The sequence below is a fragment of the Mesoplodon densirostris genome, chromosome 9, assembly GCF_025265405.1.
Source record: "Mesoplodon densirostris isolate mMesDen1 chromosome 9, mMesDen1 primary haplotype, whole genome shotgun sequence".
In the NCBI taxonomy this organism is placed as follows: domain Eukaryota; kingdom Metazoa; phylum Chordata; class Mammalia; order Artiodactyla; family Ziphiidae; genus Mesoplodon; species Mesoplodon densirostris.
The window spans coordinates 100188360-100332538 of NC_082669.1; the positions used below are offsets into that span (position 1 = coordinate 100188360).

Below are 144179 nucleotides of genomic sequence, written 5' to 3' on the forward strand. Positions count from 1 at the left end.
TTTGAACTTAGCCAGTTAATGGGCTAACACTGCCAAAAATGAATCCACAGTTCCTGCACTTAAAAGTTCAACATACTGGCTACTTAAAATTAGTATTTACCAGCCTAAGTACACAGGGCAGATACTGGCTACAATTTTAATTCATAAAAATAAATTATTTATTTTCATTTTTATAGCTAAGAAAAAAGAAGGTAATTAAAAATACCTAGAGCTGTGAAAAATGTAAAGGCAACAAAAGAACCCAAATCATAATGTAGCTGGAAAAAGAAATTATAATTCTCAATGCTTAAACTAACACCAAAACATGTGTATTTTAACACTAAAATGGTGTCTACAGAAAACCAAAACATCACAGCAATATATTGTGTGGGGAAGGTGGGAGAAACAGGCAGACCCACATTTTGGACATCTTGAGCTCTGATGACCAACAAATGACTGACTGTACCTATCTCTACCTAGTTTTGGCATAGCGTACAGAGTTTAAGTAGGCCTATTATAGACCTTTAGTACTCCCATAAAAATTCTTCTTCCTGACACCCAGATAAGACCCAGACAGTGGTCCAGTCACTTGGACCAAAAAGGCTAATTTGTAAGATATTTCATATATATTCCATGAAATACTGGAACGGAGGCAGAGTAAGAAAGATTTCTCTTTGAAAATACACATTTGAATGTGACCATGAAAGATAATGGTATAGGCTTTTTTTTCTTAGCTCTTCAAGTGATACTTAATACAGAAGGGAAAGTCCTGCTACCTTGCTGAGTTTAAAAAAAAAAAAAAAAGACAAACCCATAATCTGGCCGTATTTCTTCTCCATAAAAATAAATTTTATCCAATTTGCCTATATTTTCTTTGTAGGAACTTGTAAAATGCTCTATTGTCAGAACTGGGAATATCTCCACCGCCCCACCCCCCGCAGAAATCACTTGTTTTTATGTCATGGGGGGGCGGAAAAGGAAAATATAAGCTATTGCAAGCAACTGAAAACTGGCACTTAGTAAAAGTTGTGCACAAAGGAGAGAAATGATTCCTTAAAGCTCAACCAGATCCTTAACCTCACTGTGCACTGGTTAAGTTAGGACAGACGGAAGAAACTGCAAAAAGCACCCATTTTACTCCAAATCCGTATCTTAAATAATTCTTTAGAAGGTTAAGAAATAAAAAACTAAACACACACACACACACACACACACTCAAACCATCTACTCCAACATGCTTGCTTCTATACAACTTAATATAGTATAGTCTTATTATATTACGGCTTATTACGCAGATTTGAATATTCTAAGTCAAACCATATTTCATATTTTCCAACAAATTAGGTATACAGAATAAAAGCGTCATAAAATATAACCTCTGTGGCAGGTGTTGGTCCTGCCCTCCCAACACCAGTAGTACGAAGAAGGCCCTCTGTAGTTACAAATGTATTTGAAAAACTACAAACATGACAATTTAACCAAACTTATAATACTTTTCCCACAAGTAGGAAAAAGATATTAAAGCTGTACTCTTTGGGACCCAGATATCATCAGCAAAAAATGAAAATGCAAGAAGCCTATTTTTCTGTTTAGAAGAAAATTGCAATGTCAAGTGAAATGAGACATGTGGGGTCTTCTATGTAGTTCTTACACATTGGCTATGAAAGTATTTCCCTGCAAAGAGAAGAGTCTTGTGTCGTTATGAAATGATGGGGAGTGCAGAGGGAAGGTGGGATATAGGTAATCGACCTGGATAACAGTATGCACCTTGGATGTTAGCAAAAGCGAAGCTAATAGCTTATAAAAAACACATGAATTATATAAAATAAAATGATTTTCATATACATCTTAATTTAAAATAATTAATGCATCAAATCCCTGTTTAAGACTTTAACCTGAATAGCAAATTTAAGAGTCCAGACTAGTTACTGTTACCGTGGCTCTTCTCCACGTGTAACACACGCACTATCAAAAATAATTTAAAAACCTTCACATTCTTAAATCTAAATTAGTGAGATATTTCTCCAGAAATCTTCCAAATAAATAGCTTTAAAAAAGAAAGAATTTAAAAGCTGTTAACTTTAAAAAAAAAACATCTGTTAAATAAATTATTGATAATTCTTTACCCTACCACTGAAAATAAATCAAAACACTACCAACAACAAAATGAAATTCAAGCCCTGACAAGAGACCCTTTCCAGTTCAAGGTCTCTTTTTAAGGTTCTACCCTCCTTCTTCCTCTCCCCACCAGGTCCAAAATGGTTATTGCTGAGTGGGTGTGGCACAGTGAAAATGCAGCATCAGGTTCATTTTGTTCTTCAGGCAGTGCTCCCTACGGTACATGCAAACTGCTTCAGCGGGGGCGCGCGGGAGCTCCAGGCTCCCGTACCCCGTACCCCGAGACCGGTCTCCGAAAGGAAGAGTGACCACAACCGCAGCTCCGTCACACAAAGAAACGTGCGTGGCCATTTCTGTTCAATTTAAGGATCTTCCCAAGACGTTGTTTGGCTGTTGCCATTCCTTTTTTTGGACGTTTACCTATAATATACAGAACACCAACAACAGCATAAATAACAATGAAAATCATAGGGGACAGCACCTGGAAGATTTCAACGAGGGCGACATGGTAGGCAAAGGCTCTTCGGTGTCTTGAATGGGCAGGGTCACACTTCTGGAATTCCACTGCTTAAAACTCTTCCGCCTCATCATGTGGGAGGGAAGGGCCAACCTCCTTCATTAAGACTTACGAGACCCTCCCACGCTCTGATCCCTGCCTATCTCTTCAGCACGAGCTCTTACCCGATCCTGCCTCAAACTGTGCTTCAGCAACGAAACTGAGGGCAGTTTCATACATAACGCCGTGCCCTTTCTCCCCGTTGTCCTGTGGGTCACACTGTCTCCTCTGCCTTCGGTGCTGTCTACCCTGTCCCTTCCCCCACCTCAGCATGGCTAACCCGTTGTCAGCCTCTCCAGGATCGACCTCCCCCTCCAGGAAGCCCCTCCCGCTCCTCAGGGTTGACGGAGGTATCCTGCTTCTCTGTCCCCATAGTAACCTGTGCACGCTGCTATCGCTGCGCTGTCTGTGACGCAGCAGGCTGTGAGCCACGTGAGGGTACAGACGACGTCTATCTAAACTGCTACTGTCACCAACATACACAGTCAGAAATGTACGTAACCTACACACGTGTAGCAGTTACCTTTTGTTGCCTGGTTGCTGATAGGTGGTGGATTTGATGCAGGTCTCTTGGTGGGGTGAAGGGGCACTGAAAAGGAAGCTTCACCAACGGGCCTTTCTGGGCTTACACTGCCATTGCTTATCTGGCACGGCCCTGACATCAAGCTTGAACTCTGCGTATACTTTCCGTTCTGAGGGCCTGAGCCACTGCTGTCCACAGAATTCCTACTGTGTACCTTCTGACTGATTTCTGATGAAACTTCCTTTCTGATGCATTTCTGGCCTCTACTTAGATCCTAAAAAAGAAGAGAGGAAATAAGGTCGAATTTTTAGGGTTCCTTTAAGATAAGTAAGGTATTTAACCTCTCTATGCATTAACAATTCAAGAAGGAGAAGAAATAGATTACTGAACTTGGGTTTTCTTAACATGTAGTAGCCACAGAAAACCACCCCTCCTGAGGGTCATCTCATTCCAAAACCTAGAAGTGCTGAAGGATTCAAGTCTTAAAGATGCCTCATAATTTAAGTCGAGAAGAAAACATAGATAGATAGATAGATAGATAGATGACTGGTGGGTCTTGAAATCAAAACAGAGAGGGTCCTGACCAGAATTAAAAAGAGAAGGAAAGGGCCTCCCTGGTGGCGCAAGTGGTTGAGAGTCCGCCTGCCGATGCAGGGGATACGGGTTTGTGCCCCGGTCTGGGAGAATCCCATATGCCGCGGAGCGGCTGGGCCCGTGAGCCATGGCCGCTGGGCCTGCGCATCCGGAGCCTGTGCTCCGCAACGGGAGAGGCCACAGCAGTGAGAGGCCCACATACCGCAAAAAGAAAAAAAAAAAAAAAAAAAAAGAGAAGGAAAGATAAAAGAGCATGCTGCAGATGTGATGTCTCACGAAACTAGTTTTTAAGTGTGTGTGTGTGTGTGTGTGTGTGTGTGTGTGTGTGTATTAAAGTGAATTTCTGATTCTGTTAACGGTCAAGTAAGTTTTAAAAACAGCATTCAGGGCCTCCCTGGTGGCGCAGTGGTTGGGAGTCCGCCTGCCGATGCAGGGGATACGGGTTCGTGCCCCGGTCTGGGAGGATCCCATGTGCCGCGGAGCGGCTGGGCCCGTGGGCCATGGCCGCTGGGCCTGCGCATCCGGAGCCTGTGCTCCGCAACGGGAGAGGCCACAGCAGTGAGAGGCCCGCATACCGCAAAAAAAGAAAAAAAAAAAAAAAAAAAAAAAAAAAAAAACAGCATTCAACACAGACTTGCTTTAAAGCAGTCTCACAGATACTGCTGAGCATGAAGAAACAGCTGTTCCATTTGACAACATTTCTAATACCTCGCTAGATTACACTCAATAGAAATTCAATCTTCTCTAAGGTGATCTTGCTAATCATGTCCCCTACTTCTTTATTTTCAGACAATTAGAAAAACAACCATTAGATTTAAATAATAGCTTACTTTTAATACTAAATCCTATAATGCTAATGAGTTATAAATTTTATAACCAGTGAGGCACTATAAAATCATACACTGAATAAGTGAATTCTTAATAGTTCAGGGATTTCTTAGCTGACCTTTGACCCTGGAGCATATCCTTCCATGAAAAGAACTTGTACTTGCCTTGAAAAAATAACTTGGTTCTTTTTCTTACTATAACTGTAATTGATAAGTATTTAGAAAATATAGATAAGCCAAAGGAAGAACATAAAAACTACCCATAGGGGCCTCCCTGGTGGCGCAAGTGGTTGAGAGTCCGCCTGCCGATGCAGGGAATACGGGTTCGTGCCCCGGTCTGGGAGGATCCCATATGCCGCGGAGCGGCTGGGCCCGTGAGCCATGGCCGCTGGGCCTGCGCGTCCGGAGCCTGTGCATCCGGAGCCTGTGCTCCGCAACGGGGGAGGCCACAACAGTGAGAGGCCCGCGTACCGCAAAAAAAAAAAAAAAAAAAAAAAAAAAAAAAAAAACTACCCATATTTCTGCTACTCAGAGAATGCTTGGCGTTGGGGAGGCTTGAGGACTCCACTCTGCCACATGGGAATTTTGATTCTGCTTTCCTTGTATGGTGCTACTGGTAAAGTTTTGGTTTTCTTAAAAGGTATTTTGGGTTCGTTTTGTTTGGTATAAGCATTCATACACCAGGATCCTAAAACATCAAGTGCCTTCTCTTAGAGCAGGGACTCTTAATCTGGAGTCAACGAGTGGTCTGGGGTGAGGGTGGACACAGACCACGAGAAAATGTAAGCACAAGTCATATTTATGATGGATATTTTTCTGGAAAGAGAATCTGTAACTATCATCAAATTCTCAAAGAAATTCAGTATCTAAAAATATCTGACAGGGACCTCCCTGGTGGTCCAGTGGTAAAGAACCCGCCTTACAGTGCAGGGTACGTGGGTTCGATCCCTGGTCAGGGCACTAAGATCCCACAGGCCGCGGGGCAACTAAGCCTGTGTGCCACAACTGCAGAGCCCATGCACCACAACTAGAGAGACAAAACCCACACACCACAAATAGAGAGAAGCTGCGCGCCTCAACAAAGATCCCGTGCGCCGCAACTAAGACCCGACACGGCCAAAAATAAATAAAATAACATTTAAAAAAAAAATCTGACCAACGTCAGAGACTAAAAGGATCCTCGTGGTACTTTTTTTTTCCTTCCATGTTTCATTCTAGCCAGACATAACTTAAAGGTGTTGGCAGCCAGGAGTTTTTAACTGTTTTCTTAAATAAACTGTTCTCTTCCAGATCACATTCTATCCATAAGCCTTTCATCAGTCATTACATCAGAATCCCTAAAAATGGACAGCTGTTCAAATGTGCGTTTAATGGTAATTTTTAAGCTTTGCAGGTCTAGTGGTTGATTACTGATTGCAGCTTAAAAAAAGAAGGCAAAAACAGAGCCAATGACAATCTATTTTAACGTTTCAAACCTTGAATATACCTGACGATTAAATCTGGAAGTTGTATCAAATTGTTTAATCCAGGAAGAACTCCTCAAGTCTTGATCTTCAGTCTTGACATGATACCCTAAAGAGAAGTTTTAATTAAATGATCTTCACACAAACTGGATCATAAAGAACAAAGTTAGCCTGCTACTTAAAATTGAAAGTAAATTTATATTGACATTTTAAAATGAATATACTAACTCTTTATTCATATACTTTCACCACACTCTTTTCCCTTCAAAAACAAAACAATCACCAGCTCTCAATCTAACATGTTAATTCTTTCAATTCTCCCAATGACTGTCTTTCTATGGCAGGATTTTGTGCCAGATGCTGGAGGACCTAGATCAAATTCTATGGCCATCTGCTGTAGATGTAAAACCAAGTGCAATAATACTTTCTCTAAAAGTAATATATATTTTCCCATATAGAATAAAGGCATATGTTTGCCTGAATTTGGCAGCATTTCCATAGAAGCTTTTCAAGGGACAAAGAGATTACAGGGAGACAGAATGGTACAGTGGAAAGACAAGACAAACCCAGATTTGAATTTAAGTTCTTCCATTATCAATGCATCTTAAGGTAAGTTACTTAACCTCTTTAAACCTCAGTTTCCTCTTAAACAATAAGCAAAGATTTTGAGATCAAACGGTCTAGTCCTGGGTTCAAATTCCAACCTCTGAACAGCTATGTAAGTATGGGCAAGTGAAGTCCACTAAGTGTTTTCTCCTTTACCTGTTAAAGCCACATTACATACACCCAAAATGTTGTTTCGAGAATTAAGTGAAATCAGTGTCAAGCTCCTGGTACTTAGTTAACACAGTTAGGTGGGAATGAACACAATGTCTACAACAGACTTCAGTTTTAATGTGGTACCATCTTCTCCCCAGTCCTCCTCAGATTTTTAGGGAAATAAAAATTTTCACCAAAGGCAGACAGAAGAAAACACTGTGTGGCATCACTGATAAGGCCACCGAGTCTTCTCTCTTTCCTAATGCTTCCTTTTCAGGTAGGAGAGAATATCCTCAAGCAGAAACAGTTCAAAACTTGCTTCCACAAAAGGAAAAAGAGTTGGTTGTTCAAACTTAGCACATCAATTAAGACACCAAAACATTCCCTCCACTCTGACCGACTTATAAAAGGGAAACAATACTGTCTTGTGACAGCCAGTGAACACAACTCTTAATCCATTAATTTACATTTTGAGTTCTTATACTTGCATCTTACATTTGTCAACATTATGTATTCTTTTGCCAATAGGCTTAACACCATTTCCAACTAAGGATGTGCAATGAACAGTTCTTATTCATAATCTCTAACCTCAACTAGGATGACAGGGCTATTAAGGTGGGGCTTATATGTTATTTTTCCGAGACTTATAGTTTATGTTTCTTACCACTTTCCACTGGCTTATCACAGCGATACAGCTGCCTAACCTCATGGTTACTGCTGTGGCAGCTGCTGGGATCCTGGAGAGAGCGTCTTTCACCACTGCAGTCTGTGCTTTGTATCTGCCTTTGTAAACACGTGGAATAGTGCAACCCTGCCATAGACAGCATGCCCTGAATAGCTTCTTCCTCTGTGCTCGTCGAGGTAGGACACTCCCTAAAGGGCGGATCAGCAAAAAAGACAAGAACCTTTTTAATTCTAATAAAATTTTTGGTAAAATTTGAAACAAAACAAAACAAAAACCCCAAACAAAGCAACAAACATTTTCCTATCATTTATATCACAATAAAATAAGACTACCGTCATCAGCATGCCTACCTTTTAACTGGAATTTCGCTTCTAGATGGCTTCTGGCTCTTTTGAAGGAAGCTCCTCATCAAATTAGATTCTTCCTTAAAGTTTGATGTAATTTCTTGTTTCTTTTCATCACCTGAACTTTCAGACTCTTCAGTGGTAAAATTATTTTTCTGAGATAATTAAATGGAGGCAAATCTATATAAGAAATCTGAACAGGTCTGTAGAAACTAACCAGAAACACTTTATCCGTCTAGGAAAAGTGAGAATCTTAATTATCATGGAATTATTTCTGTATTTCATATGAAAAAGTGAAAATCTCTAATAACTACAGTGACATAATTCCTTAGTAAAAAAAACCCACATAGTACAGGTTTTCTTTAAGGCAAAATGAAATATAACTTATGAGAGAAATATGAGAAACATGAGAACAGTATCTCCCTCCACCCTTTCCAAAATCAGACAAAAGCTATGTCGACCAGATGTAAATAGTCACATGATGGGATGTGTGTGTATAATTACCACTGCAGAGAAGGCCCTGTGCCACAAAGGTCAGAGAGACAGGCTTTGGGAAAGCTGTCATCAACTTTCCTCCTAGGTAAAGGAAAGTGGGTGTTCATCTTTTTGTCACATAACTTTAAGTTAAGGGTTCCAGGCGTACCAGTGCGGTGCAATCAGGTCCAGAGTCTTCTGAATCAGAAATATCAGAATATTCTGATGATCGATTCCTGAGTTCTGATTTCACACTTGTTAAAAACCCTGAGAAGGAAAATGATGAGAGAAAAATAGAGTCATTAGAATTTGAATAAAGTGCCATCCAAAGCCTGTCCAACTTTGTGAGATGTCTCAACCGCTCCTGCTCCGTCCTTTTCTCACTGCTTTCGTTGTCTTCATTTCATTCTTCCCCCATGGACTATCTCCCTAATTGACCAAGATACAGATTAACGTGTATTCTTAAAACATCTGGGGTATTTGTTGAATATGGTGATATAATCCTTATATGGGTGGGTTGACTATTTTATATTTCTTTCCAGAAAAAAACCTCCAACACTAAAATTAGCTGCAAGATGCCTTTCACTTTCTGTTGTGCGTTATTTCTCTCAACAGAAAACAAAACAAAACTCTCCTAAGCCTAAGACACATTCAAGTAGACAGTGAATCCAACAAGCTTGAGCCAGGCTCCAGCCCTGCCTCTCTCTTGCCGGTAGCAACTGTTGGATGAATTCCATTGATTAGCTGCCTCTCCCCCGACACGAGAACAAAGGCAGAGTCAGCAACCACAGCAATACCCAACTTACCCAGAATTAGCAGGACTGAGGTATCCAACATGGATTAAATAATGTTAATCACCTGGAACATTTTCTTATCAAGTACTAAAATATTTAACTCCTTTTTAAGATAGAAGGGTATATGGAGGCCCTGAAAAATGTTGAGAAAATGAAGACTTCTTTCAAAGAAAGATCTCGAGGAGGAGGAGGTGTTACTATTCATCATACTGATGACAACCAATTAATAACCAAGTAGAGGCCTTCTTGTCAACAGGCAATCAAATAAAACAATACATGGGTTGTTAATAGCTTCAGATCAGCCAGTTATATATGTCTCCTAATTCTGAAAACCACATGTATGTTAGCTAAAATTATCTCAGAAATAGGACTAAACTTGCAACTTTATTATTTTATTATTTGGAGTAGAGGTCCGTAAGATGCATGAGCTTCATGTGACTCTTGTAAAAACTGTCACTAGATGAGGGTGTCACTGGCCGGCGACATCCTCGTCACTCATACCACCTTCCCTGGACGCCACCCCTCACTTGGTGGTCAAATCTGGCATTTCCCTGATGGAGAGATGACTCAGAAATGCTCCAGACTTCTCAAGAGTATCAGGGACACAGAAATTGTAATCCGACTACTGATTTAAGCACTTTAAAATGAGCAAGTTACTTTACATATTATTAGCACATGGGTAACGAGCAGACCTTTAAAATGACCATTAAAACAAACATACTGTTACGTGGTTTCTGAGACGCTTCATTCTCCACCCCCTCTATTCCTGAGCTCTCTTCCATCTTCACTTTTGCCTTTTTTGTCCTTCTCTTATCCTCTTCATTTTCACTGTCTGCTGTATAAAGACTCTGATCCGTAAAGGGTTGTCTCTCATCCCTGTATACAGTGGGAAAAACACCCGAGTCAGAAAACAGTGCAACCATGTAGCCCAACGGTATTAAATCCTCCTTAACTTACAGAGAAAATAGAGAACTAAGACACTTTCCCCATATTTCAGGCAGCTGTGTAATGGTCTGGACCAGGGATTAAATGAACAGAGGGAATCCACTGAAAACTAATCTGTTGGATACTTTGATCTACTTCACATACTTAATTATCCTTCCATTTGTCAGCAGTAATCGGAGATCATTATCTTTCGCTCTCCATTCAGGTACCGTGGAAGATGGCTGGAGATGTTTGTTGAATTTTCCATTCAGTTTAGAGCTCAAAGTGTCCTTAAAGTATAAAAACAGAACTTACTTAACCTCCGCCCTCAAATATACCAGCTTGACACGTAAAGAACTGTATACCACCCACCACCTCCCCCCGCAAGCCCTGCATGCTGAAGAGTGCTGGGCGGCCTCCGAGGCTAGGGCGTTTGCAGTGGTGTGGCACGAAAACTAAATGGTTCCTAAAACCAAAGCATGAATCCGGTTCACCTTTCTGTAGGGCCAGTTAACTATAAAACACATTCTATAACGCAGAATATAAAATCTCTAACAAGTGAATTCAGACATTTCACTCTGCAGAAAGCTGAAAAACTGAAAAGCTGGAGAAGTACTGCCTTCATGTATCTGAATTCTCTTTGCCTTGTTTCTCCCTGCAGAAGTGCTAGCTGCTGGGTCCTTTCCAGTCACCCTATCTTTGACCTAATCTCTAGTCTTCCCACCAGGCACTCCCAGCAATTTATGTCATCACCCTGCTATCACCGGGAACAAAGGCCACCGGGTGACATAAAAGCACAACAGTAGCTGGTTTTCAATACATAAAGAATATTTCCTTTTCGTGGTAGTATTTTTCTTTAATAATAAATGGAACCTTTTATAATAAGCTAAATCTTCTCCTAGATGGCTACGGGTTTCAGGCGGTTTAGAACAACAAAAGCTTAAAACAGTATAAATAGAATTATATAAAATTTAAAATATTTAAGGAAGTTTTCACTTCTATATAGCTTCTTTAAATGTTAATTAAGAGATACTGCTATCTTATTCATTTTAAATTATCCTCTACTTAAGATGTAAAATCATGGATGATATGGATCTCACCACATGTCATTAGCATGTTTTACAAAGGCCCCTACATTGAGCTCATTACTGCCCCACTGCTTCTCCCCTTTGTCCATTTGGCCATCACTTCTCAAACTGTAGTCATGGGTTTAACAGACTCCCAGCCTAACAGTTACCCACGCTGCTGCTGCTGGGCCAGGAAAGGGCCTTCTGCACTTGCTCTTCCCTCTGTCTGCAATACTCTTCCTCAAGTCTGCGTATCCATCTGACTTCTGCTATGTAAGTGGCATTCAAATGCACCCAACTGAGAGGCTCTCTGACCACCTTAGCTAAAGCAGCCAGCCACCGGAGCCCTTTTATTCTCTGGCTCTACTGCTCCCTTTCTTCATAACATTTGTTATCTGAAATTATACTATTTTAATATCTGTCTCTGACTTCAATCCTTCCAACTTGAGCTAGGATGGAAGCTACACCAGGGCAGGGACTTAGGTTACGCTCACTCTGGTATCTTCTCCAGAGCCTAGAAGAGCACGCGGCACTTGGTAAGCACTCAGTAAACGTGCCGGCAAACAGATGAGATCTGTTTGTCCTACTTCTACACTGAAGCATGTCCCTGTCACGAGCAGAAGCGCCGCTGACCCCTACAGCACGAAGCAAAGATCAGACAACAAGAACGGCCAGACTGTTCTCTTTCTATAGTCCTGCTGAAGGCCTTTCAGAAACGACCAAGTCTCTCATGTGACCATGGAACGGAAGCTTGCCTCTTCCCAGGGACACATCTCCAGTCTTCTGAGCACCTCCCTCGTGTGGAGCTCCAGGATGTCTAGGTTAGAAGGAGTTCGGACATTATGATCTCGAAGTTTCCGCATCCTTCGTCGGGAATGGTATGGGGAAGCTGCTTCATTTGAGGATCGTGAAACTGGACATACAGTAGGAATTCCCTGAGATTTAACTGGTTTGCCATTTTCTTCCTTTTAAGAATGAAATTCAGGATATTTTTATGACAAGGCCACAAACATACCTGACTAAATAATCAGCCATAAAAATATTTTAGAAAACAAAAAACATGCAGTTTAATCATATAAACAAAGAATACCAAATTATAAAACTTGAACAGCTTTGCTGAGACCTTTTCCCCTTCTCTCCCCCACGTAATATACTATGAACGTATTTCCTTGGTTTTCAGTATATTTTAAAGGCTGTGTCATATTCTACTGTAGAGATATGGCATAATTTATTGACCTAATATTTAATGGCAATTATTTAGGCTGCTTCCAGTTCTTCCCTATGATGAAATTCTTTCACATACCTAATTGCATAAATCAATAAATGCTTTTTAAACCAAAGTCACACATCTCTATGTAGCTTTAAAAATTAAAACTCTATAAGCATATCATGAAAAGCGCACTCTACTCGTCCCCATCTGATTCGCTTTTTCCAGAGGTAACAACTTGCAAGTTTTTAAACATTGTAGTAACATACGCAGAATTTTGTATCACATAATATATGTATACGTAATTTATACATAGCGTATATGTAATTTACCATTTTAAAGTGTAAAATGCCACAGTTCAGTGGCATTAAGTACATTTCACATTGTTGTCTAACCATCACCACTATCCATCCCCAGAACTTTTTAATCCTCTCAAACTCTTAAATAATAACTCCCCACTCCTCCTTAGCCCCCGTCCCAGGCAACTACCATTCTACTTTCTCCATGAATCTGACTACTCTAGGAACTACATGTAAATGGGATCATACAATATTTCTCCCTTTGTGACTGGCTTATTTCACTTAACACAGTAACTTCAAGGTTCATCCGTGTTGTAGCATGTGTCACAATTTCCTTCTTTTTTAATGCTGAATAATATTCCCTTGTATGTATATACCACATTTTGTTCATCCATTCATCTGTGATGGACATCCGGATAGCTTCCACCTTTTCGATGCTGTGAATAATGCTGCTGTGAACATGTGTGTGCACCCTGCTTTCAATTCTTTGGGGTATATACCCAGCACTTCCAACTCTTATAGCTGTTTTTTTTGTTGTTGTTGTTGTTGTTTCAGTTATTTGCCTCCAAATGTCTAAAGAACATGTTTAAACTGTTATTTCTTGGTTTTTCAGCTTCAGACATTATTGAATCCCTACTATGCAAGATAAAGCCTTAATCTTTGCACACCTCTCCTAAAGGCACACACACTTTCTCTTCCTTCAGTATTCAGTATTTAAATTGGACTCAATGAGAATTATTTACAACCCAGTGCCATGTAACATACTATTATTACCTTTACTTCCTTTTACATCCTTTGACTTTCCCTTGAGTTTATAATTGCCTCATCTCCATCTGTTTTGCTTGCTATGTATTTATCACTAATTGATCCCCAAATTCCCACTAGAAGAATGCAAACATTCAAACACATTAAGTACTTTATCAATCTTTATATTTTTCTTTGGAGACAGACCGCCTAGACAGGAAGGCCTGATAAAGTACAAGATGCCCAGTTAAATGTGAATTTCAGATCAACAACTGATATGGAGCCTTTCATCCTCCTGATCCATCCTGGACGAGCTGCACTCTGGGCCTGCACATGATACCAAAGGCCATTCCCGACCTCCTCCCATTCTACCACATAAAGCTGCAATCCCCGCCCCCCTATCTCTGGCTGTCACTCCCTACCCTTTTCCCCTCCTTTATTTTCTTCAGAGCACTCCTTTATTCCTGAGACATTAAAATATTTACGGCCAGCTTCTTCCTACTAAGCTCCACGGGGGCAGGGCCTTTGTTTTGTTCACTGCTCTATGCCCATTCCTGATGGGACACAGCACATAGTAGGTACTCAGTATTTGTTGGAAGAATGAATTCCAGGGCTCCTCCTTTTTCGGTTTACTCCCTCTCAGCACATCCTCTAAGAGTTTCCTGAGAAAGGGAACATGGAGGTAAATTGTTTGAGACCTTGCCTCTCTGACATCTTTACCACCTTATTTGACTTATAGCTTGGCTGAACGCAGACCTGTAGGTTGGCATCCCTCCTATCCAGAATGTTAGAGTCTGCTTTATTGCCTTCTAGTCTGTAGTGTTATTGTTGAGAAATCTGATATTATTCTCATTCCCAGTTCTTTGTATATGACCCATACTTCCTTCTTTGATGCTTTTTCGGATATACTTCATTACGTGTATTCTAAAATGTGACCAAATGTGCCTTTGAATAGGTCTTTTTTCACTCACTGTACCAGGCATTCTGTAGAGTTCTCAATTTGGGAAGGTGTGTCCTTGAATTCTAAAACATTTTCTTTGATTATTCTTCTGATAATCTTGTTTTCTCTGTTATCTCTTTCTGGAACTCACATTATTTTGACAGTGATTGTGTAAAACGACCTAATTTTTCTGTCCTATTTCTGTCTTTTTTTTTTTTTTTAACTTTGGGAGAGATTTTTCCAACTTTATCTTCCAACCATTCTACTAAATTTTGTTTCTATTTTATTTCTAATTTCCAAGAGCTCCTTTTCTTTTTTCTTTGAATGTTCCCTTTGTTAAAGTTTCCTGTTCTTTTTTCATGGAGGTACTATTTACTCTTTTCTCTCTTCAGGGTATCAGTTATGTTTGGGTTTTGGGCTAGAGACTTATTTGCTTATTGATTGTTTCCTCTGAATACTTTTTTTTCCCCTTTTTATCCTTTATTTTTGGCCTCTGTCTTAAAAATTTTTCTTGGCTTTCTATGCATTTTCAAAGGGAAGCATTAAAAAGCTAACTGGTTTCAAGAAATGGTGCTAAGAAAACTAGATAAAAATATGGGCAAAAAATAATGCCTTAATTTACCTTACGCTATGTATAAAATTTCTAGATTGGCCATTTACCTAAATGTAAAAGCTTCTAGAAAAAAAAGAAAGTATCTTCAAGACCTTGGGTGGGCAAAGATTTCTTAGAGAGGACACACAAAAAGGTACTAACTTTATAAAAGAAAAAGATTTTATAAATTGGACTTCTTCAAAATTAAAAATTTCTGCTCATAAAAAGACACCCTGTTTCATACAAACTATATCTCAAGGGGAAAAACAGTTAAAAAAAAAAAGACACCATGAAGACAATGAAAAGATAAGCCATAGGCTGTGGGTAAATATTTACTATTATATATATGTATATATGTCATATATAATATATATCATCCGTAAATACATGAATGAATGCATGCCAAAGGACAAAGAACTTGTGTCCAGGATAATATAATAAACTCCTAAAAATCAATAATAAAAACAACGTAATTTTTTAAATGGGCAAAAACTTCAAACAGATACTTCATAAGGGAAGATATACAGACAGCCATGCACACAAAAAGGTGTTCAACATCATCAGTCTTCAGGAAAATGTAAACTAACACCACAATGAAAGAACATTTCATATTCTCTGTAATAGCAAAAATTAAAAAGACTGAAAACACCAAATACTTACTGGCAAGGATATGGAACAACTACAACTCCTATACATTACTGGTGAGAGTGTAAAATGGTACAACCACTTTGGAAAACTGTTTGGCAGATTCTCATAAAGTTAAAAATTCATTTACCCTATGACTTAACAACTCTACTCCCAAGTATTTATCCAAGAAAAATGAAAACATGTATCTACCACAAGACACACAGGTTGCTTATAACAGTTGTATTCATAATGGCCAAATCTGCATATAACCCAAATATTCATCAACAGAAGATGGAAAACAAACTGTGGTATATTCATTTAACCGAATAGTACTCAGCAATGAAAAAGAACTACTGACAGGTGCAACATGAATGAATCTCAAAAGCCTTATGTTTAAAGAAGCCAGACACAAAAACACTATATGCCGTATGATTGCCTTTATCTGAAATTCAAAAATAGGCAAAATTAATCTATGATATAGCAGGAGAGGTCAGAACAGTGGTAGCTATGATAGTCAAAGACTGAATAGAAGGGGGCAAGAAATGACCTTCTGGGGTGATGCAGATGATTTTTAGCTCAACTGGAGGAAGGGTTACACAGGTATATACTTTTGTCAAAACTCGAATTGTACTTTCATGATCTGTGCATTTCACTGTATGTAAAAAGGAAAAAGCTAATTGGGAGCTCTGTGTGAGTGGGGCTTTACCAACTGATGGGTTTCACTATAGGAATCTGGGTTGTTCCATTTGAAGGTTTCAAATTGTCAACATCAGTGGATCTTCTTTTTGGCCTGGGAGGTACAGGCCAGACTGCCAGGGTTTTGGGGAGCCACGTGGAAGAAGAGTCATTCACTATGCAGACTGTCACTTAATCCTCTTGTTTTCAGTAAGGTACCCATCTCCCTCAGCTGGGTTCAGTGGCCAAAGTCCAGTCTCAAGTTCAACCTCTAAAAAATTAAATCTCTAGTTTTTTGCATGTGTTAAGGCAGGGATCTGGAGGTCAATTTATTTCTTAAATAGACCTTTAATCAATCCTGCTTTCAACCCCACCTCCACTCTCCTATTCAGAGGGTCCTAGTTTCCCTGATTGCTGAACTTTTTGAAGGTTTTACTGTACAAATAAGACCTGCTCTGGTCTTCTCCCATTGCCCACACAGGTTTTAGCTCTCTCTGGTCTCCTAAGTCAGTTACCACTTGAACATTTGCTTTCCAGCTTCCAAAGTTGTGTTGGAGTTCTTCATCTCTATTATTCTCGTTGTCTTCAGGGGATATTGCTTTTTATTCTTTTACTATCATTTTGGTTCCAAGAGGTGACAGTGGTAAACAGGTATGGTCATGTACAAAGTTTAATTGGATTCCTCTTATTTACTTTATTAAAATAATGCTAAGTCAAGGGATATGCCAGTTAGAAAGCATGAACTATTTACACTTCCTACCAGCAGCACAAAAATAAAGAATTTTATCTTTGCCAATTTGATAAATGATCATTTGAAATCATAAATTATGGGGCAAAATGTACTTGAATACTTTTTCACATATTGAGAATATTTTTCATATTTTTATTGGATGGGCCATTTCTATGTCTTCTTTGGTGAAATACCTGTTTATATTTTCTTTGTACATTTTTCTACTGCCATTTTGCTTCCTTCTGTACTCCCTACCCTCCAATTAAAAAAACAAAAAAAAACCCACCCAAAAACGACAAAAAAACACTTTGTTGACTATTTTTGTCCAATTATTCTTCCAGGTATATTTTACCATTTTCAATTTGTAATACTAATTTGGAATTGACATATTTCAGAAATGACACTCCCATTTATTCAACGATAGTTTTATTTCTCTTAGTAAAGATTTATAGTTTTTTCATATAGACCTAAACCTTTCTTATTGAGTTTATTCTTAGTTTTGGTTGTTATTATATATGATATTTATATATTTATCCATTTACATATATATTTAAGATTAAATATGTGACTTTTGATTTTTAAAATCCATTTATATGCAGCTCTTCAAAAACAGAAAATTATTTCCTACCATATCTGAACATATTGAGAATTACATGAAATACTCTATCCAAGGATATTAAACCCAACATTTTAATATTTCTTAGACGTACACCTCTTTTCATTCCCCAAACACAGCCCTAATCTGAGCTGTATCAGTTAGCCGCCATTCCTCCACTTAATTTCCTTTCAGTTCAAGCTGGACACTAACAGAACCACCTTCCTCAAGAATTACTTTAATTAAAACCCCCTTTCTTTAATACCTAGAATAGCTCCTAATTAACAAATTAAAACACCTAATCTAAGACTTCATGGGCTTTTATCAAAGGGCATTCACCTAAACGAGCTGCTGTAAATACTTTCACTCAAGTGGACCTCCGTGCCCCACCCTACTTGTGTCACCCCTCTTTCCAATTCAGTTTCACCCAGCTCTCACTCATCTTACCTTTTCTCTTTCTTTCATTTCTTAACATGTATTCATCTCTGCATTGCAGAAATGAATGAGATTTGAAAGTTTTGTTTATGCTGTATTTTTTTATTTTTGGAGTAACCTGAAGAACCTGAAATAACCTGGTAACTGCTTCCTTATTACTTCACTATGATACAATATTCCAGATTTCTCCGTAGGACTTTGGGAGCCTGAAAACCTGAGACTCCTTCCAAGACACAGTGCATTCTATTTCTTCTAAGAGTGTCAGGGCTTTCCAATGTTTGTAGTGTGGTGGTAGATCCAACTGCTTCTCAAAGCAGATAGTAACCAGGCATTTAGATGATAGTTTCTACTCTTACCTCTATTGCTCGAATTACTTTAGAAAGTTCTTTAATAAGATGTCCAGGTCTAACATTGTCTGGAATTTCAAAGGCATGTTCAGATACAAGCTGTATTTGGATTAACAAAGATAAGACAACCAAAGTTACTTACATTTTAAGATGTAAAAACTAATTTACTAAATCAATTTTCAGGTTCTCTATATTTTACAGACAAGGCCAAATACCCACAAGTCAGGTCTCAGAGCTCATGTGGTTGGTTTCATATCTTCTAAGGAGATCCTTATTAACTCATAAAATCCTCTTACCTTGAGTTAAAAATGGACTTGTCTTACTGTAAATTTTGTTCTATATGGACTCTACACCTCAAAGCCTACTGTAATTCTAACTACTACTATAATTAGTAAAGAAACTAACTAAATTTAATTCATAATACGAAAGGATCTGTAAGGGGGAACATAGGCACTAAAATAATCCTAGTTTCTCATGGGAAATCTAATTCTCAAAGTTTTTTTTCTTTTCACATTGAAAGCGAAATAGGGAAAAGATCCCATCCACAGGAAAGAGGAATTAATTGGTGAGTTACCATATCTACTGAACTGCAAACTGCCGTCATTATTTATTATGTCTATTTCCAAATATTAATCTGTATATCTAAGAAAGTTTTGACCGTTTAGGCACACTTAACATACTAATTGTTACTTCTGCTTTACATCCTCTCCTTGGTTTAGCATAGTTTGTTAAAACAAACTAACGACATCAAGATACAGTTGAGTACTTTACAAGTGTTAACTCATAAATCCTTTCAACAACACTATGACAGAGATACTATTAGGACTCTCACTTTACAGTTGAGGGCCTGAAGCACAGGTCAGCGGTTTATTAGCAGCATTGCTAAGGCTTGAATCCAAGCCTCTGACTCCAGAGTTCACGCTCTTAGCCACTATGCTAAGCTACCTCTCATCTTAGAGCAAGGTTTACAGTTAACTGCAAACATCATGCTTTTAAAAGTGCACTTCAAATGCAATGAATTAACAGTATGTATTATTATTATTATTATTATTATTTTTTGCGGTACGCGGGCCTCTCACTGCTGTGGCCTCTCCCGTTGCGGAGCACAGGCTCCGGACGCGCAGGCTCAGCGGCCATGGCTCACAGGCCCAGCCGCTCTGCGGCACGTGGGATCTTCCCAGACCGGGGCACGAACCCGTGTCCCCTGCATCGGCAGGCGGACTCTCAACCACTGCGCCACCAGGGAAGCCCAACAGTATGTATTATTGATGAGTTTTACTGTGCATCAAAATCACCTACAAAGTCTGTTAAAAACAGAGGTTCACATCCTACCCCAGATCAATTAAATCAGAATCTCTCAGGAAGAAGCAGGGAGTTTATTTTTAAAAAGCTCTAAAGGCAATTTTGATAAACAGACAAATTTGAGAACAACTTGTCTACAGCCTTCAGAAGGAAAAGAATTACATGGTTTTTGCAACATACCCTTTATTTTGTTTTTATCTTCTTATATACTATATACTTTTGTAATCTGTTTATGCCTTTACTTGTCATTTAGATGATGACATCTTTGACATTGGGAGACATGATTTTTATTTTCCTGAATGCTTCCACAGTGCCCTTACTCTTAATGGATATGCAGCAATGATAATAAAGTGAAAGGGAGCATAAAATTATTGGGAGGGTAACCTATTAATTACTGTCTCCCAATATCTTTTAAGAGGGGGATTTTTATTTCAGGTGGACATTCGAGAAATTAGCATGGGAATGTATTTTCATCAGCTCAACTATTTATCATTTTTTAAAACATTGTGTGTAAAGTTCCAGGAGGGAAATGAAGATGAGAAAGTCCCTGTTTTTCAAGAGCTTATAAACTTAGACAAGAGGACATGGACACATTACTTTATGGACATTATTTTTAAGTCCACTGGCACAAGAGATACGCTATGGACGCATAAGGAAAGGACATACTGCTTCCAAAAGGAGACCTGGGATGACCTCTTAGAGGTGGTGGGATTCAAATGCAAACTAGACCACATTTTGGGGAAAAATGGAAATCTCCTGCTTGAACCCTGACCTCTCTTTTCCTTCGTTCTTACATAAGACTAGCAGAGGGATAACAGCATAGGCTTTGCAAACACAGAGACTGAGCTTTAATTCTAGCTCCACCAGTTGTCTTGGGCAAGTTCTTAAACTCTGAACCTCAGCTTCCCCATATGTAAAATGGGGATACCAAGAGTACCCCAACCTCATATAGTTGTTTTGAAGAGTAAATGAGTTTATGGATATAACAACTAAGCACAGTGGTTAGCACACTATGTGAGCTCAAAGTTATATATTATTATTCTATATCTACATGTTCATTTCTTAGTCAATATCCTAGATATACTCAAATTTACTTTCTTTTTGAGGTTAAAGAAGTACCAAGGTACTTTCATTCTCATAAATATAAACATAAACCAGTACATTTGTATATACTATCCAATAAAATGCAGGTTGTACTTAAAGCATGATTTCCATTCCTTCTACTACTCCAAAATAACATAAGGACTCTTCCTGACCTTGCCATGTAAAAATTAACAATTATTTCACCAAAGGCAACTACTTACTTCTTTTTTCATCCATAATTTTAAAGCAGTATGCAGCGCTTTCACTCCCTGTACTAGGTAAGTCTGAGGCTGGAAACCATCTTCTCTCAGTTCTGTGGCAATGAAGTTGAGGGGGAAAGGAGTTAGTGCTCTGTGACAAAGGGATTAACTTTAGGTTTTGAGTAACCACCAAATATCAAACAAGTTAATGGAGAAATAATAAACAATCAGTTGAAAAGGTGAGAAAGAAAAAGAAACAGTATTACATTAAATGTAGTTGTACTAAATGCTCCAGTTAAAAGAAAGCTCACAAACATAATGCTGAGTAAAAGACAGGTCACAAAAGAGAATCAGTAGGAATCTACTCACAAGAAGTCTAAAAATGGACAAAATTAAACTATTTTAGTTAGTGACACGGTGATAAAACTGAAGAAAAGGATTTCACAAAAGTCAGGGTGGTGGCTCTCTCTAGAAGGGAAGGAGGAGGGTGCAATGGGAAAAATAACTGGGCCTCCCTAAGGTAGCAGCAAGGCTGTTTTTGCTTACTTTGGGTAGAGCTGACCTGAGTGACAGCTGTGTAATTCTCTGAACTGTACGAGTGAGTATGTGTACACAGTGTGTGACCTACCCAACTGACTATGGGCATGACATACTACATTATTGTAAAGGCAAATACACATACACACATACAAATGTCTCTTCTGGGTTTTAAAACCAAATTGATTATCTAAAACTCCTGCTAAATATATTAGATGTGGTCTAAAATTCAGGTAAGGTGAAACAAAAGCAAAAGATCTCACTTCTGCTCAGTGTTTAATTTACTTACATGAACCCAAAATTGGTTCACTGTTTTATTATTACTAACACTAGACACAGTTTAAGAGTTTCATATAATCCACACTTATTTAACCCATCATATAAACCTTATTAACCGCCTGAGCTGGAAGATAACAGGCCATAGTAGAAAGTTAAAGGGTCAGGAATAAAAAAACAACATAATGTGGGGTAACAAGACCACCATTCCTGCTTCCAGGATGAATCCTAAGACAATGGCAATTGGTATAGTGGTCATCTGGCTCTAGCCTTAGTGGGACTGGACTGACTCACTAATATTGCCAGGTAGCCTGTACTGATATAGCTGACAAAATGAAAACATTTTAAAACCTCACCTACAAATATCCTTTTACAGTAATTGGTGGGGTTTTTTTTTGGTTTTTAATGTATAGGTTCATGTTTTCAGTCAGACCTCAATATTTCTGAACTCTCAATGGTCTAAAACAAAGGTTAAATCGTTATTTTAAGACTGAACAATTTGCTGCTTCTGGCTGCAAGAGGAACAGCAAGAGTTTGTCTTTTAGATAAATTTTTAATTTGTTCTAAAAAGTCGATTGATGAGCCCCTCTTAGACATTAAGGAAAAAGCATTACTCCAGGTGTGTATGTGTGTCAGTGTGTGTGTGCGTGTGTGTGTGTGTGTGTGTACATGTATGTGTTAGTGAGAAGAGAAAGATGGAAAAAGTGCTCTGAATTTTCTGAATATTGAATTGCCAATCTCTTATCTGGAGAGTTCAGTAATTGGGTTTTATTTCCAGAAAATAAGGACATTTGTAAGTGTTTTTAGAAGTGTTCCTATTTTCCCAGGCTTCTACTTGAATAGGAGACTATGAACTTTACTGTCCAGTATTTTACTGAAAATCATATATCGCAACTCTATGGGTCTACTGTGACATTCCTGCAGCCAAGAAAAATACCCAAGAGCACTATTCCTCCCCATCCATGGGATCCCACCTCCACCCTGTACAGCTGCACCAGTCAAGACACCTACCTCTATACAGTGCTACAAGGTGTGAGATGGGGTTCTACTGCTCTTTCCTTCCAAAGAAAGTGAGCTTTCCCCAGCCCCCCTTTTAAGGAAAGAAACCATAAATGATTTTTATCATTTAATTCCGTGCATGCCATCCTGGGAAATAAGTTATTGGTTGTTTTTTTTCCTTTTACCTTTTCTTCTTCTGTAACATTTAAATGGGGAAAAAACCCAAATGTTTAGACTAGACTTTATTGTTTAATCTGTTTATATCTCTTCTTCTGGGAGTTAATTATAATAGTAGCACTGGGACTTCCCTGGTGGTGCAGTGGTTAAGAATCAGCCTGCCAGTGCAGGAGACACGGGTTCGAGCCCTGGTCCGGGAAGATCCCACATGCCGCGGAGCAACTAAGCCCATGTGCCACAACTACTGAGCCTGTGCTCTGGAGCCCACGAGCCACAACTACTGAGCCTGCATGCCACAACTACTGAAGCCCCCGCGCCTAGAGCCCGTGCTCCGCCACAAGAGAAGCCACCGCAATGAGAAGCCTGCGCACCGCAACAAAGAGTAGCCCTCACTCGCTGCAACTAGAGAAAGCCCGCGTGCAGCAACGAGACCCAAAGCAGCCAATAAATTAATTAATTAAATAATTTTTAAAAATAGTAGCACTACTGGCAAACTGACTAGGAAAGTTAGACAACACAAAAACCAGATGGACTGTATTTTCATGGGCATAAGTGCACGAAAAGCAAAAAATAGATAAAAGTGGAAGTTACAGTGAGTCTCCAACTTGACTGCTCAAAGATTATTAAACCAGTAATAAAACATCAAAATCTGAAATTCCACATAAAAGAGGTACCTTTCAAGTTTAAAGGGATATATTTCCCCCCTCCCTTGAAAAGGACCATTTTTATTCAACTATAGATGCATAGCCTGACACTAGTTGGTTTGTGCTAACAGGTGCCTTATACTGGCCACATAATGGTCAGAATGGTAATGGCACAGACACCACCTGATTCATTCAGGACATGAAAATTACTCCCTCGGTTTTTTAAAAGCAAATGTTTGGGAACAAATACTAGGTAACAGTCCCTTGGCTTCAACTGCATTTTTGTTAGTGAGGCACTTTTACGTGCCTGATAATGTGTGCAGATGACTAAAGTCCCAGTGAAAGGAACATTTTTCAATATGACCCGTGTGGTTCTGATGCAGCTCTTCATATATCTGATTTTTATGCCTATGGACTAGAGATCTGCTAATTTGCTAAAAAGGTTCCGAACAGAGGAAAATCATGCATTTAAAAAACAAAATAGGGACAATAGCCACAGCACATTTTAAAAAGGACCTCTCTTTCTACGAGTGGCTTTTAGTGAATTTAGAAATGTCATGCATCATATGAAACAACAAAACGTACAGATTATTTATTACCTTTTAGGGTCTCCAGCAAGTTTTTGGCTACAAACCAACATATGGCTTCAAAGAAAGGGAATTTGAAAAGATCTGGTGTTTTTAGCCTTTTTTCCATCTCATAACACCTAAATAAATAAGAGTTGAAGAAATTTAATATTACTATTAGCATTTCAAAGTTAAATGGAGACAACCAACTTCACTAAAATAAGCAGCCACGACGTATAGACCAATCGAGTAGTGCAGGTCGCTCAACACCACCACACGTGGGTGAGACCGAGTTGTGATCTTACTCAGGTCCGCCCTTAACAGATCTGACAGGATACTGAAGAATTTACACTGGTCTTCAAAAAGATCACCCCTTGGGATCTGTAGCCTAGTTTTAACAGAAGGAATTTTACAAGGGTTCCACTATAATAAATAGAACGATGTGTTTAGAAACCAGCTGCCTGTGTTGGACAGCACTGCAACACCCTCTCACGGCATCTTCTTTAGGCTCTACCAAGCATTCAAGCTCAGGATCACACTTGGCAAGGGTCAAGGTGAGAAGACGGAAACCACAGCTCGCCACACCACAGCTCGCCACAGGGGGAGTCTTCCGTGGGAGTCCTTGCAGCAGTCCACACAGCCAGGAGCCGTCTTTCCCCAGGGACAGCTCAGGTATAAAGAAACAAGATTCGTACTTGGCAAGTGTGGGAGCTGTCCTGGCTTAAAGCTTCATACCCCCCATAAGAACCAGAATCTCTTGCAATGACTCCACAGATGCATGGCTTCCGGGGCTCCCCAGGGGCATGCCAAGTTATAACAGTCACACTCACAAAAGCCCAAAGACACGGCTTCCTACTAGGTATTTCTAGTTCTGCCAGTACTGATGCGGTTTATCAATCAGGAATCATTTTACCATAAGCAATGTTGCCTTGTAACATTCTTCTCTCATTAGGCTACCAGGGGAAGGTCAAATTCTCATGCAGAAGGGGAAATAGCTGTTAATCCTTTACCACAGAACAATTAAAGCAGGTGTTTTGACAACAATCCTAACTTAGGGTTGCTCCGCCCCAGCACCACAGGTCACACCGGGGTCTGACTGGTTTTAGTTCAATTCCTTCACTGTAAAAATAGCCAAAGGAGAGCCTATCCATTTCTACAAAATTTTGAAAGTTGGGGAGATGTCTAGTCCCAAATTGAATAAATTATTTTTTTGTTTTAGATTAGAAAAGCATCAAGGTGTTCTCCTGTCAAAATTTTAAGACAATACTTTTGTTAAAAGTTCCTAATAATTTCTCAGGGCCTAACTCCATGAGATCTCAATTAAGTATGTTGCTGAATTTTTTTTTTTTTGACTTTTAGAACTAAGTCCTATTTAAGAAAGGACAAAAGATCCTTTAAATACTGATGACACAAACCTGAGCTGCATGCCAATGTTCAGGTTGTGCAGAAAGTTCCCCCCAAAAGCCATACAGTCCTGAGAAGTGAGCACAGCATGAATCCACCCTGAAATGGTTAAAAGTATATAAATCAGTGATTTTTCAATATTCAAACCACACAAATGTGATATATACCTGTTTTAAGAAACACAAAATATCAAAATCAGTTTACCTCATACTTCAGTGCTAGAGAAGCTAATGTCTATTACCATCTAGAGGTTCAGTGATTCAAATATGTATTAAATGCCTATTATAGGCCAGCCTCTGTGCTGTGTTTAAGATAAATGGATTGACCGAATTAGACAAAATTACGGTGCAGGATAGGTGAAGGTTTTTGTGGTTGTTGCTGTTTCAGTTTTTTAGCTTCAAAACACAATCTCCTTTATAGTAAAGATTTTACTCTGAGACAAGTCAAATCTGGTTAGAGTGAGGCAGGCACGTTTTCATTAAATGAACAGTGGGACTGGCTGGGCGCTTTGCCTCCCTAGTGTCATCCTGAAACAAGTGTCCTTAGGGACCAAGCAGAGGAGGATCAATGGAACTCAACCTGGGACCTTCCTCTAAGAAAGAAAAAGTAGATCACCCACATGGCAGTAGGCAGGGCTATGGTCCTATAAATATAGATGTTGGAGATCAAAATGATATTTTCCCACAAAGTCAAAATGATTTCCCATGTTTTCAAAGTGAGGCTCATTTCTGAGATGATGCTAAACTTTTGAAAGAAAGGTCCGTAGACCGAACATAAGGACTTCATATAAACATAAATAAACATACACACATACGTTTGCATGTAAAAACTGACTGTTAAACTAGACAGATCCCATTTTCCTTATACTTTTCATATGCTGATCCCTCGTTGTGCTGTAACACAGTATCAAAAAACTCCCCCAAGACTGGCTTTCAAGTGGTGACCATGTGTGTGCTCAAAGGCACAAGGCCTTGAGCTTGACCCCGAAATCACAAATCTGAAGTCTCTGTCGGCTTCAAATTCTGTAGATCAGTGGTCCTCAGTGGAGGCAGCACCGCCTGCCGAGTGTGATCTGGACAGTCTGGTGGGCTCGTTTTGTCACAGTCATCAGGAGGCACTACTGTCATTTCGTGAGCGGGAGCCAGGGATGCGCCATGCAGGACAGCTCCGCACAGTAAGAGATTGTCCTCCATTACTCAGGACTTTCACACTTCTGCTGGGCATTCAGATAGCTACAAAATCTGTTACTAACTGTCTGAGCCCAGAAACTATAACTCCATTCATATGAAACAAGGATCTTTTGCATGGTTTTGGCACAATTTTCCAGGAATACAACTAGGTAGCCCGTAAACTGAAGGAAGTGTATCAGTTGCCAACTACCTTGGGGAAAAAGAAAAAAAAAAAAAAAATCACACTATCTACGGCAGCAGTTTTTCAAATGTGCTCCCCAGACCAGCAGCACCAGCCTCAGCCGGGAACTTGTTAGAAATGCAAATTCTCAGGCCCACCCCAGAGCTACTGAATCAGAACCGCTGGGGTTAAGGCCCAGCACTCTGCGTTTTAATAAGCCCTCCAGGTGATTCTGATGGTCAATGAAGTTTGAGAACCATTAATCCACACCAAAGCTACAGACTTTGAACTACCAATTACACACCTGTACTGGTTAGCTGGCCTGTGCATCATCCTGACTTCTAATGCTGCTGTGCCTGAGCAGGGACATTGTAAAATGGTGTATTATTATAAATTACTTTTAATTTCTTCTTTATATTCTAATTAGGTCATTACATCAATGGGGGGGGGAATTACTGGTGCAGGAGGTTATATTAATGATAAATGTGAATTCAAGATTTTTGAAGTGGGCATAACAAAATATGTTATAAAAGGGAGCTTTGGGGGGCTTTAAGGGAGGAGCTTAGCCCATTCACAGTGAAAATATTGATACGTATCTAGATTTATAAATTCTGGTAGTTCTAGGCATTTATTCATTCATTTGCTCAACACATACTTCTTATTATATACTCCAGAGGCAAGGTAAGAAAGCAGGGCCTGTAACAGATCCTTACAAACTGTGTAGCCATTAAGGTCACCCAAATCAGAAGAACACAATTCTCAAAACCACTGACCTGGAGAGTCCATACCCTGCATTTAGTCACGTCTCAAAATGACAGACCTGATACCTATACTTGAGGCTATAGCTAAGGCTGGTACTCAATCCCTTCCTAGGGTCCCTCAAAACAGACTCATTGCCTCCTAACTGCCCCAGGACAGCTGCCCAGATTCTTACAGCAGGCTTGGGCCTTTGACATCAATGTAGGGCTGACCAGTTAAAATTAAAGGGAATTTCATCAAAATTTTATGCAAAGGACATTATCAAGAAAATGAAAAGACAACCCACAGAATGGGAGAAAATATTGCACATCATATATCTGATAAGGGTCTAGTGTACAGAATATGTAAAGAATGCTTACAACTCAACAATAAAAAGACAACCCAACATAAAAATGGGCAAAGGATTTAAACAGACATTTCTCCAAAGAAGATATACAAATGGCCAATAAGAGAAATGCTCAGCGTCATTACTCATTAAGGACATGCAAATTAAAACCACAATGAAATACAAGTACTTCACACCCACCAGAATGACAACAATAAAAAAAGATAATTACAGTGTTGGTGTGGATGCAGAGGAACTGGATCACCTGTACACTGCTGGTGGGCACGTGAAATGGTGCAGCCACTAGGAAAACAGCTTGGCAGTTCCTCAAAAAGTTAAACACCATTAAACCATATGACCCAGCAATTCCACTACGAGGTATATATAACCAAGGGAAATGAAAACAAACCTCCACACAAAAACTTTCACACAAATGTTCAAAGCAGCACTATTCGTAAGAGCCAAAAAGTGGCAACCACCCAAATGTCCATCAACTGATGAAGGGATGCATGAAATGTGGTACATCCATGCAATGGAATATTATTTGGCCATAAAAGGTAATGAAACACTGACAAGTGCTACAACATGGATGAGCCTAGTAAACGTGACGCTAACTACAAGAAGCTAGATACAAAAGGCCACGTATTATATAAGAAATGCCCAGAACAGGCAAATCCACAGAGACCGAAAGCACATTAGTGGTTGCTAGGGGCTCAGAGGAGGGGAAATGTGGAGTGACTGCTAATTGGCATGGGGTTTCTTTTTGAAGTGATGAAATGTTCTGGAATTAGATAGGGGTAGGGTTGCACAGCCCTGTTAATCTACTAAAAACCACTGAATTGAACACTTTAAAAGGGTGAGGATTATGGTATATGAATTTTTCTAAATAAAAATAAAAGTGAAGGCAAATGACATAAAACACAATGCCAAATCAAGGCCTGACTATAAGAGAAGCCCTCTAAGGCACAAAGAAGTGGAAAGTCCAAGATCAGAGTCATCTCTCGGGCTATGCAGAACTACTTCCCAAACACGTTAATGTCAGAGATTTCAGTCAAGAGCTGACTCCCCGTGATGAGTATCCACTATGGGGAGCGGGATGGGGTTAAAACCTTACCTGTAGGAACAAATAAGGTATGTCCCTGCTTTACCACACATTTGTAGCATTTATCCACCTTATCTCCAAAGAACACTTCACTCTGGGTCACAGATGAACTCCAAGATTCATAGAGTGCCAAATTGTCATCTGTTGGCTTTATCAAATAAAAAACCTTCTCGCCCTAGGAGGAAGTAATCACACTATTTTTGAAAAAGGAAATGCCATTCTTAGGATGGCCTATATTGATGTAATTTCCCAATACAATGTTCTAAATTAAATTAGATAATTATCAGATTTTTTAAGGCTCAAAAAGACATATTTCACATAACCTGATCAATAGCTATTGCCCTTAATAAGCATCTTCAAAGGAGCTAAGGCTCCCCCTCTCAAATACGACAAGGGGTCAATAAAGTGGTGATGGAGACATAGTTACAAGAGAGGAGGGTAAAGAATCACAAACATCCTACTGATCTCATTTTCAAAGTATAGAAGTAAATACATGTTAATAGGCCCCAGGTTACAGAGAGTCATCTCTGCAAACTTTGCCCTTTCTCCTAAGATATATAATAATACAATTATTTTTAAAGATCTGTGAATAAACTTTCTTTAATGAACTAACCCTTTGCTTTCTCATGGAGGAAAGGAAGAGGAGCTCAAGGGCACAGCATCAAACATAGTCCAGAGCATTGCTGATGCACAGGCATGTGATATTGACCAAGATCTGGTTCTAGATCAGCACTGTCCAAAAGAACCTTCTGTGACGATGGAAATGTTTTATATCTGTGCTATCCAATATAGTAGTTATAAGCCCTATGTGGCTACTGAGCACTTGAAATGTGGTTAGTGCAAATGAGGAACTGAAGTTTAAATTATATTTAATTATTTAAATGTAGCCACATGTGCTGAGTTGCTACTGTACGGAATAGCACAGTTCTAGATAAAGCAAGGTGAATATAAGCTCCTGAGGAGAATTCGTATTTTTATGGGCATTCCTGACTTATCCAACTAGCTGTCTTTAGCCTCACCTTAAGGTCAGAAGCAATTATTACTATAATTTTGCTCCTTCTCAGGTATTAGGTTCAGGGATTAACTGGTAATTGACTAGGCGGAAGAAGAAACAAAAAGAGACAAAAGGCTAAAAGAGATCAATTTATAAGATGGGGGCAAAAAAAGGGAATCTATATAAATTAAGAATTCATGGCTCCTCCATTACTTTGGATTAAAAAAAGAAAATCATAATGCTTCTTTAAGTATTTAAAATGATAGCTCCCACAGAAAAAGTACAAAAAACTTCCCTCTTTACAAATGTCATTTATAGCAAATGAATATACCCGTGGAAAAATAAGACTGTATGTTTTTGTGATTAAGTGAACAAAGAAATACCCCAAGCTTACCCAGAGGACATGGTACCAAACTGAAGTCCCACCAAAGTCAATGTGGAAATCTGTGTAGCTGTCTTGAACTCCCATTAAGCAGTATTTCTGAACAAATGGCTTGGGAAAGACTGAATCATCAGGCCAATAATTTTCCACCCAGGAAAGTTTTCTGGCTATATCAGGAACCTCCACCAATTCAGACATCCTTTAAAAAAACACACACACACATACACACCCACATCATGCAAATTAAAACTTCTTAAAATTTCATCTCCCATCTCAACCCAAACCAAGAAATTAACTGGAACTCACAGCTAACAGCAGTACTTAAAGTTTGAGGGTATCAAAGCAAAATTTACAACATAGCTATACCACTGGACCACTTTAGAAGTCACAATTATGTTTTTTACTAAAAGAAATTCATCATTTAACTACATTTTAGCTAACACTCAGAAGGCTAAGCCAAAACGTCCAGAACTACTCACTTTGTATCTGAAAATTCAAGGCTGATCACATTTAACACTTTTGGTCTGTTAGGATTCATGAAGTATTTAACATAATTGTGAAGTGTCATTTTGCTGTCTGCCTGCCTTGCCACATCAATGACATCTATCACTTTGTCACCACCTGCAGAGAAAAATTATAGTCTTATTATTGGGCTTAAGAATTTCATCAATAGACGCCGTAAACAAAAATATTTTAAAGACTATATTTACTTGTATGATAATTAAGCCACCTATAAAAACTATATAGCCTAGACAAAGATTTTTCCTATATCCTTACTTTTTAAGTCCAACTGGAACTTTTGAACAAAGGGATGATTTTTGAAAGAAAGAATAAAGCAATTAAGACAGAGCTGCATAATTAACACTGAGTGTAAAATGTTATATGTTTACAAAGCTTTCTACACACCAATGATTTCTTGTGCAGCTCACGACAAAAACGCATATTACATTGGTAGGTAACAACTGTGTCGCATTCCTCATGCATAAAATAAGGGGACTGACCTTTCCCTTTCACTAACACCTAAGATTCTGAGTCCATCATTTTGAGAAACCAATCGGTCATTGGGGAATTAGTGAACAAATAACCAGGACAAACAATTTCTGCTTGCCTGGTAGTGTCTTCCCTTCTAATATTCTGCTTCAAGAAAAAAATGAGTGGTCAGGAAGCAAAAACCAGTTCATATTAGGGCCTGTGAAATGAGTTCTGAATTGGGATTAATTTACAATTTTCCTAGAAAATCATGAAGTATTGCTTGCTCAACACTGCATCACCCTAAAAAGCATAATTAGTTTTACGATGTCCTGTAGGATAAGGTGAAATTCAAAATATGGCAATACTTAATCTGAAATAGGAAACAAGTGATTTTCTTACGTTAATGTAACTTTATAAAAGTTAAGAAAGTATTGCTAAATAGACCATTTTATACTTACGAGGCAAAACAATTCTGTTAACTGAAGCATTCTGCAGTACTAAAAAGTTAGCTATCAAGTAGCATGAACGTTTTTCCTACACTTATATTACACTAGCCGTTTACTTTACAGTGCTATCTATGTAAACAGGTTTAGGTGAAACCTCAGCCTCATCCTCTAATTTATCAAATAATTCAAAACTAGGGCTTCCCTGGTGGCGCAGTGGTTGAGAGTCCGCCTGCCGATGCAGGGGACACAGGTTCGTGCCCCGGTCCGGGAAGATCCCACATGCCGCGGAGCGGCTGGGCCCGTGAGCCATGGCCGCTGAGCCTGCGCGTCCGGAGCCTGTGCTCCGCAACGAGAGAGGCCACAACAGGGAGAGGCCCGCGTACCACACACACACAAAAATAATAAATAATAATAATAATAATAATTCAAAATTAGCTGAATGTGAAGTCAGACAATTTAATTGGACTTCCTCAGTGAAAAACTATCAATGTCGACCAGTGGATCAGTAAAGGGACAAGTTCTCAGATACTTCCAGCTCAGGAGATAACATACAACATACTCTAAAGAATAGACAGTTTGAGTCAAGATAGATTTGAGATCTAATCCTCAAATAATCTCTACCTATTTTGTTGACAAGGAATGAGACCTACATAGAGTCAGCTTTATCTCTAAATACCCTGATGCGAATGAAAAAAGTGACTGAAAATGTCAACAATATTGCAGCAGATGAAGGGTCTTCCACCTTGTTTCTTATACCTTTCCGGGCCTCAATATAAAAAATTAGGGCCAGACATCGTTAAATGGCAGTATCACCAAGTCATTAATATAAAAACAGGTTTGAAAATGAGCTCCTCTTTTTCACAGCCTTTCTCTAGGCAGCAGGAGGTCATTAAAGCAGGATCCGGAAATCTTGTACCTGAATGCTGCTACAGAGGCCTAGAACCAACCCGATTTCCCAAAGCCCTCTTCCTCAGTCTGTAGCTACCCCTCCATAGTAACTGTTCCTAAGCAAGTATCAGGAAATTTGATGACAACAACAACAAAAGCAGTAGGATGAGGCTGAGTAAATAAAAATATGCAAAATGTCTTTCTCTGTCTTTCTGAATGTAGGTCCGCTGAGAAAAAAATAGTTTTCAACATAGGTAATACTGAATTTCACTTTTCCTGACCCAGAAACGGAACTAAATTAACATCTCTTCATTCAACTTTTAGTATTTTTAGGATAATACCAATTTTACTTTTACCATGCTTTCCCAAGTAATTAAAGGAATCAAGTTCGTACCTACATAACGTTCCACATCCATAACAGAAAAAGTAGGTGGAGGGAGCCTGAGTCCTAGATCATCTAATTTGGGGACCATAATAGGGACTTCAAATCCATGTTTCTCCAGGTATCTTTGTGTCAGCTGGCTGCCATGCATCTTTACAACGATTTCATCGGCACTAAGGAAAGCATAAGAGTAACACGTCATCTTTGGTGATAAGTTCAGTTAAAAAAGGTAATCCGGTAATGGGTTAATTCATATACTATATTATTACCTACATCAGTGGTTCTCAGCCTATCATACCTAATTCTCCTTTTTATAACAAATGTTTTATAAAGCCCCTTTTAGTACTCTAGAGTCACAGATAATTACTTCAATCTACATATAATTGGAAAAATATATATGTATTATATAAAATGCCTTAACTATAACAAGAGAAAAAACAAATTAGTTTCCAGCAAAATACGTATTTCAATATGTAAATGTTCAGGTAAACAACACTAGAAAATATAACAGAATAATAGGATGCTTACAATGGACTGTAATGAGTGGTTGGATTTAAAAGTAACAAGATCAGAAGCCACTCAACACAAGCTGCATAGAAAACCAGAAGAGCAAAAGGGAGGAGGTACAATAGAATAAAAGCTGGTTAGGATAAGTAAAAACAGACCAGATTTTATCTGGCTATAAAAGTCTACACAAATATTTGTTAGGCATTGCAAAGTCTCACCGGACACAGAACAATTCACGTTGTCCTGCACACTGGGGGATGACTAGCATCTGTGGTCCCTACTCTTTGAGACAATGTCCAAATGCCCCAACTGAGAACTCCTTGTTTCAAAGATCTGCTATCACCAGTATTTAATAAATTTTAACACGCAGTCACCTTAAGCCACTAAAAAGGGATGCTGAACCTCCAGCTGCCCTCTTTAATGATTAACACGTTCTAGGCATTACATTTAAGCGTGGTTTGTCCCTTTTCACTATCCCCTATCTAACCACAAATCAAAGATCTCTTTTTTTTTTTTTTAAGATGTTGGGGGTAGGAGTTTATTAATTAATTTATTTATTTTTGCTGTGTTGGGTCTTCGTTTCTGTGCGAGGGCTTTCTCTAGTTGTGGCAAGCGGGGGCCCCTCTTCATCGCGGTGCGCGGGCCTCTCACTATCGCGGCCTCTCTTGTTGCGGAGTACAGGCTCCAGACGCGCAGGCTCAGTAGTTGTGGCTCACGGACCTAATTGCTCCGCGGCATGTGGGATCTTCCCAGACCAGGGCTCGAACCCGAGTCCCCTGCGTTAGCAGGCAGATTCTCAACCGCTGCGCCAACAGGGAAACCCTAAAGATCTCTTTAAATGGGGATATTCTAGATTTTATCTTCCAATTTCTCACAGAATGCAGCTGCTATACATTCAAAGTTAAGTGCAACACTTGCATCATAGGTTAAACACAACAGTTGCCATTTATACAGTCAGATCTTAACAGTCTTGATGTCATCTGTAGCCTAGGTGTCAAGGAGAAGACAGGAGAAACTGGGTCTCTGAATTACTGAGCTCAGATCGTCCCACCTTCTCAATAACAGAAGGTCAGTTTAAGGCCTAAAAAAATCAAGACAGACTTTTCTTGGATAGTCTTGTAAGTGGAGGGCTCAGAGCTCCTTCACCGGACTCACTGAGTTCTGTACTGCCTTTTATTTTCCCCATAAGCATCCACAAGTGTTCCTTCTTCCCCAACCTCTGAGAATTTAACAATTCCTTAAACTCCAACCTAAGGGAGAATCTTTTTTTTTTTTTTAATTTTTATTTATTTATTTTTTTGCTTTATAACAAATTTAATCAGTTATACATATACATATGTTCCCATATCCCTAAGGGAGAATCTTAAATCACCTGTACTCCTCCATCTTAAATGTCGGGTGCTTTACCTCCCCCCATTGATCAAAAATATGTAGATACAAGTGCTTAAAAATACAGGCACATCATTACTTACAAGAGGAAAAAACTGGACACAAACTAAACATACACCATAGCGGGACAGTTAAGTAAATTACAGGATATATATACATACACACAACACACACACAATTGCATACTACACAGCAGTTAAGGAGTGAGGTAAATTTGTGTATACATACAGAAAGATATCTATTAAACATAACAGTAAAAAAAGCAAGTTGCACAACATATGCATAACGTAACCCCATTTTCTTTGTTAAAATTAGATGTATATATACATCCATACACCTATACACATAATTGTTTTAAAAGTTATCATTTATGTAAAAAAGGGTCTCAAAAGACTTTGTCTTAAAGGGGGGGGGTCGGGGTAGACAGTTGGAGTTCACTTCACTTTATTTTATACACTTCTATATCAATCACATTAAGTATGTATAATTTAGTTAATTATTGTCACCCTGCCATGGTTTTAAATGATGTGGAGGTTTATGGAGTTACATTAAATAAAACCAAAGACCTTTAACTAGTGGTGAGTACAGTGTGGACACTTGTGACCGCCTCTGGAACCTGCTCACATCTGTGTTTAATACTTCGGCCGAGAAGCCACGGGAATCACTGGGCCAGGACTTTTAACACTACACTTTTGGGTTACAAACCTATTTTTAAAAACGAAAGCTGGGCTTCCCTGGTGGCGCAGTTGTTGAGAGTCCGCCTGCCGGTGCAGGGGACACGGGTTCGTGCCCCGGTCCGGGAGGATCCCACATGTCGCGGAGCAGCTGGGCCCGTGAGCCATGGCCGCTGAGCCTGCGTGTCCGGAGCCTATGCTCCGCAACGGGAGAGGCCACAGCAGTGAGAGGCCCGCGTACCGCAAAAAAAAACAAAAAAAACCCCCGAAAGCTAAGGCTCCTCTCCCTGAAAAATTCACATTCACATGTCAACATGTCAACTGTTTATACAATTTTAGGAAACTCACAAGCCTCTCTGAAGTCAGCCCATAGAACCTGGCTGAAAACTCTGGCCCTGGGCTCCAAATCAATCAATGAACATAAACAGGCATTTCTCCAATGACTTTGAAACTGATAAAGGAGAATATTTGAGAATAAGGCCTTTAATATCACAAAAATCACGTGGAAATCACTGTGTTTCATGTATTTTATTTTTCTCTCAGTATGTGAGGGAACCAACAGTAGCTGCTTAACATTTATGTTTCTGTTTACGGGAGGGGAACGGCCAGGTATCCTAAGGACTATGACGGAATAGCAAGGGTTTTATAGTTACAAGATCTGAAATAATTCCATAATAGGCTGCAGGTGATATTGTGATTGAAATTTAAATTGTGCTTCCCCTTTTTAACCAGCCTGGATATGATCTCGTGTAAAAAGCCTATTAAGCATTATCACTTTAAATAGATGTCAGGCAGCGAGCAGGAAATGATCTAAATTAGCATGGTGAAATGCTGTATAATGCGTTTGACATTTGTTCTTTGAGCCACAGATAACTCAAATACTTTCCATTATCTTTAAAAAAAATAAAAAAGCCTAGTCCTGTTGCCACCAGAGGCTAAGCAATGGTTGTGGGGACTTCTGGCAGATGTAGGGTGGAGGCAGATAGGAAAATAACATAAGAAAAAAGCAGAGTATGAAAATAGGTGTAAGTGAGGTGAAGGAGAAAGAGAAGCAGCAGCTGCACAACATAAGGAACGAAGCACGGGCATAAGTGCCTTAGATCAGTGTCTTTCACACTTTTTGGACTGAGGCCTACAGTTAAATACATTTTTACCCAGTAATCCAGTACACATGCACATAACAAAGCTTCCATGAAACTATGCTTCTTTACTCCTATTACTTGCAATGTACCAATATTTTCTATTCTGTTTTATTTTCAAAAAGTAAAAAGCTGATTAAGAATAATAATGGCTTGCAACCTGAAGTTTGAAAACGCTGCTTTAGATAATGTCACCTTACTGGGTAACATTCTTAAATGTTCTTTGGTCATAACAGCTTTCCTACCTTGGGAAGACTCGAGAACGTAATTCCTTCACAAAAGTTCTAGTTCCAGCCTGCACTGGTTTGGAACCATCATCAATTTCTGTGTAGTCGTGCCTGTGCCAGTTCCTCCTCTTTTTCACTGGAATTTTAGAAGATTAAAAGAAGAAAGCATTTTTGTAACTGGTGGTACTATGTACTTTCTATAATCAATTATAGTCTATATAATCAGAAACAACAATTGTCAAGTACAATAATACTCACATTTTTTAATGCATTTCTAAGGCTGAAGAAGTAAAATTTAATGCTGCAATTATAGGCAATTAACTGTGGGTTTTAAAAAATCTTTTTATTTCAAAAATGATTTTAAAATTAAATCAACAAATTCAAATTAGCAGATTGAGCCTTTTATAATATCCACATTTACACATATAAAATCTCACAATTATTTAAAATCATGATTTTCACTAGAACATTAGGTCATAATACGATTTTTATGGATCATCCAAATCATCCCCTCAGGACAGGGCCTTGGATCCCACGTCAGAAATCTATTTTAACAGCACAGTTCCCTTCTCTTTTATGTCAAGATTTATGCCCAAAATAAGCACGGTTACACTGACACAAAGAATAGCAGGTGACTGCATCGTAACGGAAGGAGGACAAGTAAGATGACAGAATAACTAACTTATGGTCAGTTCTAACACTCAGATCCCGTGATTCTACAGCTCTGGGAGGCTACAATCTTTTTTCTTTTTTTTAATTTATTATTTATTTATTTATTTTTGGCTGCATTGGGTCTTCGTTGCTGTGTGTGGGCTTTCTCTAGCTGCAGCAAGCGGCGGCCACTCTTCGTTGCGGTGCACAGCCTTCTCACTGCGGTGGTTTCTCCTGTTGCAGAGCACGGGCTCTAGGCGCGCAGGCTTCAGTAGTTGTGGCTTGCGGGCTCTAGAGCGCAGGCTCAGTAGTTGTGGCGCACGGGCCTAGTTGCTCTGCGGCATGTGGGATCCTCTGGGACCAGGGCTCGCACCCGTGTCCCCTGCACTGGCAGGCGGATTCTTAACCACTGCGCCACCAGGGAAGCCCCGGAGGCTACAATCTTGAATAAGCACAGCAACCAAAATCAGGACACTTGGCTTTGACTCCTAGATTAGTCATAACTTGCTCTGCAACCTCGGGCAAATCTCTTTAACATGTCTGGGTCCAGTTTCCTCAATGTGGAAATGAAGGGAATGAGTACAGTTTTTCAGACTGTGTTGAGGAACCCTTAATAAAAGGGAAGGTGGAGAAGAGGCTGAGGTAGGAGCTCTGGACCTCATTCCTCTCTCCCCCAGAGGGGCACCACCTACATGTCTTTTGTGTGGTATCAATGTAAGATTTCAGTTTTACTTTTTTTTTTTCTTTTAAGTTTGAAAATCACTTTTAAGCCTAAAACCTCCATGATTCTGGGAAATGTACTGACGTCTATAACTTACTTGGAATGAATCAAAAAATAAGGTGGATAGACAGTGGGACAGTTACACAGACAGATATGAGATAGAGCAAGTAATGTAAAATGTTAATAGTGGAATCTAGATGGTGGGTTTAGAGGAACTCACTGTAAAATTCTTTCAACTTTTCCTGTATGTTTGAACATTTTCATAATAAAACCTTGGGGGAAGGACACAACTCTATGAGTCTAAGTTATTTCAAATCCTTCACCTTACAAAGATCATAATAATAAAATAATGCTGGATCCTCATATGGATAAGAAGTCACACTAAATAATCAATAGGGGTGGAAATCAGGCTTATTCATATCTAAGAGTCTAAAACAAGATTCTCAAGTAATTTATGGCAGTCAGACCCCCAAGATGGAAGAGAGTAAATCCCGTTTTTTAAAAACGTCACGGAAAAACTGACAATCATTAAGCAACCTTCCTAGAAAATACCATTAAGGTGTCCTTTGTGTGTTACTGGTTTTTTTTTCTCACTTAAAATCAATTCTAAAATTCAAGGGTATTTCATTCCAGGCATTTTTTTCCCTACAAATATATAGATACATAACCCCATTTTATTTTCAACTGGGATCATAATGTTTATCCTGCTTACCTTTCTTATCATGGGCATTTTCTCCTTATTAAATATTCAAAAACAATTTAAAGGCAGCCTAGAATTTTAAGATGTAAATGTAGATGCATCTTTAAATAAAGATGAAATTAATATTAATATTTATATACATAAATCTGTTTCTTGCTATATATTGCAAGCCTGCCTCCAGAAAAGTGGTAAGTAACTCACATTCTTACCAATATGTATGAGCAGCCTATTTGAAAAGCCCCAGGTCAACAGTGGGAGGGAGCGAGGGAAAAAGAGAAAAAGAGGGAGAAAGAACAGACTGCCCATTTGAAAATAAACGATGATGTTACACTGTTTTAATTTTCATTTTGGCGGAACAGATTAGAATTCAAACAGATTTGGGATTGGACAGCTATGGGTTCAAACTCCAGCTCTGCCAAATAGCTACATGAAAGACCTAGTAAGATAATTTTTCTCACATCAAGGTGTTACAAATAGCAAAAGAGAAAACATAGGTCTAGTCTTTCTTAGCATAGTGCCTGGGGCAACCAATAAGCTGCCAATTACTTTTCTTTTCTTTTAAATGTGCTGACTTGCAGGATGTTAACAGAAGGCTACACTGTCCTGTTGGGCCAACATCCTTAACACATAAAATCAGTCGCTGAAAGAGCTGACTGAATTTCTTAAAGGAAGGAGGCCAGTGAAAGAATATTTTAATAGTGGTCATAGGGAATCGAGAGAGAATTTTGAGTTTCGACTGCATGTGCCTGAGGAGCACTGAGAATATGTGTTTAAGTATCAGGCTGGGTTTTTTGACACTGGACCTCGAACAGAGTTCTTAATTCCCATTAGGAGGGTAAAGTCTAAATTCACCATACTTATGGATATTATACTGTCTCGATGGTATCTGTAGTAAGGATTCCTGGGGAGCTCTCAAAGAAACAGGAAATCGTTGGTGGCAAGCAAAAGAGGCTTAAGACCAAAAGGTATGACCCAAATTAGGGGCAAGGGTGAGGGGTGAGGGGCAGTGGAGTCTTAAATCAAGATAAAACAGATTCCTGGATCTTGGGCATTTTCCTAAAGGTACTTCGAGTTGGACTTTTGCCCAGAAGACAGCCAATGCCTGATCTTACGTTATTCAAGGGTGAGAAGCATACGACAGGGCAAGCAACAGTCAAGCTTCTCTCTGAAGTATTGTTATTCAAAATGCAGGTCATGATCCATTATGGATTGTGAAATCAATTTAGTGAGCATGACAAGCTTTTAAAAAAATTAAATCATATAGGCAAAAAGAAAATAGAGTGCATTACATTAGTAGTGTTTTCTTTTTTTTAATATTTTTTTTTAACGTGGACCACTTTTAAAGTTTTTATTGAATTTGTTGCAATATTGCTTCTGTTTTATGCTTTGGTTTTTTGGTTGTGAGGCATGTGGGATCTTAGCTCCCTGACCAGGGATCGATCCCACACCCCCTGCATTGGAAGGTGAAGTCTTAACCACTGGACCACCAGGGAAGTCCCTGCAATGGTGTTTTAAACACTACATTATTCTGATTCATAGTAACCCCTTTAACATTTCATGGAAATTAAATTCAAATTATTTCATTTTGGGGTTATTTACTTAAATTCTAAATTGAAACTTACATTTTAGTTCTGTTTCCCTTCTTGACATAACAACCTAGTATTACTTATTTCCTCAAAGAATTACACTTGGTCAATAATTATTTCAAGTTATATACTACATACTTCAGTGCTACACAAAATAAGAACCTTTAAAAACATTTATATTAACAAATTAGTCAATTATACATGTAACAATTTTACCAATTTGCTAACCTCAAATTTTATACTGTGTAACTAACAAAAAGGATAATCTGTATTTTACAAAAAAAAATTTAATACATTCATATAGCTTAATTTGTTAAATCTCTTAGAAAGAAACTGATAAATTTTTAATATTTCTAACAAAACAGATAAGCAGTCAGTTGCTCCTAAGTCTCTTTTGAAAAAATCACTTGCCCATAACCTCAGAACAAAATTTCTATTTTAAAAAAGTATTAGGAGAAAGGCTGCATTCAAAATAAAGAGGCTGTATAGGCTACCTACATCTGACCCAGGTGTGTATCAAGGTATGTTCGGGAAAAGTTCAGTTCTAAAATGACTAAGTCTACAGTTTTTCTCTTTAACTTTATGAACACAAAAAAGCTAGCATGCAGTCTAAATTTTTAAGAAAAGAAATAGTTACAATCCAAAGGCTTTAAAATCTCTTCTCTACTCTCATATTTGTACAACAATTAATATTCCCATCTATTCCTCTAAAGCATCTGTAAAAGGCTAACAATAATATCATTTTGTATGTGTTGTTGGTGTACTCCAGAGGACGCGTGAGGTTCCCTGCCCATGCCCTCACCCCTCAAGAAGAAGAGTGCAGGCAAAGACTTGGTCTGGCCTCTGCCTTCCGTGGGACAGGGACTGTGGGGAAGTTGCTTCCATCACAGAGGATAGCTGGGCAGGACTCTAGGCCATACTCAACAGCATGACCTAATTCAGACAACAGAAGTAGTACTTAAGCATATCAGTGCCCTAATTTTCTCCTAAAAGTATAATGCACGTGTGTGCATTAAAGTCTTATCCTATACTGTTCACTGTCGCAAATAGTACTGGAAGATTTTTTCTTCTTCTTCCAGTTTTATTGAGATATAATTGACATACAGCCCTGAATAAGTTTAAGTTATACAGCATAATGATCTGACTGACATACATCATGAAATTATGACCACAATAAGTTTAGTGAACATCCGTCATCTCGTGTAGATACAAAATAAGTGAAATAGGAAAAAAATTTTTTTTCCTGTGATGAGAACTCTTAGGAGCCACTTTCTTAACAACTTTCATAAAGAACATACAGCAGTATTAATCATATTTATCGTGTTGTACATCCCTAGTGCTTATTTATCTTATAACTGGAAGTTTGTACCTTTTGACCATCTTTATCAAATCCTCTCCACCATCCCTGCTTCTGGTCACCATAAATCTGACCTCTTTTTCTATGAGTCTGTTTATTTGTCTTTGAAACATAAATGACCAACAACACTATGTTAGTTCCTAGTACACAACATACTGATTCAATATTTCTATACACTTCAGAATGATCACTACAGTAAGTCTAGTTACCATTCTTTTTTTTTTAATTTATAGAGATAAAAACAGCCAGAATCAGAAAAATTTTACTTTATTGCGTTTCTCACATTGAAAGCTTTGAAAATATGTATTTGAGTTTGGGGGCTTTGCACTGGCAATTAAGAAGGATAGTATTTTTTTCACTTCATGTTTTGACTTGTTAAATAAGTTATTTAATAATTCAAACAAAAACTGTATTCTCAACATCTTCAGAAAAAGCTTCCTTATAGTTCTTGGTGGGTATAGTATAACTAGTCAGAGTATCGTTAAAGTATTGTCATGTACATATTAAGTTCTAAACTTCCATTTTTATTTAAGCGTCTAGTACTTACTCAAGGAGGAACCATGGAGAACTGCACAGTTGGGACAGTGATACAGGTCAATGTCCACAGCATGATGTTCTTCTACTCCAACACAGCTAAGATAAAGAGAAATAAAGCCAATGTGTAAATCAGGTGAAGAGTTTCACTTAACTGTAACAGATTGGTTAGAATTTAGCTGAGAAATGTACAACCTCCCCAGTAAACTTTGTAAAGTACAGAAACACATGCAAGAATAAATTTAATTCTCTTCCTTACATACTTGCTGAATAATTGTGAGGTTGAATATGCGGGAAGTGATTCACTACTAGCAGCAGTAGAGACAGCAGAAGTAACATAATTATAAACCATAAAACCCTCAAACCATTATGTAAATACTACCTGTTATGGACTAAACGTTTGGGTCCCTCCAAAATTCACATGCTGAAGCTGTACACTCCTGTGTGACTGTATTGGTAGATAGGGCCTCTAAGAAGGAAGCAATTAAGGTTAAATGAGGTCATAAGGATTGGAGCCTTAATCCAATAGGATTAGTGTCCCTATAAGAAGAGACACCACAGAGCTCACATACCCCCTCTCTCCCCTCTCTTCTCTCTCCTCTCCTTCTCTCCTCCCTGAGCAGACTAAAACACCACTTAACTTTAAAATATGGCTGTCATCAGCAGAGGTGATTAGTAAATTTGGGTAACATCACTGACGTGGTGAGAGCACTGAGTCTTAACAGTTCTGCTTTAGGTCTCATATCCCTAATTAACCAGTTAAATGAGTCTGAGGCACTGTATATGGAATACTCCATATCATGGATTATACAGCAGTAGCACTTAAATAAAAATAAAGTTTAAGGGACCCACCTAAGAACTGATAAAACTACATAGTGACATCTTGAAAACAGGAGTAGTTCATCAAAGAAAGACCACAGCAGCTTTGCTCACTTCCCAAATAACTTATTAGGGTAAAAATTTATACATGTTTGTACTCCCAAAAAGTTTCAGAACAAAAACACAACCATAACTAGTACTTGAAAAAGAACCAAAGCAGACCTAACACAGAATTTTGGGGCATCAGTTGACAGGTGTAACAGTGGAAGAGAAAATTAGTGAAATGGATGACAGGCATATTATTCAGAATGTAGCAGAGAGAATAAGACAGTGGGAAATACAAACAAGACTGCAAGACCCATGAAGGATAAAATGAAAAAGTGTATAACATACATTTAACCACAGCCTCAGAAGGTAAAGAGAGAATAGGGGTAGAAGCAATATTATGAGCTAACAGTTAAAAATTTGCAGAAATAATGAAAGACATTGATCTCCAGATTTAAGAAACCCAACGTATCCCAAGCAGGATGAATAAAAAGTCTACATCTAATCACATCATAGTAAAACTGCAGAAAAACAAAGTCAGAAAATTTCAAATCCATAAGAAGAAAAAAAGCACAGGTTACTTGCAAGGATGAGAGACTTCTCAAAGCAATAATGGAAACTTGAACACATTAGAATATCTTACATGGGCTTAAAGAAAATATCTGCTAACCTAAAATATTAACCAAGCATTCAATATTCAGTTAAAATGTGTTTCAAGAAGGAGGGGGGGGGGGTAAGTATTTGTACAACCAAAAACTGAGAGTTCACCTCCAGCCAACCCACAGTAAAGAAAATGCCAACAGATGTACTTCTGGCAGAAGGAAGACGATCACAGAGAGGTCTGGGATGCAAGAAAAATGGAAAAGCTAAGAAAAGTAGAGTAATAAATATGTGGGTAAATTTACATAAACACTGACTACATAAAACAAATAATGTCATGTGAGGTTTAAATATATATACAAAGAGCTAAAACACATGACAATAGCAGCATTTGAGTCAGGAGAGGACAAATAGAGTTACAGGGTCCCAAGGCACTTATACTAGAAGGAAAGAGAAGGTAATGATTACTGTTAGACTTCAATAATAATGAGTTGAGGACCCCTATTATAATTTCTTGGGAGATAACTAAAAGAACAGAAACAGAGAGCATAGCTCCCAAACTAGTTGGGGGCAGAGGGTGATTAAAAAGAGGAGGGGAGGAAAAAGAGAAAAAGAAACAAAATGACCAAAATAAGGTATAAATTCAAATATATCAGTAATTATATTGTATGCAAACGGACTAAATGCTCAAGTTAAAAGACAGATTATATGGCTGGACTTAAACAATACAATTTGCTGGTTATAAGAGACATAAAACAAGGATACAGAAAGACTGAAAGTAATAGGATGGGCAAATAAATGCCACAAAAATAGTGATCAAAAGAAAGTACGGCTATATTAAGCAACACAGAATCTAAAGCAAAAAATATGAGATAAACATGTTTACTTTATAATGATAAAAATTTCAATTCACCAGGAAGACAAAACAGTAGTGGAGATTTTGACAATTCTCTCAGTATCTGATAGAATAAACAGGAAAAACAAAAATCTATGAAATATACAAGATTTGAACTGCAGGATTAAAAAAACATGGCCTAATGAACATTTATAGAATCCTATACCCAACATCCATAGAACACACATTTCTTCTCAAGCACACATGGACCATTCGTAACAAGTGATCATATACTGGGCCACAATCAAATTTGAAGGTCTGAAATCAGAAATTCTCTGGCCACAGTTCAAGATAGAAAGCAATGACAAAAAGTTAACTAGAAAATCTTCATGTGTTTAGAAATTAAGAAATAATATTCTAGGGCTTCCCTGGTGGTGCAGTGGTTGAGAGTTCACCTGCTGATGCAGGGGACGCGGGTTCGTGCCCCGGTCCGGGAAGATCCCACATGCTGCAGAGCGGCTGGGCCCGTGAGCCATGGCCACTGAGCCTGCGCGCCCAGAGCCTGTGCTCCGCAACGGGAGAGGCCACAGCAGTGAGAGGCCCACATACTGCAAAAAAAAAAAAAAAAAAAAGAAAGAAAGAAATAATATTCTAAATAACCCAAGTCAAAAGATAAATCATAATAAAGGCTAAAATTAATGAACTAATAAACATCTACCTCAAAAAGTTACAGAAAGAATAGCAAAATAAACCTTAAAAATACAGACAGAAGGAAAACTAAAAGAACAGAACTGATGACACGGCAAACAAACATACAATAGAGCACTGAAGCCAAAAATTGATTCCTTGAAAAGACTTGTAAACCTCTAGCAAGCTCAAGAAAAATGAGATAAAACATAAATAAACAATGGTAGGAATGAAAAGAGGAAGAAAACTATAGATTCTATACATGCTAAATGCAAAAGAGGGTATTATGAACAATTTTATGCTAAAAGATTAGAAAATATAATGACAGGTAAACCTGGGTCACAAAGAAAAAAAATATTTGAAGAGTCCTAAAATTGTTACTTATATTAAAAATTATCCCTCCCTCCAAAAAAAAAAAAAAATCCCAGGCCTCAAAAGCAAGTTCTAGGGCTTCCCTGGTGGCGCAGTGGTTGGGAGTCTGCCTGCTAATGCAGGGGACACGGGTTCGAGCCTTGGTCTGGGGAGATCCCACATGCCGTGGAGCGACTGGGCCCGTGAGCCACAACTGCTGAGCCTGTGCGTCTGGAGCCTGTGCTCTGCAACAAGAGGCCGCCATAGTGAGAGGCGCCTGCGCACCGCGATGAAGAGTGGCCCCTGCTTGCCACAACTAGAGAAAGCCCTCGCACAGAAACGGAGACGCAACACAGCAAAAATAAATAAATTAAATTAATAATAGCCATCCTTACAGGAGTGAGGTGATATTTCCTTATAAAAAAAATAAAAATAAAAAAAGCAAGTTCTAGCAAATATTAAAGAAATAAATAATTCCAATATTATATAAAATTTGCACCAGCAAGTAGGAAAAAAAGACTTACTTCCTAACTCATTTTATGATAGCATGACCTTGATACTAAAACTTGGAAAGGATGATACAAGAAAGGAAGATTATAAGTCACTCTCATTTATGAGCAAAGATGCAAATAGCAAGTTTGGTCTATCTCAGGAATGCAAGGTGGTTTTAACACTAAAAAATTTAATCTGTGAAATTTGCCACATTAACAGATTAAAAGAAAAAACCATATGACCGTTTAAAAAGAAGCAGGACAAGTATCTGATAAAATTCAACATTTACTTATGATTAAAAAGCAAAAAAAAAAAAAAACCCTTAGAAAATTAAGACTACAAGGATACTTCCAAAATCTGGTAAAGGGTACTTATAAAACTCCTACGCAAATAAGACGAGAGCAGTCTCTTTGAGATAAGAACAAAACAATGCTACCACTTCTAATGAAACTTATCCTGGTGTAGTAAAATAAGAAAAAGAATTAAAAGGTACAGAGATTGGAAAAGAAAAAACAAAGCTGCTACTGCAAATGCTGTGGTTACACATGTAGAAAATGAAAAAGAATCTGTGGATAAATTACAAAAATCAATAAAAAGAAAGGTTGCTAGATACAATACCAGCACATAAAAAGTAATCATATATCCATATAGCAACATTATAAAGCTAAAAATTGAAATAAAACATCATCCACAACTGCAAAAAAAAATGTCAAGTATGCTGGAATTTAACAAAAACTATGCAAAGACCCCTTTAAGGAGAATTATAACACATTATTAAGAGACTTTAAAGAAGACCTAAATAAATGGAGATATACATCATGATCATGGATTTGAAGTGTAATATGTAAAGATATTAATTCTCCTCAAATTGATTTATAGATTCAATTTAATCCCAGTCAAAATCTGTAGAACTTGACAGGCTGACTGTAAAACTGATATGGAAACATAAAGAACCAAGGATACGTAAGGCATTCTTGTGGGGCGGGGGGAGAAAAAAGCAAACTCTACCAGGTATCAAGACATATTTTAAAGTTGTAGGAATGAAGGTAATACAAAACTGATGCAAGAGCCCCCAGACAGACCCAGGCATATGTGGACACTTATGCAGCAAGGACAGACTTTTCTGTAGGAGGTCCTGAGACTCCATTTATATATCTGTATGGGGAAAAAATGAAATTAGACACCTATCTCACAACATAAAAATTTATTCCAAAATAGATTAGAAACACGCATGAAAACACACGTGAAAGGAAAACTACAAAGGTTGTATAACATAAAATCAAAATATCTTTATGACTTTGTGGTAGGAAGTGTTGTCTTAATCAAAACGTAAAATGTACTACTATCCATAAGGGGAAAAACTGGTAACTTTAATTATACTAAAATATATAGTTCATTAAACTATAAAGAATGAAAGGATAAGCCAGAGTGGGAGAAGACGTTACAATAGAGATAACCACCAAAGGAATTACACCCACAGTATAATAAACTCCTACAAATCAATAGGAGAGGGGAGGGGAGAGGAGGGAAAGGAAAGGAGGAGAGAAAGAAGGCAAGAAAGAAGGAAAGAAGAACCCAGTAAAAAAAAAAAATGAACAAAAGATGTAACTAGGCACACAATAAAAGGAAATACAAGTGACTGATATACACATGAAAATATATGTAACCTCATAAATAACTGGAGGAATGCAAACTAAAACCACAATATGCTCATCATATTGGCTAAAACTAAAAAGTCTACTGATACCAAATGTTGAAGATGATGTGGAGCAATGGAAACTCATATACCACTGGCTGGAGTAAATTTGGTACGGCCATTTTGGAAAACAATTTTGTAAAAGAACTGAAGAATCCTATATTCTATGACCAAGCGATTCCTCTTTTAGGTACATGTACCTTAGAGAAACTCATGCACGTGTGCACAAGGACACTATGCAGGAAAGGTTACAGAATCATTATTTCTAATAGTCCATTAACAGTAAAATGCATAAACTACAGTATATTCTCACAATGGAATTCTGCATAATAAAAATGAAAGAACTATCGACCCATGCAATAACTGAATGAATTATATGAATGTCAATATTATGTTAAAAAAAAAAGACAAGAATATATACAATATATTCTATTTGTTCATAAAGTTTAAAGCCAGGCAAAGCTGAAGTACAGTGTTTAGGGATTAAACTATAAAGAAAAGCAGAGATAGATCATAACAGTAGGATCACAGATTCCTCTAGGGAGTTGTGATCTGGAAAGGATTGGGGGGAGGTATCTGGATCCTGGGTGGTTGTTATTACAAGGGTATATGTTTTATAATCATTCATTAAGTTATATATTTATGTTTTAGACACTTTTCTGTGTTCTTTTACAATTAAAATACTTTTTTTTTTTTTTTTTTCTTTTTGCGGTATGTGGGCCTCTCACTGTTGTGGCCTCTCCCGTTGCGGAGCACAGGCTCCGGACGCGCAGGCCCAGCGGCCACGGCTCACGGGCCCAGCCGCTCCGCGGCATATGGGATCCTCCCAGACCGGGGCACGAACCCGTATCCCCTGCATCGGCAGGCGGACTCCCAACCACTGCGCCACCAGGGAGGCCCTACAATTAAAATACTTTTAAGGATAAAATTCTATCTACAATCATATAAAAAGATTAAGCAAACAAAAACCTTGAATTAATCTAACAACTACAGCAAAATATCAAAAAACAATGTATCTTAAAGATCTGTGGATACCCCAAAATAAACCTGTTCTCATTTGAGGACTCCAGTACATTTGCTTCCATAATGTCTTTGGGAGTCTGAGTAGAGTTTGATGCCATCAAGACAAAAAAAAAAAAAGTCAAAACCAGTTGTCAAAAATAACATTTCCATTTGAATATTCAATCCGTGTAACTGAATCAAGTACTTGCAATTTACTTCTATAGAATGGAAATTTCTTTGGTTTTATCTGTCCAATTTAGATATACTTCATTTATTTCCACAGAAAGCAAAGGTGAATATGCTAATTGTTTAAAAAGTTTTTCTAACTGAAAAACTATCAATTTCCAATCCAATAAAATAAACCTCATGCAAAATTTTTTACTTATTTATGTACAACCTACTGGGTCCATGGTTTTTTATAAGACACCCAAAAGGGTTTCTGTAACCCAAAGAAAAGGTTAAGAATCATTGGATAGTGTATTCACACTTCCCAATTTCAAAACTTACTTACAAAGCTACAGTCATCAAGACAGTATGGTACTGACATACAGATCAATGGAACAGAATTGAGAGTCCAGAAATAAACCCTTACCATTTAGGATCAACTGATTTTCAACAAGGGTGCCAAGATCATCCAATAGGGAACAGTCTTTTCAACAAATGGTACTGAGACAAATACATGCAAAAGAATGCAGTTGGACCCCCACCACACACCATATATAAAAATTTACTCAAATGGATCATATATGTAAATGTAAGACCTAAAATTATAAAACTCCTCAAATAAAGCATAGGAGTAAATCTTCATGGCCTTGAATCAGAAAATGGTTTCTTAGATCCAGCACCAAAAGCACGAGGGACAAAAGAAAAATAGATGAATTGGATGTCACACTACAATCTGAAGGCTTCTGTTTTCTCAGCTTAGTTTAGTGCGAGATAATCAGCCGAGTCTGGAAAGTGGTAGAGCAGTGTGAGGAAAGGAAATACAAAATAGTCGATCTGAGGAATGAAGACCAAGAAATAGTAACACTGCTAGGTAGCTCTAAGACTCCACCTGAGGTCTGTGATAATGAATTCCAAGTGAAATCATCTCTGCACAGCTGTGTGATTGTTTTCGTTTTCTTAGCAATGTTCAACCATGTGGCGCAGGCCCAGAGGTGGAGCTTGGGTCCATCGAGAGTTGGGGTTTTGCAGGCAAAGACTAGAAAGGGAGTTGAGGATATTTACCAGGGAGAAAATACAATGATGAACCATGAAAGCGAAACTGGACAAAAGGGGCATGAAGACAGAAAAAGGTAGTGAAAGATGGTGAGATGGTCTTAGGGGGTCTCAGTGTGTTCTCAGCACTGACTCAGTGGAAGGCCTTGAACAACCAATCTGTAAGAGGCAGAGATGATGCTCAAAGAATGGAATGTTCAGAATTTAAAGTTTCTGAAGTAGTGTAGTCTATGACAGTGATAAGGTACAAGTGTAATAACAGCAGGTTGCTAAAATGGAGCAAAGAAAAGGGTCCCTGGAGGTAAGTGAGAAGGTATCTATCTCTACATTCAGTGAAACAATTCCAAACCACACTTCCCTGATTTTGGAAGTGAGGTTCATTAGGTGTCAGTAACAGGTGCTACTCCAACCAGAACAGAAACTCAAGACCACAGAAGCCAACTTGACGCTTCTAGAAACTCGTGGTTTGTCTCGTCATACCTTGACTATGGCCACATTCCTTATGCTTAAAAAGTGATGGTTACACCAAAAGAATTATTGAGAAAAAATTGTTGGATATACCCTGGAAAACCTAAACCAGCATACATCATAAACTAACATATGAATATCTAAGATACATATATAGGTGATTCCCATAAAGCTTAGGGAAGAAAGAGAAGACAGGGACATTCCAATTAATTAAGGACACTTCAGCAAAACTTGGCTAATGATCCTCAAAGATCCACGGCTCCTCTCTCCAGCTTCTGCTCTTCACTTCCACACTCAACCTCTATACTCTCTTTTACTAAAATGTCAGTGATATCCTCAGGTTTTGACCACTTCTAATCAACTGGCAAAACATTGATAGCTTACATTTATCAAAAAATTTCAGAACTTAATGGTAAATTTGGTAAATTAATAAAAAACAGTACATCTGATAAGTTAGTAAATCTGAAAAACAATCCTTTATATTAATCACATAAAATATAATTTAAAAAATCAAATTAAACATAAAAATTAAATGCCCCTAGACCAAGAAGGTTATTTCAGATCTTTGGACGGCACTAAAAGGAACTACTACATACATTTCAGTTTCTCTCGCAAAGGGAGGGGGACAACTTATCCCATCCCTCAGCCCCCATTAAAAGAATTCTAGGGCCTCCCTGGTGGCGCAGTGGTTAAGAGTCCGCCTGCCGATGCAGGGGATACGGGTTCGTGCCCCGGTCTGGGAGGATCCCATATGCCGCGGAGCGGCTGGGCCCGTGAGCCATGGCCGCTGGGCCTGCGCATCCGGAGCCTGTGCTCCGCAACGGGAGAGGCCACAACAGTGAGAGGCCCGCGTACCGCAAAAAGAAAAAAAAAAAAAAAAAAAAAAGAAAAAGAATTCTAGAGTCACTGTAGCTTTAACAGATATGTTAAGAGCAAATGCAATAGGACACATAAAATGCAGAACTCTGAAAGCAAACTTTTAAAGAATAACTTTCAAATCCCCTTTAGTCTCTCACTCCATTTAGTTCTCTTATAAAACTTTCCTTCATATACAAATCGCTCCATTTTTTCCTAATGGCAAAATGTTCAATGTTTATTAGACCATTGGGAGTGTGTGTGTATGTGTGTGGGGGTTTCCTATAGGGGTGACAATCTGACCTTTTCTGAATAGCTTCCATCTATAGAAGAACAGCCTCATTGCCATTTGGTGAGTGGGACAGTGACAACTTTAGCACTTTCTATTGTCTTAATCTTCTGAAATTGTTGCTTAGCTGGCTTTTTTTTTTTTTTTTTTTGACACTTAACGAGAACAGAACTGAATTAATGACTAGCCAGAATTCCCTGGGATCTGCCAAACATTCTCTTTTTTCCGCTTGGATAATGCTCCCATTTATATTCCCTCCTCTTGGTGTTAGAAGAGTACGTGGCCAAATTCTTTAAGATCTTCCTGCCAGTGGACTTCATTAGATATTCCTCCTGCTTCAAATGTTCTCCCCATTCCTCACCAAGGAACCTTACACTACCTAGGCTTCAAAGCTCAACACAAATTCCTCCTCCTTGGTGAAACATCACTGGATCACCCCATAGAAAGTCCTGCAACATTTTATTCACACACATTTCCACTCATTGATGTCTAATATTGAGCTATTTTACACACCCTATTTCCTGAGTTGAGCTCAAGACTTCTCTCAGGACCACTTAGAGTGCCCTCTCAACATGATGATCCCAGTAAATTTCTGTTGATTATTAACTGTGCTGAAAACTTATTTTAAAACTGATCTGTTGTGGTAAAGTTATAAGCAGCTTAAAAAAAAAGTGTTCTGCTTGAATTTTTTAAGAATTTGGTATGGGAACTAAAGGCAACACAGTTGGTAAAAAAGGGAAAGATCTTTCAGTGTATGAATTAGTAGATTTCTCATCTTTCCTTACACGGTAGTAGGATGTAGCAATGAAATTCATTCATTTAAAATTTTGCTTCAGTGCAAGTTTTCGCCTGTGTTTCAAAGTTCATCTTTCTACCCAAAGGCGATTTTTATGACTTCTTCATAGAGGACTGAGTCATCCATTGTGCAACCCTCAAAGCCTCACACTAATACCATCAAAGAGGGTGCGAAGTGGCCTTTGAGATGAATTAACACCAGGAATACAGAGTAGTGGTTTATAACCTGCTCTTCATATTTCCTTTCATATCATAACTCTAGGGTCAGCTGAGGCCTTGGGACAACTATAAGCCAGGCAAGGACTGCCCAGTCTAGTTTCATGCCACCAGAAAAACAGCTGTCAACTGGCTTCAGTGGGATGCATAGATTTTGGAATTAGAAAGACTTGGTTTGGGGACTTCCCTGGTGGTGCAGTGGTTAGGAATCCGCCTGCCAATGCAGGGGACACGGGTTCGAGCCCTGGTCCGGGAAGATCCCGCATGCCACGGAGCAACTAAGCCCGTGTGCCACAACTACTGAGCCTGTGCTCTAGAACCCGCAAACTACAACTACTGAGCCCGCGTGCCACAACTACTGAAGCCCGCGTGCCTGGAGCCTGTGCTCTGCAACAAGAGAAGCCACCGCAATGAGAAGCCCACGCACCACAACGAAGAGTAGCCCCCGCTCGCTGCAACTAGAGAAAAGCCCGCGTGCAGCAACGAAGACCCGATGCAGCCAAAAATAGGTAAGTAAAATAAATAAATTTAAAAAAAAAAAGAAAGAAAGACTTGGTTTGATTTCTAGCTCCAGTAGTTTTGACTTTGAGCAACTTCCTTAATTCCTCTGAGCAGGAGTTCTCCTAGGATTAAATAGGACAATGTATGTAAATATGTAAAGCATATGGCTTAGCATATAATAAGAAATAGTACAGTAAATATTATTAAGTAATGAATAGTAACCATTAATATTATTATGCTTCTATTAGGTACCAATCATAGCTTATGCAGCTCTGGGCTTATTACCTATGAGATTGGAGCCCACGCAGGAAATTTGGCTTTATGACTAAGCTTAATATTTTTTTCTTCAGTGACGCCTCTTCAGAGCACAATTAGACACTCAAATGGCTATTCTTTAAGGGAAAAAGAAGATAATTCCTTTTCAATTTTTAATTCCTTTTGACGGTTGAGTTCTCTGGAGTCAGTCTACCTATGTTAAAATCCTGGGCTACTACCTATATGTGCCGCCTTTGGGTAACTTTCTCTGTCTGTTTTTGGTCTCATCTGAAAGGATGGAGATAATGACAGTATCTCCCTCAAAGTTAAGAAAATTAATTAAGTTAATAAACATAAAATGTTCAGAATTGAAACTGTAGAACAACTGTTTTGGTGGTCCAAAAATCTTACTTTGCTAACCGGTATTAGTTTAATAGGTTGATATTCCTGCTAAAAGTACTAGGATGCCAACAGGCATTTCCACTTTTAAATTGCATTTTATGTGGTGTTTTAACCCTAAGATACTTTATCATCAATTATCAGCTAAAGCAAAAATTAATAATTTGCATATGAAATATTTTCACTGAAAATCAACCTGGTAGTTTTTTATTAAATCTGTGGTTCAGAAAAACCCAACTTCTGTTATTCTCTTGCTGACATGTAAAACTCTTTTCAAAAAATTAAGTGCTTTTCTTTACAAGTTAAGTATGGCATTGAAGATTTTATTTTTTGACACATTAAAGCTATTTACTGGCATATAATATGCTTAACTATATTTAATAAGGATTTTGAATGAAGTGCATACTCTGAACCAAATTCCTTTGGTTCATAATAATCTCAGAAAATTAGATAGTTTTTCTACCTCTAATAGCCAGCTCATGTTTCCAACTGTCCTAGGGCTTCCTGAATTATTTCCAACCAGCTGACTCAAGAACATCTGTTAATAAGGGTGAGGGAGGACGACAATATAAAAAGGAAATGAACAAAGAACATGTAAGGAAAATAAGAGGGACTGAAGAACCAAGAGGTGAGCTCACTGATACAAAATGCACCCCTTAAAAAGCTGAAAATTCTGTTGACATGCTTCTAATAAAATTTGTTCCAAGATGAATGTGTGAAACATATACTTCAAATACAATTTACATGCTGAACATTATACTACTTGCCTCTAGAGCACAGAAAACATGCTTATTCTTGTCCCTATCTGACACCTGAGTACACAGGGTAGGCAACGTAAATGGTAAACGGATTAAAGTATCTTTACAAATAAGCATAAACAAACTATTATTTCAGGAAGGTAATAGTTTCCACTAGGATGCTCTAAAGAAAGAAAAGCTGCTTTCAATTTCTGAAATATCCAAAAAGCTAAGTAGATTTGCTTTTCACCACCTTGTGGTCGTTCCACGAGCTCTTCAATCTCTCAAACTAATACCCTCTTACTCCTCTTTAGGAATCTACTTTCTGCCGGTCCGGCTATGCCTGAGGTATGCCAACAGTGACTAAGGAACGCTATAGTGCAAATGGTGCCCAGAACATCTGCTATTTCATGAAGACAGACTACATTTCTACTTATAACCAGTGAAACAGCAAATAAATGCTATCCCAAAATGAATATTATGTGAGAATTTAATAAGAACTTTGTAAATCATCTTAGGGGAGAAAAAACTTGCCATAATGATAAAGGATAAACAGTAGCAATTACATAAACGTTTGCTTGGAAATGTTAAGTTAATAAAGGAAGGAATTAAAAACTGTGCCATCATTATATACATTACTGCCTTCATTTTTTTTTTTTTTTCGGCTGGGTTGGGTCTTTGTTGCTGCACGCGAGCTTTCTCTAGTTGCGGAGAGCGGGGGCTACTCTTCGTTGTGGTGCGCGTACTTTTCATTGCGGTGGGTTCTCTTGTTGCCGAGCACGGGCTCTAGGCGCGTGGGCTCAGTAGTTGTGGCTCGCGGGGGGCGGGGGGGGGCGCTCTAGAGCGCAGGCTCAGTTGTTGTGGCACACGGGCTTAGTTGCTCCGCAGCATGTGGGAATCTTCCCGGACAAGGGATCGAACCCGTGTTCCCTGTATTGGCAGGCGGATTCTTAACCACTGCGCCACCAGGGAAGTCCCCGCTCACAGAATATTTACTGACGGAAAGCAGAAATTCCAAGCACATTAGGGAGGCATTAGTTTGGGCTACTATCCTGGCTAATACCCTATCATACTCAAAATTAAATATGAATTTTGCAAATATAAAGGGGTAGAAAATGGATGTGAGGAGGAAAAAATAAATAATGGGTGACTTTTTCTTTCGGGATCTTAGTTTGAAATATCCATACTTTTTGTCAATGAAAAAGGATGCATTATTCCTGAATGTTCGAGTTTAGTCGCAGGTATATAATCCCATTGTGCAAAAAACATCTCTGTTCATTAGATTTATATACTATGCCCATTTATTCTGTTCTCCTTTCTTGTAGCTTCTAAGTATCCTTATGTTAACTTGAGTTTTCAAGTAGGGTATCTACTAAAAGAATACATAGATTAAATAGATAAGTAGAAATAGATTTTTTAAAAGATAAACCAATAGCCATCATGTATTTTCATTTCAACCCAGCTGACAGTTTTAATTCCCATTGTGAGCATGCCAAGGAAAGCTATATTTTCCAGGGTCTAATGACACCTACAGAAGATTTAATATATGCACGGCTAAGAGATCACACCCTGGGATAAAAGACAACAGCAAGTCACAAACTTTTATATTGAGGACACTTAGTGATGAGTCAACTACAAAGGACAGGAGTCAACTCAAGCCAATCTAGTTCCCTAATAACCTTTCTCCTCTTGTAAACAGTCTTCAGTGCCCAAATCTAAGGGGAGAGACTACATTCTGAGTGAAGCCAAGAGAAAGGATTCATCTTAGAGAACTTTCTGTTGGGACAGAAACTAAGGTTTCTAAGGGGGACTACTTAACACCCTTAGCAGGCTTCCTCATTCTCAATGAAGGATGAGTTAAGAGTAGAAGTTTGGATCATGGAAATCCTGACATAATCCTTAACAAACATCCCTACATGAAGATTTCAAAGAACTTCAACACAATTACAAATCAGAAGTACCCATCAACAGAAAAACGGGTAGTGCTGAGTTGTCCAGAAAAGGTCAACAGCAAACACTGGACCTTCCTATTTCAAAACATACAGTAAGGGCAAAGTGTTAAGTGTGTAATATGTAGGGGTTTTTACCTATTAGATCCATTCAGAAGATAACATCATTATAGGTTCCTCAAGGTTCACTTTGTAATTCTTCTTTATTTCCACTAGAGGTCAGATGAGAAATGATTGGCAAATACAAGAAAGATACAGGCAGTCCTTGTTTTGCATGGTAGTGTGGGAGCATAAAAATAATTATGCAAGTTGAAACTATGCAAAGCTATCTTCGTAATCAATGGGAAAATTACAGTTGTCCCCTGAGCTTCAAAAATGTTTGTTAAAACATTTAAAACTCTCTTACTGTTGGTTATAATGTATGGAGAAATGAAAAATTACTAAAACATTTACTTAGTACACTGTAATTTAAAACATTATGCTCTTAAGGTTGCCTTCTCTAAGTGCTCCTGGCTGCATATCAACAATCTCTCAAATGGTGGCAGTGTCAACATTCCTACCATCAGTTACTCATTTTATTATTTCATTTATGCTCAATTTAAATTTCACTTCCAGAAACATCACTGTTTGTTCTTTGCTGGACTTTCATCTTTATTGACCACTTCCCTCTTGTGATTACCCAGCTTTGTAGTACGTCACGCTTATCAATGGGAAACAAGGAAGCAGTACAACAACACCCTTTCCTGTCTGTGTGTGAGCTGAAGAACAGGTGCCCAGCTGTTGTGGACACACTGACTTGCTGACCTGCATGCTGAAGAGCTAGCCGCAAAATCTATATTTTATTTGCACACTTACTACATCGTGATGACCAAACTTTGAATCGTGTCACGGGGGACTAGTATTTAACTAAACCATGGTGATAGAGCGATATAATGAGAAATATATATTTGGTCTTCATCCCTGGCTCCTGGCGCAAGAGCACCTAAAACCCTGGTAAGTTCCTGAGTGACGGAGGAGTGTCTTTTTGTTATTCATAACAAGCCCCTTTCAACCACACCTGAGTTTATGCCTCTGGGTGGGTCCCTGGATAGCTTCAGGATGGCTGAGTTTACCAGAGGAGCCAACCAGGATTAGAGAGTGAGAACTTTCAGCCCCACCCCGCAACCTCCAAGGAGGGGAGAGAAGCTGGGAATTAAGTTAATCACCAATGGTCAATGATTTAATCAATCGTGCCTACACAGTGGAGCCTCCATAAAAACCCTACCCAAAGGGGTTCGGAGTGCTCTGGTGTTGGTGAGTGCATTCACGTGCCAGAAGAGTGGTGTACCCCAAACTCCAAAGGGACAGAAGCATGTGGGACCCTTCAGGACCTCCCCTATGTACCTCTTCATCTGGCTATTCACTTATAACCTTTATAATATCCTTCCTAATAAACTGGTAATAGCAAGTAAAGTCTTCCCTGGGTTCTGTGAGCCACTAGAGCAAATGATCAAACCTAAAGAGGGGGTCGTGGAAACCCCCAATTTGTAGCCAAGTCAGACAGAAATTTATGTAACCCAGGAATCCACTATTTGTAACTGGTGTCTGAAGTGGGGGGGGGGGCAGATTTGTTGGACTGAGCCCTTAACCTGTGGGGTCTACACTAACTCCAGGTTATTACTGTCAGAGTTGAATTAAACTGTAGGATACCCAGCTGGTGTCTGTAGAGAACTGGAGAACTGCTGGGTGTAGGAAGCCCACACATTTGGTATCAGAAGTGTTATAAGTAGAGAAACAGTTTTCCTTTGTACGGTGACAGAAATCTGTGAGAATCAGAAAGGACAAAGTGCAGACTGCGTACACAGCATTCTCTAAAAGAACATTTCTTAAACTATCCCACAGGAGTTAAGGGTACACACACAAAGATTCCATAGTCAAATAAGCCTGGAGAAGCTGGGCTAAGATCAAATCACTTTACTTACCAGCAAGACTTTTGGAGAATTCAACAAACTGATGTGCACTTTGCACTTACCAGATGGGGACCTAGATGGGGGCTATTACTTCCCACCTTAGGAATGTGTTATAGAAGTTAATTTTCAGACTCACCAGCTGTGAAGAATTTACTATAAATTTAATATTGTATAATTATAATGGTTACAATTTTACAATTTAAATTCACAAACTTTCTTTTAATTTACAATTTTACAATTGGTACAAAGTACCAGCACATTAAATGTTTTGTGAAACCACTCCCTTAACAACAAAGGATACCAAATTAGTGACAGCATTACCAAGCATTTACAGCACACATTATCGGAAAGCACCTGAGCAAAAATAGTCAATAATCGATAACACACTAAAACTTTTAAAACTATCGTTTTAAACTTAAGAGAAACTTATCAAGATGTTTGTCTCAGATTTCCCTTATCACAATATAATTAACAAATATTTATAGGGCACTTTCTAGGCTCAAGCCTAAAGACTGTGTACCCTTCCTTTAAAGAGCTGACAATTTCGTCAAAATACACCATCTCCATAAGAAGCAAGATACACCGTATCTCTATGCCAGCCATCTGATTTTCTTCTGGGCAAAATTACCTATGAGCCAGGACTACCCTTCCCCACAGAGCTTCTGTCCTAAGGTAAGAATTCAAAGCTACTATCTAGCACCATGAGCTCTCTGACTTCAAAAATTATAACCTTGCCTGTCAAAACTATTTAAATGATATTTGCCAAGTCCCTTTTGCATAGCTTGACTCCATTCCTGGCTAGGCCCATACTAATGTCTCAGAATGACAGAATGGGCAATTTAAGAAGACCTCTTATCAGGTTTCCCATCAAAATCTTGAAGTTTTTCTCTAGTTAAGAAAACACAGAAAATTAGAAGCAGAAGTGGGGACTGGTTAAAGTAGATAAGAAACATCAGGAAAAAGATATAGCAAGGAAGGAGGTGAAACACTATCAATGAATTGCTCCCACTGGCCTGGAGCAATTTAGTGCACAGATGAGATGGTCCAACACATGCCAACAGCTCACAGGGCATAGAGAATAACTAAGGTCCATGATGGTTAGACATTAAATGATATAGTATTCTATCAAGAAGAGCGTAATATATTGTTAAAATCCTTCCAAAAATAGTTGACACATAAAGAATTTTATCTTCTGGGCTTCCCTGGTGGCACAGTGGTTGAGAATCTGCCTGCCGATGCAGGGGACACGGGTTTGAGCCCTGGTCTGGGAAGATCCCACATGCCGCAGAGCAACTGGGCCCGTGAGCCACAACTACTGAGCCTGCGCGTCTGGAGCCTGTGCTCCGCAACAAGAGAGGCCGCGACAGTGAGAGGCCCGCGCACCGCGATGAAGAGTGGCCCCCACTTGCTGCAGCTAGAGAAAGCCGTCGCACAGAAACGAAGACCCGACACAGCAAAAAAATATATATATATGGAATTTAAGCATATATATGGAATTTAAGAAAAAAATGTCATCAAGAACATAGGGGTAAGACAGGAATAAAGACACAGACCTACTAGAGCATGGACTTGAGGATATGGGGAGGGGGAAGGGTAAGCTGTGACAAAGTGAAAGAGCGGCATGGACATATATACACTACCAAATGTAAGGTAGATAGCTAGTGGGAAGCAGCCGCATAGCACAGGGAGATCAGCTCGGTTCTTTGTGACCGCCTGGAGGGGTGGGATAGGGAGGGTGGGAGGGAGACGCAAAAGGGAGGGGATATGGGAACATATGTATATGTATAACTGATTAAATTTGTAAAAGAAAAAAAAAAAAAAAGAAATGAGACCTATGAATTCAGAATAAAAGCATTAAAATTTTTGGATACAGAAAAAAAAATAATAATAATAATAATTAATTAATTAATTTAAAAAAAATAATTTTATCTTCTGAGTAACTTTTCTAGGATACTCAGCCACATTTCACAAGTAGAATCTTTCAGTTAGAGGAAAATCTTACTTAAGTAGACCATAACATTCCCCAAAGATGGCAATGCTGTTGCTAGTTTTTATATGCTAATTAATCTGTAAAATGTTAACACTTTATTGCAGTTGTTCCCAGGCTAAAAGGTTACTTACTACTATGAAATGCTTCTAGCATTTTAAAAAGTAGGGATTCAAAAGGAATAAAGGAAGGGAGAAATCAATTAAAACAGCCTCAAATTAAAATCCTATCACACATAAACTCCAAGTCAAGGCATCTTTTCAAGGTTGTACCAGAAAACTATTCAATGAAGTAAGCAAGCAGCTTTCATATTCTACTTTGAGAGTCATGGCCCCAAAGCATCTGCACACAGACATAAGTAAATGAAAACACACTTATTATATAGGCATTAATACATGAACATGACTATCATGTAAAAAATCTATCTGCTATTTAATAAGTGGAATCCAAACTCTACTTTCAAATCCAATTGTCTTATGGTCACTCTTCACTGGAAGCACTGGTAGGGGAGCGGAAAAGGGGGACAGGGAAGGAGAGGAAGCCATAGCAGGCACCTTCACGAGCATTTGCCCCTTTGGGGACATCTGGAAGGCTATGCAGAAGGGGCTTCAGGGTGGTCTCAGCAGTGGAAGAGGAAGCTAGGTATTTATCCACTGTCTCCTAATCGACAAAGGTTGAGGGCTAGCCAGAGGCATTAACTCCTCAGAATTTCCAGCCCGCTTCAAGTACAAGCTGCTGAGCACCTGTAGCCAGAAAAAGCCCTCAGGTCAAGTCTCCAGTGTTTTCAACAAGAAGTATTCCAGAGATGGAGACACAGACAGAGCTAGGGATAGAGATGGAAACACAGAAAGCCGGGGGAGAGGGATGGGGCCTCTGCAGACCTGCGACCTCTGCAGCGTTTCAGTCTAGCCAAACTAATATGCAGACATACTGACGTGTGTTCGTCACTCTTTGTACACATACGCTCATCTTAACACTCACTGTGTTCTTCACCCTTCTGTCTATTATTCCTCCATCCTCTCTGGGATGAATAATGAACAAGTATATACATAAAATACATATAAATAAAGTTATTAGAGGTCAATAGGTATAGACTAAGTAAATAATATCACTAATTAATAAGTAATATTTAATACTTAATTCCTGAACAAAGATTAAGGACAAAATAGTCCAGCTTGATGAGGAAATCCACAACTGATTTGTATACGTGGGAAACCATCACTGGAACTCAGCAATTCTCCAGAGGGAGAAATAATCATTCCTACCAACTTACTATATATCAGTTCCAGAGACAGACATAAAAGTGATGGGTTTTAAAGACAAATTCTGTCCCACCTCTGAGAGCAGCCTCAACTCTGGGCTCACCTACCATGAATCCCTTGTGAGACTGGATCACTGTGCAGAAACTGGACCAGGAGAGCAGATGGGAAGAGGGCAATCGTCTTTTAGACAAAAGGGATTAAAATATTTTAGCTGTTTTAAGTTCCACAGAGAAAGCAGCACTTCAGGAACTATTTTTAAATGAAGAAAGAAATCATGGTGATGACCAGGGAATTTCCAGAGAAATTATTTTTGCCGAAGAGGAAAGTGTTACGCTAAATTACACTTAGGTACCTGCGGTGAGGGGTGGGGGGAGGGTTAGAGGGAGGGTAAACTCTGAGAAATGGGTGGGTCTTAGAATGAGGAAGGAAAACAAATGAAGCTAGGGTAGGTAGAAGAGATTAGGTCACGTAGAGACAGCTAGAAGGCAATGTAAAGCATGGGCGGTGAAAGCAGGGAAAAGGCACGTTAGCAGGTGGAGATGCAGGCCGTAATATTAGTTTCTTCTTCGTTCGGTATGCCACAGTATTGTACGTGGGTAAAATACGCACTTGACACTACCTGCTTTCCTTCCTCAAGAGATGAACTTCATGCTGTAAAATGAACCCAAATGCCTTCTATGGCTCAATCATTCACTCATTCAAAGCACTATCAGGACACTGGAAATAGAGCGGTGATAAAATCAACAAATCAAGTGTCTGTACTCTTGAAGCTTACATTTTATTGGGGGGAGACAGACACACAGGAGGCTAGTACAGCCCCAGGGAGCAGTGGCAGGGGATGATGCCGGACGGAGAGTGCGGGACCATCTGCAGGGTCTTTCAGGCCAGAGGAAGGCTATTCTGCTCTGAGTGGGATTCTTTAGAGGGTTCCAAGCAGAAGCGTCACAGGGTCTGACATTTTAAAAGCACTACTCTGTTTTCTGTGCCGGCAGAAGGAGGGGCATTAGTTAGGGGGTTACTGTAATAATCTCAGTTTATGTAGGGAAGGGATGTGAAAGTGATGAGAAGCGGTGAGATTCTGAAGGTAAGCCAATAAAGGATTTTAATTAATCCTTTATTAATAAAGGGTTTTGCTGAAAATGTAATGCAGATTATGAGAGAAGAAGCAAGGGTGACTCCAAAGATTCTGGCCCGAAGGAGTTGCCACTGACTGAGATGGAGAGGACTATGGGGTGAGTAGAGCTGCTGAGGAAGGGAGCTCTGGAGGCTGACTTCAGATACACTAGAGGATGGGATGCCTGCTATTCATCCACGTAGAGACAGTAAGTTGGCAACTACATATTTAAGACTAGAGCTGAGGGAAGAGGTCTACAAAGGAGATAAAAATGGAGGGATCATCCACATACAGATGAAAGCTGAAGTGGTGGGACCAGATAAACGCTAGAAAAAGAGAACTATTGAGGAGTGGACCCTGCGGTACTCCAGTGACAAAAGATCAGGGAGATAAGAAGGAACCGCAATGAGGAGTGAGGGGGAGGAGGGAAGAGTGAAGCAGGAGGCAAATCAGTACAGGGACTTCCTAGAAGCCAACTAAGGTGAAACTCATTGGTAACTTTGATAAGAACTGTTCCAATGGAGTAGTAAAGACGAAAGCCCCATTGGACTGGGTTCAGAGAGAATGGGACCTCAATTAGATCAAGAGAGAAGGGAAGAAAAGCAGCTGGAGGCATTAAATATGGACAATTCTTCTGATGAATTTTGCTATAAAGGGAGAAAAGAAATGAGGTTGCAGCTGAAGGAGGAATATAAGGTCAAGGACTTTTTTTTAATGAAGTTATGTATTATTTGCACACGAATGAGAGAAACAATGATATTGTGAGAGAGGGGGTAAGGCTGAAGTCATGTCCTTGAATAGGGGAAAGGAGATGGGATCTAATACATCTAAGACACCTAAGGATAATTTCCAATGACTTAGCAGTTTCCTTTTCTTCCTGAAATTACAATTCCAGAAATTTCCTAATTCTGAAAATAGATCTCTCCATACTAAAGCAAACTTTGGCTCACATACAAATGACTGAATGCAAGATGTGTAGCACTGATACTTCAAAAACAATGGCTAGAATAAAAAATGTCTAAAGGGAAAAAATGTCATTTATTTGAAGACTATATGCGATTTTGACAAAACTGATATGCTACTTTTCACCATTTAAGGATCCCTTCTTTCTGTGGGTGTGTACAAACCTTCTAGTTACTTTTTATTGACCTAGTTCAAGGTCGACCAGAGTGTAGAGTTGTGCATACCTGGAGGAACAGACTTCAAGCAGGCTTGAAGACTGTTAGAAAGATGGCACACAAGAGAAGAAGCTGATCCACAAGTCATCCAATCTTGCCATAAATACTGAGGAATATGCTGAGGTTGTGAGCAGTTACTCACACCTGCTGGGCAGGCAAGGTCACCATTAAAATAGGGAGGAACCCAGAGGACCCCAGCACCGTCAACACCATGAGAATGGTTGAACCTGATGGGATCCAGTTCCCAGATGGCATCATCATTGGCAACAGGGCACCTTTATGAGAACTGGAGGCCGGGGAAGCTTGTCCTGCCAATGGGACAAATTCTGCTGGGCCTCCTGCTTTATAGAGCCATTCTCATTTGGTCAAGATCTTCAACTCTTTACTTCCATTAAAGAAACCTGTATCCTTTCCCTGTCTCTGTATTACCCTTTTATCAATCACCATCACTCTTCTGACAATCTTACACATAAACATTTTAGATGATGAATACTCTTTATCTCAATAAATATATCTTTTCTCACAAATATTAAAATATGTAGTGAGCAGTGCAAACATATGATTTAACAGAGACCACTGTTTAGGACAAAATTAAATTTAAAAAACCAAAATCCATTTAAAGTTGTGTTAAAGAAAAATATTAAATAAATATTACAAGTGCTACACAGATATGGCACAAACCATGACGGTGGTCAATAAAAGCTTGAAATGTGACAGTGGTAGTGACACCAAAAATCACTGATGTGGTGAAGAAAGAAGAAAAGTCACGCATATCTTAAAATCATTTGATCTTAAAGTCCTAAGAAAGCTTGTACCACAGTCTTCCTCTCTCCTGGCCAAAGAAACAAAAGAACCTTTCAAAGCACTGGAACTGGTGAATGAATCATGCAGCAGCCCTGGGGCCAGGATAAGACTGAAAAAAAAACACCCTGCAACTGGCAGGAGGTAAGTGGGTAGATTCCCTGGGTAACACTCCTGAAGGGACAGGCAGCCCCAACGAGGTGATTCTGAGGGAAAGAGGTGTGTGAAAGACTTTGGAGCTTTCAGAGGATAATCATTTCCAACAAGGGGTTCAAGAAATGAGACAACAAGTTCAAAGCAGGGATTCTGATCTCTCCTCCCACAAAGGGAGAGGCAAGAATAGGAAAATAAGGCAAGCAGAGCCCAGTGCTGACTACTTGGCATTTGGATGGTTGGAAAAGCAGGCGTGAGGAAAGAAGTCCCTGACTCGAATAGAAGGGACTCTGCTCTCCCAGTAACCATGGCATCTAAGGAAATGTTGATCCTCCGATATGCAGAAAATAAGAACAGGCCAGCAAAAAAAGGAAAGTGACTTCAAGAACCAGACACACAGAAAGCCAGCCTTAAAATAGGAAGAATGTAAGAGAGGAACATGAGTCAGACCTGTGAAAAGTTAAATTAAGTAAAAAGACTAGAGTTCCTCTAATCTGCAGACAGCTTATATCCCAAGGTTCCTTCATAAAGTAGTAAAGTCAAAAAAGACCGATCACATGTCTACAGTGTGGCGTGCGTGACAGGTGAGGCGCTGTAGGAGGAGGTCACAGAGAAGAGGAAAGCCCCGGGAACCCACAAACCCAGGCTCTGGGAGAGAATGCTCCCCTGTGGTCGGTCACCGCAGAAAGCTTCCGAAGTCATTGATGGGAACTGGCCAGAAAGCCTCTGCTTCGAGGGCACCTTTTGCCCCATACTTCGTCACTTAATGGCTCAGTCAGGACGCTTTCCAAACCGCTTCATTGTTCTGACTTTTGTTCATGTGTTTTGTTTTGTTTTAATAATCTGTGGGATTCCTGGGCAGTGTGAATATCTCCAGGACTTCCAGACAGATTCCAGGACCATTTTCTTTTCTTTTCTATATTTATTAATATTAAAGTATCCATAGGACACTGTATAAATCAAAAGGACCACAGTGGACTACATTCCAATTTCTTTGTCAAATAGGACCACTCATCTGACAACAGCTTTTGTGCATTAAAAAACACCAAATTACCTACAATGGTATAGCTTCCTCCAGCTTTTGCAGTTTCATAATTTACTGCATGATAACAGACTGTTATGATTACTAACTGATAAATAGAAGTCAATATTATGCTTGAATTTCTGTGTTTTGTGCTCAAGTAAAACACTTCCAGTTTACAAAGGAAGAGTTCAGCACTTCTCCACAAAGCATTCTGAAAGAGTTTTATTTCCCCCTCCCCATAATAAAATACAAATTGGATATGTCATTGTATTTCCTCTAACAATGATTTTTTGATGCATTAGAATTACCAGATGAATGCAACTTACATACTGGTAAAGAAGTATCTTACATTTGCATAGTTAGTACGTTTAAGTTCATCAAACTTATATTTCAGTACCAGTGTTCCTTATGCTTCCTGTCTTTGATCAACAGTCCCTTTAGAAAATAAACTGTAAATAGGACTACAGCTAAAATCAATTTCAAAATGTATAATGTAGGAATTTACCCTAAGAATACATAAATGCTCATCAAGAATAATGATAAACACACAAATATATATATTGCAGCACTGTTAAGTAAATACAAGAAAAAGAGAGAGAGAGGGACAGAGAGGGAGAAAAGAAACCAGCTGAAGAATTCCTCAAAAGAGAACCAGGTAAATTATGGTAAATCCACAGAATGGAATTCTACACAGCCATTAAAAAGAATGAGATATCTGTATATGCTGATGTGAAAAGCTCTCCCAGACCTCCAGAATATTTTAATAAATGAAAAAGAGCAAGGTACAAAACCATGTATACCGTATATGAACCCTTCCATCTGGATGGAAATTCAAAATTGTTAATGGTGTTTACCACTGGGGAAAGAGGACTGTAGGAAGGAGACAAGAGACTTTCACTTTTCACTTTTTTATCCTTCTATATTGCTTGAATTTCTCAACAGATTTTTGGGGGTTTGTTTTTGTTTTTTAATTACAAGTTATGTGGTCACAGGAGACATGGACCTTTTTTAAAATTCATCAATTTACTTCATATTGCTTAAAGTTAATAAAAATTATACACTGAATTTTTCCTTTAATAACCAATAGAGGATGCTAATGAGCCAATGAATTTCAAAACTAGTGATGAAGGGAAAGAATCAAGTTTTTTTTTTGTTTTTAGGGAATTCCCCCATCTTATTATCATTATTTTTTAAATTTATTTATTTTATTTTTGGCTGCGTTGGGTCTTCGTTGCTGCGCATGGGCTTTCTCTAGTTGTGGCGACCTTTCTCTTTGTCGTGGTGCGCAGGCTTCTCATTGCGGTGGCTTCTCTTGCTGCAGAGCACGGGCTCCAGGCACGTGGGCTTCAGCAGTTGTGGCACGCGGGCTCAGTAGTTGTGGCTCGCAGGCCCTAGAGCGCAGGCTCAGTAGTTGTGGCACACCGGTTTAGTTGCTCCGTGGCATGTGAGATCTTCTCAGACCAGGGCTCAAACCCATGTCCCCTGCATTGGCAAGCGGACTCTTAATCACTGGGCCACCAGGGAAGCCCAAATCAAGCGTTTAAATTTACCTCTCCTATACAAATGGTAACCAAAGGAGTAGATGAAGGAAAGTTTTCTCTTTATAGAAGTATTCCAGCTAACAAATGAAGAAGAAATTTTAAAATTAAAATATCATTTTGCAACTGCTAATGAATGAATGAATGGATACTGGCATTGGTCAATGGCAGCAAACATGACAAAAAGAGAAACAACCAGACATGTCATGCCTCCTGATAGAAGACTACACCACCCACTTACAAAATATTCTTGGCGGGAAAAACCTGAATCTGATCAAGCTTGTCTAGCTCCAACTACCAATTTACAGGAAAGAGAGGAACATGCTGAAAGATACTGCAAGGATGTAATAAGCAAAATCCAGAAAGTGGAAAACTTTAGAGGATAAACAACCACTTTCTGCAACACATAAATTGCAAAGGAAAAAAGAGAAACATGAGGAAAATCTACAGATCAGGGTTTTCCAGCAGCAGCACTATTGACATTTAGGATCAGATAATTCTCTCTTGTAGGAGCTGCTCTGTGCAGGATGTTCAGCAGCATCCCTGCCCTCTACCTCTGACAAGCCAGGACAAACCCACCCCATCACGCTGCCAAAATAAAAAATGTCTCTAGACATTGCCAAGTGTCCCCTGGGAGGCGAAATCCCATCCAGTGAGAACCACTGCTACAGATTAAGAGACACATCAACTAATCATAATGTGTGGACCTTATGTGGGCCTTGATTCAAACTACAATACCAAAATTTACTGTATTTACCATTTACTATACCAAAATAGTAAAAAATATTATGACATTTATGATACAACTGAAAATTTGAACACTGAATACTGATGATATTATGCAATTTTCAATTATTTTTAGTTGTTTTAAAGGTATTGTAGTTTTTCTTAAAGGAGGCCTTATCTTAATAGATACACATGCTGAAATAGTCACAGATATAATGACACGTCACCAGTTCACTTCAGAATAACACCAAGTGCAAGGGAAATGGGGGCAGGGTTAGATGAAACAATTCATGAATGAATTGATCATCACTAAGGTGGAGTGATGGTTATCTGGAAGCCTATTATACTATCCTATTTATTTCTGTTTATGTTTGAAATTTTCTCCAAAAAACCCACAAAAATTGAAATTAAAGTCAAAACCATCATGGTGGCTAGCAACATTCAGATGAATGACAAACCAACCCAGTAAGTGAATCTTCTCTTTTTTAACATCTTTATTGGAGTATAACTGCTTTACAATGGTGTGTTCGTTTCTGCTTTATAACAAAGTGAATCAGCTATAAGTATACATATATCCCCATATCTCCTCCCTCCCACCCTCCCTATCCCACCCTTCTAGGTGGTCACAAAGCACTGAGCTGCTCTCCCTGTGCTATGCGGCTTCTTCCCACTAGCTAGCTATTTTACATTTGGTAGAGTATGTATGTCCGTGCCAGTAAGTGAATCTTAACGTTCAACTAGTTTCCATTAACCATCCCATTTATGCTTGCTCAAACACATGCAGGGGCTCTCAGAATATATAAACAGATGATTCTTAAAAAAAAAAAAAAGAAAGAAAGAAGGAAGGAAAATGGCCCTCAGCCCCATGAAAAATTGTTCAAACTCATTTGTAATTAGAGATATGCAGATCAAAACATGGATACCATTTGTCACCTATCAGATTGGCAAAGATTAAAAACATGACAACCGGGGCCTCCCTGGTGGCGCAGTGGTTGAGAGTCCGCCTGCCGATGCAGGGGATACGGGTTCGTGCCCCGGTCTGGGAGGATCCCATATGCCGCGGAGCGGCTGGGCCCGTGAGCCATGGCCGCTGGGCCTGCGCGTCCGGAGCCTGTGCTCCGCAACGGGAGAGGCCACAACAGTGAGAGGCCCACATAACGCAAAAAGGGAAAAAAAAAAAAAAAAAAAAAAAAAAAACATGACAATGCATCCTGATGACAAAAATGTGGAGAAAGCTGCACTTTCTTACACTGCTGGTGGGAATGAAAGCTAGTCCAACCATTCTGGAGGGAAATCTGGTAATCCTGACATAACAATGCACTTAATCTTCTGACCAAGTAATCCCACTTCTAGCAATCGAACCTGAAGATATACCTCCATTAATATGAAAATACATATGCACAAGGTTATTCATTACAGCATTGTTTGTAACTATAAGATATGATAAACAACCTAAATGCCCATACACAAGAAAATGGGTAAATAAAACAGGGTACATGCACACAAAGGAGTACCATACAGCTGTTAAAAAGAATAAAGAAGAGCTCTATGAACTGACATGGAGCGATTTCCAGTATACACCGTTAAGTAAAAAAAAGCAAAGTGAAGGGTATTTATCGTATGCTACACAGTGTAAAAAAAGTAGATGTAAGAAAATACACAAGGATCTGCACATTTGTGGGAAAACGAACAAAAAACTCCACACAGAAAGGATAAACCAGAAACTAAAGAGTGATTACTCGTGGGGATCGGGGAGATGGGGGACCGGGACGGGGAGGAGGAGTGAAGAGGGCAAGACACTTCTGAGTATTCCTTTTCAGGTGACTTCTGGCTTCTCAGAACCACAGTAATGTTCCACATACCCAAAACATAAATCAGCAATTAAAACCAACCAGGACAGAGGAGGAATCCAAAATGCAACATAAACAGTAACAAATAAACCTGAACTATATTACAAATAAATGACACACTAAAGTAGAAGAAAAGAAGTAAGTTAACTTTAGAAAACGGTTTTCTGCCTAGATACTATAAGGCTAAAGACAAAAACAAAACAAAAAAAAACCTACATACAAATACTGTAATCTACTTAGCAAACTGGGTTTCTCAGAAAGGTATGGGTTAGCAATTTGAGAGCTACTTTATGTACTCTATGTATACAGTAGGATTGAACAAATAAATATATTGTAGATAATGAGAGCTGCATTTCTGTTAGTCAACAAAGTCGTAAGTAAGGAAAGGGGTAAGTTTAAAATGAACCCTGTGGTGTTACATTAGAATCAAACGTATCACTATAAAGTTTTATGGTTTTAATACAAATAGACATAAACACAAATACAGGTGTGTGTGCATGTGTGTGATTAGAGTATTTCCTAGCTCTGTCCACTGAGAACGTCTAGAAGCAACGAGCCTACCGAGTGCCAGACCTTGGTTTCTAACAACCATTCTCCAATAAAAGGAACTAGGGCTCACACAAATACATACAAAAATCACATGTCGGACTTCCCTGGTAGTGTAGTGGTTAAGAATCCGCCTGCCAATGCAGGAGACACGGGTTCAAGCCCTGGTCTGGGAAGATCCCACATGCCATGGAGCAACTAAGCCCGTGCGCCACAACTACTGAGCCTGTGCTCTAGAGCCCGCGAGCCACAACTACTGAAGCCCACCTGCCTAGAGCCCGTGCTCCGCAACAAGAGAAGCCACCACAAAGAGAAGCCTGCCACTGCAACGAAGAGCAGCCAGGCTCGCCGCAACTGGAGAAAGCCCACGCACAGCAACAAAGATCCAACACAGCCAAAAATAAATAAATTAATTAATTTTGAAAAAAATCATGTTACCATTTATTCACACCATAATTAATGGGAAAAGTATAATATTAATATTAATGGAAAAGTAAGTAGGCAATCACTACAGTAATGAAATGTAACTTCCAAAAAGAATTAGACACTTGGTAGCAGCTGCAACATCAGCACTGACCAACTGTTCAAAAACTGTGCAAATTATTGTGGGGTTTCAACTGCTCAAACCAACCAAAGCTTGCTTTATAATCAAATTCCTTTACGTACTCCTGTTCTGTTCTTATTCTTGAGCCCCACCATGTCAGATCAACAAATAAAAAGGCATGCATCCCCTTTAGGTGATCGGTAAACTCAACTTCATACCTGAGAACGCAGGATATGTATGACAGCATACCAAGCAGAAATCTGCCCCAAACTGACGGGTTAAAACTTTTTAAAGCTTGATGAGAGGACTATACGTTAGTGCCACTAAGCATCCTGAGATAAGACTGCACTTCACAACATATTTTAGTTCAAAGAGCAAAACTGAGTATATATGTAGAATACTATTATAAGTGAAACACATGAAGAAAATACTCATAGATTCTCCTATGATAAACTGTCACATCAAAAAAAGATGTTGAGCAACTCAATAAATGGACTTTTTGTCTCTTACAGGGAGATACATGTTCACCTATTAAGTGTATAATACTAAAAGACTTGATCATTAAGCGGAAACGTAGATAAAACAAATTTTAAAAATAATTCCCATCCTTAACATTAAAAAAAAAAAATCAAAAAAAAAAATCAAAATACACTCCAATTAGAAATCCATTATAATAAGGATGAAACAGAGTTAATTATAAAACTTTTCAAATACTGATTTCATACTCTGTTCCCAAGGCAGTTATGATCATTTTAAACATATTTACGCCAAAGAAAATAATTTTAATAAAGGAAAAAAAGGAAGATGTTTACAGATGTATTTGTCTGGAGCTCTGGCACATCTGTTTTACCTGCATCACACCCCGCCCCCACCCCCACCCCACGATAGAGACAGAGATCAGGTCTGGCTCTATGACCTTCTAGCTCTGCAACCCTGGGAAAGTTACCAACCTCTCAACCCTCAGATTCCTCATCTGTAAAATGGAGATGATAACAACACTTACCCAGCAAGGTTCCAGTGAGAGTTAGATGAGTTAATTAATACAGCTAACGCAGTTAGAACAGTGCCTAGAACTTGGTAAAGCATTCAATAAGTGTTCGGCTGAGTTCCTGGGACTCTAAGAGTGAGTAGCTGAGAAACTCCTTTCCAGTAGCATTATGCTAGGTAAAATGCTTCCATCCCCATAAACCAGGCTCTTCGTTCATTCAGACTTCAGGAATGAAAATTAATATAGGACACTTGTAAATTACCAAAACCACTCAAACATTTAAAATCATCCCTCACCTGGATTATCACAATAGCTTTCTTACTCACCTGCCTGTCACCCTTGCCTCCCCCTCCAGTATTTTCTCCATGTAGCAGCCAGCGTGAACCTTTTAAAGGTTAAGTCAGATCGTTTATTCCTCCACTCAAAATATTTGACTATTTGCTCTGAGCGAAATCCAAAATCTTCTAGGGTTCAAATGGCTCCTTCGCAAAGCCTTCCATAATCACACCGTATGAAAGCGGCCTTATACCACCCCCGGTCCTCTCTCTTCTCCTAACTCAATTTTTCTTCACGGCACTTAGCATCCCTTTGTCATGTATATTTACTCCTGGGTCCCACCTCCCCACCATCCCCACCTCCACAGAATGTAAGTTACAGGAGAGCCAGGACTTCGCTTTGTTCATTGCTATATTCCTAGCACCAAGAACAGCGCCAGGCATACTGCAAACTGGGCCAAAGCCAACATCATACTCGATAACACACAAGAGGCAGTCCCTTGTGTCCGGAAAAAGAAATGAAATAAAATTACAAAATACTATGTGTCAGCTACTAAAGTGGCAAATTTCTAATTTTTTAAACTTTTTATTTTAATGTTTGAAGTGTCATAAAGTTTTAAAAAAACCTTCAGTGCCCATACAGCTCAGTGAACTTTTCCATCTGTATACACTCATGCAACAACAACCCAAGACCAAGATATAGAACATTTCCTGCACCTCAGAAGCTCCCTTGAGCCTCCTCTCAGTAAATACCCCCAGAGAGGTGAGTATCAATACTAGTCTGACTTCTACCCAATTATGCCTGTACTTGAACTTCATGTAAGGAGAATCAAACAGTATATGCTTTCATGTTGGTCTTCTTTTGTTTAACCTTATATCCGTGGGATTCACCCACGTTGTTGCATACATCAGTAGTGCATTCCTTCTTTATGGCTAAGTAGCATTCCATTTTATGATTATACCACAATTTATATAATCGACTATTGATGACAGTTAAGTTGCTCCAGTTTGGGGATAATATGAACAGTGCTGCCATGAATGGGCTTCTGGGTTCATGGGTATGTCTTTTGGTATCTGCAGAATGGCAACATTTTTGTTTGTTTGGGGTTTTTTGGGGGGGCTGGGGGGAGGGAGATAATGGTTAATAATACCTTAGTGAGAATCCAGGGAAACGCAAGTTGGCAGTAGGTGAGAGTATAAACTGAAATAACCTTTCTGAAAGACATTCTGGCAATAGGCACAAGAAGCCTAAAAATATCTATGCCCTGTGACTAATAATTCTTCTTCAAGGAAATTTCTTACTGAGTATTTACATGGGCCAGAACTTCTTCTAAGTGTTTTACATGTATTAACTCATTTGATTTATCCTAAGGAAACGATTAGAGATGCTGAACAATGGTTTATTCAGAAGGACGTCAATCAACCATCCATCATTAGGAAATAGAAGAAAAACTAGTAAACAAAGTAAAAAACTAACAAGAGGAGAATGATTTTGAAATGTATTGTGCTTCCATGAAATTAAACTCTATGCAGCCACTGAAAATGTTTCTCAAAGAACATTAAAGATATAGGAAAAAGTATACATTAATGAACGATAGGTAACAGTAGAATACATGAAATAAATTCCTAGTTTTGTTTTATTTTTAAAAATACATACGTATACCTTAAATGTTAAAATACTGGTAATCACTGGAAGACATGGGTAATTTCATATTCTTGATTCTCTTCTGTACCTCCCAACTTTTCTACAATGTTACTTTTGCCAATCAAAATGAATATAAGACTAATAAATAAAGGTGTTTACATTATAATGGGGAGACAAAAGACATTATAATACAACTGAATTAGGGCAATGATGCCGTTTTGCATAGAATGATATAAAAGCTCTATGGAAAGACATCTATTGTCAAGAAAGATCTCCACTTGTCTTACTTCCACCAAGGACTCAGAGAGGAAAAACTCCATCTCTAGGTTGGAAGGAACCTGCCCAGGAAAATCCTGTTAATTCCTCAGCTTGCTGCCCCTAGGGTATCAATTATATGTTGTACCCTGGGCACATGTTCTTTTCCCCTCTCACTTACCGAAAAGGCTTAGGCAGACTGAGGGACTGGCATTCCTGAACACCAAGGATGCAGTCAAAGTTCAAAAGCCTCAAACCTGGAGGAAGCTGGTTCCATCTGCCCTCATGCCTGGCTAAAAAGCATCAAGGGAGGATCTTCCCACTCAGGATAAATTAGGGCGAAAACTTTTTGGATTTCCAGATGTCAGAAACTCCAGGCAGAGTTAACCCAAATTTATACCAAAATCTACTGACTCCTTGAGTTTAAAAAATTCTTCTACTCGAAAAAAATAAAAGTACCAAGAAGTTATCCAGGAAAGACAATTCTCTGTATCCACCCTCCTACCCTCTCTTTCTCTTCTGCAGATGAACCATCCCTGGAAACCAAAGGAAAGCTGAGCATGGGGGTTAAAGTTGTACTTTGGTACTTTAGGGGCCAATTCTCACATAAGCAAATGACAGTTGTTTAATAATTAATACCTAAGGAACATTTTGCTGTGTTCAACAAAGCATTCATTTTGTGGTACAATAAATAAAGTAAATATTGATTACAGGAAAAACATATGGACCCCAAATTACCAATGTTTCATTAAGAATTAAACTTGCTAATAAGCATGGCAGGACATTATCACGAAATTTTCTAACTTTTGACATCTGAATCACATTAACTTATCAAGGATTGCTGGTCAAAAAAGCCCTGGGTTCAAAAAGCACTTTTCAAAGTCACTTCCACAGATATAAAGTCACACAAATCTATGTGACAAAGGAGATCATACTTGTTTTGGCCCTGCTCTCCCTCCTTCACACACACCCTCTTTATTCTCTCTTCAACTTCTCCTATTTACGAATTTGTATTTAAATGTATTAACAAAACTCTCCATAAACTACCTGCAGCTTTTCATGGTTATAGTGTTACTTAAATTAAGATAAATAAAATTGTAGTCAAAAATTTATTAACCTATCAAATCTCTACATTGTACCATGGGGCAAATTTCTTAAGCAGCTAAAATAGTTCTTTGAAAAAAATAAGAATTTACATAATCACCAGGGATTTGGGTTTTATTCTATATGTAACCTAGATTTTTGGATAATCTCTGTTCGGGTTGCCTATGATGGGAAAAGAGGATGTAGAAATAGAATTGGCAAGACTTGGTATCTTCATATTTCAGTTTTACATACAATCAAAATATAGGCGAAACATCGGTTTCAAGTAATAAAAAAAGATCTTTAGATAATTTATTCTTAATTACAAAGCGGCACATTTGCAATAACATTCCCAGCATATACCAGACTATTAAAAGATTATCTGATATACAAAATAAGGATGCTGTCCTTCTTTTGCAGTGACAATTTGATGTGGTTTTTTTCCCCCTCTGTTGTTGTGCTGTCAGAACTGTGCAACCTGAAAACTGATTAAAACTAGATGTAGTTGAAAATTAAATAAAACCAACTGTACCTAGCACTAAACACTGACAAGAACGCTGTAATTTAACTGGTTTTCTCTCCCAGGTCCAGTAGAGGGAGACTAAGACATCTGGCCTGGTCGTGTAGCGTTTCTGCAAAATTGGGGAGGGGGGGAGCGGAGGCTGTATTTAAATGTCCTGCTGTCAATCAAAGGACACTTCCTACAATCACAGTCACCATATCTGCTCTTACCCGCGAGCGTACTCTCACCCAGATACGACACGAAACGGTGCTCGGGAAACCTGCATCACCTAAAAGTGACCGCAGGCTTTGCCACAAGACCCAAATAAGGACTTTGGGAGCCCAACCTCAACTAGTTTCTTTGTTTAAATGCCTGCGAATCCCTCCCACGCCGGAGTCAAGAGGCTGTGGCGCCGCCCTTTATTAGCCTCACACTTTGATTACAAAACACACGAGTCGGCGGCTCGGCGGCGGAGGCGGCCCAAGCTCTCACAAACGTCAAACCCGAAACACAGGCGGCGGCCGAGGCAGAGGGCGACACTCGCCGCCCCCGCCACCTGACCCGAAATCCCCACTGTCCGGCGAAAGTTCGCCCGCACCAGGCCCCCGGGCGCTGGCCCCGGGCGGCCCGGGTGTCGCCGGCCCCTCGGGCGACGGGAAATTTCACTCTTTGTAAAGTTTGGGCTGCGGCGCGGGGGCGACGCGGGGGGTTGGGGACGAGAGGCTGTCCCTTCGGGCCCCGCTGCCCACTCCATCCGCTCCACCCCCGCCGGGACGGGTTGCGCCGGGGTGGCGGGTGGAGGCCACGACCCGAGCCGCCCCGCCGCCCCGCCCGGGACCCCCGGCCCGAACTTCCGACTGGCATCTTTCAAGTCCCCGAGAGTGCCTCATCTGTTGCTCTGTTTACTCCGCGGAGCCCCGCCGGGCTGGCGCTACCGACGCCCCCGTCTCAGCGCCCCGCGGCCGAGGAAGTTTGATAAAGACCGGGGAAGGGGGCGCGACCGCGACCCGCGGGCGGAGGCGGGGGGAAGGAGGGCAATTTCTGGAGACCCCGGGCCGTGGCCAGCCGGTCGCCGCCCGGAAGGAAGGCGCGGCGGCCGGCCGGGCACGGCGGCCGGCCGGGCGGCGACTCCGGGCCGGGAGCCCCGGGCGGGCGGGGCGGCGGCGGGCTGCGGGTGCGGCGAGGGGCGGCGGGCCGGGCCGGCGCTCCGCCCGCCGCCTCCGCCGGCGCCTACCCCGGCCGCGTCCCTTCGCCCCAGTCTCCCCCTGCCAACTTCTCGGCTGGTCCCCTTTGTTCCCGTTTGTTGTGGCGACTCTTCGCCCGGCCGGGCGATCCCACCAGCCCCCGTAGCCCGCCTGGCGCCCGGCGAGCCCGGGGCCCCGCGCGCCCCGCTGCCCGGGTCGGGGGCTCGGCGCCGGGGCCCCTCGGCGCTCGGCGCGGCGGCCGGGCGGAGGGCGGCGCGGGCCGTCGGAGCGGCGAAGGCGGCGGTTGGCCGGTGGCCGGCGGCGGCGGCGGGGCTAGAGGGGGCTTATTTACCTGCCGTGGAACCAGTCCTTGCAGATATCGCACTCGATCATGAAGCGGTTCACGTCGTACGGTTGCCGGCACACACAGTATACCGGCGGGGGCGGCGGGGGCGCCGAGGCCCGACCCGGAGCCGCTACCGACACGGCTGCCGCGGCGGCTCCAGCTGCTGCTCCCGCGGCCACCGCCGCCGCCGCTCCGGCCATCTTTAAAAAACACACACACGCTCGCTCGCAGCTCCGCTCGCCGACTGGAGCGAGCGCAGCCTCCAGCCAGCGCCGCCTCCTGCAGCAGCCGGAGAAGCAGCCGCGGCGGCGGCGGCGGCGGCGGCGGCGGCGGCGGCGGTGCCTCAGTGCGCGCGCGCGAGGCCACAGCCGGGCGCTTGGTGGCGGGGAGGGGGCCGCGGGCAGCGGGCGGCGGCGCGCGCACGACGCGCGAGGTCCCGGCCCGGCTCCTTCCGGCGCTCCGCGCGGGGCCGTGCGTCTCGCGCACGTCGTCCTGCCGCCGGCGCGCGCGCCGCGCTCCTCTCGCGTCAGCCCAGCGGAGGGACAGGCTGAAGGGCACGCGGGGCGGGGGAGGCGGAGGGAGGCAGAGGCTCCCTGAGGACACGCGCGGTGGCGCGGGGAGCGCGGTCCCGGGAGGAGGACAGCGGGCGCGTGCGAACAGCCGGCTCCGGCGTTTCTGAGTGAACGCAGGGGCCGGGGAAGTTCCTGCGCAGTGAAAAGCGGCGCACGCTGCGTCTGTGCTCTGGCTCTGCGAACCGAGGAAATTAGAGCCCCGCCAGGGCCACCTCCCGACTGGGGGAGAATCTTAAATCAATTAGCAGCCGCCCCGCGACCTCCGTGGGTCCGAGCCTAGGATTAACGGCACAGCGAGCAGGTTATGCCCTGCTGTGGGGCAGGAGTGTGCTGGGGAGTCATTCAAACTTCCAAAACGTCCCACCCGAATTCCCACCGACCGGCCAGGAAATTAGTGTTGATGGAACCACTGGTGGGTGAAGGAGGTTGTTCCCAAGAGGAATTCATTTAATGGCTGTGAGCCGAGAGGGACCAGCCTTGAAATGTGGGTGGAGGAAGGACCGGAGAGGAACCCGGCATGTTTATAAACAACACGACTTAGATGCGAATATTTTCAAGTTCCCAGTTTGGAAGATAAGGATAAAATTCTAAATGACAGTGACACCTCGGAAAGGGACTACTACAAAAACCAGATAATACGGTACTTGGCACATAATTAGGCCACTAATAAAATATATTTGAATGAAAGATGAGATTGGTAAGAATAAAAACAGCTAACACATTTCGAATAAAAATAGATTGCCTTGTTATAATTACGCGAATTGGAAGGGATGTTAAGAATTATGGAATCACAGAACATTGTAAATCAACTATACTTCAATAAAATTATATATATATATATATATATATATATACATGCATATATATAGGAATTATGGAATCAGATATTTGTAGCTAAATTTCGCAAGCATTTCTGTCGTTGGTAAAATCCCTATAGCTCCCGTCTCATTCAGCCCCAGGCAGAGAGAACCACTGATCTAGTCTAGCCTTTTTTTTTTTTTTTTTTACTTATTTATTTTTGGCAGCGCTGGGTCTTCGTTGCTATGCGCGGGCTTTCTCTAGTTGCGGCGAGCGGGGGCTACTCTTTCGTTGCGGTGCGCGGGCTTCTCACTGGGGTGGCTTTTCTTTGTTGCGGAGCATGGGCTCTAGGCGTGCGGGCCTCGGTAGTTGTGGCATATGGGCTCAGTAGTTGTGGCTTGCAGGCTCAGTAGTTGTGGCGCACGGGCTTAGTTGCTCCGCGGCATGTGGGATCTTCCCGGACCAGGGCTCGAACCCGTGTCTCCTGCATTGGCAGGCAGATTCTTAACCACTGCGCCACCAGGGAAGTCCCTAGTCTAGCCTTTTTATGATTGAGGAAAGTAATTAACTTGCCTAAAATCTGAAATCTGGTCTTGAGCTAAAGTTTTTAAGTGTCTTGGTTCTACAACCGGTCCTTTTTCTACCACACCATTGCTTGTCACATATTTTGCAGGAAAAGAAATAATTGGAAGTCAGAGTTGACCACAGAGGGAATGAGTTCGAAACATATTTCTACTGGTGAAAAAAGAAAAGTTACTGTAACTCTGGCATATGTTTAGAGGCATCCTGGATTCAGGTAGTGAAAAGAGCCTTACATTCAGACCCTGCTTTGTAGAAGCTGTGTGACCTTGGGCAAGTCACTCCATTTCTCTTGAATTAGATCCTTGAAGATCTCCTCAAAGAAAAATTATAGATAATAATATATTCCTTAACTACCTCACAGAGGCTTTATCATAAGCAGAAGAGATCATGTATTTTTAAAAGTACACTGTAGAGGATGTGTGTTGTCATGGAAGAGCAGGCAGTGAAAGCTATCATGTTGGAGTTGGGGTGAGAAGGGACACACAGGGACGTGGCCTGGTAGGGGGTGTTCTCAATGCTGGAAGGGCCGCCTGGCCCTGGGATATCACCGTAGGTGGAGTGAGGAGGGTAGCCAAGCAGAGCAGGAGGCGGCAGTGGTGATGGGAGGTTGGTTATGAACAAGAGGATTGATCCAGTGAGCAAATATATTAAGGAAAGTGGGAGCCAATTTCTCACTGTTGAGGAAGAGATTACAAATATAGAAAGAAACTTAGAAGGAATCTTTCGGTAGTGAACTGGTAATGGAGCTATCAATCTATTTCTATTTATAGAAATAAATATAGGTGTGTAAGTACCTGCACACTCTGTCCACTGAGAGGGTCTGGGGCACAACGAAATGATGAGTATATCTAGCCCAGATCTTGCCTGCTAAACACCATTTTTCTTCTTGGCAAAACGGCTGATTCCGGGACTGGAGAAGAGAAGTACAGGGTGAGACTAGAGGCCCTAGTTGTGCCAGAAAAAAAGGGCATGTGCAAAGAATAATGGGGCATGTCAAAAGGACACAGGCCAACTTGTGTCCCAAATCTGGGACAAAATAAAAAATAATAATGTATTGAAACACATTGAATAACATAGGAAACCATACAGATGTAAATAACATAAATTGAAAGATTGAAAAGGATTGGAATATTTACAAAGTTTCAAAGTATGTCCCCACAAAATTCTTACTAATTACAAAGAGGATTAAAGTAACTTTACAGTGGAGAAGTCTGGCAAGCACCATCTTAATCAAGCGATCAAGGGCCATCAGTCATGGGACAAATCAGAATCAGGCACCACCTGATAGGATCCAGTGAGGATGTTAGCATCACTTCTGTGTATTTTCGCCTGGTCCACTGAGTTGAGTCTCCAGTTTGGAAACACAGCTAGTTTCAAAGGCACATCAAAAAATCAGCAAGAATAAGAATACTATAAGGCATACAAATCTGTAAGGAAAGGTTAGAAAATTGTAAACACAGAGATGTGACCTTGAGAAGAAAAGAATGAAGGCTGAATAATGCCAAAATTTTAGTGACAATCTCCACGCCTAGTAATTAAGAGCATGTGTTTGGATTCCACAATCTACTATCTCTGTGACAACTTACTAACTGTTGGGTTTTAGTTTTCTCATTTTAAGGGGTGATAAGAATATCTACCTCACACAGTTAGGTGCATTAAACGAGATAACAAAATGCAGGTCACAATTCTTAGTACATAGTAACCCATATAGCTATTAGCTATAATTATGAGTAATTATTTTACTTGTTTATTAATAATAATAAGACCAAAGAGCACCTAGAAAGTTAGGAGGGAAGGCTAGGACAGTATTATTACAAAAAGGGGGAAGAGAATTTCAGAAAGAAAATATCCTGTGGGAGGGATACATTAGGAGATTGGGACTGACACATACACACTACTATATATAAAATAGATAACAAATAAGAACCTACTGTATAGCACAGGGAACTCTACTCAATACTCTGTTATGGCCTATATGGGAAAAGAATCTAAAAAGAGAGTGGATATATATATATGTATAACTGATTCACTTTGCTGTACACCTGAAATTAACACAACAATGTAAATCAACTATACTCCAATAAAAAATTTAAAAAAAAAATCTTGAGGAGAGACACGCAGCTCCATGCCAGCATTGGTTGGTAACGACTGTGGGGATACCTCTGCCTTTCTCCTTTGCAGGTACTCTGGTATCTACCATACATCTTCCTTAATTTTCATATCAAATCGAAGTCACTCTGTGGATTGTTTTTAACACTCCACTTGTCCATAAACCCTCATTTCTCTAAAAAGAAATGTTTGCTCCAGCCTAACACCTCTGCTTCCCACTACTACCAATACTGGTCTATCTCCATGACCATGTCTGCTATTCCCTTGCTCAGTATTCCCTCTCCTTCCTTTTTATTCAAAACACTGTTCATGACTTCTCTGGTGGCACAGTGGTTAAGAATCTGCCTGCCAGGACAGGAGTAAAGATGCAGACATAGAGAATGGACTTGAGGACACGGGGAAGGGTAACGGTAAGCTGGGACAAAGTGAGAGAGTGGCATGGACTTATATATACTACCAAATGTAAAATAGATAGCTAGTGGGAAGCAGCCGCATAGCACAGAGACAGCTCGGTGCTTTGTGACAGCCTAGAGGGGTGGGAAAGGGAGGGTGGGAGAGAGGGAGGAGATATGGGGATATATGTATATGTATAGCTGATTCACTTTGTTATAAAACAGAAACTAACACACCACTGTAAAGCAATTATACTCCAATAAAGATGTTAAAAAAAGAAAAAAAAAAAAGAATCCGCCTGCCAGTGCAGGGGACACTGGTTCAAGCCCTGGTCTGGGAAGATCCCGCATGCCGCGGAGCAACTAAACCCATGCACCACAACTACTGAGCCTGCGCTCTAGAGCCCCGTGAGCCACAACTTCTGAGACTGCGTGCCACAACTACTGAAGCCCACGCATCTACAACCCGTGCTCTGCAACAAGAAGCCACAGCAATGAGAAGCCCGCGCACCGCAATGAGAAGCCCGCGCACCACAATGAGCAGTAGCCCCTGCTCACCACAACTAGAGAAAGCCCACGTGCAGCCACGAAGACCCAACGCAGCCAAAAATAAAAATTAATTAATTAATTTAAAAAACAAACAAAAAAGAAAACTGTTCAAAACCCGCCTTCTCAGTGCTCTGATTCTACCATGTTCCTTTCTTTATTTTTTTAAATTTTTATTTATTTATTTTTGGCTGCATTGGGTCTTCGTTGCTGCACACGGGCTTTCTCTAGTTGAGGCAAGGGGGGCTGCTCTTCATTGAGGTGCGCGGGCTTCTTATTGCGGTGGCTTCTCTTGTTGCAGAGCACAGGCTCTAGGCACGCAGGCTTCAGTAGTTGTGGAGCATGGGCTCAGTAGTTGTGGCTCGCAGGCTCTAGAGCCCCGGCTCAGTAGTTGTGGCACACGGGCTTAGTTGCTCCACGGCATGTGGGATCTTCCTGGACCAGGGCTCGAACCCATGTCCACTGCACTGGCAGGTGGATTCTTAACCACTGTACCACCAGGGAAGTCCATACCATGCTCCTTTCTATAAGTAAAATTTAATTTGCTATTACTTGTGTACTCCTCAGGTCTTCAGTCAGTGCCTATACTTTTTTTTTCCTAGAGGATATTTACTTTTCTTCTTACAGATTCAGAAAGAGAAGGAGCTTGTTTCCGAAACGCTATCCATACTTGAAGAAAAAACAGAATCATTAGAAAAAAATGTTAACGAAAGAAAGGAAATGGTAGAGTATTTAGCTGTAGATCTGGTCATTTCTTTGGTGAAGAAAGTTATAGACTTTTGGCCTATGCAATGTAATTTGGGGATCCTGAAAGAAATTACCCACCCCAAGTGGTTTTCTTTATCGGTCTGCCGGGGTGCATAAAATTCCCACTTTTACAGTCATCCCTTCAAGGTGGGGTAGAGGGTCCTGAGCAAATATAGATATACCAAGTGTGAGAGGTATCCCACTGATGGTAATTTCTGTGGAACACTAACACTCACACTAAGAAATATTCTGGGGGTGTGATGAATTGGGAGATTGGGATTGACATGTATACACTGATGTGTATAAAATGGATGACTAATAAGAACCTGCTATATAAAAAAATTAATTAAATAAAATTCAAAAATTAAAAAAAAAGAAATATTCTGGGGACTGAAGGTTTCCATAGTCAAGTAAGTTTGGACAAGGCTACATACTGTGACTTCTGCAGTTAAAAGAAAAAAAAAGAAAGAAAAATCTGGAGCCTGTGTAATTTTGACTCTGCATCTCCCAAAATCATTTGACCTCTTAATGTGTTGAAGTTTTCTTTTCTCATAATACCTATTAATGTCCCACAGAACAAACGTATTCTGGGAACGCTACCTTGAACCACTGACATGTATTAAATGATAGTGGTTTGCTCTTGTGTAGCACTTTATGCTACTTGATCCTCACAAGAGCCTGTTCATCAGATTAACTAGAGTAAGCAGGGAACAGCCTGCTTAAAGTTGTAGGAGAAGATAGAAAATTTGATTTTACGGAGCTGAAGGGAAGAGGAAATGACTGGTTAGAAAACATCACCCGGACTTCTCTGGTGGTGCAGTGGTTAAGAATCCGCCTGCCAATGCAGGGGACATGGGTTCGAGCCCTGGTCCAGAAAGATCCCACATGCCGCGGAGCAACCAAGCCCGTGCGCCACGGCTACTGAGCCTGCGCTCTAGAGCCCAAGAGGCACAACTACGGAGCCCTCCTGCCGCAACTACTGAAGCCCGCGCACCTAGAGCCCGTGCTCCACAACAAGAGAAGACACCGCAATAAGAAGCCCGCGCACCACAACGAAGAGTAGCCCCTGCTCTCCGCAAGTAGAGAAAAAAACCCGCGCGCAGTAATGAAGACCCAACACAGCCAAAAATAAATAAATAAAATAAATAAATTTAAAAGGAAAAAAAAGAAAACATCACCCAAGGAGACTAGATCTTAAAGAGGAATGGTGCTGGGAGGAAGGAGCGCAGGGTCCCGGGAGAGAAGGCAGGACCCCAGCACACAAAGCTCGGCAGCTGTGTTGACAGTCAGCCTGATTTTCTTTGCTTCTGCCCCAGGAGCTGGGGAAAATTCTAAACTGATGGCCCAGTTTAAGAAGTTATTAAAGGAAACTGTCAACATGTTGAACGCATTCAGTCAACATGCAAATTTAAGAATAAAACAGTGATGAGAAAGTGGTATAAATGAAGGCAAAGCAGATAAGTGACATTAGTAAGGAAAACGAATCAAAAATGTAGCCTGACATTACATACCTTCTGAAGGGATACAGTATAAAGTACACAGCTTCACTTATGAAGTATTCTTGCTAAAAATGTTTAACCTGAATGTAATTAAGCCATTAGACTTAACTTCCGGTTTATAGGAAATTCAGGAGATAGAGCAGCAAGTTGCAAGATACCACAGGGAATTAACACCCATCCAATATGTGAAACCTTCCACAAGACAACTGGCTTAGCCTCTTTAATAAGGTGTCATTAAGAAAAAGGGAGGGGAAGGGCTTCCCTGGTGCCTCAGTGGTTAAGAATCCACCTGCCCATGCAGGGGACACGGGTTCGAGCCCTGGTCCGGGAAGATCCCACATGCCGCGGAGCAACTAAGCCCGTGCTCCACAACTACTGAGCCTGCGCTCTAGAACCCACGTACCACGACTACTGAGCCTGCGCTCCACAACTACTGAAGCCCGCGCGCCTAGAGCCCGTATTAAAAAAAAAAAAGGAAAGGAAAAAGGGAGGGGAACAGGAGAGAGGAGGAACACTGTTTTAGATAAAAGTCTTAAGAAAATAACCAAATATAAATAGATAGGTAGATAGATGATGGATGATAGATAGATAAAGGACATATTACTCAGCCATAAGAAAGAATGAAATAATGCCACTGCAGCAACATGGATGGACCTAGAGATTATTATACTAAGTGAAGTAAGCCAGACAGAGAGAGACAGATATCATATGATATCGCTTTATATGTGGAATCTAAAAAAAAAAAAGATACAGATGAACTTACAGAACAGAAATAGATGACAGGCATAGAAAACAAACTTATGGTAATCAAAGGAGAAGGGATAAATTAGGAGGTTGGGATTAATAGATACACACTACTGTATATAAAATAGATAACCAACAAGGACTGTATAGATTAGGGAACTATCCTCAGTATTTTGTAATAAACTATAAAGGAAAAGAATCTGAGAAACAATATATATATACATATATCTGAATCACTTTGCTGTACACCTGCTGTACACAACATTGTAAACCAACTATACTTCAACAAAAAGAACAGAAAATGGGCTTCCCTGGTGGCGCAGTGGTTGAGAGTCCGCCTGCCGAGGCAGGGGACACGGGTTCGTGCCCCGGTCTGGGAAGATCCCACATGCCGCAGAGCGGCTGGGCCCGTGAGCCATGGCTGCTGAGCCTGCGCATCCGGAGCCTGTGCTCTGCAGCGGGAGAGGCCACGACAGTGAGAGGACCGCGTACTGCAAAAAAAAGAAAGGAAAATAACTAAATATAATTTATGAACTTTGATCCTGATTCAAAAAAATCTAGAAAATACAGTTTGGGGGATAATTGGGGACATCTTAATATAACCTGGGTATTAGATGACATTAAGTATACATTAATTTTCTTTGCTGTGTTACAGTATTGTGGTTTGTAAAAGAATGTCCTTATTTTTAGGAGACACATGATAAGGCTTGAAAGGTAAAGCATTATGATGTCAGCATTTGCTTTGAAAGGCTCAGCAAAAAAAGAGGAAAAGAAAGATGGAGATGAATGAAGCAAATACAATAATATTAACAATTGCTGAATCTAGGTAATGATGTGTATATGAGTGTTCGTGGTACTAGCCTTTCAGCTTTTCTGTATTTTTATAATTTTCCATAAGTTTAAAAGTCTAACCTTTCCTGAGTCTGTTCTGAAGTTAAATAAATGATATTTTTGTAGTGGATAATACCTTCTAGAGTTACACCTGCCTTTCATAAATCAAAGTGCTATGGGACTATTATTTTGTTTAAGCTTCACAACCCAAAGGGTTATGAAATAAGAGGTAGAATTTGACCCTTCTAAAGAGGAGTAGGGAGGGGCGCCTTTTACAGAGAAAGTTTCCTAAATGCTCCTGACGCTGTGTCCCCACCACTCCATCCCTTGTCTAATGAGAGATGATGTTACTCACAGGCGTGTGCCCCACATATTGATAACCACTCTGTTAGACTAGTCTCCATACAAAAACCTCCACGTGTGGGACTCCCCTGGTGGCGGAGTGGATAAGACTCTGTGCTCCCAATGCAGGGGGCCCGGGTTCGATCCCTGGTCGGGGAACTAGATCCCACATGCATGCCACAACCGAGTTTGCATGCCACAATGAAGGAGCCCACCTGCCACAACTAAGGAGCCCACATGCCACAACTAAGGAAGTCCATGAGCCACAAATAAAGAACCCACCTTCTGCAACTAAGACCTGGTGCAACTAAATAAATAAATGTATATATTTTGTTTGTTTGGTTGGTTTTTGGTTTTTTTTTTTCTTTTTTGTGGTATGCGGGCCTCTCACTGTTGTGGTCTCTCCTGTTGCGGAACCCAGGCTCCGGACGCGCAGGCTCAGCGGCCATGGCTCACGGGCCCAGCCGCTCCACGTCATGTGGGATCTTCCCGGACCAGGGCACGAACCCGTGTCCCCTGCATCGGCAGGCGGACTCTCAACCACTACACCACCAGGGAAGCCCAATAAATAAATATTTTTTTAAAAAAAGAAAAGCTCCATCTGTGCCCCATTCTAACCATGAGGAAAAACATCAGGCAAAGCATTCTACAAAATACCTGAGCAGTACTCCCCAAAACTGTCAAGGTCATGAAAAACAAGAAAAGCCTGAGAAACTGTCTCAGCCAAGAGGAGCCTAAGGAAACATGACAATTAAATGTATTGTAGTGTGCTAGATGGGATACTGGAAAAGAAAAAGGACATTAGGTTAAAACTAAGGAAATATGAATAAACCATGAGGTTTAGTTAATTCTGATGCATCAATATCAGTTTGTTAATTGTAGCAAATGTATTGTACAAGTGGAGGATGTTAAAAATAGGGGAAACTTGGTACCTGAGTATGGGAATTCTATATTATCTTCTCAATTTTTCTGTAAATTTAAAACTTCTTTCAGGGGCCTAGAGCTTAGAGCTATCCCATAATCACAAATGCTTTGGATTTGTTATTATTTTGGTCTATCAAAAAGCTCTTGTGGGGCTTCCCTGGTGGCGCAGTGGTTGAGGGTCCACCTGCCGATGCAGGGGACACAGGTTCGTGCCCCGGTCCGGGAAGATCCCACATGCCGCGGAGCAGCTGGGCCCGTGAGCCATGGCCACTGAGCCTGCGCGTCCAGAGCCTGTGCTCCACAACAGGAGAGGCCACAACAGTGCGAGGCCCACGTACTGCCAAAAAAAAAAAAAAGCTCTTGTGTACATTACCTACAAAATCTGCATGTTTCAATTACCAACCCATCTACTAAAAAATAGTTACAGAGGACACTAGATCATGGTTTCCCATTCTGAGTTCTTTGGTACTTCGATGCAGTTGGAGAAGATGCACCTGTTGGGATGAGCAACATGTTATTAATAATGATTCAGTCTGGAAATTTATGCATGTCTGGGTCTGTGGCATTGTGTACTTGTTATTAGCTCGAGAGGTTGGCAACATTTTAAACTATTTATTCATCCATTCATTTATTATTGAGTGTCTACTCCATACGTCTGGCAGTTGCTAAGAACACAAGAATAAAAGACACATCCCCTGTCCTCAGTGGGCTCTTACCATAAAAGAGATGAACAAGTAAATATAAAATTCTAACATAATATGCTAAGAGTTTTGATGGAGAAAAGCACGAAGAGCTGTGGCAGCACATAGGAAGGACATCTAATCTGGACTGGGATTGATCAGGGAATGTTTAGTCCAAAAGGACAGACAAATATTGAAAGAAATTCTATGTCCTTCACCATCCTTATTTATGAAATAGTAAAAATTTTAACTTTCCAAGCAGTATAAAGAAGTTTCACTCCCACCTCAAGTAGAAGTGGGAGGTGTGTGTGTATGTGTATATATATATATATATATATATATATATATAGATAGATAGATAGATAGATATATAGATAAATATATACATGTTTTTGGTTTTTCAGGTGATAAGAAGCAAACCAAATAATCAAGATAGTACTTACTAGTAATGAGGCTGGGATGTGTACCTTTAAAGGGGACTGAATGAGAGGTAGTGGCAAAATGTCTTGTATATAACACCACCACCAAACATTTATTAAGCATTCAAGGTGGTGTGTTTAGCAATACTCTAAGTATAAAGAGAAAGTTAATAAATAGGAAAATTTGATAAATAGAGAATTATGGACACGTTCTTCTTTTTTTTTTTAGTCATGCCACACGGTTTGCAGGATCTTAGTTCTCCAACCAGGGATTGAACCTGCACCCTCCGCAGTGAAAGCACCAAATCCTAACCACTGGACCACCAGGGAATTCCCCAGTGGACAACTTCTTAATAAATTTTGTTTGCATCCTTATTTCAGGGGTGATTCCTCCTTGTTCCTGATTGATGCAATTAGCAGTCACTCCTAATGATCAATAAACAAATATTTTTAAAATGCAAAGAATCTCTTTCAAATTGAACCCAAATGACAAGTAATTCTTTTGTGACCTGAAAATTGCAGCATGAATATATATGTAATAAGTTTGGATATTGTTCATTGTCTTTGAATTCTTCATATATGACTTATAAATCTTTTGCCTATGGAAAACTAATTTACAACCTATTAAGTCTGTAGATTTAGTTAAATTGTGAGTCCTGCCTCAAGTTTATTGCCTCACATATTTATTCTTTTATAGGTTGTAATTAAGAAATTAACATTAAAGCCAAAATGGGTTTTAAATTTTAGTTTTGTTTTCTAATTGCACAAATGCTACAAAACACTACTAAATAATTTGCTTCATAGTATTAGAGATAGGGTTTAGAATTCCCAGCTATCTTTTCCTTAAGTACTTAAAAATAGGAATTAATGTATAATCAGCCTGAATATTCAGGGCCAGTCATGGGAAAGAAGCTTATATTCTCTTATGTTTGAGGAAAAGTTTGAGGAAAAAATAGCTTTAAAGATGATTTTTAACAAAAATACTAAAAAGCATTACCTTAGAAAAGGATTACCTGCAGAAACAAAAGTAAGTTTGGTTAATAAGATTTTACTGAGGTCTGTTTCATATAAGGCAGTATACTGGATGCCATGATGAAAATGAAAGAAATGTATAAATGGTTCCTGTTTTAAGAAACTTATAATTTACAAGAGGAAAAAAATAGTGAGCAAAGAGTTAATCATGTGGTACACAGGCAGCCCTGAAAATCCAAGATTTTCAAAGGACCTGGTGAAAAGAACATTCAGTCAAGAACAAACACAGAATTTCAGCACAGATTTGTATAAAAGCTGTGAGGAAGACCAAAGCCTAGGATGAGCTGGGCCTTGCCAAAAGAAATTCAGGACAACTAAAAGGACTCTTTAATCTATATTTAGAGTGAGAAAAAGAACAAGGAAGGTGTAGGCATGATGGTAGGGGCGGATGGCGTAATATTGACAGATGATAAAGCAAAATTCTCAACATCTATTTAATTTTCATCTCTTATCAGAAGATGTCTTTGGAGCTAGAAAATAGTCTCTGCCAAAAAAAAAAAAAAGAGTGGTATGTGAAACTATGTATGGGTTTGACCCACTTATTTGTAGCAGCATGGGAAGATTAGAAAGGTTCTCTATTTTAAACTAGATTTAGCTTATTGAGTGGGCCAGAGGGAAGTATCAAAGTACAGGAGAGGCGGAGGCAGGTGGTTCTAGAGACACAGATCCAGGTGCAGACGCACGAAGGATCAGTTTATCCACCGGAAATGGGAAAACCAGATGACAATGCAAAGAAAGCTGTTGGTGGTAGGACCAGAAAGACAAGGTAGCAGAGAATGGAATCTAGAGCTAGTATTTATAAACATATAAAACAATCTTAATGAGAGTAGTATTTTGATCCTTGGACTTTTCTAATGTGGAAAATAGGACAATTGCTAAGGCTATGCTGCTAGCAAGAGGAACAGGTGAGATTTGACCCCAGGTCCATATGACTTCACAGTCTCTTTCCTCTGTATGCTGAAGATGGCCCAATAATATGGAATCCGAAGGATAATAAACTTAAAAATCAAAGGCACCCATTGGCATCAAGGAAGTCTGTGAGCAGCTATGAGGGCTCCTGTCTTGGGACTGGAGTTTAGGGGTTGGGTGACTTTCTTGGGGCAAAGAGACTGGCAGGAAGAAAGTTAGGTACTAGGCCTATGTGATCTTGGATATATCAAAAGCATGACCTGTCACAGGGACTAGGACAGAGGCCAGGAATTAGAAATACAATTCAAGGAAGGGTGACTTGTTGCTGAGCTGCTTAAGTACTTCCTACTAAGATGCATGCCACCGGGAGAATGGTAAAGGGAAATCCCAGGGTTGTAACTGAGCAGAAGGCCAGGAGAGCAATCTGTCAGATGAGAAAGGAGGACAGAAGGACAGGAAGACAAGAGGAAGGTTTCCAGGGACTAAAAAATAATGAAACTGACAGATTGCTTGAAATGATCTTTTTTTTGCGGTACGCGGGCCCCTCACTGCCGCGGCCTCTCCCGACGCGGAGCACAGGCTCCGGACGCGCAGGCTCAGCGGCCATGGCTCACGGGCCCAGCCACTCCGCAGCATGTGGGATCTTCCTGGACTGGGGCACGAACCCGTGTCCCCTGCATTGGCAGGCGGACTCCCAACCACTGCGCCACCAGGGAAGCCCTGAAATGATCTTTTTAACATTAGAAAAAAAACCTGATGGTAGACATAGTGGCTCACTGGGGCCAATTAAAATGAATGAATAAGCACTTAGAAAATAAGCAAATTAAAATAGAAGTTTACTTATTTATTTATTTTTAATTTATTTTTTTTTGGTTGCTCTACGCAGCTTGTATGTTACTAGTTCCCCGACCAGCAATTGCACCCGGGACCTCAGCAGTGAAAGCGCGGAATCCCAACCACTGGACCTCAGGGGAGTTACCAAGTTGATTTTAACCTTAGGACAAACTAAAGTTGTAAGAGAAAGGAAACAATCAGAGTACACTATGGGGTTCTATAGTGAATCCTATTTAAACTCTGATTATTGTTTTGTTTTTTTTTTGTTTTTTTGTTTTGTTTTGTTTTTTTCTTTTTGCGGTATGTGGGCCTCTCACTGTTGTGGCCTCTCCCGTTGCGGAGCACAGGCTCCGGACGCGCAGGCCCAGCGGCCATGGCTCACGGGCCCAGCCGCTCCGCGGCATATGGGATCCTCCCAGACCGGGGCACGAACCCGTATCCCCTGCATCGGCAGGCGGACTCTTAACCACTGCGCCACCAGGGAGGCCCTGATTATTGGTTTTTTAAAATTGTAATATAACTGTACTGAGAAGATGGAGAGAATAGAAGAGGGGGAGGATGGGTTGAAAGAGCTAAATCCCCAATAACAATAACAGGAAGTCAATAGGTAATGTCCAAAATTGATAAATAGTCATATAAGTATTTTATTTAGAAATATGGAGTTAAATAACAGAAAAGTGGTTAAAAGAGTTCAAAGTAGTTGCCAGTAGAGAATGGGCCTGGGTGGCATGGAGGTGGGGAGCAAAGGTGTAGCAATGATAGCAGAGGACTGCTTTTTTCACCGTAAGTCATTTCGTACTATTTGATTTATCACTTATATCCTTGTATTATTATGAAAAAATTGCTAACTTTTTAAAGCAGGTGGGATTTGATTGGCTGAAAAAGGGAAAGGGGAACCACACCCAAACTAATTGTGGATCTTCCCAAGAAAGCTTCAGAGAAGCTTCAAGCTCTAGTCAATATATTTAAAGACAAGGAGTGAGCCATGGGACAATCATCGGGATAACTCATTAAAGAACTTTTGAACCACCTGGAACAGGTGTACCCTCCCCTTTCCTCCTCAGAAACAGAGTTGCTGGCAGCAGCAGCTTTGCCCTAGGCCAATAGTTGTCAGACTACTGGGCTTGTTTTCAGGCTTGTTAAAACCCAGATTGCTGAGCCTCACCCCCAAGAGTTTCAGTAGGTCTAGGGTGGGGCAGAGAATTTGCATTTCTAACAAGTTCCCAGGTGATGTTTAGGCTGCTGCTGGTCTGGTACCACCCTGAGAACCCCTGATCTAGGCAGAAGCTAAAACTGCTCTCTAAAGAAAGTGGGCAGCATGCCTAAGGAGGGCTCCTAATAAGGGTACTGAGGGCTGGGAGAGAAATGCAGCAGGGCTTAGGTAACTCCAGGCCTCCACAACAGAAGCCAGGAAAAAGAAGGCAGAGAAGGAGTAAAAGATAAGGATAGAAATACACTGAGCTGCTATTTTCCCAGAATAAAGCCCTTCCTCCTTTGATAATTGAGAAGTCCCCCAACCTGCGGGCCTGATACTCACAGACCTGATCTGAATGCCTGTAAACACTCCCTGGCCCACCTACCTAAAACTCACACAGTAAGGGCTCCCATTCAAGGAAGAACCATGTGGATAAATTGCAGAAAAAGCCCAAACCAGCTCATACTAATAAAGAGAAATGTGTATTATAAATGTGAAGGGACAAAAAGGCATGTGAGGAAAATCAGTAGCGTAAAACAGAAGGACTAATGTGGAGAACAAACACACAAAGAAACAACAACTCACCCCAGAGGAAGCATAATTCAGGAACACAAGAGAAATACACCTTTTTCTTAATTCTAATGAGTAGCCTCAGAGAAAGTTGAGAGCAAATTTCAAGAAAAAAGAGCAAGCTGCTATGAAAAAGGAGCCTTCATAGCTGCTTCAGAATTCCTCACAGAGTTTGAGGAACCTGAAAATTATGACTACTAGAGTAAAAGAAAAAAAGCGAAGGAGTGAAATAATGAATGAACAAAGCTAAAGGCCAAATTAGTGACCTGGAAGATAAACCTAAGGACATCTCCCAGAACATAATGCAAAAAAGACAAGCAAATAGGAGATACGCGAGGGAAATTGAGACATAGAAGATGAAGAAAGTCCAATATTTATCAAATGGAAGTTCTTCAAGGAAAAAAAGAAAGGGGGGGGGGAATCAAAGAAACAATAAGGAGAAAATCCCCTAAGCTTAGGAATGAAATGAATTATTTCAGATTAAAAGGGCCCACTGAATGCCAAAGCAAAGCAGTTATATTTTCACCAAGGGGCACCTCCACAGGGAGGTGCCCCTTGGTGAAAATCCAGAATAAAATTCAGATTAAAATTTATGTATGTATGTATTTATATTCAAAATTTCTAGAAAGAGAAAGCATGTTACCTGCCAAGGAATAAGAATCAGTCTGACTTCAGACTTATCAACATGGCTAGATGCTTGAATGTCTTCTAAGTGGGTCCAGCTTCATAATTTGTAGGGCTCAGAGAAAATGAAAATGTGGCATTCCATAAAAAATTATTAAGAATTTCAAGATGGTGACAGCAGAGACTTAAACCAAACGAAGGCCCTTTTAAGCACAGAGCCTCATTAATCTGTGCTTCCTTTATTTCAGGCCATTCTCGGCTTCCAATGCTTGTTGTATTTCATGCCACTCTCTTTCTTGGGGTGGACAGGTCTCATGCCAGTGAAGGCAGCCCTGCTTCCAGGTTCTGAGAAGCAAAGACTTTGAACCTAAAATCCTATACTCAGCCAAACTGTCAATTAAGTAGAAGTGCAAAAAGATGTTTTTGGACTTGTAAGAATTTAGAAAATTTGACACCTACCCTATGTAAAAAAAGTATCTGAGTAGTTTTCAAAAACAAACAAACAAACAAAAAACAAAAAACAGAAACAAAAACCCCAGAGCTTCCAGAAAAACAAATCAAGGACTCCAAGAAATACAGTGGTTTGAAATACCAGAAACAGTGTTACCTGAGAATGACCTAGAAGTAAAGGAAGTTTAAAAAATAGGGGATACATTAGGCATTGATGCATAAATGATTTTTCTTTAAGCTTCAAAGATTTAATGACATTGGATTACATTCCTTCCCTACAGAGCCAATCATTGTTGGTTCAGTGATGAATAATATTTAAATAATTATAATATTGTAATGGCTTTTTAAATGATTTTTATTTTTAGAATCAATCTATAGTCAAAACACAGAAAACTTTACCTATGGTCACAGAATGTAAATATTTTAAATCTTGACAATGGAAAAAGAAGTCTATAAAGAAATGAGAGGCAGATGAGAAAAGAAAGGAAATGAAAGTGTGCAAGTTTCTTCATCTATCAGCAGAGAGTCAGTAGGATCTGCCTGAATTTGATAAACCCAGAAATAAAGGTTTTAGTATTTTATGTGAAGTTGTAAGATATCCCACAGAAGAACTGAAGAACTGAAATAACATATCTAACAAAAACTAGTTAGAGAAAGTAGGCAGCATTATAGACGTGTTAAATTCTTCATTTGCACAGCAAGGAATTAGTAGATACTTTCTACATTGATAAATCAAGAAAGAAAGTCATAAACAAATTATCTGGGGTTCTGTAATAACCACAATAAAACGTAAAACAGAAAATCTTCACAATGGGGGCTTCTAAGGAGTGAGTCTGAGGGATCCGTTTGGGGAAGGGAATGTGATGTTTATTTTCCATCTTATACTTTTATTTTATACTTTTCTGGATTGTTCTAATTTTGCTATGTGCATGCATTGTTTCTATAATTACAAGTCAGTTAAGCAAAAAAAAGAGGCAACGAGAGAGAGGGGGATCATTAGCAGCCATTACTGCTTGAACTTATCTTTCTTTCCTGGTTACTAGACTGGTAGATCACAGGAACTCACTACCACCATGTCCCACCCCCTCTTCTAGGAGCCAGGGGTGTAGCAGTGAACTTTAAAATTAAAACAAAACAAGTAACTGTCCTCATGGAACTTGCATCCTAGTGTAGGAAGCTGACATCCTAGGTGATAAGGTCTAAATAAACTTCAATTAAGGAAAGGCCAAGGGGATAACTGGGTGGTAGTTTTGGATTGAGGGAAGGCCTCATGAGAAAGTGACTAAATGACTAAGACGTGAAAGTGATGAGGGACTGGTCATCTGGCTACCTGGGGAAAGCATTCCAGACAGAAGAGCTAGTACAAAGGTCCTAGGGCAGGAATACACCCTGTAAGTTCCAGGAACAGCAAGGAGACCAGAGTGGCTGGAGTGGAGAAAGCAAAAGGGAGTGTTGTGGGGGCAAGAATATGAGAGAGGAAAGGGGATAGGAGCTAATACACCGTCAAAGTTTCCTTCTAACTATATGGGGCATTTATAATTCTATAAACTGCATTATCAAGCATATTCTTGACAGGCAAGAACTATCACTTCAGGGCCTCCCTGGTGGCGCAGTGGTTGAGAGTCCGCCTGCCGATGCAGGGGACGCGGGTTCGTGCCCCGATCCCGGAGGATCCCACATGCCGCGGAGCGGCTGGGCCCGCGAGCCATGGCCGCGGAGCCTGCGCGTCCGGAGCCTGTGCTCCGCAACGGGAGAGGCCACAGCAGTGAGAGGCCCGCGTACAGCAAAAAAAAAAAAAAAAAAAAAAAAAAAAAAAACAAAAACAAAAAACTATCACTTCAACTAGGCATTGATGAGAACCAAATCACCTGTGTACAAATTTATATGCCTGATGAGTGAAAGAGTTTTCCAGACTAGCTTCTGGCTCCATACATTTAAAAACCTAGTTTCTCCTCCTTTATTCACGTTTCATATCAAATTACTAATTCTAACCCTGCATCTTCCTGACATGAAACATGGTGAATCAACAAAGTGGGCAGTGGGAGTGTACCTGGTTCACAGTCGTGTGATGAAGCTGGTTCACTGTGGCTCACAGGAGTACATTGGTAGGTTTCCAGGAATTTGGTGAGTCAGTTGTTAAACAGAGACATTATTAAAAATTAAATAATATAAACTTCCAATTAAATAAATAATACTAAAAACAAAGATAATAAATACTCAAAACTCATCATTTTCCAATTATCTCACTACGTTTTACCATTATTATGCTCTTAAGGTTGTTTACATCTATTGAATCCGTATGATGCAAATACTACCTAATGGTGTATACTCTTCCCAACTCCACTTACAGTGATGTCACATTGACAGCTTGAAATGGGCCACGGTGGGAGTATTTACACCATAGAAATCGGCAAACTTTACAAATCCAGTTGCTAAACATTTACTAGTACACCACCACCTGGTAGCCATTCCTACCCCAGGACAACTAGCCAGATCTGACTACAGCCTATGTGCCAATGTTCCACAAAAACAAAAAAATGAAACCCTAACTCAAATTTCCCTTAGCTGTGGCCATTCTCCCAGCACTCAACAGGAGGAGACACGTGATGGAGAAGAAGTCGGAGTGGAAAGAGGCAGTGGTTTCAACGAACTGCAGTTAAAATATCTTTTGCAAATTTTTAAAAAACAAGATTATGTGAACACTTTGCTAGGGCACCTCCTCAGGCATTGGAGGAAGCTCCAAAAAGTTAAGGGCCCTGAAATGTAAGCTCCATTAGCTTCATGGTAAATCTGCCTCTGCTCCAGAACTTTCTAGATGCTTCTACTGTCAACAATGGCTCCCGCCCAGGGCCAAATTCAGGGCTGGAGGCAAGTGCGGTGTGGGGACATCGAGAGCCCTGGCACCAGACACTTTCTCCATGCTCTTTTCTAGGGCTGCCCAGTGGCTCTCGTGCACATAGTCTGGAAGTACTTTGCATTTCCCCTCCACTCTTTCTATCTGAAAGCAACTGCCCTTGTGGCATGTATTTCTTATTCTTAGTTGCCACATCTGTATTAATTTGCTACGACTGCTGCAACAAAATGCCATAGACTGGGAACTGTAAACAGTGGAAATCATTTTCTCATGGTTCTGGAGGCTAAAAGTCCAAGATCAAGGTGTTGGCAGGATTGTTTTCTTCCGAGGCCTCTTTCCTTGGCTTGAAGACAACCATCCTCTTGCCTCTTCACATGGCTGTCCCACTGTGCTCTCATGATCCTGGTGCCTCTCTCTGTGTCCAAAATTTCCTCTTCTTATAAGGACACCAATAAGCCTGGATTAGGGCAGACTCCAAAGACCTCATTTGAACTTAATCGTCTCTTTAAAGATTTTATCTTTAAATACAATCACGTTCTGAGATACTGGGGGTTAGGACTTCAACAGCTGAATTGGAGGGGGAACACAATTCATCCCATAATACTATCCTCCCTGGAGACACTAAGCCTCAGAGTCTTATCCTAGCATTAATAATAAAGACTGCTAAAGGACCTGACTTATCAAGAAAGAAAATACAGCAGTAAGCATTTCAAAATCTATCACACTGTTACAGAATTATTCAGTAGAGATCCATAGAGAATAGGGTCAGAACTAGGGCCAGGGTTTAGAAGCTACAGGGAAGTAGGTTTTAGTTTTGTGTGAAAGTGCTGTGCAGAAGTGGTACTGCCTGGTACCCAAAGAGCTCTCCATCACCTGATGCACTCAAATAGAACTCAGTTGTCAGAGAGAGGTGCCCGAGCAGAAGCTGGAAAACTAGTCAGAGGGTATTCACACACCAGATAAGGTTCTGAATTAGATGACCTTCAAAACCCTACTAACCCCATATTCCCCAATTGTTTTCACAACCAAGATGGCAAACACACCACTAGATTTAGCAAATCTCTTATTTAAAAAATGTAGAATAGGTTATAATTCAAAACATACTTCATAACTTAGAATTATGGCTAAGTAATTTTAAGTCATTTTTCCTTTAACATTTTATCTGGGCAAGATCTGAAATGATTGAAAAGCAAAACAGAAACAAAAATTTCCCAAGCTCCAAGATTTGAAATTCAAGAAAAAGATTCCAGATCTCAGCATGAAATGATCCAAAATAGGCAATATAATTTTCACATCTCTTGGAAAAATACTGAGTCATATTGTCCACCCACATCTTACAAAAATAACAGAAGTCCAATGATTCAAGCAAGATACACTCTGCCATTGTCTGAAGGAAACATTTGAGTCATTCAGGAAAATGAGAAGCAAAGTCCTGTCAGTGACAGAAGTTTAAATTCCATGTCCCAAGGAAAATTTTAGAGTGAGGAATTCTTTCCAGCTTCAAACATGCCTTTTCCACGTACCCTGGGATACCCGAGGGCCAGAAATCGCCCTCTGCCATGAGAACAACACAGAGCACTTGTTGAACAGGCAGAGCACGGCCAGGAGTCCAGTGAGCAGTGACTGAGTCTCGATAAACAGTCCCCAGGGAGAAGGTTAAACATCCTGGATGAAGGGTGCAAAAGTCTTGCTAGAGACCCTCACGACCCACAGGGCAGCTGGAGGCCACACCTCACCCACCCTCTGAACTCCCTTCCTCTCCCAGACTTCCTCTGTCTTTTTCTGGACTCAGAAGCTGCAGCCTAGCCCTCCACCCATGACTGTATAACCCCTGCCCTCCCTCTTGCCAAGCCTGTTTGGTGCCTTATCCCCCTTCCTTGCTTGTACATCCTTCCTCTCCTGTTCCCCATTAACCCTTTTCTCTCCCTTCCTGCAAGCCCAGGTTTCCTTGCACACTGCCTAGCAGAGGGTCTGATGGCAGTAATTGTCCATGAAGTGTCTGACCTGGAGAAAATGACAACAAAGCCAGAGGAATTCTAAACAAGCTGTCACTCCTCTAGGAACTGATCTAGCCATCTCCTTCTTCCATGAGAACTTGGGTGCCTCTCTTTCCTCATTATCCATCATTATCCAATCCCTGGTATTCCATTTGCATCATGAGGACTTCACTAAAATGCCTCCCTCACTCCCAGTCAGATGAATAAAAAAGAGTCTTTACCAGGCCCTATGAATTCTTTCTTTAAAAATGTTTCTCTCACTGACCCTCTCTCTCCCATCCCCTCCTTCCTTCCTACCACACACCTGGATTCTGGCAGTCCCCAGCCCCAGAATATCTCCAAAGGGCTTTAGCCTCTCACTCATCCAGTTCAGCTTGAGGCATCTTCCTAAAGTACCTCACTGATCCACACTGGCCTGCTCATGAAACTTCAGTGGATCCCCATCATCCCCTAAATGAATGAATGAATGAATATATATATGTTATATATATTCATAGCTGTATAAATATATGAATATATATATATCTTGACAAAGCCAAAAATCTGTAAGGTAGGCTGGCAGGCTGGAGACCCAGGAAAGAGTTGATGTTGCAGCTCAAGCCTGAAGGCAGTCTGCTGGCAGAATTCCCTCTTCCTTGGGAGAGACTAGTCTTTTTCTTAAGGTCGTCAACTGATTGTGTCAGGCCCACCACCCACATTATGGAGAGCAATCTGCTTTCTCAAAGTCTACCCATTTAAACATTAATCCCATCCAGAAAATACTGCCTTAATACTGTCATCTTGTGCTATTTCAAATATCATAGACTGGGTAGCTTAAACAACAGACATTTACATCTCACGGTTCTGGAGGCTGGGAAGTCCAAGATCAAGGTTCTTGCCAATTCAGTTTCTGGTGAAAGCCTACTTTCTGGTTTGCAGATGGACGCCTTATTGCTGTAGCCTCATATGGCAGAAAGAGAGAAATCACCTCTCTCACATCTCTTCTTATAAGGGCACTAATCCCATCAGGAGGGCTCCACCTTCATGATGTAACCACCTCTCACAGGTCCCACCTCCATATACCATCACATTGGGGATTAGGGCTTCAACACATGAATTTGGAGGGACACAAACATTCAGCCCATTGCAAATGCCTTCACAGAAACATCTAGAAATATCTGGGTGTTGTGGCCTAGACACGTTGACACATGAAATTAACCATCATTAACCATCTCCAAACTCTGAGGTTGGCTTCCTCAACTCAAGACACCACTGAGCTCCATTTGGGTCCTCCTCCCTTTACTGCAAATGGAAACTCTCCAGGTAGTGATCTGGGGGAATTTCATGGTGCTCCTCATTTGCTTCTAGTCTTTCAGGTATTATTGTCTTGCGCTGCCTGTTGTACCATGGCTGAAAAATATTGCTTCATATATTTTGCCTGGTTTTTAAATTGTTTTAGGTGAGAAAGTAAATCTCATCTATGTTGCTCCATTATGGCTAGAAGCAGAAGTCTATCTCTGCATCATGCTATGAAGAGGGCTTTGTTCATCTACGTGATCAATAATAGTGTAAAATAGCATTTTTGTTTTCTGATTTTAAAATGAGTCTGTTTATCACAGAAAACTTTGTCACTACAGAAAAATACAAAGAAAAAAACCAGTTCACACATAATCTCTTACATTTTGCTGTATAATCCTCCTCTCTATGAATACGTTTATGAATATTACTATTATCATTAGCTCGGTAAACACTTTTTTTAAAAATTAAATTTATTTATTTATTTTTGGCTGCGTTGGGTCTTCGTTGCTGCACACTGGCTTTCTCTAGTTGTGGCGAGTGGGGGCTACTCTTCCTTGCGGTGCACGGGCTTCTTGTTGTGTTGGCTTCTCTTGCTGCAGAGCACGGGCTCTAGGCATGCGGGTTTCAGTAGTTGTGGCTCGCAGGCTCTAGAGCGCAGGCTCAGGAGTTGTGGTGCACAGGCTTAGTTGCTCCAAGGCACATGGGATCTTCCTGGACCAGGGATCGAACCCGTGTCCCCTGCATTGGCAGGCGGATTCTTAATCACTGCGCCACCAGGGAAGTCCCTTGATAAACACTTTTGAATGAAACCAGTGAAAGGGCCAGGGACCGTGCACAAATTCTCAGAGAATCCCCTTTACTCCTCACGGGGGAAGCAAATTGCTGCAAGCAGGTAGATAGAGCTGCTGACCAAGGAGGTCCCTTCTTGGGGAGATTAAGAGTTTGGACGAAAGGAATTTGAATATAGAGCCCAAACCCGAGCAGCTTTTGAGGTGTGAGTTGCCCTAAGTTGGCAGGCCCCAAAGCCTCTCTTTCCAGAACAAAAATACGTTCCCTCCAGGAGAGGAAAGTAGAGAGGGTATCTTGTGACGTGCCAGGGAGTCTAGTCTGAAACGTCGGATGCCGGATAAAAGGAGGGCAGAATAGCTCTGAGAAGGCACAGGTGCTCCGTCCTGCTGAGGCAACGCCCTCTACACCCCGCTGGAGAAAGGGTCACCCCGAGTTTTCTGACTTCACAGATAAAATACCCTCATCCCCTCCTCCTCCTGCCCTGCTCACACCAGGTGGACCACGAATATTGGTTGGAATCGTGAAAGAAATATATGATTAAGATAACAGAAGGTCGGGCTTCCCTGGTGGTGCAGTGGTTGAGAGTCCGCCTGCCGATGCAGGGGACACGGGTTCGTGCCCCGGTCCGGGAACATCCCACATGCCGTGGAGCGGCTGGGCCCGTGAGCCATGGCCACTGAGCCTGCGCGTCCGGAGCCTGTGCTCCGCAACGGGAGAGGCCCCAACAGTGAGAGGCCCGCGTATCGCAAAAAAAAAAAGATAACAGAAGGTCTATGAGAAGCCAAGTCCTTTTCTGGAAAGCTCTGTCTCTCTGTGATGGCTTCACCTTAGCGTTTCGTTAGTGCTGCCCACACTGGATCTGAGGTGCCCTGCACTCACTCCACAGGGACAGGGGGTCTAATTAATTGGTTCACAGACGCTGAAGTTTTTATCACCCTTCGCTTTTCAATTGTCTGACCCTCAACCATTGTTTAGGGGACCAGGCCTGCGACCTTTGACTCCTGCCATTGACCTCTGACCTCTCAATTGCTTTAGGTGGCTCTCTGTCTGGGAGCAGTGGGGGAGGCTGGGGAGGGGAGGGGGAAGTTCAAGTGTCTACCAAGCATAAGTAGAAGAAACCCTGGATGAGAATCCAACAGAAAGCACTGAAATAGATAGCAACAGAGTACAGGGAGAGCGTCAGAAAACCAGATCCTTTTCTGTGCATTGAACACCAGTGACGCTGAGGCTGGAGACAGCCAAGCAGCCTCAGCTCAGATAAGCTCATCGCAGCCAGAAAGCCATCTTCCGTGGTAACCATGTTTCAGTTCTCACTGACAGGGCTTAAGCAAGAGCCCCCATTTCCCCTCTTTCTCATCTCAGTCCCGGAAGGCAGGCAGGATGTTATGGGAGCTGAGAGCACAGGCTCAGGGGGTTACACACCAGAGTCTGCACCTCTGCCCCCCAACCAACACCAGTGAGACCTTGGGTGAGACTCCCACCTACATGGTGGGGCTGAGTTTAAGAGCACCTGCTTCACGAGGCTGTTGTGAAGCGTCAATGAGGTAGGAGTATAAAGTGTTTAGAATGTCCCTGGGACACAGCAAATCCCAGTAAATCTGAACTGTTATTCTTTTATTTTCCAGAATTTCTCTTTGCATGTTCCTTTAATCATTTGGTTTTATTTAAAGAAATTATGAGGGTAGAGTTGTAGATTGTTACAAAAAGTGGAAGACATGATGAAACACCGTTTCTGGTAAAAAAAAAAAAAAGGGAACAGGGACACTTGGGGAAAGAGAAATATATTTAATGGGAAAGACACACAAATGCCCTCTTAAAGACTGAAAAAATGTTGATATTTGGGAACATTAAAATGTAGTATGTACAACTTGTTTTATATAACTATAAGAGCATGGCTTACCTAAGCATGAACTGTAAACTTATCAGTTGACTTTATCGTTACATGTTTTGAATTATTTTTGTGAATGAAACTCCAAAATGTCGAAGGAAACTGATTTGTCAGTTTTTGCCTATTTATGAGAATCAGACAAAATCTAAGAACTGGGGGTTGAGGTAGGGGTCATCCTCACAAAGAAAGTCATTATGTTCTCTGCACACCGTGTCCTCCACTGTGTCAAAAAAGATACACAAAGCCCTGGTTTCCAGAAAAGGAGCTGAGAATAAAACGAACCCAGATTCACAGAGAACATCTTTTTTCCCTCCCCAGTGCTCTAATCAGTCTTGTTTTGTGTCCTGCCACTAACGTCAATTTCTGCTTTTTCTTTGTTTCCTTTTTACTTCAAGGATTTTGGAAGAATATCGTTTCATCCAAACTAAAATGAATTGCCTTATCTTTCCCATGCTAGATTATTTCTGGAACAATATATGTAATTTGTTTGTTCACTCAATAAATATTAAGGCCCCCCCAGTGTGCCAGGTACTGTGGTCATGGGTGTAAATACAGACATGGCCCCTGCCCCTGAGGAGCTCACAGGCTGGGGAGGAGAGAGACTTGTCCAGAAGTAAGTGCAGTGCAGGGTTACAGGAGCAGTGTCAGGTGCTTGGAGGGGGCCCTGGGGGACAGTGCCCGTCCAAAGGGAGAGGCGGCTAAGTCTGTCCATGGGTGGGAGGGTTAGGAAAGCTTTGGCGGGGGGTGCATTTGAGGACTCCTTTTCAGGTACACTTTCCAAATGGACTTCCTCTTTCATATTCTGCAGGACTCGGGGGGTCTCTGGAGTCATCGGGGGCCACTACTTGCAAAGGCCTCATGGAAGCACGGTGGGAATATTTTCAGTCTCAAAATTAGCTGACATCATCAGTGTTACTCGTGAAGACATGACTGACAGAGAGCTCAGCCTAGCCTATGTTTCCTCACTCAGCCAGTGTCTGTTCAATGCCTACTGTGTGCCCGGAGGTTAGTTTCCCTGACAGCCTTCACGGAGGGAGCTCCCCCAGTTCAACCCAGCAGTCATTCTTATCAAGGACAATGATCCTTATATCTAGAAGTCCTTTGGGCACCTCACATTTAACTTTAAAGAGCTTCTTTGCTTTTTATAAATGCTCAGAGCACCTTATCAGGGGACCCCTTCCAAGATTCCCTGCAGAGTGTCAGTGTTGTTTTCCTTCCAGATGTTCTTTTCTTTTTATCTTTTCTCGGAGATGGTATCTACCTGAGTGGCTTTTATGGGGATAACAAAAGGTCACGGCTGAGAGATGAGTATCTTCTCAGCAGTAATATCTTAAGTCTTAGTATAAGGAAGGGTGTGAAAGGAACAGGAGTCTGGGTGGAAGCGGGGTGAGCAGATGGACTGCGGCCAAGTCCTGGGGGGGAGCAAGCTACAAACCTTGGGCTCCCATGGTCTCAGGAGCAAGGGGCTAGCACAGAGAGGGCGGGGAAAGGCTGCCAGACCCTGTCACTGCCCCGTCTGCTTCCCCCTCTGTGTGAACACCAGTCCTAAAGATAGAGCCCTCCTCTAACTTCTAGAAGCATTTATCCTCTGGACTACCTTCCCCAGATTTAGGGATAAATAGATGTAGGTGACCTTGAACAAGGAGGGTAATTCCTGGAAAGGGACTCGACTCAAGAGCCAGCAGCCACTTGCTCCCAGCAGCACCCACAGAACCCACTACTGAGGGGTGTGATTGCATAGTAAGTGACTAATCGTTACCCCTACTTCTCACTTTGTGTCTACACTGGATGATAAACATGCTGTAGGAAAGACTTGCCCTTCCAACTTTAAGTGTTCCTTAATCACCACGCCATGCCTCTTGAAGGCCTCCCCAGGCAGGATTACCAAATGGGCCTGCAATGACCATACTCGATCCTTCATGCTACAGGGATGCCAGCCACAATAAACGGGCATGCAGAGGACTGCATCCTGGTTTGGGATTCCTCGTCTTCCGATCAGGAAGCTGAGGGTCAAGAGTGCCTCTCAGAAACTCAACCTCCTGTGGACTCAGAGTGCGACCCTGGGCTCCAGCCTCAGCATCACCTGGGAACTCGATAGAAAAGCAAATTCTCAGCCCAGCCCAGACTTATGCGTCCGAAGCTCCAGGGATGGGGCTGGTGACGAGGGTCCTAACAAGCCCTATTGTGACTCAGGTCCACTCTTCGGGAATATGGCTTTAGTTATGCAGCCTACAAGGGCCCACACCTGGCTGGGGAAGACGAGGACAAGCACAGGAAGGACAAGCGAGTATCAAGGGCAGGGTGTCCATCCAAGGACTCACCTTGGCCCAGGAAACAGGGGAAGGAGCCAGGCAGGCCTGATGCCACCTGAGATGAGGTGTGACAAAGGGGGATGAGCATCTCTGTGGGCGCCCCGCCCCCTGCTGTGTTCTAAAGGTCTCCAGGCTGGGCTGTCGTTTCCTTATTGCAGTTGAAGGGAGGTGCCCTGGGTGCTACTTCCTTGGCTGAGAAAAAACAAACTTTTGCCCAAGCCACTCCCCTCTGTGGGAAGCAGAAGTGACACAGAGCCATAGACCGGAGGAAGGGGGCTGACTGGGGTCCTCCGGAGACACCAAGACTTTCTGGTTTACTTTGATAGCATAACCCCCGCCATCCTAGGAAAACAGAAGTGGCTCCCTCAGGAAGTTGGTTCCATTTCTGTAACTGCTCGCGAAGCAAGAATTTCCTGAAACCTGTACGTGTTCCGGACTCGGAAGACAGAGCTCTGATAGGTTCACGGAGCCCAGTTAAGAGAGAGTGGAGTCACTCACCTGAACGGACAGCAGATGGACCGGCCTGTATCAGGGGGAGGGAGACACAGGAAGACTGAGGAGCCAGGCTGGAAGGAAGGAAAGGCCCTGAGGCCAGGAGGGGAGGAAAGCAGAGGAGAGAGTTGGGGGCATGAAAGTGCAGGACCAGAAGCCGGGAGGCTGGGAGGCCAGGGAGGAAACAAGCCCCGCTAGAGCAGAGAATCCTGCAAGACGAGCTGGGCAAGGGGTCAAGGCTGCCTGGGAGCCCCCTCCATAGGGTTGCCAGATAAAATACAGGATGTTCGGTTCCATTAGAATTTCAGATAAACAGAGAATAATTTTTAGTATAAGTATGTCCCAAATATCGCAACGCTTTTTTGTTCTAAAATATTATCTGTCGTTTATATATTTTATAGTTCCTCATTTGCTCCTCAGTAGTATCTTATGAGTTAGTTCTAGTATCACCATCATTCCCATTTTACAGACGAGAAAACTGAGTCACGGAGTTGCCCTCGGCCACACAACTAGCGAGTCTGTTTCCACAGTCTGTGCTCTTAACTTCTAGGCTACCTTGCAGAGTTTGGAGTCCCTCTGACCTTGATTCAAAGTCTGGCTCTGCCACCTACTAGGTGATGACCTAGTAACAGTGACCTCTGGCAAGTCACTGAACCTTGCTGAGCCTCACTTTCCTCAAATAGTTCCTGCCTCACAGGATTTTGTGCGAATTAAGTGAGGTAATTGAACAAAAGGGAAGTGCTCAATAAATGGTATTTTGATGAGGAGGAGGAGGAAGAGGAGGATGGTGGTGATGCTGAGCCTTGAAACCCAGAAAGGGGAGTCACTTATGATGCTACAGAAAATGAGGAACCACGGGCAGGCGCTAGGGTGGTAGCAGAACCTGCCATTTCTTCGGCCGTCTCACGCCGCCTCTTCCCTAGTACCTGGTCTGCCCAGTTCCCTAACTTGTCTCCCTGTCCCAACCTATAGGCACTGAGCTGCCTCATCCCTCGTGTGTCAGAGGCTTCCTGTCCGGAGCTCCCAGGAGCCTCGGAGCACAGAGCCCCTCGTTGCTGGTGGCAGGGCTTCGCTGCCTGCACTTCTAGCTCACGTTCCTTACTGGAAGCAGTGCAGGCTTTTCCCCTTATCTGTCAGTCCCTCAGCTCTCTGTCCAGATGTTCCTACTTCCCAGTTCTTGCTGCCATCAGGGGAAAAAATCCAACAGATGGAGCATTTTGCGCCCATCACCAACCACATATGACAAACGGTTTCCCCTCTCTGTTATGGAACTCAGCCTAATTCAGACGGCCAGTGCGCATGCTCTGAACTCCTTTAATCTACATATCTTCTGAGTAAGATCCAGAGAGAAAATATCTGGTGATTGGGTTCAGTTTTAATCATTTCCTGCCTTCTCAGGACAAGTCAGGTCTCGAGTTTCGCTCTGGGGCCCTCAGCTTCCCACTGAAGCAGCCCCCCCTCCTCCAGGTCTCCTTAGCAACGGGGCATCCCTGACCAACCTCACATTCTCACACCTGGGCTGGGCCTCTGAGGTGCTGGGGACCCAGCCCTCAGCAAAGAGTGCCTTCTGCTAGGGCTGGGACTGTTTACATGTTTATGCCTAATGATTTTTTTTTTTTTTTACCATCAGTGCTTCATGTAGGTATCAATCCTAGTAAATAAACTTTAAAAATGTCAGTTCTGTCATTGGAACGCTCCGCCTCCCAGGACTGAAAGAGCCACCATCAGCCCTGCCCTGCTATAGCCCTGACTGGCTCTCATTCTGATCTGTGCGACTCTTTTGTTCCAGGTTGTGTTTTAAGCAGTGTGGATTACAGCAGAGAAAAAGAGAGAAAAGATTCCTTCCTTCATGGGGTAAATAATATTTTGGACCCAGATTCCAACCAGGTGGTCACTCCCAGTCTCTAACTCACTTTCTTGTCTTGACTTTCAGGACCAGTGGCCCCTGTCTCCAGACGGCCCACCAGGCTCTGGTTCTGCACGCGCCTACCTGCCAACTGTGACGGGCATCTCCAGATCTCGCCTGTTCCCATGCCCCTCACCCATGTGGCCCTTGTAAGTCTCTAGCTTTTCTCAGACCCTCCCAGCCCTAGTGCTGACTCCTACCCTGAAGACCCTCAGCCGCCTACCCTGCAACACTGACAGCACCAGAATCTGGCCATCTGGCCCTCAGAAACTGTCCCCGGCTCCACGCCAAGCTGCACTACAGACTGGCCCTTGGTTCCCTAGGAAACCGCAGGCTGAACTGGCTGCTAAGTCAACGGAGGGTTTTGACCGTGTGGTGGGCCACCTGGGCAGAAGCCTTGCTGATTGCTTTCTTACCTGGCACTTGCCCTTCCTGAACTCTGGAGCCCAACCCTATCTGAGTCACCTGGGCCTTGGAAACCTGTTCCTTTGGAGTCATCTACAACTTGGAAACCCAGTCCTGCTGGATCACAGGCACCTTGGATATCTGATGAGTGCCCTGCCTTAATTAAATCTTTTGGCCTCTGAAATATTTTGTCTTGTTCCTGGTGTTCCTCCTGGATGTCCTAGGCCTGTGAGAGCTGGACTCCAAGAACTGGCCACGTTGTCCCTAGAAACCAAGTCTCTGAGTCGGCAGAGTCTTGGTTACTTTCCTAGATCAGCAAAACCCCGCAGCCGAGTCCTGCCTTCACTCGCCCCTCCACTCACTCATCCACTTATCAAGGCAACAAATGTTTACAGAGCATGTGCCTTGGAGCCACATAACGTGCTAGTTGCCCAACAAGGAATGGCAAGACATGCTTCCTGGACTAGATGAGCTCACAGCCGAGTGGAAGGTGTCAAAGTAGATCTAATCCGTTTCAACAATGTGATTGGTGTCACCGTGGGATGGAGCAAGTTCCAGGTACCAGGGGAGCACCTGGGAAGGGCATCTAACTCATGCCCAGGGGGGCAGGGACTGTCTTCCTCAGCAAGTGGCACAGAGTCTAAGCTGAAGCCTGAACGGCAGCAAGAGCTGGTGAACAGGTTCAAGTGGGGACGGCAGATCTCACGTGTGAAAACCCACAGGGAGAGCAACTCAAAATGGGAAACTGGAAACATCAACATGACTGGGGCAGCTGGAGAAGGAGGCAGGACCTGCCCGTAAAGGAATTGGTTGGTACCTTTGAAGGTGATGGGGAGCCGCTGAGGGAGTTTAAGTAGTACCCACCCCACCTGTTCTACCCTTGAGGACCAACAGTTACACTCTGGGAAGCTCGCTCTGCATCTGATGGAGAATGAATGAGAGCGAAGGCAAGGCTGTGGGCAGGAAGAGGTGACTGTGGAAGGATTCCAAGCATGTGATGATAACAGCCTGCACCAAGGGAGCAGTAAAAAGTACTGGGGATGTAAGAGCAATGGGACTTAGTGGTTTTGACTGGACATGAAGTGTGGGGGAAAGGGAGGGGTCTGGAATGATGCCCAGGAGGTCAGGGTGATGGACCATGGGAGCGTGGTGGTGCCATAAACTCTCATCAAGGGATAGAAGAGGAATGAGAGACGAGGTCCTGAATAGGAAAAGCAGTGCTGACTTAAGGTGGCCACGGGACATCGTGTGAGGGAGCTGTGTCTCCAGGAGCCATCTTGGCCAAAGACAGAGGTCTGAGAGGCGGCGTGCCGAGTAACTGAAGCCACGCGCACTGCTGAGTGAGAAGAGCCGAAGGCTGACGAGGGAGCATGAAGACCTAGGAATTTACGTAGTCTTGGAACTTCCCTGGCGGTCCAGTGGTTAAGACTCCGCACTACCACTGCAGGAGGTGCGGGTTCAATCCCTGGTCGGGGAACTAAGATCTCACATGCCGCCTAGCCAAAAATAAATTTAAACTGGGAGATCAGCTCGGTGGTTTGTGACCACCTAGAGGGGTGGGATAGGGAGGGTGGGAGGGAGGGAGACGCAAGAGGGAAGAGATATGGGAACATATGTATATGTATAACTGATTCAGTTTGTTATTAAGCAGAAACTAACACACCATTGTAAAGCAATTATACTCCAATAAAGATGTAAAAAAAAAACAAAAACAAAAACAAAAAATTTAAAAAATAGGGCTTCCCTGGTGGCGCAGTGGTTGAGAGTCCGCCTGCCGATGCAGGGGACACGGGTTCATACCCCGGTAAGGGAAGATCCCACATGCTGTGGAGAGGCTGGAACCGTGAGCCATGGCCGCTGAGCCTGCGCGTCCGGAGCCTGTGCTCCGCAACGGGAGAGGCCACAACAGTGAGAGGCCCAATTAGCTAAAAAAAATAAAAATAAAAAATAAATAAATTAAAAAATAAATAAAATGATGAAGAAAGAAAAATAGTATTTAAAAAAGAAATTTGCATAGTCTCATAGTGTCTTCCATACATGACAATTTTATTAACTATGACAAAAAAGTAACTTTACAATGGAGAAACCTGCCAGCCACCACCTCCAACCAATGATCAAAACGAACATCGCCACTAACGTAGCAAATAGACATCATGGGCCTCCCAACATGATGCACTGAGAAGGAAACAACATCATTTCTGTTACATTCCAGCCCAAAATGCATAATCTGAGTCTAATAATGAGGGATCAACAGACAAATCCTTATCGCAGGACATTCTACAAAATAACTGGCCTGTGCTCTTCAAAAATGTCAAGGTTATGAAAGACAAAGAGAGGCTAAGGAACTGTTCTGGATTAAAGGAAAGTAACAAACACAGTAACTAAAGAATTCAGTGTACGATCCTAGATTAGATCCTGTAGCAGGAAATATAAAGGTTTTTTTTTTCTTTTCCTACCCTTGCTTTGTGATAATTAGCAAAATTTGAAATAAAGTCAATCTAGACATTAGTACTATATCAGTGTTTTTGTAACTTTGATCTGACTCATATCACTGTACTGTGTAAGAGAAAGCCCTTTTAAGGAAATATCAACAGATGTATTTAGAGCTAAAGGAGAATTATGTCTACAGCTTACTCTCTATGGTTCAGGAAAAAGGTAATATGGAAAGATAGATAGATGGATGATAATAGATAGATAGATAGATACAGAGAGACAGAGAGAGACAGAGAGAAAGAAAGATAATAGATGGTAAGCTGATAGATAATGATAAAGCAAATGCGATAAAATGTTAACTGTTAACACTTGGGGAATCTGGGTACAGGTACACTGGAATTCTCTGTGGCATTGTTTTCAACTTTTCTGTAAGTCTGAAGTTATTTTGAGGTGTGCGTTAAATGCTAGACATTTATTAAGTAGAGTTGAAACTGACTTGTGAGTTGTTCCTCCCAAACTTTCAGCTCCTATCTCTACCCCTTCCCTTCCTTTGCAATGTAACTAAGCCTTCAAATAGCATTTTTTAAAACTATGGTAAAAAAAATGTATAACATTAAACTTACCATCTTAACCATTTTTAAAGTGCACAGTTCAGCAGTGTTAAGTATTTTTACATTGTTATGCAACAGCTTTCTGTAAGTCTGAAAGTATTTTTAAATAAAAGTTAAAAAAAAAAAGAAAGAAAAGAAGAAGGCAGAAGAAGAGGAGCCCTGGGAGGAGACAGACAGAATAGGCACAGAGGCAAGAAGAAAATAGGAGACAGTGATGTGATGACAGCCCGGGGAGGAGAGTGTCAGGTTGCTGAGCAGGAGTTTGTGGGGAGACAAACAAGACAAGCAAACCACAACCCCGTGAGTTTGCTCTGGAAAAGATCTGTACTCTCCTTCCACAGGCGCTAACGGTGGGGAGGGAAGCCTAGAATATTCTTTGAAACCAATGACCCCATGAAAGAAAAGTTGGCTTCAGAATGTCTGCCAGTGTTTCATGTGGCTGAAGGTGGAGACCCCTGGGTACAAGGGTGTCTGGAGGGTGAGTATAGGGGGGCTCACCCCCCAGGCACCCACCCTCACTCTCGCCGGAAAGGGAACACTGAGTCAAAAGGGAACTGAAATTGTCCAGCATAGAGTTATTTTCACGGGCCTTTGATGACCTCAGAGACAGAACTTTGGGATGGGCCTTGCGACTAAAAGAAGCTCACATATAGGAGGAGATTCCGGGTAGGGAGCAAGGAGGCTCCAGAGAGCGGCCAGGAAGAGGGGGTGCTGGGAAGAGATTCCACAGTGCCAGTGGCCGGTGGGTCCCAGGTACGTGGGGCGGATGCTCCGTGTTCTCTGCTTTCTCTTCTATGCTGTAATTCCCCGGAAGCATCTGTAGACTTGAATTAATGTCTCTTTCACCCAGCGGAACCGAGTGAGTGATGTCCTTGGATGTGAAGACAATGGGTGTGTTCATATCTAGGGATAATGCAAGTCAGAGAGAGCTTGGGCAGCCCGTAGCAGCAGAAGCAGGGCTGAGATAGCCACAGGAAGGGGAGCGGGAACAGTTAGAGAGAAAATTGGAAGAGTTTAAAAACATACAGGGGGCTTCCCTGGTGGTGCAGTGGTTAAGAACCCGCCTGCCAATGCAGGGGACACGGGTTCGAGCCCTGGGCCGGGAAGATCCCACATGCCGCGGAGCAACTAAGCCCGTGCGCCACAACTACTGAGCCTGTGCTCTAAAGCCTGTGAGCCACAACTACTGAGCCCATGTGCCTAGAGCCCGTGCTCCGCAACTGGTGAGGCCACCACAATGAGAGGCCCGCACACCGCAACAAAGATTAGCCCCCGTTCACTGCACCTAGAGAAAGCCTGCACGCAGCAACGAAGACCCAACACAGCAAAAATTAAATAAATTTAAAAAAAAAACAAAAAACATACAGGTACCATATCCCCCTGAGGTGGGGCGATCCTCAGAAACACTAGGGGTCACACTTATATGTGTTACTTATACCTACACGCTGAACTTTCTTTGTTAAAGTAAAGAGTGACCGGGACTTCCCTGGCAGTCCAGTGGTTAAGACTCTGTGCTCTCACTGCTGTGGCCCCGGGTTCAATCCCTGGCTAGGGGACTAAGATCCCACAAGCTGCGTGATGTGGCCAAAAAAAAAAAGTAAAGGGCAACCTCAGGGAGCCAAAAGAATTAGCAATACTCAGGCCACAGAAGAATTGAAACTTGTTATTGGGGCTGTCCATGACCTTGGCAGGAACAGATTCCGTGGAGAGATGTGGCACAAACCCGCTCACAGGGAACCAGGAGAGCGTAGGAGGGGAGAAAGGAGAGGCCGCTGGTGTAGACAGCTTGTTCAAGGTTCTTGGCTATGAAAGGAGGAAAGACATGGGTAGCGGTAGTCGTCTGCCCAGAGGTGGAAAGGCTTTTGGTTTGTTTTAAGATGGCAACGACTTCAGAATATTTAATTGATGGTGAGGGGGAAAAACCAGTAAAGAGAAAGAGATGGAAGATTCAGGGGAGAAAGCAAACAATAGCAGTGAGATTTGGTTGGTTCTAGGGCACTGCATGTTGGAAAGAATCCCAAACCCTATGAGATAGGGGCTTGGCCCAGACACTGCTCAGGGTGATGTTCCAAACTCCCAATGTCATCATTTTTACTTTGAGCCTTGGGAACTGAGTGGCAGAATCATTAAGACCAGGCCTTTCTACTCTACCATAACCCCCTAAGTGGTGGGGACCCTGTGATGAATGGGTGACATTGAAGTAGACTAACATTTCCTCACAGCCTACTAAGCATTACATATTGAATACATTTAATTCTCCCAGCAGCCCAAAGAGGAGGCATGATTATCGCCATTTTATAGATGAGCAGATTGAGGCTCAGAGAGACTGAGAAGAAGCAGCAAATGGCAGAGGAGGGAAACAAGCCTGGATCTTATTCTGAAGTCCATTTTCTCTTCACTCTAGCCCTTAGGAAATATACTCTAAGCCCCTGAGTCAAGAAAATTATGTCTGATTACCTACAGAATCATAAAAGTATGACCAAGCTTTTTTCCTGAGGCCTCCCTGAATTTTCAGAATTATGGAAATGCATCCATCTCCCAAACCACAGAAACCTGAGCATACATTATCTGTCCAGTTTGCACCTCTTGAAACCCAGAAACTTTGCACCATTGCTCCTAAGTTTCTCCCCGGGCCATGGAGCATTAGAGCTGCTGAGATCCGTGGAAACATAACAAAGCAGATAAGAGAGGAGTTCATCTGGCTTGGGCTCCTCTCCTGCCTCAGCTCTGGTTGCTTCCGTTCACCTCTGAGGCACCTCCAAGAAACCCCAGGACTTCATGGAACAGTATAACAACCACAGCTACTGGTCATAAGGTCTAACTTTTTTTTTTTAAATGAAGATACTGAAGCTCAAAGATGTAAAGTGATCTGCCTAAGTGAATTATAAATCCCAATAAGCTGTTTATATCACAGCTTCTATATCCAGCTTTCTCTGATTGAGACTTCTAGCTGCCTACCCAACAGCAACGTTCCTTCTCCCCCTTGGGATAAGAGAACCCCAACTATTCTGAGAAGCACTATACCCTGCTTAAAGAACTAATTTTCCCAATCTTCCTCCAACTTGGTTTGGCCATTAAGTTCTAGCCAATAAGTTGTAAGCAAAAGTATAGTATGGTTCTTCCAGGAGGTCTCTTTGTCCTGCTGCTTGGAAGTCAGATGTGATGGCTGGAGCTCCAGCAGTCACTTTGGACCATGAGGATGTGGCACACTGTCTAGGGAGGGCAGACAGTGCTGGAAAGAGCCTGGGTGCCTGAAGACGGTGAAGCTGACATAATGCAACTAGACTATGTATATGAGAAGCCATTTAATATATTTTGGTTAAGTCACTGTTGTTGTGCTGAATCTAAACTAATTGATACAAATCAGGAAGAGTTTCAACAGTTTTCCCTAAGCCCTAAGATCAATTCCCAACTGTATGGCCCAGATGCATATCTGGATCCTGAGAAGGTATAACCAGCAGCCTTCTACTCACTCTCAAAGTCTCTGTGTGCTCTGTTTCCTGAGGCAGGAGGCCAGCCTAGCTGCATTACAAGTCTTTGGAGGACCAGGTCCTCTGAGCCACCAATACAGGCTCATCAAGAATTTGTAAGTCTATGTCTGGGCTCTATTTCCAGAACTCCCGAAGCCCAACCACTTCCTGAGCCTTCAAGTTGCTGTTTTCCCTTAACCTCAGAAAACCCCTGAGGTTGTGTGATTATGAAACCCAAACAGGGGTCAACGAAAATCACAAGAAGTCAGGAAAAGAGACTAATTAACCTTGTCCATAGAAACTCAGTAAAAGTACACTTAGTAGCCGTGAGTGAGGCAAAATAAATCTGTAAATATAAAGAGGTTAGAGTCCAACAGTGATAGAAATAGCTAGAATGGGATTCTCAAGACTTCAGTAAAGTTTTCCATTGAAGCAACAAATTCAACCTTGTTAGAAGAGAACAGAATGTAGGAAATGTCCACCTACTTCCCACTGACGAGAAGCATCTTAAGAAATGCAGCCCTGTCTGAGCTTAGCAGGTCCCTCAGTTGTGCAAGCACTACACATCACTGGAGTTCTGGCCCCAGTGCTGGGAATGAGGTGGGGAGTTTTTACCTGTTAGGGAACTTGATCTCTGGGACAGTGTGGTTCTCGTGCACGTTTTTTGGGCTTCATCCTTTTTCTTCAACTCTTCCCCTCGGAGTTATTCTGTCCACAAGACCTCACCTTCCCAATTTCTACTGGGCAGTTCCTGATACTGCATCAGTTCACAACTCCAGCCTCTCACCCAGGCTCTGGGCTCATTTCAAGGCACCCTCACCCTCAGTATCTCACTGACAACCTGCCTGGATCAGAAATGGCTCTCCCCAATTTCTTCTCTGAATGTACAACCACCAGGCTTGATTTCACATTCAGAATTATTTTCAGCCTCCTGTCCTTTCCCCACCAACATTCAGTCAGGCAGCAAGTCCTGTGGTTCCTCTGGAGACATCTTAAATGTCTTCACTCCTCCTCCCACACTCCCCGGCCCCGGGCTGGGGCGCCTTCCCCCGCACTGCCCCACACGGCACGTCTGCCGTTCCACACCTTCAGCACCTTCCTTCCTCTAATCTGCCCCGCATGCGGTGCTCCGGCGTCACTGCCACTGATGATGTTTCATCCCTTGCGCCTCTGCAGTAAGACAGGCTCACAGGGGTCAAAGGTCTTCCTCTCCTCCTGGGGGCAGACAGAAGGGCCCACGAAGGCCACAGCAGCCTGGTGTCCCGGGAGCGAGTGGGGAGACAGGCTTGGGTTCTCCGGCACAGACTGGCTGCGTTGCTTTCTCCATAGACTTGGCCTAAGTGCCATGGCTCAACCTCCTTCCCACAGCAGAGCCTTTGCTTTTACAAAATGCCAGGGCCAATGGTCATTCCAAAGCATTCCATTTTCGTTTTTGACAGTTTCCATTGTTGCAAAGTTTTGTGTTATTTTGACCCCCAATTGCTCTTACTCTAATTTTGCCTGCTGGCTCTTGTCCTGCCCCTGGGCTGTCTCTGCTTTGCTCTGGAGTTACACAAATCAACCTGATCCCTCTTTCACACTGGGGCTTTTCATACTCGAAGACATTTCTCCTGTGCTTTTCTCCTGCCTAAATGCTTTCAGCTCCTCCAGCTACTTCCTAAATGACTTGGTTTCCAGGTCTTTCATCATCTCCCAAATTCATTCATTTATCCAATAAATAATTATCGTGCACCTACTTTGTGCCGGATCTTGTTGGGTGATGGGATATAATGTTGAAAAGGACAGACTTGATCTATTTTCATGAAGCTTATTTCAATCTAGGGAATGCTTGAGTTTATTCTTGTTCCTCTTAAAATGTGATACCCGTACTGAAGGCAATAAACTTTGTCCCTAGGACCAGTAACATGTACAATGGGGCTGCTATGTCCCCTGTTACCTTCCTGCGACTTGAATTTCATACTCAGTGGAAGTAGACAAGCACTGGACCTGGGGTCCAATACCCTTTCTGTCACTTAAGGATATAAGCCTCTTTGAAACTTTGATTTTCTATCCATAAAATACGGGTCAAAAATACCTTGGCTATCTCCCTGCATCATTCTGAGGAAAACATGCACATACACCCAGTTTTCAGCAGACTGGGGTAGAGATTAGATTGCTTTTAGATCACGACTCCAAATCACAATAATTCTGAGGCTCCAGGTGAATGCAGGCCCTCAGCCCCACCCCTGCAGAGTCTCCCCTGGGTCTTTCAGGGAGTCCTCAAAAGGGTCCCCCAATTAGTCCCTGTCATTAGCATGTCTTTCTTCTGCTCTGGCTTCTCTGGTTGAGGTCCATGACACCCAAACCACCAGTAGAGCCTTGGGGCCACCAAAGGATGAGAGTGATGGCTATTTTTCATCACAATTTTATTGCATTTAATATATTTATTCCACCAGTTTAATGGCACAGTGCCCACGGGGAGCCTACCAGGCTCCAGGCCGGGATGGAGGGGTGCTGCCATGACCCAGAGCCGCACACCCTGATGACCCAGCCGTGCTGATTCTATTCATAGGTGGAGAAAATGCACCTTCCACTCGTCCACTCCGCATCTCCTGCAAGCACCTTTCAGCAAATACCTCCTCCCCCTCAAAAAGCCCAATTAATGAAAACACCAATTTCCACAGGAGTGGGTTTAGGAATCTCCAATCGTCTGCACCCCCTGGATTCAGAGCTGGCTCAGCTTGACGAATGATTAACAGGCTCAAACCGGAACTGTGAACCTCTGCACTCAGATGACATGAATGGTGGCTTGCCAGCTCCCCTTAGGACAACGAGCTGCACCTGCTCATCTGGGTGGCCTTCGTGAAACAAAAAGAGCCTCTGCCCCAAAGCTGAATTGAAACATCCACCTCCGAAAACAGGAAAACTGCTAACCTCCTCCCTCCCAGCACCTGGGCTGTCCTGTGGCCGAAGCCACCTGGCCACACTGGAGCAGGATGCCAGAGGGCACCACCTGGGAAAAAAGGGAAGGGCAGGGCGCCTGGAAGGTAATGCTGACAGCGATGTGGCAGAGACAGTATAGCATGTGGGGAACACAGAGGTTCAGAGGAAATCAGGCAAATGGAAAAACAAAGCCGTTATCCACTCCAGAGGAAGACAAGGGTTGTAGGAGAAGGGGGTGTGGTCCCGCAGCACTGCCCGGCTCCGCGGCTAACAGCATGTGTCTGGTCCTAATAATGTGAACACTAATCATCTCATCAATGTTGTGATATAGGGACACGGTGGGGGCAGGTGACTCCTCAGCTACCACGGTTAGAAGCCAACAGGTCGGGGGTTTCCCTGGTGGCGCAGTGGTTCAGAACCCGCCTGCCAATGCAGGGGACACAGGTTCAAGCCCTGGTCCGGGAAGATCCCACATGCCATGGAGCAACTAAGCCCGTGTGCCACAACTACTGAGCCTGCGCTCTAGAGCCCTCGAGCCACAACTACCGAGCCCCCGTGCCACAACTACTGAAGCCTGCATGCCTAGAGCCCGTGCTCCGCAACAAGAGAAGCCACAACAATGAGAAGCCCGCGCACCACAACGAAGAGTAGCCCCCGCTCGCCACAACTAGAGAAAGCCTGAGCGCAGCAATGAAGACCCAATGCAGCCAAAAGTAAAAACAAACAAATTAATTAATTAATTTTTAAAAAAAGACATCAACAGGTCATGTCCAAAACTGAAAAATCAAGGAATAGTAATAGAAGCATACTACTTAGAACAATAGAGGTAAACACCAGGATAAAGGCTATAGAGAGTGGCTGCCTCTGGAGAGAGCCGGGGGCAAAGGATGAGAGCGACAGCTATTTTCCATCGCAATTTTAATATTTCTATTCCATTTCACTTTTTAAACTATGTCCATGCGTCATTCTGTTGGAGAAAGAGAGAGAGGAGACCATTTTATATAGAACAGATCCTCTTAGCTTCTACAAAGCAAGGTTTCAAAAATCTCAGAGCTCTGTTGCAGCTGAGCAGCCATTGGATACGCGGCCGCATGTATTACTTACCAGGCCGTGCAACAAAGTACTACAAACTGAGCAGCTTAACCAACAGACATTTATTGTCTCATGGCTCTGGAGGCCAGAAGGCTGAGGTCAAGGTGTTGGCAGGGTTAGTTCCTTCTGAGGCTGTGAGGGAGAATCTGCGCCAGGCCTCTCTCCTAGCTCTGATGATTTGCTGGCAATCTTCGGCCTTCCTTGGCTTGTAGACACATCACCCATCTCTGCCTTCACATTCACAAGGCATGTGTTCACATATTCACTCCCTCTGTGTGTATCTGTGTCCAAATCTCCCCTTTTCATAAGGTTTTGTGTTTTGTTTTTTTGGGTTTTCTGTGGCCACGCCACGTGCCTTGTGGGATCTTAGTTCTCCAACCAGGGGTCGAACCTGGGCCCTCGGCAGTGAGAGCGTGGAGTCCTAACCACTGGACCGCCAGGGAATTCCCACCTGATTTTTTTTTTTAACATCTTTATTGGAGTACAATTGCTTTACAATGGTGTGTTAGTTTCTGCTGTATAACAAAGTGAATCAGCTATACGTATACATCCATCCCCATAGCTCCTCCCTCTTGCGTCTCCCTCCCACCCTCCCTATCCCACCCCTCTAGGTCCCACCTCATTCTAATTTAGCGAATTACACCTGCTATGAGCCTATTTCCAAATAAGGCCCTGCTCTGAGGTAGTGGAGGCTAGGACCTCAACATATACAGGTGGGGGGCACAATTCAACCCATGACACTGTGTTAAAACTGGGATGTGTCATTGCTATACTTTGACACAAATTGGCCACGGTCAACGGACATCTTAGTGTGGAAGCCTTCCTGTGATGCCTCCATATCTGCCACCTGCTGCTCCCAGTTCAACTCAGCAAAGGCCCATCCCTCTTCATTGCTCCCTGAACACACACCTCGAAAAGGCAGTCTTGGGACTTCCCTGGTGGTCCAGTGGGTAAGACTGTGCACTCCTAATGCAGGGGGCCTCAGTTCAATCCCTGCTCAGGGAATTAGATCCCACATGCCACAACTAAAAGACCCTGCGTGCTGCAACTAAGACCCGGCGCAGCCAAAATTAAATAGATATTAAAAAAAATAAAATAAAGGGCACTCTTGCTTCCTGCCAACACAATACCAGTCACTGTGCTGTCCCACTGTGTCATTTGTCCCAGTTTCCCTCACCCATCCCTGCTCAGCCACCAGATCCTTACCTGTTCTCCCCTTCCTTCTGATTCGCCAGCTCCTTTTCCCCTCACCTGGACTCAGACCAGGATGTCCCTGATTCCCCACAACAAGAAAGTGTACACTGAATCCTCAGCACAAAAGAACAAAACACTTCCATCCCCACGTGTCTGAGTTACACAGCCATGAGCAGGAGTCCTTACCGGCCACTTACTAGTTGAGTGACCACTTACTAGTTGGGTAACACTGGGCGACTTACGTTCCCTGCAGCTGCATCCCTACCGGTAAAGTGGGAACATTAATAGTAACCTACTTCCTAGGGTAGATGATATAAAGCATGCAAAGCCCATCTGTTATTATTTTTACAATTACCACGTGTTACTCCTTTATACCTTCTTCCATCCTATCGTGTTAAGAGCAAAGCCTGGCTGTGCTCGACCTCCCACCAGCCTTTGATTAAAGAGAAGCCCTCGTTGAAGCCCTGCTGTGCGCCTCAGTTAGCAGTGCTTCTGCAGCGCCTGCCACCTCCCCATCCTGTCCTGCTAACACCTCAGGGACAGCTCAGCCCGACTGCTGTCCTCCTGGGTCGCCCAGGGCACGTTTGTCTGTAGGACAGCCCTCAACACACTGGCCTCGGGTAACTGAGGGGCCTTCAGGACACTCCCCAGCCCAAAAGCAGCACTTCTAAAACACTTCTTAAAAAGTAAATGATTCAGGGCTTCCCTGGTGGCACAGCGGTTAAGAATACGCCTGCCAATACAAGAGACACGGGTTCAAGCCCTGGTCCAGGAAGATCCCACATGCCGCGGAGCAACTAAGCCCATGTGCCACAACTACTGAAGCCCGTGTGCCTAGAGCCCATGCTCCACAACAAGAGAAGCCACTGCAGTGAGAAGCCCGCACACAGCAACAAAGACTCAACGCAGCCCTAAATAAATAAATAAATTTTATTTAAAAGTAAATGACTCAGTAAATAATGTTGACTCACTCTGTGAAATTTTAAGACGAAGTCAAGTTACATTATCCATGTCATTTGACTCCCTCAGGCCTCAAAGCACCCAGCTGAGTGCTGGACAGCGTGTTTGTGAGAACCTTCTCCAGGGAAGAAGCCCTGGTCCGGGAAGGAAGGACAGATCAAGTCTGGGAGCAAATCTCTGTGGGAAGCCATGCTGTGTAGTTTGTCTTGGAGCATCCTGGTCAGGAATTCCACTCCCAGTACCATTTGGAGATGGCTCTCACTAGAAAACAGCAAAACCCTAAACATTCCTAAAAGAATTCATCAAGGTCTGCTGCCTGTGATTCCTGGAGAACTTGTCCCGGCAATAGAACTGTTAAGTTTCTTATTTGTAATAACAACAGTGATGAGAAGAATAGCTCACCTTTCATCCTGGACTGACTGTGGTCCAGCCACTGTTGTGTTTTGCGTAGTTTGATTCATTTGATTCGCCCAATTAACTTTTAGTGAGGAGGTCCTCAGGAAAAGGGCTCCGTCCTGTAGCTGCCTGACCCTAAGCCTTCAAGTTCTCTGTATAAAGTGAGGATAATACCCATCTAATAGCGTTGTGAGGATTAAATGAAGCCACGTAGGTAGAGAGCACTTTAGCCCAAGATTTTCCATTGTAATTTCATAGATACAGAGAACTGAATGCTACATTTGAAAAAATATGTACTGTATTAATTTTAAAACAACAGGAAACGGAAAATGTTGAGATCCATTCTAGAGTATTTCAACGGGCCCTTCAATACGTCTGTCCTGGTGGAGGTGAACTTGGAGTGCTGTTTGATCTCTGGATCCCAGTAGCCAGTCTCTGCTGAGCCTGGCGTCACCCCACATCAAAGGAGACAATGCGAAGTCAGAGCAGCCGAAACGCGGCCCACACTTCAAAGGGAGTTCCTCTTCCGGAAGTTGTTAGAGCCTTTCAAGGAGGGTAAACAGCAATACACCTCAGGGGACTCCCAGCGAGCTACAGCTACATCCAACCGGCTTCCTCGCTGGGACGCGGCCCTTTCCGGGGCCCAACCGGTACACCGGAGAATGAAGATGCCGCTCGGTGTAGAAAATGTTGGTCCCGTGCCTTCCTAACTTCCCTGCACATTAACGAGCAGCCAGGAAGCCCCATCACAGGGCGGGCCATGTCGGCGGTGCCCCATCTTCCTTCCTGCCCGCTGTCCACACCGACAGCTCTGATTCCTGGGCTTCCGTCCTTTGGCTTACATATTGGAGGGCTCTGTGTTTAAAAACCACAAACAGAAGTAAAATACTCCTCTTTGGGCCGGGGGTGGGTGGGAGGTGGGGGCTGAGGCATGGGGATGCTGGTGAAGCAGAAGCCTAAAACGATCTGCCTTCTCCTGAACAGGTGCCCTGGGTCCAGCATTTGAAGCCCCCGGCCCGGCCCGCCTGCCGCGGGCCCTTGGCTAAGCCGGCGGTAGATGCGCACGGGTCATCACACCCATCCCCACCTGTCTGTGGCCCCGTTTTTAGCGAGAGGCAGGCTGAGGCCTACTGGGGAGCTTCCCGGCGCTCTCTTTTACAGCTAGGGGGGCGGCCGAGTGGCGCTGGACCCTCCTGTGAGCCCCGGGATACCCGGGTAGACTCGCTCGGCGCGAGTACTCCCCCGGCCCTCCGCAAGACCCCGAAGCATCCCCCTTAACCCCCGGGCGCGTTCACATACTCTTCACACCCTGTTCACTCCCCCGCCTGCTGGCACCTTCCAGACGCCTGAGAAACCTTCCGTCCCGCACGCTCGCGTCCCCCAGGCCCCCGCACAGCCCCTCAACCCCAGCGCGCTCACACCCTTCTCGCCCCCAGCGCACAGCCCCGACCTCCGCGCGCTCGTGTCCCCGGACCCCCGCACGGTCACACCTCCTACCCAGGCGCGCCTCCCGAGGGCGCACCCCCGGCCCCCTCGGACCCCCAGCCGAGCCGGCGCCGGGCGGGGGCCGGATGCGCAGACGTGCCGCACGTGCGCCGCGCGGTGATTGGCAGCGCCGGCCCCGCCCGCGCCCCCACCCCCCATCCCCCGAGCTGTCTGCCCGGCTTGCGGAGGGGAGTCCAGAGCCCGGGGCCTGCCGGGGCGGGCAGACCGGGCTGCGGGGTTCGCCGCCCGGGGAGGCCGGGGAACAATGTGGCCTGATGGGAAGTGTGTGTGGCGGGGAGGGGGGAGCCGCTAGAAAGCGCCCCTAACTGCACCCGTGTTCTCTAGCTAGGTGATGTTGGACTAGATGCTGTTCCCGCCGAGTGAAAACACTTTCTGTAAGTGATGAAAGAAACGTCCCCCTTTATTCGGTCATTGACTGGGGCCCAGTGCATTTAAACCCCAGAGATCTTCAGTCCACTGGGGAGGGGAAGAGTTAGGAAGGTGCCTGAGCATTTTGATGCAGCTGGTGCTGGCCTGGGAAAGTGACGGCGGAGGCACAGCTCGCATGGCCCTGAGGGTGATGCTCCGCCTCTGAGTGGAGGACCAGAAAGATGTCCTTTAAGGGACCGGTGGTGGCTGGGTTTAGCTGGGGAACGTTTCCCAAAGGAGGCGACTTGAGCAGAGGCTGTAGATTCCGGGCCTAAGACTAGAATTGCGGCCCGGGACAGACTGAGCGCGCGGAGGAAAAGGGCGCTCCCAGGGACAGATGGGGACAGGGGGAGGAGAAGGCGCAAGCAGCCCTGAGTGGTTCTTGGCGGTGAACCGCAGAGGAGCTGTCTCTCCTCATCCCCGCAGCAGTCAGCCAATGAAAGATAGGCGCAAGGGGGTCCCCAACCAATGGAAACCTGCCGCCTGCGGAGGAACTGCCACTGGAAACATTGATGGAGACCTGGCCCAGCGCTTTCTCTTGCGGGCTGCTTTCCCAGAAGCCCAGGACAGGTGTGTATCAAGGACCAAAACACCAGGAGCGAGTTCACTTATTCAGCCATTCGGATTAGAGCGCCTGCTGTTTGTAAGGCACACGCCTTGGCCAATGGAGGGGGCAAGGAAGAAAGGGAGGAAGGCAGAGGGACGGAAACACGCTTCCAGTCCTGAGCGTCTCGGAAGCTGGTGAAGGGTTTCTCCCGCTTTTCTATGTCCCGCGTTATTTTCCCTACTATAAACGTTAGCATCTTGTGATTGTGTAGTGCTTTAGTTTCCAAATTGCTTTCACAGGCGTGATCTTACTTGGTAATCCCTATAACCTAAAAGACAGGTATTATTACTCATATTTTACTAGCGAGAGAAGTGGGGCTCAGGTAAATTGAATCATATACCCAAAGTGTCACAGCTGTTCGTGATAGCATTGGGACTAGAACTCAGGTGTCCTGACTGCAAATCCAGGGCTCTTTAAATTTATCAAAGGAAGGAAACCAGGCCTGCTTTATGATCCTGGTGCCCAGGGCACACCCAGCAATTAAAATGAAATCCAGAAGGACTGGGTTAATTTTTCTTTTTTTACCTTCGTCATTGCTCTTTTTTTAAAAAATAAATTTATTTATTTATTTATTTTTGGCGGCGTTGGGTCTTCATTGCTGCACGCTGGCTTTCTCTAGTTGCGGTGAGAGGGGGCTACTCTTCGTTGCGGTGCGCAGGCTTCTTGCGGTGGCTTCTCTTGTTATGCAGCATGGGCTCTAAGTGCGCGGGCTTCAGTAGTTGTGGCGCATGGGCTCAGTAGTTGTGGCTCACGGGCTCTAGAGTGCAGGCTCAGGAGTTGTGGTGCACGGCCTTGGTTGCTCCACGGCATGTGGGATCTTCGCGGACCAGGGCTCGAACCCGTGCCCCCTGCATTGGCAGGCGGATTCTTAACCACGGTGCCACCAGGGAAGTCCCCATTGCTGTGCCACCAGGGAAGTCCCCATTGCTCTTTCAAATTGCCCCTTGAAACACAGGTTAGCTCTGCTGTTATACACCTATGTGTGCAGAAGAGATTCCAGTGACTCACTGCCAGGAAAGCCAGTACCATAGGTAAAAGCAAAACGAGGAGAATGAGGATGGGTTACCAGCTGTGGACTTCCTCCTCACCCACAGCCTTCAGGCCAATGGGAGACCTGAGGCCCTCTCTGTCTTCTCTCATATTGGTCTCCATCTGGAGATACTGCTTCCTGTCCCATGGGCTAGGCTTTGCCTGCCTAAAATAGGCTACACTCAAAGGGACCTCTGAGGCCTCCACCTCAGCCACCGCCATCACCCCACCCCTCCCCTGGCCACAATGACACTGGGGATTCGGGGGGGTCTTTTTGCACTTTTTTGGCTCTGAGGCATGTGGGATCTTAGTTCCCCAACCAGGGATCAAACCCAAGCCCCTTGCATTGGGAGTGCGGAGTCCCAACCACTGGACCGCCAGTGAAGTCCCACAATGACATTGTTAAAAGGAATTTTGCTCCCAGAGGATCTGTCACTCTAGGACTTGCTGTGTCTCTGCCACAGATGAAGTCTCTGGCCTATTCAGCAAAGTCGATGGTGCCCAAGGCTGAATGCCCATCACAGTCATCTGCTGAGATTTTTTTTTAAAGCATATATTATTGTTCAAAGATTCCAGTGGGATCTTAGTTGCCCCAGCAGGGATCGAACCCGTGCCCCCTGCAGTGGAAGTGTGGAGTCTTAACCACTGGACCACCAGGGAAGCCCCTGCTGAGATTTTTTTAAAATGCACATCACTGAGCACATCTCTGGATTGTGATTCAAGAGGTCCTGGATGTGTGTTATTTGTTTTGTTTTCTTTTAAGTACTCTGAAGTGATTCAGATGACCAGCTAGATTGGGAACCCACAGATATAGAAAGACTTCCATCAGAAAATTTGAGATAACCCAAGTGTGAAATTGGCAGGTTATTGGTTAGATGAGGAGCCTGTTATTCAGATGTTCATACTGCCTCAGCGTGTGCAGAATGACAGCTCCATTCATGAGAGAACCCAAAGGGGAACTAAAACCCCTCTAAGAAGGAAAATTCTGTGTTGAGTAATCTAAGACCTTAGAGGAATATAAGGCTAGGGAACTGAGAATGGGTGGTACCTTACTTTGACTAAAATAAAATGTTAAAGTCCGTACTCTGAATAGAGGTAAGGTCAGTGACTCACATGTTACATAACTTCCATTCTGATCAATGGGCACTGTTTATTTCTATTTATCATGCCTTACCCTCTAGACCAACACTGTTCAATACAGTAGCCACCAGTCACATATGGCTATTGAGGGGCTAGAGGCCTCCCCAGCAGACAGCCTGCTGAAAGCTTGACCAGCTGAGAGGAGACCGGTCAGCTAGACAGGCTCCAAATCCCGAGGGCCTCTACGCCAGGGGTTCTTAGACATGGTAGAGTTCAGGGACTCTGATCACGCAGGAACTTTTGCAGAGTTGGGTGTGAGCACATTTTCTGCATAAGAGGTATATCGTTTTCTGGTGCTGCTGTAACAAATTGGCACAAACTTAGAGGCTTAAAATGGCACTAATTTATTATCTTGCAGTTCTGTAAGTCTGAAGTCTGATATGGGCTCAAGAGACTAAAGTCCAGATGGCAGGGCTGTGATCCCTGCTGGGGGCCCTAGGAGATAATTGTCTCCTTGCCCTTTCTAGCTTCTAAGGGCGATTGAGTTCCTTAGCTCATGGTCCTCTGTATATTCAAAACCAACCGGGACTTCCCTGATGGCACAGTGGTTAAGAATCCGCCTGCCAATGCAGGGGACACGGGTTCAAGCCCTGGTCCGGGAAGATCCCACATGCCATGGAGCAAATAAGCCCGTGCGCCACAACTCCTGAGCCTGCGCTCTAGAGTCTGCGAGCCGCAACTACTGAGCCCACGTGCCACAACTACTGAAGGCCACGCGCCTAGAGCCCGAGCTCCGCAACAAGAGAAGCCACCGCAATGAGAAGCCCAGGCACCGCGACGAAGAGTAGCCCCCGCTCGCCACAACTAGAGAAAGCCCGCGTGCAGCAACAAAGACTCAATGCAACCAAAAATAAATTAATTAAAACAAAAAACAAAACAAACAAAAAAAACAAACTAACAATGGCTTCCTGTTGCATTTGGAGCAATATCTAAGCTCCTCTCCTTGGTCATCAAGACCCAGCCTGCTTCTCTACCTCATCGGATATCATTCTCCCCAGGGCTCACTGACTGTCCTGCTTTTCACATGTGCCTGGCTTGTGCCCACTTCTAGGCATTGGCATTTGCCTTTTCCTCTGTTTGGAAGTTTTTCCGTCCAGATCTTTACAATCATTCGTGCCTCAGCTCAAACATCACCTCCTTTTTTCCTTGAGTATCAGTTAGAATGTTGTTGGTCAAAAGAAACAAGAAACGCTAATTGGCTTAAACATCGAAGGGGATGTAGTGGCTTGTGGAACTAAAAAGTCAGGGCCCTGGATCTGTGTCTCTGTGATTCTCTGATGTTCCCCTCTTCAGTGGGTCAGCTCTGTCCTCATGATGACCTCCTGTACATTAGCAAAATGGGTGCAGCAAGCCATGGCCTCACATCCATATCCCACCTCATCCAGAAAGAGAGTTTCTTATTTATTTGTTTGTTTGTTTGTTTGTTTATTTATGGCTGTGTTGGGTCTTCGTTTCTGTGCAAGGGCTTTCTCTAGCTGCAGCAAGTGGGGGCCACTCCTCATCGTGGTGCGCGGGCCTCTCACTATCGCGGCCTCTCTTGTTGCGGAGCACAGGCTCCAGACATGCAGGCTCAGTAATTGTGGCTCACGGAGCCAGCCGCTCCACAGCATGTGGGATCTTCCCAGACCAGGGCTCGAACCTGTGTCCCCTGCATTGGCAGGCAGATTCTCAACCACTGCACCACCCGGGAAGCCCAGAAAGAGAGTTTCTTGTTCTCCAACACTCAAAGGAAAGTACGGGACTTCACCTAACCCATCACTTAACCCAGGAGACTCGCACATGCTGATTCGCATATCCCTGAACCAGTCGCTGCTGAAAGGACCCAGATTAGACTTAGGCAGCTAAGGCCCCATCCCACCCAAATCTCTAGGCTGCCATGTATTTGGGAAATGCTGTGTCCTCCAGAGCAGTGTCCTCCAGTGCACTTTACCACCTCAGGGCTGGGCAAATTTTGTCTGTAAAGGGCCAAAGAGTAGATAATTAGGCTTTGTGTATCTCCTAAGGGTTTATTTTGTTTTATAATCCTTTAAAAATATAAAAATCAGGGCCTCCCTGGTGGCGCAGTGGTTAAGAGTCCGCCTGCCGATGCAGGGGATACGGGTTCGTGCCCCGGTCTGGGAGGATCCCATATGCCGCGGAGCGGCTGGGCCTGTGAGCCATGGCCGCTGGGCCTGCGCATCCGGAGCCTGTGCTCCGCAACGGGAGAGGCCACAACAGTGAGAGGCCCGCATACCGCAAAAAGAAAAAAAAGAAAAAAATATATATATATAAAAATCATTCTTAGCTCATGGGCCTTACAAAAGTAGGCCAGGGCTTCCCTGGTGGCGCAGTGGTTGAGAGTCCACCTGCCGATGCAGGGGACACGGGTTCGTGCCCCGGTCTGGGAAGATCCCACATGCCGTGGAGCAGCTGGGCCCGTGAGCCATGGCCTCTGAGCCTGCGCATCCGGAGCCTGTTCTCCGCAATGGGAGAGGCCACAACAGTGAGAGGCCTGCATACTACAAAACAAAAACAAAAACAAAAACAAAACAAAACAAAAAGTAGGCCAAGGGGTGGATTTGCCCAAGGGTCGTAGTTTGCCAAGCCCCTGAACCAGCCCATTATGATGCTTGTGGTGTCTAAATTTACTTTGTTAATTTGTTTCCCCTGACTACAACATAAGCTCTGTGAGAACACGAACTGTATCTGCCTTCTCAGCACCTAAAATAGTGATGGGCACATAGCAGATGCTCAGTAAGTGCTCACTGGATGGATGCCGAAGAAAAGTTCATGGCAGAGCACGTCAGGACCCAGTGCCTAGCTCTGACCTGGGTTTTTCTGCCCTCCCTGTCTGGGGGACACAGCTGCCCCCATACTGACCAATGGAGGAATGGGCAGGGCTGCCACGGGCTCACAAGGTGTCTTTACACAAATCAGGAAAAGATAACGCTTTCTGGCTGGTGCAGCCCAGCACCCAGGACCATGGTGAGTGGGTGACAACTGGACTCCAGCCCCCACTTGCCCCCTTGGAGGGTGCCCTTGGGTAAGATGCATCTTGCATGGTCGTGTAAAGCAGCTCTGGGGCGGAGTTCTAAGATCTCACCTTTTACTGTTCCCACCCTGGATGGCAAAATCCTCTGCTGGCGCTCTGCCTACATTTACTCTTTTCTTTCACCAACTCCCAATCCCTTCTTCTTCCAGTTTTCTTCAATAAAGTGACTACAATTTGCATGTATTGAACTGAAATTCTCATTTGGTACTTGGAAGTGTATCCAAGTGTATAGAATGTGGCATACGGGGAATTATGGTTGAGGAGGGATTTCTGCCCTGTGGATTTTCTACACCTCATGAAAGACAGTGGGAAACGAGAAAAAGGACCAACCAAAGTTGCCAAGGAAATAGGGAAGCTGCCATAAAAATACAGAGTAATACACTGAGGGTTCTTCTTCTGGAAAGACAAAGGCTAAGAAGGAATAATAACTGTTTGATCATGGATGTTATGGTTAGTGGTCATGAACTCATTCACCCCATCCTGAACTATAACCAGGGGGCTCTGCTTAAAGCTTGAGAGAATGATGTTTAGGAATCATAGAAGAAAATAGGACTTCACTCGGTGGGTGGTAAGTTCATGGAACTTATTACCCCAAGCAGGAGTCAGACTGGAAATTAAAATGCCCAGCACACTGTGGAACACTTTGTTGTTGACAGACCGTAATGACTTAGGAAGGGGAATGAGGATGCCTTGAGATATTGGGATGTGCTCTTGGAGGCTGCAGACAGGGAGCACAACTGCCTGTTCACAGCCCTTCCCATCATGCCCTTGGCAGAGACAGAGCTCTGAGCGAGGCAAGACCCAGAGCTGAGACTGGCCCTGCACGCCCTGGGCAGTCTGGAAGATTGCCTTGCTGAGGGGACGGGATCTCATAGATGAATTTCCCCACTTGGGTTTCCTTAGGCCAGCTACAATCTTTTGCTGAGAATCCAGGGGTCACTGAGACAATAAAATGATGTTTGTGGAAACTTTACATTAATGTCTATTCTGCCCAATGGGAACTCACCTGCTGTCATTACAATAGCTAACAAATATTATGCACTATGTGCTATTATAAGCCCATAATCACTTAATCCTTCTAACAACCCTGTAGGATGGGTCGCATTATGTCATCATCCTATTTGACAGATGGAAAAACTGAGGCAGAGGGAAATAACTTTTCCAAGGTCTCATAGCTAATAAGTGATCCAGGATTGAAACTCAGGCTGGCTGACTCTGGAGTACACACATAACACTTCCCCACTAAACTGGGGTTCAGGCCACTCCTGCACTTCTGCTGGGGAGACACCTCTCAGCTCCAGTCAGGTGCCGCCAGGAAGGAATGCAGACCCATTTTATCCATTTATTCAAGAAAAGTCATGAAAGTCAACACTGGGGTCTAGATGAAACAAATCCAGCTAAATCCCCCTGAACTCATCCGGCTCCTGACTTCTGCTCTGTCCACACTAGCTCTCCAGCCATATGCCTTACGGATAGGTTGCTGTGATCCATGTCCACGGACACAAGTCACTAGGCGTGGGCTCTGAGCAGAGCAAGGGAGACTGGCAGGACATGCGTACAGAAGAACCTCAGGGGGGCAAAGGCTGCCAGGATGGGGTGCTTCTGGGGTCTGTCCCCAAAGGAACAGGCTTGCTGGTCCTGTCACTCAGCAGTGATTAGTAATCTCTCGGGTCCCTTGCAGTTCCAGGACTCAAACAATCTATGAATGTCATCACAGAAAGGAACATGTAAGGCTCTAAGGCAGAGAGTTGTTTGATGTGTGGGAAGGTAGGCTCTGTGGAGTATAACCTGATCGTCCATCCTAAGCCCATAAACCGCACAGAGTGTGCAGAACCCAAGGCTACATGGTGTGGTGTGGGCCAAGAAAACTGGCGGGACAGAAGGCAGGGCAAGGAGCCCGTGGCAGCAAGTGGAGCCTTCCTACAGGGTCCCCCCGTAAGGTTGGGCAGGTCGTGCACTGCACCTCGAGTGCACAGGGAAGATCGGGGGCCTTTTTCTAGTTTGCAGAAAGACACTGTTTGCTAAGCTGAGCGCTCATGGGGCTGTGTCCCCCCAGAGGAGGGACCTTTTCTAATTCACATCGAGTTCCCATATATAGCAGGGGACCCTGAAGAAGTCTGTTGTGCTGCTGTACCCTTCCACACACCCCCACTATATTCTATTTCTTTCTTTCCATCTTTTCTACTATTGACAGTGCAGGTAGAATTTGGGGGTCTAGGAATTCTACCCTGGTTCGCCCACCCCTCCCTTCCTGCGGGGCTCCTGGGGACTGCAGCACACACATGGGATAAACGCAAATAGCACAGAACCTGACACACCATCCCGGGGCAGGGACACCAGAATCCAAAGCTCTGACTCCCCTGCCCCTGACACAAGCCCTGGGAGGAAGACGAGGGAGGGCCAGGAGGCCAGGCTGCCAGAGGACCTTGGTTGTTTCCTCATTCCATCCCGAGCTGGAAAAGCCAGTGAGGAGAGCAAGGTCACCCAGCCCCCAGGAGCAGGGAGTGGGAGAGACGCGGCACATGACCCTTTATGGCACAGGAGCCCCACCCCCTCATAAGTCTGGCTGAGCCAGTGCCCTGGATCCTGACCAAACAGATTATGGCTTCCCCGGAGGGAAGCCAGCAGGGGCGGAGGCTCTCCCTGTGCAGGAACAAAGTCTCACGGAGTCCTCACAGTTTCCCTTTTCACAGATGAGGAAACTGAAACGCTGGCTAAATAAGGATAAGGAATTTGGTCAAGGGCACGTGACTAGGACGGTGCAGAGCTGGGCTTTGAACCTGAGGGGGACGCTGTGGCGTTCGCCCAGGTTCCCCTTCGGGACGGAGGACAGCTCCCAGCCAGTCCCTCCCCAGGAATGGCCCTGCCTCAACGGAGCTGCCTCATCCAGTGTCCCACAGGGGCCCCTTCCCGGGGGCAGCCCAAGGCCAACTCGCCCGTGCGGGGCTGGAGGTGGGGTACACTATCCCAGCCCTGCCCCAGTTTGGGATGACTCCGGGGCAGAGCATGGGCTTTGGTTGCAGCTGTGCTGCATTTTGACATCTTCTGCCCTCGCTTGCTCACAGCTGCTGCTGCTGGGAACACTCGCCAGGAAACACTCTGCACGCAAGTCCCCCTTTAGAGGTGGCTTTGGGGGCATCCCACCTAAGACACCTGCACGCCCACATCTATGAAACGCTGCCTCCCCACCTCAAGCTTGCCAGGATGAAAGAACCAGGAGTCCAAACAGGGGAGGCTGAGGCAACCCAGAGATGAACAACAGCAGGAGGCCACCCCCACCCTGGGCTGGAGGGACAGGAGAAAGGGGCAGTGATACCTGAGCCCAGGGATCACCCAGCGGAAGCTCTAAACACAGTTGGTCACACTGGGTCTGTCTGGGAGAAACGGAAGCTGCTACAGCAGACAGCCCTGAAGGTGGGAGTGGGTGGGTAAGACCCTGGCTTCTCCCTTCTTTCCAGCTTGAATTTTATGATTATGGACCACTTATGCACACACGGAGTTTAAACCTAGGTTGAAATGTGCACATATTTGGGTAATATTAAAAAGTTAACATTTTAAGTCTGTTCTGGATTGATGATAATTTTTTCTTTTCAAAGGGAAAAACATTGCTGTAGAACGATATGCCAGGGGGAGGACCCCAGACCATCGCCAGCCCCGGCCCCAGTGCCAGCCAAGCCCTTCACACCCTCAAAGGTCCAGAGTTTCTATTGCTTTTATCCTTTCTGGACTGGGGGTGGGAGGCCTTAAACAGCCCTGAGAGCCAGAGGATTTTAGGGCCAGAAGGGCTCCTAGAGGTTTCCTTGTTCACTCATTCTACCCCAAGCCCAGAGCCCTTTAGCGAAGCTTGGACAATCCATCCCATGGAGGGGGCCCCACAGCTTTGGGGGACTATCAGTCCTGGGGATTGGAGACACCTTGGGGCTTTTTTATTTATTTATTTATTTATTTATTTATTTAGTTTTGGCTGTGTTGGCTTTTCGTTTCTGTGCGAGGGCTTTCTCTAGTTGCGGCAAGTGGGGGCCACTCCTCATCGAGGTGCGTGGGCCTCTCACTATCGCGGCCTCTCGCTGCGGAGCACAGGCTCCAGACGCGCAGGCTCAGCACTTGTGGCTCACGGGGCCAGCCGCTCCGCGGCATGTGGGATCCTCCCAGACCAGGGCTCAAACCCCCGTCCCCCGCACTGGCAGGCAGATTCCCAACCACTGCGCCACCAGGGAAGCCCCCACCTTGGGGCTTTTTAATCTCAGCCTAAATGGGTGCTTCTCTCTCTCTCTCTCTGTGTGCGTGTGTGTGTGTGTGCATGTGTGTGTGTGTGTGTGTAGTCTCCACCTTTGTAGTTTGCAGGAGAATAGTTGTCTGGGCACATCTTTTAAATCTAGAGGAATCATTGGCATTGGTAATAGATTGTGAATATATTTGATTTGTATTCCAGTGGAGGGGAAAGCTCCAGGAAGTGAAACAAGATCTAGTGGAGAGCTGAGGATGGGGGAGCCTGGCCCAGCTCCTGGCTCCAAGGAGGCCAGGCCCAGCCCTGGAGACTAGCTCTTATCAGCCGGCTGGGGACCTGGACAGAAGGCACATCTGCTTCTGTTTATTCTTCCTCTTTATCTTAATGGGTCCCCCCACCAATCGCTCCCTGGAATATCCCTCACCACCACTCGATACTCAGGTACCTCTCCCTGCCCTGGGCAAAGACCCAGGGAGGGAGGGGATGGGGGAGGACAGGCAGGACATTTGGTGTCCGGGTTAAGGCTCCTTACTAAACACCACCCCAGGCTTAACTGGACGCTAAGGTGAAGGTGGAAAAGAAGGAAAAGAGTAAAAGGCCAAAGACCTTCCTCCTGGAAAGGAAACTGGCAGGTTTCTAGGAGCAACCTTAGCTCTAAGAGAAATGTAATTACGTTTAAATTTCGGGTTACACCTAAGCTAATAACTATAACTGGAAATTCCTGTGGGAGCAGGAAGTTTTCTCTCATTAAGAGATAATAGAGAGGGCTTCCCTGGTGGTGCAGTGGTTGAGAGTCCGCCTGCCGAGGCAGGGGACACGGGTTTGTGCCCCGGTCCGGGAAGATCCCATATGCCGTGGAGCGGCTGGGCCCGTGAGCCATGGCCGCTGGGCCTGCGCATCCGGAGCCTGTGCTCTGCTACAGGAGAGGCCACAACAGTGAGAGGCCCAAGTACCCCCCCCCAAAAAAAAGAGAGATAATAGAGAGTCACTCACCCTTGAACCCAGAACAGTCAGTTTCAAGCCAGGAGGACTTTACTTAGGTAGGGCCTCTACCAACCCACAGGGCACCTTTGTGCAAATTAGAAAAAGGGGCCCCTTCTTTCAGGTGTCACAGCCCTCGACTGGGCGGGTGAGTCACCTCTCCCAACTTCCCCAGCACCCTGGGCCAGTGAGAACCAGGACACAGCTACACAGTCACAGCAGCTCTCCCTCCTGCCCCTATCTATCCCTTCCATTAACCTGTACAGCTTAAGTGCTGAACAGACCACCCCAGAAACAGAGAAAAATTCTGCAGCTATGAGAAGCTTGGGAGGCTTTACCACTAACTTGGTCCAAAGTCCCTGCTCCAATTCATTCCATGATAAGGCTTCTGGTTGAGTTGCTAATCACATTCCAGGCCTGACCCAGGTTATCCTAAACTGTGATTACTGGCAATTTAGAATTAATGAGAAAGTTACCAAATTTCTCAAGGATTTCTTTCTTTAAATTTTACGTAATGCCTATCATCTTAAAGCATGGGGTTTTTGTTTTGTATAGTTATAGATATAATGAAGTTCAGTTCTTTTAAAGCAGTTTCTCTTTTTGTAGCCAAATTGGCAATATGGCATGGTGGTTCCAAGCTTGATTTTGGAGTCAGAATGATCTGAGTTCCTATTTTAACTCCTCCACTTGCTAGCTGAATGGTTCTGTGCAATCTACTTAACTTCTCCACACCCTGGTTTCCTCATCTGTAAAAGGGGGATACATAAGTGTATTGACCACAAAGAATTAGTACGTGAATTAAATGAGGTGATGCATGGAAAACACTTGCAGGGTGCCTGCACACAGTACCTAATACACATTAGCTATTATTAAGCTTATTTTAAATGGTAAGGAAAGTGACACCTTACTTATGGGTAATTGAGAAGGATGGGCTTGTTTCCTGTCCCTTGAACAAATGGCCAATCCCAAGTCTCAGGCAGGAAAAGTGAGCCTAGGGCATCAAATCGTGCCAGAAGACAAGGAAGTATTCAAAGACATAGGAGCTAGCTGGAAAGGATTCTTACTGGCCAAATTTGAAACAATTTGAGCATCAAAATAAATAATGACTACAGTTGGTAACACAATGAATAAAACAAAATCCACACGTTCACAGTGATCTTCAAAACAAAAGAGAGAGGAAGGGAAATACCAGCCAATAAAAATGGAAGGAATGATAGAAAAAATGATAGAAATGATTGGAAAACACTATTTTTCAGCCCCCAGTAAAATAAGTGATTTAGGCAAAGATTAACAATGGAACCATTGGATGAAAGGTTATCGGAGGGTAAGAGAGTCGCATTGGGTTAAAATAACACCCACAGATGACTTACAAATTACCAAGTAGAAGATTTCTCTTTACAATGGAGAGATCTGGTAGTCACCATCTTAACCAAGCAATCAAACTGAGCATCACTAATAGTGCAACAATGATGCACCTTCTGATGCGATATAATCCAAAATACACAATACCACCTATGAATTAACTTCTGCCAAAGTGATTAACATACTTCTAACCAAGCCTCATGACCTACATTCCAGTTTACAGAAAATACAGGGATAGAGGAGCAGTTAAATTATACCAAGAGAAATCAAAAAGACAAATTCACAGTGTGGAACATACTCTAAGACAACTGACCTGTGACAAAGGCTCTCTCCTTGACCAGACTTTAGTCAGGTTCCTTTGAACCCTCTTTCCACTCGGCCTTGACCTTGGTCCCCACCCTGTCTTGGGCCGACCCAACCCAACCTTAGCAGAGTACTGCCAGATCATCCCTCCACCCTCGCTATCTGATCACCCTTCATATCTGATCCAGTTCGACCTCTTCTACCCACGACAATGTCTAAGGACTTAACCTATCTTTAACAAGATTCACCCTGCCCTGCTCTACCATGTCTCCTATTAGTACATCTCCATCCACTGACTCCCTCACCTGCTCTTTGGCAGTAAATCCCCACCTGTCCTTGTTGAATTTGGAGTCGAGCTCCCTCTCTCTCTCCCTTGTTGCAATAATCTTGAATAAAGTCTTCTTTATAGTTTGAGAATTCTTTTTTCTTTAACACCTGGATACTTCAAAGAATTGATGTCATTTTTTAAAAGGGTGGATTACTACAGAATAAAAGAAATTAGAGAAATTGAAATAATTTAATTACATTCTTTTAATTAAATAGAATTAAAAGAAATTAGATAGCAATCAAATGAATATCAGATACCTTGGTTGGATCTTGACCAAAAAAGGAAAAAAAAATCTGCAAAAGTTATTTTGAGGACAGTTGGATCCTTTTGATTATGGATTGGAAATTATAGAATTATTCTTAATTTTCTTAGGTGCGGTAATGGTATTGATTATGAGGAGAACGTCCTTACTCCTATGAAATACCTGCATTTTGGTAACTCCTGTACTTAGAGGTTGTATTAGTTTTCTAGAACTGCTACAACAAATTACCACAAACTGGGTGGTTTACAACAACGGAAATGTATCCTCTCTCAGTTCTGGAGGCTAGAAGTCTCAAATCAAGGTATCAGCTGGACCATGCTCTGTCTGAAGGCCCTAGGGGAAGATCCGTCCTTGCTTCTTCTTACTACCTTCTGGTAGTTGCTGGCAATCCTTGGTGTTCCTTGGCTTATGACAGCATTAACTGCATCTCTGCCTTCATGGTCACTTGTCCTTCCCTGTGTGTCTCTCTGTGAGTTCAATCTCTCTCTCCCCTTATAAGGACATCAGTTATTGGGTTTAGGGCCCACCCTAACCCAATATTCTCTCATCTTAACTTGATTACATCTGCAAAGACCCTATTTATAATAAGGTCCCATTCACTGGTACCAAGCTGTTAGGACTTCAACCTCTCTTTGGGGGGAATATAATTCAACCCACAACAAGAATAAAATGTCAGGATGTCTGAAATTTACTTTCAGATGTCTTAGCAAAAGATTTTATAGTTACAGAAAGAGAGAAAGGGAAAAAAAACCCAAATGTCATGAAATGTTAATAATTGTAGAATCTAGGTGGAAGGTATAGGGTGAGCATTATAGTCTTTCAACTTTTCTGTAAGTTTGAAATTTTCAAAATAAAAAGTTGAAGGAAAAACAGATTCCTAGCAATTCCCCCATCCACAATCCTGTTCCATTTCATATATCTGAGGCAGGCCCAGGAATATACTTTTAATAAAGCTTCCCTTTTGTTTAGGGGTGGGGTGGGGCACACCACCTGGCATGTGAGATCTTAGTTCCCCAACCAGGAATTGAACCTGCACCCCCTGCATTGGAAGCATGGAGTCTTAACCACTGGACTGCCAGGGAAGTCCCAGGGTTCCCATTTTTAGTAAGCACTTGAAGGTGATTCTAATGCACTGCTAGGGCTGAAATGTACTAGTTGATGTCATAAACTCACATGGATATTACTTAAATCCCCTGCCACCTTTTACTCTAAGATGTATCCTTTTGAGAACATAAATTTATGTAAAATTAAACCAACCAACACAGCATGCACATATATTCACACAAAGATGGTGAATATTTTAGTGAACACTGATCAATGTAACAATGTCTAACAATTTATTAGTAGATATATATTTCACAATAGGGAAATATATCCTAAGTAAATTTATTTCCCTTGAACATCAATAGGCTTCAGCTAGGATTTTTTTGATCCCTCTCTCTGCTCTTATCTCTCTTCTGGATATATGCATTTTTTTTAAAAAAAGAAGTGTCTTTACTCATATTTTACTGGGGTTTTGGGAGGAGGCTGAAGCTTATACACATGTTCAATCTGCTATGTTTAATGGGGAGTCCTCAGAACCCAGTTTTCAACCCCAGTTTTATTGAAGTCAGCTTCCTCATGTAAACTAGCCCCAATTTCAAAATGGAAGTCAAGGAGAAATGTGACTCGGTTCACACAGTTTGAAGACCACCTTCCAAAAATGCTTTTGGCCTGTGTGGTTAAGTCTGAATGATCAGTCTGAGTATAATTGTCTGACCATCATGTGTGGACTGTGTATACGCAACCCAAACCCATAGCTCCAGCCTTGTCCTATCTGATGAAACACCAGTGCCCACAAACAGAAGGTTCCTCTTCTCTCACCATGGAATAAACAGGAAGGTCTCTTGGGACTGTGGTCTTAGGACTATAGCTCTGCCCCTAATTTCTGCAGACCCTTTACCAAGAACTGAGTCATTGCAACACCACGCTCAGCCAGCTGTCTCAGCACAAGAAAAGCTTTGCTGTGGCATGAGGTTTTGTGGGCTGCAAACTACATCTAGGTCAGCAAATTAAACTCCACAGGGTGGTTACCAAGTCCAGCTTCATCTACCTAAAGGGCTGTCTGATTTCACCCTTTGGGCATTGGCCTTGGATACAAGGCCCATCTGCGTGTGTTTAAGGTACAACATTTCAGGCCTAAACCCCTCAATGACACATGCCTAAACTCAGAATCTTATTTACTCCACCAGGGCTCCGGGGTATGTGAGAGTAACAATACTCCATCCCAGCAGATATATTGAGATTTGTGTGTGTGTGTTGGGACAAAGTGGGGAAGTGGCGCTGTATTTCTTTGTTCCTCAGTTTCACCGTTTCTTTTTTTTTTTTTTTTTTTTTTTTGCGGTACGTGGGCCTCTCACTGTTGTGGCCTCTCCCGTTGTGGAGCACAGGCTCCGGACGCGCAGGCCCAGCGGCCATGGCTCACGGGCCCAGCCACTCCGCAGCAGGTGGGATCCTCCCAGACCGGGGCACGAACCCATGTCCCCTGCATCGGCAGGCGGACTCTCAACCACTGCACCACCAGGGAAGCCCCCACCCACTGTTTCTTTCCTGCCACTTGTGTTTCTTTCCTGCCATGTTGACCCAATCATGAGCCTTTTTTCCCAGTTCCCTTTCATGGAGGTTTTTCAGAATGATTTCACAACAGATGGTCAACTGGTCTACCTAGATAGAGCTTTACAAAGAGAGTATCTAGATGGGGTAGGGTGTGTCACCTTGGTTCAGGAACTGGGTTGCAGATTTATAGTGGGTAAAGTCTGCAGAGATTAAATGTTGTTAAAAATTCAAAACAAGTCAGCAAATACTTATGTGAAGGCCTGATGCTATCTGGGGCTCTGGAATACAGAGGAGAAAACCAGAGTTGCTGTCTTCCAGGAGCTCTTTAACTATGAAGGTAGGATTAACATTCTAGTGGATAGCTACATTTTTCACTACCTAGCACCCATGCATGCTTTTCCTGGTAATAATACCCCAAGTTCACTCTGGGAAGAACCCCTCCTCCACCCTTAGTCTGCATGCTTTCAATGTCTGGTTCTAGAGCTGAGGTATAGACTTAAGGCCAGGCCACAGTGACTGCTTTAGATATGGGCATGAAACCTAATAAAAGCCAATGATATACATGAGATGTTTGCTGATACTGTTTGGAGAAAGGTATGAGATATACTTTTAGCTAGGATTACCACCAATAAGGATGATGTGAACCTGGAGCTGCCAAAAGCCACATGATGGAGCCTAAGAATGAGGCCAACACAGCAAAAGACAGATCAGAATGAAACAGAGAAACTGACTTCCTTGGTCAAGCCATTCTTTTTTTTTTTTTGCTGTACATGGGCCTCTCACTGCTGTGGCCTATCCCACCACGGAGCACAGGCTCTGGACGCGCAGGCCCACTGGCCATGGCCCACAGGCCCAGCCACTCCGCGGCATGCGGGATCCTCCCAGACTGGGGCACGAACCCACATCCCCTGCATTGGCAGGCAGACTCCCAACCACTGCGCCACCAGGGAAGCCCAAGCCATTCTTGATGTTCCATATATTCCTAGACTTTTCTGCTAATCATCCCAGTAGTTATTTTTATTTGTTTAAGCTAGTTAGATGGGGGTTTTCTTTAAGGTGCAACTAAAAAAGCTCTCTGTTGCAACTAAAAGGTTGAAGTATCCCCCCAAAATTCACATCCACCCAGAATTTCAGAATGTGACCTTATTTGAAAATATGGTCTTTGAAGATGTAATTAGCTAAGGATGTTAAGTCAAAATCATCTTGGATATAGGGTATGCCCCAAATCTAATGACTGGTATGCTTATAAGATGAGAGGAAGACTAAGAAAGACACAGAGAAACAGAGAAGAAAGCCATGTGAGAGAGACAGGGATTGGAGTCATGCTACTAAAGGCTTAGGAAGGCCTGGTGCCACCAGAAGCTAGGAAGAGGCAGGGAAGTATCCTCTGACAGAGCATTCAGAGGGAGCAGGGTCCTTCTGACAGCTTGATTTTGAACTTCTAGCCTCTAACTGTAAAATTTCCATTGTTTTAAGCCAGTTTGTGTCCTTTGTTACAGCAGCCCTAGGAAATGAAAACACTGTAATATGTGAAATAATTCAATAATCTATTGGCACCTAATATGTGTCCAAAGAGGTTTTAGCATAAAATTCAGAGAAAAGGGATATGGAGAACGTAGAGGGATATTTGAGCTGGGACATCATGAAGCCTGAAGAACTGTCTGCCCCAACTACCCGCCCCACCATGGGTGCCTCTGGAAGGTCCTAGAGAAACTAGAATTTATGTTCTCTGAACTCTTCTTTCTGGCCTTCTGGCAGGCCATTCTCCTAACATATGGACTTCTTCAGCAAGAAAATGAGCTCTGTTGGATAGAATTGAAAATATTTCTCCTAGCTTGTTCTTTGTCTTTTGACTTTGTTTAGAGTGATTTTTGCCTGGTAGAATTTTTGTTTATTAGTCAAAATTTTAAATTTCTTTATGGCTAATTTCCACCCCCCCCCCCCGATTCCCCTGTGTTTTCATCAAGTGTGCTGTACTGTGGAGTCAGTTATTTCTTTTCCAATTTTTTTCTTCTTGTGGTAAAATACACGTAACATACTATCTTTTTTTTTTTTTTTTTTTTTTTGGCTGCATCATGCGGTTTGTGGGATCTTAGTTCCCCAAACAGGGATCGAACCCAGGCCCCCAGCAGTGGAAGCATGGAGCCCTAACCACTGGACCACCAGGGAATTCCCTTAATCATTTTTAAATATATATTTCATGGTATTAAGTACATTCATATTTTTATGTAACCATCAACACCATCCATCTCCAGAACTCTTTTCATCTTACAAAACTTTAATTATACCCATTGAACAATAACTCTCCATTTCACCCTTCACCCAGCCCCTGGCAACCACCATTCTACTTTTTGTCACTATGATTTTTTTTTTTTTTTTTTTTTTTTTGTGGTACTCGGGCCTCTCACTGTTGTGGTCTCTCCCGTTGCGGAGCACAGGGTCTGGACGCACAGGCTCAGCGGCCATGTCTTACGGGTCTAGCTGCTCTGCGGCATGTGGGATCTTCCCGGACCGGGGCACGAACTCGTGTCCCCTGCATCGGCAGGCGGACTCTCAACCACTGCACCACCAGGGAAGCCCTGTCTCTATGATTTTGACTAAGTAAAAGGTAGCTTTCTTTTATCTTTACTGTGTTTCCCTTCACTGCACTTCCATCACCTTTATTGGGCATTCCCAAAAAATAGCAACAGTAATAATAGTACCATTTGTTGTGACCAGGCATTTTACCCAGGGCTTACGTACAACAGCTCTAATCTTTCCAGTATCTCTACAAGGCAGGTAGTATTCTGCCCATTTTACAGATGAGGAAAGTGTGGTCCAAAGAAGTTACACAAATTGCCCCAGTTAAGGGTCTCACAGCTCTTAATTGGAAAAGGGAAAAGTTGTGCTCATGTTTGTCCAAGCCAAAGCCATGGCTCCTCTCACAATACCATTCAGAAGCCTTGTATCTATGCCCTCAGACTACAGACTGCTGATCTTGTCTCTCAAATGTTGATTATTCTATACAAATAGATGGAGAGATATACCATGTTCTTGGATTGGAAGAATCAACATTGTGAAAATGACTCTACTACCCAAAGCAATCTACGGATTCAATGCAATCCCTAACAAACTACCACTGGCATTTTTCACAGAACTAGAACAAAAAATTTCACAATTTGTATGGAAACGCAAAAGACCCCGAATAGCCAAAGCAATCTTGAGAACGAAAAATGGAGCTGGAGGAATCAGGCTCCCTGACTTCAGACTATACTACAAAGCTACAGTAATCAAGACAGTATGGTACTGGCACAAAAACAGAAATATAAATCAATGGAACAGGATAGAAAGCCCAGACATAAACCCACGCACATATGGTCACCTTATCTTTGATAAAGGAGGCAAGACTATACAGTGGAGAAAAGACAGCCTCTTCAATAAGTGGTGCTGGGAAAACTGGACAGGTACATGTAAAAGTATGAAATTAGAACACTCCCTAACACCATACACAAAAATAAACTCAAAATGGATTAAAGACCTAAATGTAAGGCCAAACACTATCAAACTCTTAAAGGAAAACATAGGCAGAACACTCTATGACATAAATCACAGCAAGATCCTTTTTGACCCACCTCCTAGAGAAATGGAAATAAAAACAAAAATAAACAAATGGGACCTAATGAAACTTAAAAGCTTTTGCATAGCAAAGGAAACCATAAACAAGACCAAAAGACAACCCTCAGAATGGGAGAAAATATTTGCAAATGAAGCAACTGACAAAGGTTTAATCTCCAAAATTTACAAGCAACTCATGCAGCTCAATAACAAAAAAACAAACAACCCAAACCAAAAATGGGCAGAAGACCTAAATAGACATTTCTCCAAAGAAGATATACAGATTGCCAACAAACACATGAAAGAATGCTCAACATCATTAATCATTAGAGAAATGCAAATCAAAACTACAATGAGATATCATCTCACACTGGTCAGAATGGCCATCATCGAAAAATCTAGAAACAATAAATGCTGGAGAGGGTGTGGAGAAAAGGGAACACTCTTGCACTATTGGTGGGAATGTAAATTGATACAGCCACTATGGAGAAGAGCATGGAGGTTCCTTAAAAAACTACAAATAGAACTACCATATGACCCAGCAATCCCACTACTAGGCATATACCCTGAGAAAATCATAATTCAAAAAGAGACATGTACCGAAATGTTCATTGCAGCTCTATTCACAATAGCCCGGAGCTGGAAACAACCTAAGTGTCCATCATCAGATGAATGGATAAAGAAGATGTGGCACATATATACAATGGAATATTACTCAGCCATAAAAAGAAATGAAACTGAGCTATTTGTAATGAGGTGGATAGACCTAGAGTCTGTCATACAGAGTGAAGTAAGTCAGAAAGAGAAAGACAAATACTGTATGCTAACACATATATACGGAATTTAAAAAAAAAAAAGGTCATGAAGAACCTAGGGGTAAAACGGGAATAAAGACACAGACCTACTTGAGAATGGACTTGAGGATATGGGGAGGGGGAAGGGTAAGCTGTGACAAAGCAAAAAAGAGGCATGGACATATATACACTACCAAACGTAGGGTAGATAGATAGTGGGAAGCAGCCGCAGAGCACAGGGAGATCAGCTCGGTGCTTTGTGACCGCCTGGAGGGGTGGGATGGGGAGGGTGGGAGGGAGGGAGATGCATGAGGGAAGGGATGTGGGAACAGATGTATATGTATGACTGATTCACTTTGTTATATAGCAGAAACTAATAAAAAATTTAAAAAAATAAATAAAAAAAGAACTACCATACGACCCAGCAAGCCCACTACTGGGCATATACCCTGAGAAAACCATAATTCAAAGAGTCATGTACCA

At 42.6% G+C, this 144179-nt stretch overlaps 1 protein-coding gene across 2 annotated transcripts; it reads right to left on the reverse strand.

The window, feature by feature from the left end:
• Positions 1-290: 290 nt before the first annotated feature.
• Positions 291-77930, reverse strand: KDM7A (lysine demethylase 7A). Of its 2 annotated transcripts, none has more exons than XM_060107783.1 (20): positions 77737-77930; positions 42585-42670; positions 37041-37158; positions 33099-33259; positions 30878-31019; positions 30411-30597; positions 29035-29197; positions 25498-25585; positions 24116-24222; positions 20905-20996; positions 18308-18397; positions 11863-12072; positions 10206-10330; positions 9838-9992; positions 8492-8589; positions 7855-8003; positions 7484-7692; positions 6084-6169; positions 3177-3450; positions 291-2517 (listed from the first exon to the last, which is right to left on the reverse strand). In XM_060107783.1, the coding sequence occupies exons 1-20, from the start codon at positions 77928-77930 to the stop codon at positions 2423-2425; spliced, it is 2829 nt and encodes a 942-aa protein (XP_059963766.1). In that variant the 3' UTR covers positions 291-2422. The 2 variants fall into 2 exon arrangements, with proteins under 2 accessions (XP_059963766.1, XP_059963767.1); XM_060107784.1 differs by lacking the exon at positions 77737-77930 and adding an exon at positions 42954-43012.
• Positions 77931-144179: the final 66249 nt, after the last annotated feature.

Bases quoted from the DNA above. Each gene is read 5' to 3' on its own strand.
- KDM7A (XM_060107783.1), bottom strand. From the start codon at position 77,930: ATGGCCGGAGCGGCGGCGGCGGTGGCCGCGGGAGCAGCAGCTGGAGCC. The intron at 20,997-24,115 runs GTAATAAATAAT...TCATTGCCACAG, and splicing joins CTTGCTGGAGACCCTAAAAG to AACTGAGAGAAGATGGTTTC. The intron at 10,331-11,862 runs GCAAGCTTCCGT...TTATACTTTAAG, and splicing joins AGATGTGTCCCTGGGAAGAG to GACACTTTGAGCTCTAAACT.